This window comes from Sinohyriopsis cumingii, chromosome 16 (genome assembly GCF_028554795.1).
Source record: "Sinohyriopsis cumingii isolate HCF-2022 chromosome 16, ASM2855479v2, whole genome shotgun sequence".
Taxonomy (NCBI): Eukaryota; Metazoa; Mollusca; class Bivalvia; order Unionida; family Unionidae; genus Sinohyriopsis; species Sinohyriopsis cumingii.
The window spans coordinates 21,987,622-22,131,800 of record NC_142976.1 but is presented as its reverse complement, the minus strand read 5'-3'; the positions used below and the strand labels follow the sequence as shown (position 1 = coordinate 22,131,800).

Sequence of the window (144,179 nt, the reverse complement as noted above, 5' to 3'; positions counted from 1 at the left end):
GGTCAATAAAATAGCCATTAAATTCAAGAATATCTGGCTAAATAAGCAGGGAAAGAGTGAACTAAATACATTTACAATGCCTTGTACATGCGTTAACGTGTGAAGCTGCTAATTTCACAATTTTATATCTTGGACCTTGCCATAAGAAAAATACTAAGTACCGGTACATCTGTATTGACTAACTGACCATGCTGGTCATCAGCAACTGGACATCTTGAGATGTATTTACTGTTTAGCTAGCTAAACACACAGATGTAATTCAAAACCAGAAGAACATAAAATTGTGAATTATGTTCAACGCAGTGTACTTTAAAAATACTGTGATCTCATGCTGCATGTTTCCATGTCAGCCTCAAAGACACTAATGGAAAAGACAGGATATTAACATTATGGCTGAGCCAGTTGGTAGAACATTGCTGAGGTATGTATTCAATTACCAGTATCAGTTTATCCACATAAGTTAGAATGGGTCCACATCAAATGCACATGTGCTTGTTCCCCCCCCCCAAGTCTTTTCCAGAAAAATCAAGGGAATTAAATCATTTCAAGTTTCACAAAGATCACCCAAGAAAAAATGATATACAGTACCTAACTGAGAAATAAGCAATGATTAAATTTTCAACTTTCTCAGAGATTACTTGAGCACATTTATTGACTTAGTCTTAAACCTGAAAGGCTGACAACCTCAATTTCTGTTGTATTATGTACCCCCAATTTTAATACAATTCTGGCAAATCTTCAAAGACAGCCTTGTCCAATGATAAATCCACCTCAAATGTTTAATCTGATATAAGGTTTAACATGGTAGCCCTAGGCTTATCATGGGACAGTAACAAACATCAGTGCTTTGCCCTAATGCAATACTGAGCACCAAAGTAAATGAGCACATATTTAATTTCCAGTGTTTGCATCATATTTTACAGTACTGATATCCAATGATTACCCACCCTCCTGGCCAGTTTTCACAGCATTATTTTGTAAACATGATCGGATTGCAAACAAAATTTAAGATATAGCTTCATGCTGACTGCATTCCATGTTGTAATTAGAAGAACTGTAGCGCCTAATTGCCCTTCCTGTAATTAATCCAGTCTTTTATCTTGGCTAAGCATATCTTCTGCAGCCAATAATGTAACAAAGAGCCTTTTAAAAGGTCTAAAAGAAAGTAATTTGTGGATGGCTCATAAATTTGCACATAATATATTGCAGTATTAGAAAATGTTGCTTGTCTGTACCTGTGCACAGGCAATAAACAGCAAGTTTTCTTTTCTCTGGAAGCTATGCAGTATATTATTTGAAATATGCTAAAACATCTTCACGTTTGCTATTGGTGAACAACATGTATGAGAAGCAATGTTTCTTTTTTTTTCTACTGTCTCCAATAGAAGAAAGTGTACTATTGTTACATTTTTTTCTCTAAAACAGAATGCAGGGGTAATAGCTTGCTTTTCTATATTTTTTCCCCCAAAGATCTGAATCTCTGGCATACAAAGAAAATTAAATGGTACACTATTACAGGAATAATCTGTATGTATATTTCACTTAAGGAAACACAGAACATTATTATTAGCTATTTCTGCTCCATCAAAAATTGTAAATGTAGTAACAACTATACACAAAATATGTGTGTCATAGAATATCAATGCCCCACTCCTACTCTTTCAATATAAATGTATGCATTTCTTGACATAAATACAACTTAGACAAGGTGTGACAGAGGTTGGGTAAATGGATATTGGTTCCAGGCCCAATCAACATCTATGCTTATATCCAGTGGCATCACTCAGGTTGGTGTCACCCAGCGTGGTAGCTCATGGTGTCACCCCCATGGTCCTCCTTACGTAACAGACCATACAGAATCCTTAGTAATGTCATTTTGGTGTCACGCCCTCTGATGGTGTCACCCGGTGCAGTCCGCACCCCCCGCATCCCCCTAGCAACGCCACTGCTGTGCCTGCTAGTCATGTATTTAACTATGATCGGTTATCCGCTTATGAAATCCGACTAGACCGAGCAGTGTGTGCTCTGTAAAATTTGCAATTTTTCATTTTGGTGTCACCCCTCTGAGATGGTGTCACCCAGTGCGGTCTGCACCCCCCTAGCGACGCCACTGCTTATATCATGGTGTGAAAACAGTTGTAATAATATCAGATTATGATTTTAAATTGTAACTTGACTTAAGGTTCTAAAAGGAAAATATATCTATCATTATAAAATAATAATTTAAAATAATAAAGTACTGTACTGAATAATATACAATTCATTAACATGCTTGATATGAATTCAATGAAATATTGAGGCCCTGGAACCATAGATCAATTCTATGAAATATTGAGGCCTTGGAACCGCAGATCAATTTAATGAAATACTGAGGCCTTGGAACCATAGCAGCAGACCTATGCAGCTTAAATTTTTTTCCACAAAGTTTGCTTATCTTTGATTAAAATCACAGTACCTTGCATGCAATTAACAAATAATATAGGTGCTATATATAATACAGTACATACCCTATTTATAGGTAAATTATAAGTAATCAACCCCGTGTAAAGCATTTTCAAATAATTACCTAATTAGTGCATGAGTGCTGCAAAAACAAGTAAAATAAATCGTCATTTATTTTCTTTGGCCTCAAAAAATAAACCAAAAATATATACTTTTTCCCAACATCTTTGAACCAGCCAAGGTTATCAGCTATAAGATGAAGATTTCTACATCCTGAACATCGCACAATTACAACCCCCTCCTCGTAGGACTTCTTGGAGAAAGTGTGATGATTTCTTCCTCTACACACTTTACATGTATATTCAATATACTTCCTTGCTTCCATCCTACTATGTAAAGGTACTGAATTAATTGCTTCTGAAAATTTTCTACATGAAGCTGAAATCAATTGGCTATTTAGCGGACCAACTATACAATTGTTGCATCGAGTCTGTGGATACAGAGCATGCCGACGACCTAAAGTTGCGCAACATCCATATGAAGGTCTAGTTATCTTAATGGAGGAAAACCGTCTTCCTTCGACTCTAAAAACAGTAAAAAGTGTACTCCGCGTTTGAATCATAGCTTTTCTTACACAGACATTCATGACTATTGTAATTCATACACATTAACAGGTATATGAACAAATCTACATGTACCATAAAAGCACAACATGTATACTTTCACAGCTGCACCGTCTAAATAACGTTTCCGGTTTAGTAGTTTCTTTCTGCGCGTGCTTGAAATGGGATCGACCTGTATTTGTAGACCGTTTTCATATGCTAAATACGCATATTTTCGGAGGATTCTCTTTAACAGGGACATTTCAAAAGTAGTACATGTGAAGAACAATTATTCTAACACAACAAACAAAGGTTTGTCCCATCAATCATATTTAAAAAGTGCAATAAGGCTGAGTTAGCGAACTAATTTCAGGTGGTGATATGAAAACTTGGTGTTATATATCAAATCCCGGCTGTAATAGGTAAAAATCCCACAGAGCAGTGCAGCATGCTTATGTCAACGGTATTGTTTGTGTACTGACTAGTTTATCTTGTATTCATTGGTGGAGTCCACAAGGACAGAAATAACAATATCAGAGGCCATTGAAATTATGCTACTGTAGTAAGAATATGTCAGAATATCAGATGCAGGAATAAAAACCTCTCCTAAACACACAACATGTATAGTATGTACGCTGTATCATTGATATACCACACCACATGATGTATAAAGTTTTCGATAAAGGGAAATGAGGTCTGTGATGAGTGGTATATCAAACATACAGCTTTCATGCTAGACGACCATGTCAGCTAATTTTGTATGTCGACTAATTCTGTGCAATGATGCATCATTTCTGTAAACATTGAATCGCGTGTTATTTTTGTTCAAAAATACATTTTGTATCAAGAAAGAATGATCATACTTTAATTAAGGAAAGTGCTGTTCTTAAAATGTACAAAAACATCCCGCATTTCGACTCAAATGCATATGAAAATGTGATTTCTACATGTCAACATGAAGATCCACTCCATGACCTTCTTGAACCAGTAACCCAGAAAATCCGATTTGCTATGTATCTTTTAGAATCATACAAATAAATACATTATATAAAAGATGGAAATATATACCTTAAAACAATACTGCATTTTAATCCAAGTTTCCAATTTTACAAGAATTTGTCCCACATGTACAAAATCGTCCGCTACCCGTGTCAACTTGCCGCTAGAACATAAATTCTCAAGAAATTCCCTGGCATATAGTCTGTTTCTAAATTCTTTAGTAATTTTTCACCATCAACAAGACGTTGTAAACATATCACATCATTCATATTCATTGTTGTTTATCTTCCATATAATAACTTATTTTTATAAAATGTTGAACTTTACTAACTTTTTTACAAGATTAGTTTGATATCTCTTGCCATTTATGGGCATTTTTACACTGAATTTTTTAAAACTACCCGGTAGCTATAAACCTGATCTAATTATTCGACTGAAGTGGTGACAGAAACAGTCCAAACTAATGTATTTAATTTCTGTAGCCCAATGGAAAAACATTACATCTTTTCAAAGCTGTGTGCAGATTAGGCTGACATATTGCAAGTCAAGAAAACATGGGGGTGGTATCCCCTGTGTCCAAAATTTATATTATTTTGAACAGATTATTCTAGTGACAATTGCCTCTTTTCAAATGGTAAGCATTCCTGTATTATATTTTCATCAATCGGTTGAATTCAGTATGCGCAGAAATGCCAGACAGCATTTTTCCTGTATTTTATTTTTATCACATACAAATATACAGACTTTCATTTTCAGAGGTGTTAAGATTAATTACAGGCAACTGTGTATTGAATGAGTGAATGAACTCATCAAATCCGGTCCCAATGTCTGCTTCAAAATGTTCTTTGCCTTTTTTAGTTAAATACAATCCTCTTTGTAAATTTACAAATTGCTTTTCCTTTTTGAACTTTTAATTTTAATCATATTGATTAAATAAGTATAAGACACAATAATGATTTAAACATCAAAAGATGACTTAACTGAGAAAAATATACAAACAGACATGGTTAGCTTCTTGAATGCTGTATGTGCAGCCATTCACTTACCAGCAGGCATATTGAAATGCATGGAAACTATAAAACTAAGCGAAATGATGAACCAATAAGAGGTAATTCAAACATTTAAATGTATTTACTGTTGATCTAAGTCATTATTATGATTTAATTAACATTGCTTCCAACCATACAGTTGTTTCATTCACCATTTCTTTGGAGTCCAGAGAGATCACACAACACAGGTGAAAATCAGCTGTGCTGCTTTATTCATGGATTTTCATACATATATTACTAAAGTGTTCCAGAGAGATGGAGACTGGTAAAACTGATTTGCTGACAGACCAACCAAATGAGAGAGAGAGAAAGAGTTGTGGTGATGGTTGGGAAAACTTACCATAAAGGAATTTGTCTGTTGTCATCCCAATGTTTATTTGTTTGTTGCCTGCTGCCTTACCTACCAATATAGTGAGAGAAATGGTGTTAGTGGGGGGAGCAAACTTCAGACATTTTAATATTAAATAATCTGTTTTTAGAACCCTATTTATATGGTAGGTTTAATAAAGAAAAAAATATGAAATTTAATAGATTACAATATGAATGTGCTTTCTTAGTAGAAATGCACTGCACAGTCTTGACAGTCTATTGCACCTTAATATCATTGTGAACATTGTATTTAAATCCCATGGAATTAGTACCCCTAACCATCATGGCAGTCCCAGGTTCTTGTAAGTTGTAGGGCTTTTGGTTGAAGTTCAGTTTCAGTGTTTACACCACACCAAAATTTTCTCTCTGCAGATTTACCTTATTTTGCACTATTATCACATTACTGCATTCCAGGGCATTGGCACTTGGGCATATTCAAGACTATAGACACATCAACATATTCAATATCAGAATTTATTTGGAATACCACTGGAATTCATTTGGAAAATAATACATTTGGACTTGTGATAGAACATTTAGTACCATTTGGGATTTAAGTCACAATATTGTAAGTTCTTTTCAAATTTTCACTTTGTGTTCTTGGGAAATATATTATTTATTGAATTGTACAATTTTTTTTTATATCTCTTTTATGTTACTTAAAGACCAGAGAGTCATAAATATATATGTATGTGTGTGTGTGTGTATATATATATATATATATATATATATATATATATATATATATATATATACACACCTCTGGTATTTTGCCATTTCCTTACTTCTGGTACAGTAATAGAATTTCAAAGGCCTATAATTATCTAGGAAATCAGTGTATCCCCATCTGACCTGTAATTCTTTCAGATTGAAACTTGCAAGTTTGTTGTTTTTGTAGCGTTCACAAAATAGCCAATCAGGTTTATTTAAATGATGCAATTAGTTTGAAAGCAGGGATTAAAATACACAGTTTTATTCAGTTCTTATCTATTGATGCTGCATGTATATGGAATCCATTGCTAAAGGAAGTGTTCCTCTGACTATATTAATTATAGCAATGGCAGTGTACTTTTTTACCTGCTAATTAACAGGTAGTGTATATTATGTGACATAACATCACTTGTGTGCTGAGGGAACTTTTTAGTTTTGTGCTAAAAATAGATTAAGTGTTGGTGTGGTGCAGGTTGAAAAAAGCATACAGTGTATACATGCTCTTGGACATTTAATTTTGCATGGTGCACATGGAAACTCAGAATCCAGCACAGTATAACATTTTTATTTAACTGATACCTGTAACCATTAATGTACTTGTCATGACACAAATCAGGCTGCAGGTAGAGGTATTGTAGCACTTATTTTGACATTTGCCTCTTTTCTGGTATGCAACTGCTTAACACATCTTCGTTCTTTGGCTTGACATGAATGGATGTTAAGCTGAATCTGATTGGACAAACATTTGGTCATAGTTTGAACCTTGCATCAAGGACGTTTTAAAAATATTTGTTTAGAATACAAGCTACCTTAACACCAAAATGGCTGATTTACAGTAATGTTCATCTTTAGATGATGATTTTGTTTGGTAAATAATGGCTGATTTTAGTGACAATGGCAATGATATTTATATCAGATTATTGGAACTGGAAAAGTGGTATGAACCTAAAAATGATGTAGAATATGAGTCTGATGTGCATGCAGGATGGACAAAAACAGACGGCATGCATGTCATTCTCTCTTTCTGCATTATTTAGAATTTAGATGTAGAAAAGGCAGAATACCAAGCATAATTGAAATGCTCACTATTGAAAAGTAGAGTACAATTTTCATGTCTTTTCTTGAACAAAATTTAGCTTTTTAGAATTGCTCCCCCATTTATATCAAATCTGGCTGCATCTCTGTATCTTGGACAGGTAATCACAAGTCCATTTGAGAGCATTCAATCTACTTTGAACATAGTGTTATGTATATTTGATTTAATTTATATTTGATTTAATTTAATTGTTTGTAAGTTTTAAAATATTTTTATTTTTAATTTCATTACATGTCAAAATAATGTAATTTTGTTTATTAGGAATTTGATACTTTCCAGAAATTAGTTTGACCCGATTGTTAGGTGTAAATACCAAACTTTGTATCTTTTGCTGACCTAGTTCCTGGCCTTGATTGAGAATCAAGTAAACAACTTCTTTTTTATAATTCATTCTTAATGTGTCAGTGATAATATTGAAATTGAGGCATTACTGGAATACGTGACCTTAGACATGTAATACCTTCTAAACTGTTTTGGAATATCATCATGTGACCCTCATGTGCGCATCCCTGTTTTGCACATTATTTGCCTGTATAGCCTTTGTCTATAGAGAAATAATCTCAGTTTGGGCTTTACCTTGGATACTGGAAGTGTTTCACTTTGACCATTTTGGAGTTACATTTTAATCTCTATTAAAATTATTTGGATTCTAAAAGATTAATTCATTTTCCTGGAAATACTTGAGTGCTCATACAGAACTCTTTGACAAAGACATTTATTTAAATTTTATTCGGAATTAAAACACCGGAATATTATTTTTTGTGGTTCACAAAGAACTGTAAACATGTCAGCGCTATCCTGACTACAGTATACGTCATCATCTTCCATTTTGGATTTTTCGTTGGGACTCTAACTTAATTCATTAGAATATTTCATTAATGGGACTTCTGAAATTTAGTTCATGGATTATTCTTGGATTATTTTGGGATTTGATTCTTAAAACCATAAGTTCTTATAATTCATTTTTACATTGTTTTTCCAGGGAAATAAATTATTTGTTAAAGTTTTCAAAGTTTGTTGTTTTCACTCTTTTTTTTTACTGTTTATTAGAGCCTAAACACGTAACTTAAGAATAGCATGTGCCCAACATTTCATACTTTAAACATCAGGTCATTAATTTTGCCACCTGGGTGACTTAAGACAACCTGAGAAAACATGACACATTTGAGTGGTCACACCCACCACATGATCCTGTACAAATTTGAACTGGTTTTCCAAAATGTACTAGAAAATGCATCCACATGAATCAGACACTGGGTGACCAGTTCATGTTATTGATGTTGCTGTTGTAAGTGACAGTGATGGTGATTAAGTGACCCATGTTAGTTGTGTGTATTATAAAGATGTACTCAGAATAAATTAATCTTTGATGAGTTTCTCCATTGTCATTCTCGGCTGAGGATGAGTAAAGTAAAGAAGCATTTATGTGAGGAATGATGGAATTTATTACTTTTTCTGCTTATGTCCAATGTTCACTTTTGGAAAAAGTTGGGGAGTAAATTCATGCTGTAAAGCACTTGCCCAACTGTTATATTGTGCTTAGGATCTTGTTTGGCAGTCCAGTTTGTACAGCCCTGTTAGTAAAGGTTAAAAAGCTAAAGTACTTGGGGTGTATAAAGCCTTGTGTGGCTGTACAGAGAAGTGGTATACTTTCCCAGGTAATGGACCTATGATACTATGATACTATGCATTAAAACAAACAGGCATGAAATTATGCTAATCCATTATCCTGCAGTTAAAACCAACTCACTAATCCATTGGGGCAGTGAAAATAACTGCCAATTGTTATCAGTAATAGTTAAGAAATGGTTGTGAGTCTTTATTGATTGATTAATCTGTTTATTGAGCACCTTTCAGCATTCTGAACTTAATGAGATACAATATCTTTCACATCAAGTTCATTATGGGTGATGATATTGATGATATGCTGGTTATGATTTATTGTATCACAAGCTTTAATATATACCTTTCCATTTTTATTTCAGATAATACAGATTTGGGTGAAGAGCCTGAACCAGTAGTATCTTTTCAGTATGACAAACTATATCCCGGCCACATCCCAACAACTTTGTTTCAGAAAGGTCTCCTGACTGTTGGATCAGCTTTCATGTCACTATATGATCCCTCAAGGGATGGTGAGTATAGTAAGCTATTAGTGGGGGGTTGAAAATGGAGTTAAAGGCCTGGAGATCACAAAACTCTCAGGTTGATTAGAAGAAATATAATGTGTTGCTGGTCGGCAGACTGTCTGTTTCCCATGGCTGACCCTAGCACTTCTTTCCCTTTGGGTATAAGAAAAACATTTTTTTTCTTTTAAAATCAAGAAATTTATTTGTGCATCTAATTGATCCAGTTTTTGCCCATTACTTTATGTATACTAAAGGTTACATATGATGTTTTAACCCCTCCATAAAAACAAAGTACCTACCCCATTATTAAAACCAGTACAATAGGAAACAACAATGAGGGGGTGCTTATTGGATAGAGTTACACCATCAGCCAATCAGAAATGAAACACTGCCAGTAGTAACATCATTTATTTGTGGTTTAACCAAAACCTCTAGCTCAAACTCCAGTCCAAGAGATCTGTGATTTTCTGGATATGGCTATATGCCTCACAACCTTATACTTCAGTAGGCATTTAGTAATTTGAGTTGTTAGAGAACAGTAGATTCTTAGTCAGTTATTGGCTATGTTTTAGTGTTGAATAAATGGTGAACAGTAACCCAATATTTATGCGGAACACCCAAGATGACCCACATTTAAAGTTTTGTGACAATGGGTGGAAAAGTAACAATCATAGTCTGCCAAAGTTTTAAGTAATATTAAATCCAGTCTGTGAAGTGGGTCAGAAAGATTGTGTAAGTTTATGAAATAGGAGTTACTGTTGGGACTGGAAGGATAAAGAGTCAGATGAGTTTTTGTTGCCGCAACACCAGCTTCTCTAAAGGTGGTGAAAAGAAGACCAAGACCATGCAGATAAGAGGCCAAAATCAGAGACTGAGGTCCAGAGAGAAGTTAGTCTGCACTTTGATTTTGAAGCTTAGCTATTTTTAATCAGTATCGATGCAAGTGGCATTAAAACAAGGAAGTTAGGACACATGTTGAGTTGGGTCCTGTGGTTATATCTGCCAGCTTATTTGTTTTGTCTTTATTGCTGTCAGGGGCAGAAGGACTAAAGTTCTGGTGTATGGATTCTACAATGATTCTAATTGTCATTTTTACTGATTATATAAGCTCTTGGATTAGCTGTAATGGCACTTCAGTTAGAGAAGGTATTTGGCTTTGGCACTCTTTTGACACATTATCAAGTAGCTTTGCAGCAAGTTCCACCTCACATCATTTGTGGCCCACTTAGAGATGAAGAGTATACTGATGTTACACATATTTTCATTGTGTATGAGATTCTGATAAATTTTCTTGGGCCTTAGTAAATTCTCAAAATTTGTATATTTTGTTACAAAGTTTTACATGGTGCATGAATGTAATATGAAACAAACTGTCCTTTATGGTTGGCTTTTACCATGTTAATAAATTGCATATTGGGTATAATAGTCAGGACTGAAGTGATTTTTATCACATTTTATCTAAAATTACACTGCATTTTGTTATGAAGTCAATTACAAGATATGAGCTTTTGGTTCAAACTAACCAATGCATTGAATTACAAGTCGGTCATGTTAAAATATTAACAAAATAATGTAGTATTCCTTGAGAAAAGTAAATTGTACCAGTTAGTGAGATGGCCATTATTCTGCATGATTTTTCATCACTCTTGGATATTATCATGTGGTTTGATTAAGTCAGATGCCACCTGGGAGGCCTAATGATAAAATTAATCCAAAACACGATTGATTTTTAAACTGTTATTTTTCCAGACATGATAGCCGCATTGGGTGAGACTACTGGCTACCCAGCTTTGAGATGGATGAGACAGAAAATGCTGCAAGACCCTGTTGGGAGACAAATTTTAGAGTAATTGTCTACTTATGAGGAGTCTAAATTGTAAAAATAAAATGAAGGAAACAGTTTTTTGAGAGATGGCTGTTTTAATTGTTCATACAAACCTTATAAGTTCTTGAACTTTCCTATTCATCTGAGGAAGATAATATATTTATACTATTAATCGATTTGGGGTTCTGATCTCCCTAGGATGTGTCAGGGTGGAGGCATGTAATAACAAGAAAACAAAGTTATCAATAAGGAAGTAATAATAATAATGTAGTTACTAATCACACGTATAGCTCATACATGTGAAGTTACCTGTAATAATGTAGTTACTAATCACATGTATAGCTCATACATGTGGAGTTACCTGTAATAATAATGTAGTTACTAATCACATGTATAGCTCATACATGTGGAGTTACCTGTAATAATAATGTAGTTACTAATCACATGTATAGCTCATACATGTGGAGTTACCTGTAATAATAATGTAGTTACTAATCACATGTACAGCTCATACATGTGGAGTTACCTGTAATAATAATGTAGTTACTAATCACATGTACAGCTCATACATGTGGAGTTACCTGTAATAATGTAGTTACTAATCACATGTATAGCTCATACATGTGGAGTTACCTGTAATAATAATGTAGTTACTAATCACATGTATAGCTCATACACATGGAGTTACCTTATAAACAACTGTATTACAGCAGTAAGGTTACAAAATCCTTTAATCCAAACTGTTAAAATATGGAGACACATCGACAAAAGTTAGGTTTTATTTCTCGCTTGATAAGCTAATAGATGCCAGAAATTATTGTAACATCTTAGGTCAGACTATGCATGCAGTTAGCGTAGTTATACAAATATTGTAGCAATGACATAACACGTGGTTCAACAAGCAATCCATACCTCTTTTGAAAAAGAAACTGAAAGTTGTGAAATTCCATTTTTATTGTAACATTATTTCTGAACATCCTTGTGGAAAATTTTAAATAAAAAACAGTTGAAAGTAAAATATTAGGAAAGACTTACCTCACCATTATCTTCTGTTGCAAAATGACATTAAACCCAAACGACCAACATTGTTTCAACCAGCTGTTTAGGCCAGTTTTAGTTGGGAAAATTAAATTTTGCATACAAGAGTCAAATCAAAGGAAGCAAAGAAAATCATGGGCATATTAAGAAAGCATACAATTTTACTGAAGTAGATGGCAATTTTGTAAAATGGATTTATATCCCATTTTAATTTCCTGACTCCTGTATTTTGTTTAGTCAGATAAAATCTTTTTTGTTGGGTCTTAGTTGTTTCCATAGTAAAGTGTCTCCTTCAGTAAGGAAAAACCAAACATTTTACATCTTCATCCAAAAATCATGTGGATTTGTCATGATAAGACACTGTAATTTGGGTTCAGATGTGTATTTGGTGAAATCTTGTTGGGACAGTTACACAGAAACAGCTTGACTTGGGCAAATAAGCATTGGTATTCCTGTTAATGTATGTCAATAAAATGATATGACTATTGCACCATTTCAATGATTTTTGCAAGCTTTATCAGTTTTTGGGGCGATTATCTTGACATATATATTTTTGTCTACAATGGGGAGAATATATATTTTTAATTAATTCTTAGAACCACCCTTTTGCAGTTTAGTATTTATTTTGCATTTAATTGTTAAAATGTTGCTTTTCATAACCCTTTCAGAGATACATACATTTTTAACAAATGTTAAACTAAATAACATATATAAAAGTTAAAATTCTTCTTAAAATATACTTTGACAATTTGGCATATTTGAAATGCAAAACAAAAATTTCACGGATTCGGCTACTGTGGTTATGTGAGAAAGCTTGCCAGTAGCTTCTCGTGGGTCGGTGGTTCTTTCCGGGGTTTTTCCGGGTTCTTCCTCCACCATTAATACTGGCCGCCATGTATAGCCTATCTTGTGCTGAAAAATGGCGTTAAACCCTACAACAACAACAACAACAAAAATTTCATCAGGGCTGTACCAAGCCTTTACATGTATATTATTGGGTTTTCATGGAAGTACGTATGGTCTAGTTGTCCCATAAACATTGCATGAAATTTTGAGCAGCCATTCACTATTAATGTGTGTACTACACTGTTGGTGTAACTCATTATCCTTGTTACTAACAACATATGTTGGATTTTACTTTAGCGCTCACTAGACACATGTTTCACCTTTGAAGGGGGGTGCCCTGATTGGCCGAGTGGTCTAAAGCGCTCTCCGTTACTGATCACTGCCATCTCACCTCTGTCTGCATGGGTTCGAGTCTCCAATTCAGCCTATGTGGGTATGTGAGAAAGCTTGTCAGTAGCTTCTCGTGGGTGTGTGGTTCTTTCTGGGTTCTTCTCCAACATTAATACTGGTCGCCATGTATAGCCTATTGTGTGCTGAAAAATGGTGTTAAACCCTACAACAACAACAACATCACCTTTGAAGCATATACGCCATTGTCAAAGACAGTGAGGACATTGATTTTTAGCTGGTCTGTTATATGACTCACCTCTCTAAATATGCTATTTTTAACTTGTCTACGGCTCTGCATCCACCATGACTCACTTCTCTAAATATGTTGTTTTTAGCTTGTCTACTCTATGGCTCTGCATCCACCATGACTCGCTTCACTAAATATGCTATATTTAGCTTGTCTACTATATGGATGTGCATCCACCATGACTCACCTCCCTAAATATGCTATTTTTAGCTTGTCTACTATATGGCTCTGCATCCATCATGACTCACCTCTCTAAAATATGCTATTTTTAGCTTGTCTACTATATGGCTCTGCATCCACCATGACTCAAAACTCTAAATATGCTATTTTTAGCTTGTCTACTATATGGCTCTGCATCCACCATGACTCACCTCTCTAAATATGCTATTATTTTCAAAACATCTGGACCATTTTCAGCCATATTCAGCTTATGGTATCTTAGCGTAGGCATATGTGCCAAATTTCCACATGTTGTGAAATTTCTATGAATTTTCAGTACAAAATGTCATTCTGAATTCAATTGATGAAATTCTGCAAAATCATTGTTTTGTGGTATAATATTTTGATTGGGTTTATGTAAGGTTACAGGCTGTACTAAGACTTACAAAACTGCTACACTGGTACATAGAATAGACCTTGGTGTATCAGCATGAGAAAATCAGACGTCTGCAGCTGAAAAAATGGTAGCTGAAAACAAGAAAATACAACAGCTACTGTACAGGAAATGTTGTATGGAAAACTTGAGTTTACTGTAATTAATTGTGGTCTTCAAAGTGCGTTTGGTATAAAACACATTATGAAGTCCCTTCAGCTGAAACCCCTAAACCTTTATGGATATTGAGGAAGTATTTTCACAAATAAAAGAACATTCTTAGCATTATATCTTGTAACCAATGCATTTTGATGCCTACACCGTGTCTATGTAGGTTGCATATGGTGTTGCCTATGTTCACCTGTCACATTCCATCACATTTTGTTTGTACTTAATAACTTTTAATTGACAACTTAATTTGCTAAGTAAAATTTGCTCAACATGATTTTTTTATTTAAAGGAAAGCTTTGCAGAGTTATGGCCCTTGTTTGATTTATAATTTTACAGTTTGACTTCATTTCTTCTCACTAACATTTTAAGGACGTTATGGATTGAAATCTGATTTGGTGTCAGGCTTTACATTAAGATGACCTATGTGAAATATATTTTTCATTATTTTCCAGCAAACTTTTATGGAGTTATAGGCCTTGCTTCACTATGAACTTAACCTTTAATATTCATCACTAATGTTTGAAGGGTTTGACAGGATGAAATTAAACTTATTATTTCTTATATTCAAAGGTTTAGGTCTGTTCAGATTTTTTATCACTTTCCTTGGTTTTACTGAGTTGTTCACAAATGAAGCTGATCCAGTATTTAGTATGGCTGTTTTACCAAAATTATTAAATGACTTCACAAAACATGGTCAGTAAAAACTGACCTAATAAGACCATTTCAAAATGGCACCAATGACGTTGACCCATGATCCAATAGACTGCCATTACTAGGAAATAATTTTATAATAATAAGACCTTGGATGATCAACATACAATGTGGTGAGTTTCATTCCATTTCTTACAGAGAGAGGCCAGTCATTAACTCCAGTACAGTTTCTATTGACCACCTTGGAAGCCTACCAGAGGGTACATTTGGAAAGGAATATTGGAAATTTCTAAGCAAAAATGTAAGTTTTAGAATTCATATTTCTACTTTATCACATTAAAACTTTACCATGTTTTCTAAACCCTTCTAAATTGTAAAAATTTAATAATTTTCGCAAGGGTTTACGACTCAGCCTTGGGTCTTAGGTTGTGTTATTACTATATGGTCTTAAAATAAGTTACAAAAACGAGCAAAAGCAATAAGTTTTCTGAAATTCAACAAATAATTTTAATAAATTATTATTAATAAAATAGGATAATTAAAAAACAAAAAACAACTTCCAGTATGTGAATTAAATTCCAAATAGTCCTAAAAGTTCTATCACATGTCTAAATGTACAATTTAAAATTGAATTCCAGTGGTATTACAAATAATTTCAGATATTGAATGTGTTGATGTGCCTGTTGTCTTGAATATGCTAATATACAAGTGGCCTGGATTGTGATGAGGTCTTGACAGTCTTCTGGTGTATCACAGTAATCTAATGCAAAGTTGTCCTTATCTAAATTCTCTATTATTCCAAATTAAAGTTTCAATCCAAGAATATTATTGATGAGCTTTTTGTATTTCCAGTGAATAATAACTTGAATAAATAATTCCACCCACAAACTGAACACAGCAGTAAGACTGATTCTGCATCAAGATGTTAGGGCAAGAATAATTAATTTCTGAAGTAAACAACATTATTTAAAAAAGATAAGACACAAAAATAGAACCAGGATGAGGGCCAAAAGTTCATTTCTAGAACATTTTAAGTCATCAACAAGATAAGGTCTATTACTAAAATTAAAATGAAGAACATGGCAAGCATCAAGTTGGGCAGGTTTTCCATGAGTGAATACCAATGTCTTAGGCACATATTAAGATAAACAGTTTTACCTCCATTGATAATGATCCTAATATATAATCAGTACTCACAGAGGAATGTTAGCTATGTAGTATATTTTTTACAAAAGAAGTCCTGTACACAGTGAAGTTCATTTTGGAGTTAGGTCAGTTGCAAAATACAATTATACATAAACATATCATTAAGAAAATGTAACAAATAATACAACCTAGTCATCTAAGACTGTTTGGCTCTTTCAGAAGCTGGTCTTTGAAATGTGATTAAAGCGCAGTTTTACCACTGGATATTGTGATGTTTCTTTATTTGAATGAGATGAAAACTTGATCTTTACCAGTTAGGTGTAATTAGGCATAAATACCTGGATATGAAAAATATCTCTCATCAAAGCACTGGCTGCCAATGTGGGGGTTGGAATAATTCATATATTAACCTACTAACCTGGGGAGAAAGATTCATAGAAAATTGTCAGGAATGTTCTCTATATCAAATATGAACCATTACATTAATGTTAACTTTGCCAGGAATGATTTTTGTTTCCGATGCTAGCTGGACATAGGAATTGTTATTTCCTGACTTAAGCTGTTGGTGTATAATAGATTATTTAAAAGAAACAACTTGTTTGTATAGTGGAAAGTTGAAGAAGGTACTGGAAAAGATAAAAAAATCACTGCCTTGGATATGGCACTCTTTTGTAAATGAAATGAACACTGATGCCTGTATCTCAAAAACTGTCATCTTATAGGGATTTTCACCTGATGCCCGTCTTCCAGTGCATTTTGTTGATGATGAAGAACTGATGTACGTAATGTTGCGCTATCGTCAAGTCCATGATCTGTTTCACACAATTCTTGGCATGAAACCTAATATGTTGGGAGAGGTTGCAGTAAAGTGGTTTGAAGCTGTTCAAACAAGACTACCTATGTGCATTATGGGTGCAGCCTTTGGACCCCTTAGACTTGGACCAGTGTAGGTATCATTATAGCAATCCTTGACCCATATGACTTGGGGCTGTGTAGATATCAAGATATTAGTGTCTTACCCCTAAGACTTGAACCTGAGTAGATATCATGATAGTAATGTTTTACCCCTAAGATTTGAGCTGAGTAGATATCATGATAGTAATGTTTTACCCCTTAGACTTGAGCCTGAGTAGATATCGTGATATTAATATTTGCTCCAAAGACTTGAACCTGAGTAGATATCAAGATAGTAATGTTTTACCCCTAAGATCTGAGCTGAGTAGATATCAAGATATTAATGTTTTACTACTAAGAGTAATGTTTTACCCCTAAGACTTTAACCCGAGTAGATATCAAGATAGTAATGTTATACCCCTAAGATTTGAGCTGAGTAGATATCATGATAGTAATGTTTTACCCCTAAGATTTGAGCTGAGTAGATATCAAGATATTAATGTTTTACCCCTAAGACTTGAACCTGAGTAGATGTCAGGATAATGTTTTACCCCTAAGACTTGAGCCAGAGTAGATATCATTATAGTAATGTTTTACCCCTAAGACTTGAGCCTGAGTAGCTATCGTGATAGTAATGTTTTAACCCTAAGACTTGAGCCTGAGTAGATATTATTATAGTAATGTTTTACCCATAAGACTTGAGCCTGAGTAGATATCAAGATAGTAATGTTTTACCCCTAAGATTTGAGCTGAGTAGATACTGAGATAGCAATGTTTTACCCCTAAGACTTGAGCCAGAGTAGATATCATTATAGTAATGTTTTACCCCTAAGACTTGAGCCTATGCAATTTTACCTTTTTAATCTTATAATAGAACCTATGCAAGTATTATAAATCAACTAAAGATAATCGCTACCATTTACAGCCATGAATAAAATTTACAAAAGTTATGTATGTATGTATGTACAAGCATACAGTGAAAAATTAGAACTTTTGCAAATGTTGCAGCTCAGGTGATGAAAAAGTTGTTTTCCTAAACAGTGTTATGAAACTTATCATTCAAGAGGCATTTGATTTAAAGCTCATTTATCCAACTGCATATGAAGAAAAAAAACCCCAGTAAATTAAAAGGAAATGAATATGTATGAGTTTAGACAATATCATGGCTACATTCAGAAAGGATGGCATTATGCACTGTTAGGGCATAAGTAAATTTGCCTGTACTGAATAATATGCTCTGTCTTGGAAATTTCATCATGACTGACAGATGCTTGCATTCAGTTCGTGTGAAATTGAAATTTATGATTTGTACACCTTGCTGTATAAAAATTCACAAATAAACTTTACTTGCCTTTAGAAAATATGTTTTAATCCATATTGTAATGTATTAAGGTTTAAATGCAAGTGAAGCATACATCATTCTAGGTAATTCAGGTATGTAGTTAGGTTCTCCAAGCCACTGTCTATGTCTTAGTTGGCAGTCTTTTCTGTCATTCAGTAAACTTTGCATGAAATTGCATGGCAAGCCACTTTGTCAGTGATTAGCTTTGCCAGCATGTAAAGTTAACTGACAGTCTGTACAGTTGGCCAAGCACTTGTCTTTTTTTAATACAGCTCACGTCTACAGTATAGGGACACAGTTAAGATATATAATTCAAGATTACTTGAACAAGATTTTGTGATTTCTTCACATTTCACATTTTACGCCACTTTAAAGATAAGCAGAATTAATACTGAAGCATCTGGTTTTGAATTTACCGATATTACCTATATATTTTATTTTTAATTTATAAATTTACGTGGTTTTTCAGACACAGACAATGGTACATAAGCACTTATCTGCCATGGGCAGTCCGCTGTGCTACTAATACCAAATTTCTGATGGCTGTGTATTTTGAGAAACACTGGGAAGAGGATCTTATAGAACTCAGAAAAGAACTTAATATAGAACCGGCTCCAGCGTTCAAGAAAACTGGTTCCTCTTGAATATAATGTTTTCATGTAATTTATTATTCTCTTCTCCTTTATACCACTATTACAAGAAATTATTTTATGATTGATGTATTAAAAATGAATTCAACTATGTATGTGTGTTTAATTATAAGACTTTACCTTCTGTTCCTATAATCAAATGAGATGAATAATGGTACATACATCTCATTGTTCAAGTTGTACTGTACTTCACATTTTATCATTTGGAGCTTTTTCAAGCATCATATACTGTTGCAGAAATGTAGTGTAAAGATTTTTACTTTTAACATGTCTTGGAATGTTCAGTAGGTAACGTACTTTTGAAGTATGTAAGTAGAAATAAAAACTGGGCTGATTAGGAAATTTGTATTCTATTTTTTGACAGTTCTAAACCACAGGAATAAAACCTCAGATGTCAAAGAATTAGAAAAGGGAGTTTCTTTGGGCAGACAGTATTTGAGAATTCAACCTTGGCTGCATTTTTGTGCCAGCAACAAAAAAAACAAAAAAACAACTGCACACAAAATATTAAGAATTCATCTAGATGCCATGTTGTCTAAATAATTGCCCTAAATTTTGTATAGCTCAATGCCCATCATAAACATGGTTGTTAATTCATTCAGCCCTTCACCTGCAATGAGAATGATTTAGATGAATGTTTGAGTGATAGAGGCTGATGGTTTAGTCATACCGGTTAAATGCATTGAATCAGCGAATATTTTTTACACATAGTGAAACAATAACCAGCCTACCACATGCCAACCAATCTTTACAGAAGAGATGTTTGACAAACTTGTTGATGACTTTGTCATGAAAACTTGGTCAGAATAGTACATCATAACGATACTATCCAACTGAAATTATCTCAAAAGACTTCATCCAGCCATTGAATGGAAGTGAATAAAGTAAACAGTTGGAAAGACATTCTGTTGGAAATCAAGGCGGCAGTGTAGACTTAAGAACTTGCTATGACCATGGTCAAAATATTGTTCAGGTTCGTGTCTCTGACCTTAAGCAGAAAGGTAATGCAGTTGATGTTAAAATTAACATACAAGGCACATTAAGTGATTCTTATTAACATACAAGACACATTAGGTGATTCCTATTAACATACAAGACACATTAAGTGATTCTTATTAACATACAAGACACATTAGGCGATTCTTATTAACATACAAGACACATTAAGTGATTCTTATTAACATACAAGACACATTAGGCGATTCTTATTAACATACAAGACACATTAGGCGATTCTTATTAACATACAAGACACATTAAGTGATTCTTATTAACATACAAGACACATTAGGCGATTCTTATTAACATACAAGACACATTAGGCGATTCTTATTAACATACAAGACACATTAAGTGATTCTTATTAACATATAAGACACATTAGGCGATTCTTATTAACATACAAGACACATTAAGTGATTCTCATTAACATACAAGACACATTAAGTGATTCTTACTAACATACAAGACACATTAGGTGATTCCTATTAACATACAAGACACATTAAGTGATTCTTATTAACATACAAGACACATTAGGCGATTCTTATTAACATACAAGACACATTAGGCGATTCTTATTAACATACAAGACACATTAGGCGATTCTTATTAACATACAAGACACATTAAGCGATTCTTATTAACATACAAGACACATTAGGCGATTCTTATTAACATACAAGACACATTAGGTGATTCCTATTAACATACAAGACACATTAAGTGATTCTTATTAACATACAAGACACATTAGGCGATTCTTATTAACATACAAGACACATTAGGCGATTCTTATTAACATACAAGACACATTAGGCGATTCTTATTAACATACAAGACACATTAAGCGATTCTTATTAACATACAAGACACATTAAGTGATTCTTATTAACATACAAGACACATTAAGTGATTCTTATTAACATACAAGACACATTAAGTGATTCTTATTAACATACAAGACACATTAGGTGATTCCTATTAACATACAAGACACATTAAGTGATTCTTATTAACATACAAGACACATCAGGCGATTCTTATTAACATACAAGACACATTAGGCGATTCTTATTAACATACAAGACACATTAGGCGATTCTTATTAACATACAAGACACATTAAGTGATTCTTATTAACATACAAGACACATTAGGCGATTCTTATTAACATACAAGACACATTAGGCAATTCTTATTAACATACAAGACACATTAAGTGATTCTTATTAACATATAAGACATATTAAGTGATTCCTATTAACATACAAGTTACATTAGGCGATTCTTATTAACATACAAGACACATTAGGCGATTCTTATTAACATATAAGACATATTAAGTGATTCCTATTAACATACAAGTTACATTAGGCGATTCTTATTAACATACAAGTTACATTAGGCGATTCTTATTAACATACAAGACACATTAAGTGATTCTTATTAACATACAAGACACATTAAGTGATTCTTATTAACATACAAGACACATTAAGTGATTCTTATTAACATACAAGACACATTAGGTGATTCTTATTAACATACAAGACACATTAGGCGATTCTTATTAACATACAAGATACATTAAGTGATTCTTATTAACATATAAGACATATTAAGTGATTCCTATTAACATACAAGTTACATTAGGCGATTCTTATTAACATACAAGACACATTAGGCGATTCTTATTAACATACAAGACACATTAGGTGATTCTTATTAACATATAAGACATATTAAGTGATTCCTATTAACATACAAGTTACATTAGACGATTCTTATTAACATGCAAGTTACATTAGGCGATTCTTATTAACATACAAGATACATTAAGTGATTCTTATTAACATATAAGACATATTAAGTGATTCCTATTAACATACAAGTTACATTAGGCGATTCTTATTAACATACAAGACACATTAGGCGATTCTTATTAACATATAAGACATATTAAGTGATTCCTATTAACATACAAGTTACATTAGGCGATTCTTATTAACATACAAGACACATTAGGCGATTCCTATTAACATACAAGACACATTAAGTGATTCCTATTAACATACAAAACACATTAAGTGATTCTTATTAACATACAAGACACATTAAGTGATTCTTTTGAACATACAAAACACATTAAGTGATTCTTTTTATCATACAAGACACATTAAGTGATTCTTAACATACAAGACACATTAAGTGATTCTTATTACCATACAAGACACATTAAGTGATTCTTATCTAGAGTCATACACAGGAAAACAAAACAAAGATCTCTCTTCTGTTGATCAGTGATGCATCTCTTTAGCCTTGTCCCTACAGTATCACTTTTAATAAACCTCAATTTATGAGGAAAAGGTTAGTTCAAATTTTGGATGCCGATTACGTGTCAAGAATGGGAGGATCAAACCTAGGTTTTGATACAAGCTGAATACTTTAGTGCCCAACATTGAAATACCAACCCTGAATTCCACTTTGCAGAATTTTATGGAGAAATAAAAATTTTCTTGAATACACAACATAAATACTTGCATACAAGATGGAACCAACTGCAAAACAACACAGACCCTGATCTGTAATTACTTAATGATCATGTTTCTTTTTTTTCCTTCTTTTTTGTGTTCTACTAAACAGTCTTTAACAAATTACATAAACCTCAATATGTTGGTTAATGCAGTTTGCAGATGGGTCTGACCTGCATGTCAGGATGTATTGTACTCTGGTTATTTATACAATCTGTATTCCTCCATTTCTGATAGTACATATACCAAAAAGTAGTTGTCATTCCAAGTTCATTAACACCCTCTCCAGTTCTTTCATTTCCATTACCTCAATGACCATTTTATGCAGTTATCTAATCCATTGGCAGAACATTGCATAAGTTGTTACAGCTTAATAGTTTTTCAGTCTTCACAATTCACAAATATTATTGCAAGTATGACATGAATAATTTTGGTTGACTTTTGTTAACAAAGACAGATTAGACAAAAATGGAATTAAGCTGACATTTAATGAATTTATTTGTAGATGTGCAATATTACTGCATTTTATTTAATTACAGACTTAAACAGCTGCTTGAAATTATGCATCACTATGCTTTGTGCCACTTCAATATTTTCTCAAAGATATAATCTTTTAAAATTATGCTACATCTGTATTATACTTGCTTCCAATATTCTGATCCCTTAAACATATATTCAGACAATGGTTTGTTTTTATAATTCTCTCTTTTGAATTGGAGAATTTAAAACTGTCAAGTACCTAACTTATCCAGTAAAGAAAAGCACAAAATTTGTATGAATTCATGCAGTTGGAAAGCAATGATGGGTGAGAACTGCAAATTATTTTCAAGTCACACATATCAAAAAGTACTCTGCACAGTATACAACTTTGTTCAGCTCTTCACCCAAAAGGTACTTGTAGAAATAGTAGAAATATTGTAGCGCTTGTTGCAATGTTTATTTTTTCATAACTGTTTACAATAGGTTTCCTTGGCTTGACAAATGGTTGTTAAACTAAATTTGATTGGTGCCAATAAAAAGTGTTGCGTTGAAGTTTGCACTTTTTTAAAAGTTTTACAAATGGGCGTTTACTATATGGGCTGTCTATAAGGCCCAAAGTAGCTAATTCCCAGTATTGATCACCGTTAGATGACTATTTAGGTGGTTAATTCCCAGTATTGTTCACCATTAGATGACTATTTAGGTTGGCTAATGCTGGCTGATCATAGAAAAGAAGGCAATTTATTTTTAAAGTTACTAAATATGAATCAGATTTACATACTGGATGGAAAGGAAACAGCATGCAGGTCAACCCCTCATTTCAGCAACATTCCTAAATTAAATGTAGAAACAACCAAGCCAAATTAAATACAGACAATTTAAAAGTAGAGTGCACTTTTCATTTTTGTCACATCACAATTTAGCCTTACTGGATCATGTGCTAAAAATCCATACAGCTCTAGCATGAAGGTTGCAATACATGTAATATTGATCTAAAACTGAAATCAAAAAGCAAAGATATTTATATGATCAAAATACCTCAGTTTGAACAAGCAAACTACAATATTAATGGAATTAAAATCCTAATATATCATTATGGTACAGTAAATCTAGCATTGTTTTAAGTAGTGTTAATTCAAGGAAGTTAAACTTTGGCAGAGCTTATGTCTGAAAAATCTTTTTTGGGAGCAAAATTATCCAAAAGATAATACCTGTGAGCTGTGAAAGAGGGTTTTCAGTACAGAACAGTATTTATACAAAGATAAGATACATATTAAGTTGAGTAACAATGAACAGATTAATGCTTGTACAGTTAGAGGCAGCATCTTTTAAAGATTTTGATTTCAATAGGGGTCTTTCAGAGTGGATCAGGAAAATATCGATATTGAAATGTCATATTAATACTGAACTATGGCTGTTTCATCCTCCACCTAATTTTTTCTACTCCCGTGATTATTTTTGCGACAAGGGGGGAAATCCCTCTTATAATAAAATCCTGGGTTCATCTCTGGCATTAGTTGTCAGAACAGATTTGACAATTCATCAGTTATGTTTAGATAAAGCAAACCTGTATTCAAGCCCTCCCACCCCACCCCACCCCCGCCATTAAAAACAATAACTCGTACCAACAGCTCTATTCAAATGACAGGATGATTCCAGTAAACTGACATATAAAAATAAGCTAGTTTCTTTGGAATACAACATGAGATGCTGAATTACACTCTGACTTCATAAAAAATTACACAGATTGACATAGTTGAGTACACAGTACTTAAATATGGGAGTCTCATGAAGGCAGGACCATGTCTGTGTAGAACTATATTCTTTTTGAATGGAGACTACCTCAAATTTGTTTTCTTTCTGATTCATATATTTTAATCATTTTTTGTGCATGGCAAAAGGACTCAACCATACATAAAGATGGGACTAGACTGGCACCAAATTTATTTATCTATTGCATATACTTATTGTGAAGTGCTTGTTCTCAGAAAAGTTGGCACTTGTGTTTTACTTTAGTATCTTGTTGCATGTCAATTTTTTAATTGATAACTATGGACTTGTTGAGAGAGTGGATTCATCACTTGACTATGCATTTAGAATGATGTATGTGGATTTTCTGTGACACCTGATAATATCACCATGTAAAGTAATGGTTATATTCCTGAGGTTGTCGTCATCAGTTGTCAAGGAAAATTGCCCCCCACCCCCGATCTTCATACAGGGTAAAATATATTACATTTTATTTAATGTTAGGACTAAATGGTGGAACTTCATATGCCGTACAAAGTGAAAGGTTTTCATGGAATCAATTATAACATTTGGCTAGTTGTGGCAAAATGGTTTGTAGAGAAAGTAGTTCTTTGGCAGTATATATATATATATATATATATATATATATATATATATATACTGTTCCTACCAAGTTTAATCCAATGGCTGCCAACCAGTAGAGCATTGTTAATACCAAGTATAATCAAAATCGGTTCAGTCACATCTGAGAAGTTGAAAATTGGGCTTCTATATGGTTGTTATGGAAGCTGTAAGCTTCAGACACCATATACCTTTCCTAACAGCAATCAAAATTATTGTGTATCCATGTAGATGATATGTAATTGTATAATAACTGTTGATAAAGTTGTAGAGCAAACAACTTTGCCCTGTTCCATCACTCCTCTCACTGTTGCTATAAAACCCCATGGTCAGAACCAGTCACAATAATCTGTTTTTTCCCCATTCTCCAGTCTATTGGACCTGGCTTTATTTTTACTCAGATTGTAAGCCATTCTCTCTGATAAAGGTACATGGCTGAGAATCAACATTTTTATGCAGAAGTCATTCTTAATTTTTCAGTGACCTTGCCTATAGATGTTTTGAAATCAAAATTGAGAGGCTTCTTTCTTACTCCAAGTACAAGCTGTGCATACAGGTTTGCCCAGATCTGTGATATAGAAATCTAGCTTTTGTGCAAAAAACATTTTTCTTTTACAAGTCAGTTCCCTTGGCCTTTGATCTTGACCTCTATGCTGCTTCCTTGACTTGCGTGCAACTCATCCACAAACTTTGGTCAATGTCTGTGATCCAGAACTAACGTTATATAGTGAAAACATTTTGGACATGTTGACCACAAATTTAATTTGTTTCTTATACAATGTGCAAATCATTCTCAAAGTTTGGTAACTTGGTGGTGTAAAACTAAAGCTATTGTGCAGAAATGAAAAAGATGTATCAACAGATGGGGGCATGGACAGAGTTCATAACATTACACACTCTGACTTTAGTCATGCATATAAAACTGTCTTAGCAGTTCATATAATTGTGACGTGTTAAAAGGTGGTGATAAAACTTATAAAAACCAGATGGAACTGGCCAGATTATGCAAGAGTTAGTCTTCATTAAGTCAGAAATTTGTGTATATGAAATTTGGATTTTTAACATAGCTTTAACAATTTTTCAGTGTAATTGCTAGTGTCTGCAGTGTGGCATTTTAGTGATGTCTAGTACTGTTGTTGTTGTGGGATTTAATGCCATTTTTCAGCACATGATAGGCTATACATGGCAGCCAGTATTAATAGTGGAGGAAGAACCCGGGAAGAACCACCGACCCCGAGAAGCTACTGGCATGTCTAGTACTGAGGCATCATTCCATAGACATGTAGCATCATGTCCCACCCAGTCACATTATCCGGACACCAGACTGACCAGTCCTAACTCTTACCTCTTAATGCTTAGCGCCATGCAACGCAGCTGCTAGTATCATTTTGATAAGTCTTTGGTATGACTAAGTTAGGGTTTAAACCCGTGACCTCCCACATCAGAGGCAGACACTTTAACCACTAGGCCACTGGAGCAGTCCAAAGTTGGATATGAGTTTATGCTGATAACATAATTACAAATTAAACCAATATTGCATGGCTATTACATACAAGTCTTAAGACCTTGTAAAATGCCTGCAGCAGCAGTTGACCATCAATTGTACTATAATTAGGATCATTTAAAACGGTTCACTATTAAAGTCAGCATGGGCAGTGTGTATATCCTGGAGCATTAGTTTTTCAGCCAATTTTCAAACACAGGTCTCATTTGAATTGTAAAATTCTGACATGTTGGTTTAACAAATAAAGTCTGCATCTAAATGTATATCAAGACACAATATAGTCTGTCCAAATTAGCAATGGATAATCAGCTCAATTCCAAACAATCATATAATTTATTAAGCTCTACTTCAACCAGGCTTTTTACATATCCAGGTACGTCAAGTTTTATCATGTCAAAGAATGATTCAATTTTTAAGATCTGTATGACTGTCCAAACTTTAAAAGCTCTTATATTTTCAATTGCCCAAAACAGCAATTTATAATCAACCACACGTTTCAAATAATTGAGACTTAAATTTTTTTTTTTTAAACCACTTGACTATACTACTTAAGGCCTTAAATACATTACCTGACATACACTATTAACCAGAATTAAGCACTGTAACCAGGGTTATTAGCATATTTCTTTCAAAATTTTCAAGGTTTAAAATCATCTTTTTCAAGGTTCATTCTTACATTAATTTTAAAGGATACATAAATGAAACTATGTAAACACAAGTTAATATTTACTATTACTGCATATGAGGAATATTTCTTGCAAATAAAAAAAAAAATCAAGACTACGATCATTGATACTATAACCATTAATACTAAACATCCTATATCTGGGCATTAGAATAATGAACAGTCACTGAACTATGTTCATTTTACTCAGTCTACACTAAACTATTTACAAAGTCCAAAATACTTTAGAGTGAATTTTTCAGTTCTTGTAGCTTGTCATCAAACTGTTTTTCAAGAGCTCTAAGTTCAGCGATTGTGTCCTTAACTCTTTTCCTCAAACTATTTGATGTTGTGATAAAGGAAATTTTCCTAGGGGTCTCTGCTTTCAATGCATAGTCATCAGCAACAGCTGTCATTGTCTCACTGTCTCTTACAGTACCTGCCTTTCTTCTTACCCACTCCCATAACACACAAAAAAGTAACACAGACATTTGTTTTTATGTATTATCTCTTATTTAAAACAGTGGATATTTAACTATTTCATATTAGATATATTAATATTTCTCTCAGCTTAGATGTAGTCTTTATTTTTTGATTCATCATGTTCATTGCACTTATTCTGCATCCTATTTCCACTAAACTGAAATACAGAACCAGATCGAACTAATTTCATAATTAAGACTGTACAGTTACTATTTTAAAACCTGAATCTTTGTGTTCACATACTTCTTTCATCAAAACGATTTCATGTTGAAGGCTTCTTGTTTTGCCATATTAGCTGCCTTTACAAGAACTTGGTGTTTTTTTTCCAGGTGCATGTGACTGTAGAGCACTCTCTCACATTGCATGCAAATCAATATCCTTCTGGCATAATTGGCATTTTGCAAAGCTCTCTGAGAATAATCTCATAAGCCAAACTTTATATTTTTCTTCATCTAGCCACCAAGGTTAGAATTGGCAGCTAGACATTTCAAAACGTGCAAGTGATTAAAATTTAAACACGGCTACATCTGGGCTTTGTACAACTGGAAGTTCAAAATGTACGACTGCGCAGTGGCCAGTTGTGAAAATTTCCCATCCATCACAAACTTAACAAGAGATTTTTTTTCCTTTTCTTTTTTATTTAAATCTGTAAAATGAAAACTATTAAATAATTCCTTTCAGTTTCAAGAAAATATGGGCTTTTAAAGGTATTCAGACAATATTTTGAATTTTGAATGTGTTTTCAAGGCCTTGAGGGACAAATTCATTTTTGAAGGGTTTTCAAGGTCTGCTACAGACCCTGTGTAATGGCTGAGAGTCCCATATAAACATTCTCAAGTTAGAAAACTATAAAACAAATGTACCAGGCACCGAATGATACATGATATATACTTAATGATGTCTCTGTTTCTTACATGTATGTAGTATGTAAATGAAATTCAGAATCTGCATTGCATGTACATGTGATATACTTACTGACATCATTCTCATCCCCAAACTGTTGTGGTGTGTAAATGCCATTATGACCTGCATAATGAATATACACATTTTATATTTGTGGAGTCCTATTCTACTACCCTAGCTTTTGTGGTGTGTAATTCCTAAAGTACCATTAGGGCCAGTGCACTGAATACATAAGGAGCCATCACTCTGCCACATGAGGATTAATGTGAAGTCATTCAAGGTCTCATCAGCATAAAGCTGATTGAAATTCAGCATTTCCCAGTAAAGTTATTGAGATCAAACCAAATTGTTGACTGACAGATGGACATAATGACAGGCATAATTAGGGTTCCACCAACTTCATCAATCAGGACCCTGGCTTTCACAAATACAAACCCCTTTTAACCAATTTTGAACTTGGATTCAAACTCAAGGGCAGCTAATTTTATTCACTGCAAGAAAAATAAACTTTGCTTTACTGTCTCTGTGTACACCTTATAGGACAGAAAAGTACATGGACAGGTCTTGATTTGAACTGCCATCTTTCATTTCTATAACACTGCTTTACCAGAACTGCATTCACCCCCAGTTAGGTAGAGCTGTCTGCATGCGCAAAGTACAGATCTGTATGTTTTATTCAAATTGTCTAATAACACAGTTGTCATATCTTGTAGACTTAATAATACAGCTGTCATATCTTGTAGACTTAATAACACAGTTGTCATATCTTGTAGACTTAATAACACAGCTGTCATATCTTGTAGACTTAATAACAAAGCTGTCATATCTTGTAGACTTAATAACACAGCTGTCATATCTTGTAGACTTAATAACAGTTGTCATATCTTGTAGACTTAATAACACAGCTGTCATATCTTGTAGACTTAATAACACAGTTGTCATATCTTGTGGACTTGATAAGGATCAATGTTATTGAGGGTATTGGATACATTTTCTGTGCACATATGACATGTTACAAAGTTATAATAATTTCTGATTTTTTTTGCAAACCTTGGAGAGCAAAGCACTACAGTTATTATACTTGCATCATTATCTTGATATAAAATGTGGATAAATGCCAAATTTAATTTACATGTAGTATGAAAAATGTAAGGATGATTGATTGTGAAACTTTGGGAGTATTTAACCTTTTAGAAAAATGTATGCATTTGACATAACTAAGGTTCCCTCTATCCAATATTGCTTAAGAAACTAGGTTGGTGTGCATGTTTTGTGTGAATATCCATCCTCAAGTGGGATTATTACATAGAAAAGTTTTTGAAAAAGGATCTGTTCTCTAACTGTCCATAAAATAAAAGCCGAATGTATAAAAATTCATCAAATTTGCACAATGAAAAGACTGTTGGTGAGTGAATCTGGTCCTACTGTAAATTTGTCATGCAGGCTTTATGTTGAAGAAATCATGTGTAACAAGATTATGCTAGATTTCAGCAACATAAAGCCTGCATGATAAATTTATAGTAGGTCATAAATTGTTGAAATCTCAACAAGTCTTGTATCCTTTCAGCGACTCAATCATTTTCTTTCACAGGAAGTTTACTCTGATTATTACAATTCTTGAGGGATATTTACTTTTATTATTTATCAACAGACAGAAATGACAGCCATGTCATACTGTATCAAAACTCTCAGAGAGTTCATAGAACTATGATGCATTTAGTTAACAAGAGTACCATGAACTGCACATTATATTCCAGCCCAATGATTAGTAGTTGTCCATGCAGCCACTAGCTGGGCATGGCTGACTCAAAAGATTATTGACCAGCTGTTTTCAGTGATTCAGACCTCTGGTCAAGGCAGGCTGTTTTGAGCTACACTTGCTGCTAAGAAAGCAGTTTTCTTATTAGACTTGGACTTGCCATGACTGTCTGACCATTTGACCACCAAATCTATAGGTTTCTTTAATACCTTAAAGTACAATAATTCCACAAAGTTTGGTCAAGGAAATTATTCTAGGAAAAAGTTACCATGCAAAATCATTTTCTTCTACTAGTCAGTGACCTTGACCTTAGTCCACAAAATCAATAGGCTTCTTTACCTATCAGAACTTTACAACCAAGAAATAAGTCAATTTAACGCTTTGAAGGTTTCTAAGAATCACTTATCTTAATTTATTAAGAACACATGCAGAAAACTTGACAAACAATATTTTGGCCATGTTCATTTATTTAATACTGAAGAGAACTGTTTACTAATACCTTTACCTTTAAAAGACAATCCAACAATAACTTGAATTACCTCATTTATGACAAATAGTATAATACACATTTTAATGGTTAAAAGTTTCTGACAAAGTACAGTGCTTTCTTATTATATAACTTATGTGCTCCGTCTATGCACAATGATTGTCGAAAAATTATTTCTTGTGGAAAATGATCAAATTCTTCAAAAGAAAACGTTAAAATTAATTTGTGAAAATAACTATCATAATAAAGATGACGTACAGTAAGCAACCAGATCATGTGTATATATATCATATGTACTTGCTTATAAGTCCAACTGCAAACTGCACAGACCCAGTTCTGCCATCATATAATGCACCAGCAGATCAGGGTCTGTTGTTAGGAGTGACCCGTATAACACACAAGGTCACACAAAACAGAGCCAGATATGCAGGTGCATTATGCTATGGCTGATCAGGATCATTGCTTGCACTTTTACTAGACTTTTAATAGTGAGATTATATTGTATATATATTAATATCAAGGTGAAAAAAAAGGTTTTGTTTTTCTATCTAAAAGAACCACCTCTTACTCTAACATGTGAAAAAAACAGCTAAAGATTTACTGTCATTTATTTCCTATCCATTTTCTGTCACTGGCATAACAATATTCATAAATCGGGAATCAAGTCTGCAAAAATGATACAAATATATTTGTTCCAGTAAAATAAAATGGAACAAAATTACAAATGAGAAAACAAAGTTGAGGATTCTCATCAAATCCACATCAGATCCATGAAGTTTTGCACTTTATAAAAAAAGATACGTTTTTGCAAAATTCTGTTCTAAATACAATTTTTGATGTCAGATATGCAAACTTAATATGTTTATTTGATTCTACTTCAGTATGACTACTTTAAATGTATGCAAGGTGAAAAGATAAAAAGTAAATTTAAATGTCATTGTGAATATTTATGAAAATGCCTCATATGTTGGGATAAAACAGTTTCTTTTCTTTAAAATTTCCCATAATTTGTGATAGTGTATTATTTTCATGCCTTGGTAACATCGTTCTTATGTATTAGATTATGCAGCCATAAAACTTTACTGGACAACAAATCTTATCAGAAAATATTCATTCAAAAGGCTAGATTAGTTGATTTTGTGTACAATTTCAAATTTGGAATAATAGCTGTTACAAAAGGCATCATTACCATAAACTTGTATTCAACTCAAATCTTACTAGATATTATTATGACCAGTAACACTACTTGAATTTTTAGCAAGATTTTGACTAGGTGGTCAAGTGATTACAAACTGAAATATTAAATGATTACAATACTAAGTGATATTCTATTGCTGTATATTACTCACATTGAAAGTAAAGATTCCAGATGTTTCCATATAACTAATAATATGGGTTCAATGATAGATACAGCCAAGTAAGAGTTTAATGTTGTTTTTTCTAAGTTTATCGTGGTATAAACTGTCAGTTGCCAACTCAAATGGCAAATAACACCCGAAGGGCATTATGTAAGCTGTGTGAGTCGGCAACTGACAGTTTATACCACGATAAACTCAGCAAAAACAATGTTAAACTCTTATAATTGAAATTTTAATTATTTGTTATGTTATTTTGTTTGCATCATAAAAAAACAGAAATCTTAATTGAGCGTAGTAATACATGTTTGGGGTTTTTCTGTTACGTAGTTATAGATCGCACTTGAGATTGTCCTGCTTGATCGTAATAAGGTCATCATAATAATAGTCCTTCAACCAATGGAAGCCAAATTTATTCAACTTTTAAAAAATTTTTTAGAACGTTGTTTTCCTTTAATGCTTACTTCGTGTCTGCCTTCACTGGCAGTGTTTATCTTATGCTTTACACATGACTCTATTTATAGAAGTGGAAAAGTAGTTCTCGTTACAATTCATACAGAAATGAATGCAATTCATTTTGATCACGTGGTAACATTCTGACCAATGGAAATGTTACTTTCCTGTACCAGCTACTGGCATTGCAATTATCAGCCTATGGACATTAATTCTGAAAACCAGCCATACGGTCATTAACTTAAATAAACAGCATTATGGACATTAACTGAACCAAACAGCCAAATGAACATTAACTTAAAGAAACTAAAACAAAAAAAGCAAAGTTCTTATAATTATCACAATGTCAGTTTTGTTCGTGTTGATAATTAATTTCATAGACATAATACATAGAGGGCAAAATCTCCTTTTTGTTTGGACATATGAGATTCATATGGTCTTCTTGTATGGACATAATCTGTTGAGGTCCATATGGTCTTCCTGTATGGACATAATCTGTTGAGGTCTGTATGGCCTTTCTGTATGGGCATCTGTTGAAGCCCAAATGGCCTTTTTTATAGACATAATCTGTTGAGGTCCATATGGCCTTTATGTATGGACATAATCTGTCAAGGTCCATATGGCCTTTCTGTATGGACATAATCTGTTGAGGTCTGTGGGGCTTTTTTGCTGTATAGACACAATGTGTAGAAGGCCATATGGCTTTTTGTATTAAAATAATATACAAAGGCCATGTGACTTTTTTACTGTATAAGACATAATATGTTAAGGGTCCAATTTGGATAGGCATTATATGTAGAGGGCCATGGAGCCTCATAGCTGTATCAACACAATGTGCAGAGGGCCATATGGCCTTTTTGTAGTGATCAAATGTACATAGGCCATATGGCCTTGTTGCTGTATAGACATAATATAGAGAGGCCATATACTATGGAGTTTTTGTATAGACATAATATATAGAAGTCATGTAGCCTTTTTGCTGGATGGACAATATATAGATGGACCATATGGACTTTTTGTATAGACATAATATATAGAGGACCGTGGGGCCTTTTTGCTTTACAGACACATCATGTAGAAGGCCATATGGCCTTTTTAGATAGACAAAATAAATATAAAGAGGGCTATGTGGCCTTTTGCTGGATATACATAATATGTAAAGGACCATGTGGACTTTTTGTATAGACATAATATATAGAAGTCATGTATCCTTTTTGCTGGATAGACAATATATAGATGGATCATATGGACTTTTTGTATAGACATAATATATAGAAGTCATGTATCCTTTTTGCTGGATAGACAATATATAGATGGACCATATGGACTTTTTGTATAGACATAATATATAGAGGGCTATGTGGCCTTTTTGCTGGATAGACATATTATGCCGGGTGCCATATGGCATATGTAGATGGCCACACATCCATTCTGTATAGGTGTAATATAAGAGGGAAATAAGAATTGTTTTTTATAGATATAATAAAGAAGACTATATGACCTTCATGCCATATAAACCTTTTCACTGAATAGTCTTAAGTATGTATGTAACCAAAATAAACAAATCTGAGTTCTGAAATGTTTATAACATCCACACATGACAAATATTAATGCTGAGACCATTAGTAAAAATAAATGATGACTGGTCAAAATGTCAAATGAATAAAAGCATAATTTTCTTTAACTTATCAATTTTTTATGAGATCCTCCAGGAAGAGAAAAGCATGTGAATAACAGCTTCCAGCAATGAAGTCTCTGTATTTTAAGAAACATCAAAGTGTCAATAACAAGGTAGATAGCAAATATACCAGTTCTAAAGTTTATGAGATGCAAGCATCTTAACCAATACTGAGTATGTGAAAATGGCTCTGGTCATCAAATACAAATATCTCCAACTGGTACAAAAATGTTTCCAGTTGTCTTAAATTTCAATTAATTCCCAACACTATAAAATCATTCAAAAGCCTTATTCATGTCATGTCCTGAATCAATTCATATTTATTCCAGTAAGTGCATGTTCTCCATTTAACTAATGGTTTGAATATACATACAGTAATCAACAATTATCAATCCACACAAAAGTATATGGCGTGATTCAGCTTCACGTCCAGGTTAACCATCAATGGCACAACAATTATGCTCGAACACATTCAGTGTGGTGACAGATTCTAGGTAAAAGATGTTCACCGGAGAGATATTAAATATAACTTTATTATGCGATATAAACAATAATTAATTAAATACTAGCAAATAGCTCTGTTACACATTCTTGAATGATATATATAAATAACTTTAAAAATTGGACCTGAAAACTCAGCTTATCAGCATTTCCACTAGATTAACTGCTAACATAACACTGAATGCTAAAAGAGCTGGTGTTAGCTGGATTCTGGGTCAGTCTCAATGCTTGTACCAGAATCTGTCATTGTCATGGCATCACATGTTTCTGGAGAGGTGGATGCCATCTGCAATTTCTGTAGCTTTTCTAGTTTTCCCTTTTTCTCCAACAGAAAGATATTCTCTTTTTTGCTGCTGAAATCATTAATCCTGAAATAATATAAAAACTATTCAAATTAGATATACAATGATAATATCCATGTTGTGAGAAATTAATTATGTTTATGTGACAATATCCATGTTCATGGTTCCCATGCTTTCTAAGGATAAATTTCCAGGTCATTTCCAGGGGTTTTCCAGGATGAAATTACTTTTTTCAAGGTTCACAAATGACCATTACTGAATGGATTTAAAGAATATTTTAGATCATAAAACATGTATTTTCTAAATGTAAATATGTTTCTCTTTTGTGACTCTCCAAAAACATCAAAGTCAGAAAATATGATCAAATACAAAACCACAAAATGTATCACACGAAACAAGCTTGATTATATTCCTATAAATTGGCATGTAAAGTCATTTCAGTGTACAGAATAAAAATTCTAAGTTTATTTTGCTGCATTATGTTGCTAAGTGGGAACAACATAATGAATATAAATTATGTTTTGTTTCCTTTCAAACCTTTAATTCTAAAGAATTCTATAGCAATATATATTATTTAACCCTGAATTTATCTGTGGCAATAAAATCCCAAGCAAGATTGTTCAAACAACCTAAGCTCCTTACTATGATCTGGTTGAAAATCCAACATTTAAAAAATATTTTCAAAAGGGTTGATTTAAATTTTGACAAAAGACATTAAAAATGATATGTTATTGTGTAAGCAAGGACTGAATTTTCTGTAAAATCAACTTGTCTTCTTGTCATTCGGTAATGCAGTCCCCAAACCTGTATTGATACTGGGGCTCATATAATTTTTTAATACATAATACAAGGGACAATAATTTCTCATTTCAGCTCTGAGATTTAATGAGATGGACTACAACATTTTGCTTAAAACAAATAGCAGTCCATTTTCTAATCCAAGTTTCCTCAAAATATTCCCACTCCATCTGTCATATTTGGACATTTAGGTTGGGGTGTGGGTTCATTGTAATCACATGTTGAAAATTTGGAATTTGCCGCCACCATGCGGTAGCAACATATGGTAGTCACTTATGAGTGGGCCTACAAAATTTAAACTTATGTTATATCGACTCATACCTGCAAGAAATCAATAGGAAAATAATTTATTTTTTTCAGAAATGGCAAGTATTATAATCATGTGTGTGTGTGATTTGGACTTTTAACCCTTTACCTCATGCAGGCGTCTTTTGACGCCTCTACACCATTCGCATGGAAGCGCCTTCTGATGCCTCTACTCAAGTCGCATGGAAGCGCCTTTTGACGTTGGCTGTAAACATCAGCCATATTAAGCTGGTTTTCATAGTGCCACCTTCAGAGAAAACCCCCTATTAGATACTACATTAATTTCTGCGAATAACAATTACGTCAGATCATGCGGTCACTGTTTATGCACTGGTCGATATCTGCTATTTAAAGTAACTGGGTCGTAATCTCCACTCTCCAAAATGGCGGTCGCAGATTTCATTCAGTACTTACGAAGTTTTCACGATTAGAATCACAACTATGAAAGATTCAATAACCAAGGTAAAGGCTCTGATAATGATGTAGGCAGCAATTAGTTTTTATAAATTATGAAATTCAGATGACTTAGTGATGTAGACGCAGACAAAAAAATTGTAAATTTCGAGTATGAAAAATGGCAGCTACGGTTGGTCATGCGGCCTCACTGACATCACGGTGAATGAGTTCTCTCAAGATTTTAAAGCACATAAAAAAAATTCTTCCTTGATAAATAATTACACAGCTATAACAATCGGATTTTACTCTTAAATTTTTCCCCATATAATAGATGTGTACCAAAAATGTAAAATGGTTAAAATTGCTGTTAAACGGAACATACACAACATTGCTTAACAGATCACAGTCAAATAGGTAACAGGTGTTCTATTTATAGTGTGCTGCACTTTGTAATTATGGTCTATGAGGTAAAGGGTTAACCTAGCTTTTATAATTTTGAAGTCATATCGCTACAATGTCTGCAGTGTGGCAGTTAATAGTGATATCTAGCACTGGGGCATCATGTCGCAGACATGTATCATGATGTCCCACCCAGTCACATTATCCTGGCACCAAGCTGACCAGTCCTAATCCTAACCTCTTAATGTTGAGTGCCAAGCGAGGCAGTTGTCAGTACCATTTTTGTAAGTCTTTGGCATGACTCGGCTGGGGATATTATAATCGTTATGTCGTTAATCCTCTGACAGACAAGATGAAACTACAGCTTAGATGAAACCTGCACCAGTACTCGCCATTTGCATTATCAGTCACATGACTTCACAAATCTCAAATGACATCGGAAGTCCATTGTCATGTGGTATCAACAACAAACTCCTTTATAATGTTGTTGAAAAGAAATTCAATTATATTAAATGAAGGTCAGATACTTTTTGTAAAAACCATAAATCTGGCCTGTCTGATTTGTCAAGCAGAGAGCACATGTCAATGTGGTAGTCGACAGAAGTTGTTCTCAGAATATATAAATATAGAGAATTTTGTGTTCTTTCATTTTTGTATTTTTACGTCTTTCTTTTAATATTTCTTTTAAATATTTTCTCTACAACATTTGAAAAAATAGGTTGTTAGATTTGTGTACTCATGCAACTAGCAATGCAAATAGCGAGTACCAGGTCACATTTCACCAACAACGTAGTTTTATCTAGTATTTCAGCAGATTAAAGATATAACAATTTTATACTCACAATTTCTGAGAAAATAAGTTGTTGTTGTTGTGGGTTTTAACGCCATTTAACAGCACATGATAGGCTATACATGGCAGCCAGTATTAATGGTGGAGGAAGAACCTGGGAAAACCCTGGAAAGAACCACCAACCCACGAGAAGCTAATGGCATGCTCTCTCATTTACCTACACTGGCTGAATCCAAGACTCGAACACACGCAGACAGAGGTGAGATGGCAGTGATCCATAACGGAGAGCGCTTTAGACCACTTGGCCACCAGAGAAAATAAATAATTTTCACATCGATTTCATGCATGTATCACTTGATCAAACAAAGTTTAAAGTTTGTTAGGCCACCCAGTAAGCAGCTATGCTTTGCCACCACCATGTTGGCCTCTTGTGATGATAGACTGGTTTTCATACCTTCCATGTAAGGAAAGGTATGGATATTGTGCTGACTTTGAAAAAAACGTCTACTAGACGAATCTAATCCATTGGGCGTTTGGATTGACTCAGCATATATGTATACTGCAAGCAACCAAATGATCCATACTGCACCCTCCGAATATTCTGGTTAGATCTCGATAAATTGAACTCAAGATCAGTTTAGTTACAACTCAATTACATGATTGTTTCAGGCATCAAGTGGTGGTTGAAAGTTCCAGGGTTTTTCCTGACTTTCTTCATTGTTTGCGAACTTCAATGACTTTTCACGGTTGGGAAAAATATTATCATTTCTCCAGACTTTTTCCTGATTTCCCGGTAGCGTGGGAACCCTGCAGTTTGTGAGAAATTCATTATGTTTAGGTGATAATATCCATGTTGTGAAAAATTCATTACGTTTAGGTGATAATATCCATGTTGTGAGAAATTCATTATGTTTATGTGATAATATCCATGTTGTGAAAAATTCATTATGTTTATGTGATAATATCCATGTTGTGAAAAATTCATTATGTTTATGATAATATCCATGTTGTGAAAAATTCATTATGTTTAGGTGATAATATCCATGTTGTGAGAAATTCATTATGTTTATGTGATAATATCCATGTTGTGAAAAATTCATTATGTTTATGTGATAATATCCATGTTGTGAAAAATTCATTATGTTTATGATAATATCCATGTTGTGAAAAATTCATTATGTTTAGGTGATAATATCCATGTTGTGAAAAATTCGTTATGTTTATGATAATATCCATGTTGTGAAAAATTCATTATGTTTAGGTGATAATATCCATGTTGTGAGAAATTCATTATGTTTATGTGATAATATCCATGTTGTGAGAAATTCATTATGTTTATGTGATAATATCCATGTTGTGAGAAATTCATTATGTTTATGTGATAATATCCATGTTGTGAGAATTTCATTATGTTTTTGATAATATCCATGTTGTGAGATATTCATTATGTTTATTCAAGGTTTTAACCACATGTAAAAAAAAATAATGAGCTACTTTTTTGCATACAAGTTAATAATAATTAAATCTAAAAGAAGTCAACCACAGCTCAGCTTATATCCATAAATATTTAATTATCCAAAGAATTTAGAATAACTTGTACAAAATTTAACTAAGCTAATAAATGAGATTATTCTACAAGAGATGCATTCAAAACTTCAATTTCCTTTCACTATACAAAAACCCATAACATATTGTGATTCAATAATTTAGCCACTGTATCTATATACAGAATATGCAGGTATGAGTCTGCAGAAAATACAGTAAGTACTAAGCCCTTTGAGGTTTGTTTGCATGATACATTTTGATCCCACCCCTCACCATAAGGCCCTTTATTATTACACAGTTCCTGTTATAAGCCATGTATGGTCAAGGATCCCATATCATTATGTGGTAGTAAAATCAGAAGTATTGCATGTTTCTTTATAAGGTGTTTCCATTATAAGATAACCGTATACTCTATGATTCACATGGACATCAGTATAATGAGGGAGTAGTGTATCATGTACTTCACTATAAAGTGGTTTCACTATAAAACTATACTGTATGGAACATCATTGTAATGAAGGAGTAGTGTCTCATGCACTTCACTATAAAGTGGTTCCACTACAAAACTATTCTGTATGGAACAACATTATAACAAAGGAAGTAGTGTATCATGTACTTCACTATAAAATTGTTCCACTATAAAACTATACTGCATGGAACAGCATTATAACAAGGGAGTATTGTATCACATACTTCACTATAAAGTGGTTCCACTATAAAACTGTATACTCTGATTTACATGAGCAGCATTACACTGAGGGAGTAGTGTCTCATGTACTTCACTGTAAAGTGGTTATACTACAAAACTGTATACTGTATAGAACAACATTATAATGGGGAGTAGTGTATCATGTACTTCACTATAAAGTAGTTCCACTATAAAGCTGTATGGAACAACATTATAATGAAGGAGTAGTGTCTCATGTACTTCACTATAACAAGGGAGTATTGCATCACTTACTTCACTATAAAGTGGTTCCACTATAAAACTATACTCTGGTTTAAATGAACAACATTATAATGAGGGAGTAGTGTATCATGTTCTTCACTATAAAGTGATTCCACTGTAAGATTGTATACTCTATGGTTCTCATGGACAGAATTATAATGCAGGAGTACTGTAATGTGTACTTTATTATAAAGTGGTTCCGCTACAAAAATGTATACTGTATGGAACAACATTATAATGAGGGAGTAGTGTATCGTGTACTTCACTATAAAGTGATTCCACTATAAGACTGTATACTCTATGGTTCTCATGGACAGCATTATAATGCAGGAGTACTGTAATGTATACTTTATTATAAGGTAGTCACTATATGTTAATATAATCTATGGTTCTCATGGACAGCATTATAATGAGTACTGTGTATAAATCTGAATCACGATGCAATTTCACAATGTAACTCTCAAAGTTAAGTACAGAATTAAGATTTTGATTGGATAATATTAAGTCAGTCTTAAATCCAGCCAATCAGTTTAGATTTCAACTTTAGTTCACACTTAGATTTTATCAACAAAATCCTGGTCTGATTTAATATCATCCATAGCTCTGCTCTCGCTTACATTTGCATTTTACCTCAGAAATGAAACCTGTACACTATATCACATACACATGATTTTTGGCTTGCAATAATTACAGAAATGTATCTACCTGTCATATATAATTCCATCCACTTTATGCTGACGAAGAGTGTTGATAACATTAGAATCATTGTTTTCTTCTCCCCAGCAGAAAAGGACAAGTCCTGCATCCTTGATCTTCTTGATGTTTGACATGTCTTTCAGCAAAATGTCCGCAAAGATGTCAATGCCCTAGTTAAAAGAGAACAGAATATAATCCATATAATCCTGAGATTGAACAATGGTTTGACAATTAGAGAAGTTTATGTTGCCCCCAAATTAGTTGTGTTCAATATTACAGAGTATTTACATCTTTTCAAACAACAATTTTCATAATTCAACATCACAAACTCTACACTGTGCATTCACTGAGGTCTTCCTTGTAAAACTTTACTCACCATAATAGAAGGTTGAAATTCCTTTAACACAAAGATCTTCTGACAAGAGCCAGGCAAGGAAGACAAACCTGTCCTGGCAGGGATCAATTATCCTGGGGACATACATGTAGTGTATGTGAATAAACAGTCAGCAACAGGTATCAACAATACCATGTTGGAACACACAGAACGATGAAGTTCACAATTGCAAAACAAATTTTCACCAAAATACACAAATTAATAATTGCAACATGTAATAAATACTTTGTTAAACTTTGAACAAAGATGATCCTGGATTATGGATGACCTAATGGTAAGATGTGTATCATACAGCATGAAAATTAAAACCAGTAAACATCTGGGTAATGGGTAAACACCCCACGGTGGTATGAGATGATAATGAATAAGGTTTTATTCTATACTTTCATCTCATGCTTCCAAGAATATCAGGTTCTTGCTCCATGGTAGCGGAATTTATTTCCTAATTTTAATAGTACTAGGGACTGACTTTGACAAAGAATCATGATCAACAATGGACAAGATGTAACAGCATGGGATGAGACATTAAGGGACATGATGTGACTGCATGGGATGAGACATGACGGGATGGATGAAACTGTACAACACTATGTCTACTCTACTGGACAAGGCAAGGACATAAACAGAAGACTCCCCTCAAACAAGATTCACAACTTAAGGCCAGGACCCAAAACTAAAAACTGGGTCAGACTGCAAAGCACTTTGTGTAATTAGTATAGTACTTCTCATTTGGCATCTTAAGCATTAAGTTGCCGTACCACAGTAATGGTGTCTAAGTGAAATGGTTACTGCAGATCAATGGAGCATGATATATCGTTCACAGTAACTTAATTTTGATTAAAGAGTCTGGCACTTCTTAAGAAGCATCTACATAACAAGTTAAATGACTTGCAGACAATCGTATTGAAGAAACTGAGTTAAATACAACGGTTACTACACTTCACTGGTGTGTGAATAACAGGTCACTGTGACATTGTATGGAATTAATTAGCATTCTTTATGAAACATTTACATCACAGGTCGGGGCCCCGAGTGGCCGAGTGGTCTAAAGCACTGTCCGTTACGGATCACTGCCATCTCACCTCTGTCTGCATGGGTTTGAGTCTCGGATTCAGCCAATGTGGGTATGTCAGAAAGCTTGCCAGTAGCTTCTCGTGGGTCGGTGGTTCTTTCCGGGGTTTTCATGGGTTCTTCCTCCACCATTAATACTGGCCGCCATGTATAGCCTATTGTGTGCTGAAAAATGGCGTTAAACCCTACAACAACAACAACAACATCACAGGTCATGTGACTTTGCAAACAAGAAAATTACTTCAGAACAAACATTACCTTTCGTTTTTATGCCAGACAGATTGACGGGCAGACATCATCAATCGATAAACCGAAAATGCTTGGCAACCCTTCCAAAAGTGGTGCAAATATTGTCTGATGCTAGCATACATACATTTCTCTACAAAGTCATTATTTTCTTTCTTATTGTGATCTCAAATCTCTTCCTCCAGGTGAAACCAAAAATAATTACCAACCAGTAACTATAAACTACAAAATACAAACAAGTTTTGTATATTTCTGTGAGTAGAGAACATAACTAACAAATATACCAACAGACAAATAGTTAAACTAGTTAAATACAAAGAGAAGATTTTACAGCATTGTTATTAATGTATCACAGAAGGATACGGTTAAGAAATGATTAGGATTTTATCTTTATTTCTATTACAGGACCCTTACAAATAAAACTTGACACAACATTTCAGGTAATGAACGCTACTCCAGGCCTTTTGATTTATAATTTGGAAAACTCTGAAAAGCAAATTTTTAGTAAATTATGTTTCTCTGAGAATACTTACCTGAGCACATTAACGTTAGGGATATAAGCCTGTTACCTCTCAAATCCAGCCGTACTAAAAGACGAAAATTCGTCTTTTCTGTCTATCTCATATAGACCAAAGGGCAATAACTCTTGCCCCTTACCTCCCCTTGCCACCGCCAGGTGTCACTAGTTTTTTAAGCTGAGCGATATATATTATACGAGGATGCTCGCATAGCGGGGTGGTTGGGAGGGTTTTTAAGTAATGTGATCGGGTATGTATTCTCGGAGAAACATAATTTACTAAAAATTTGCTTTCTCCTTCAAATACGTTCCCCGATCACATTAATGTTAGGAGAATAGGTAATAAGAGGAGGGAATGCTGAGCATCCTACCTCCACCCGGGGTACCTTCTAGGGAATGATGGCTGGATTCCCCATCTGAACGATAACCCGTTCTCCTAATTTCATCAGCAACACAGCCTAGGGTCCCGTGATCTGTGACCCCTATATACGGTTAAGAAGATAGTTATTGAAATCTTCTTACCTACGAAATTTCACTGGCGAATCCAGTGAAGCTGATAGGCTGTGCTGATTGTTTTAAATGGGTCTGGTGGTCATCTGGGCTGCCGACACCAGACCTACCAGATTCAAGGTTTGCCTCTGCGAAGCCAAATCTCTGAGATAAAAACTGGAGAAGGTTGACTCTGCATGCCAGCCAACAGCTTCTATTATATCTCGGATCGAAACATTGCATTCGAATGCAAGGCTCGCCGAGATTGCTCTAATCTCATGAGCTGTAATCTTCATGAGGTGACTCTGATCTTGTGAGACCTCAGAGTACACTGAGCGTATAACCCACTTCAGCCATGAAGCAAGGGCTTGAGGGGTGATATCTCGTTTACCAGCTTTGACCGGAAGAAAGAGGCGCTTACGTGTGTCCCGACACGCCTCTGTGCGTTTTAAATAGTGCTTGAGTGCACGAACAGGATCTTGCATGGCTGTTGCTCTTGACTTATCAATGGAAGAGAGTGAGCAAATGACGATTCTTTGATTGCCAATGGATGGTAACCTATTTTTGGCTACAAAGCCTGGTTGCGTCAGGAGGACCACCGAACCATCTGATCTGAACTGAAGAAAGTTCGGGTCACTGGAAAGGGCATGTAACTCGCTCACCCTGCATGCTGAAGCTAAGGCTATCAAGAAACATGTTTTGTATGATAGTAGCTTTAACGAAGTGTGGGCTAAAGGTTCAAATTTGTCTGAATTGAGCCATGTTAAAACCCAGGACAGATTCCATTTTGGAAACAGGGTGAGGGATTTTGGTCGATTGAAATCAAAATTGGCTAAAAGATCTGATAGATCTTTGTTATGCCCAATATCACATCTACCATGATGGCAGAATGTGTCTGATATCACGGAGCGGTAGCCTTTGATAGTAATTGGGGCCAACTGTTTCTCCTCGAAAAGCGAGAGAAAAAAGTCGGCCAGTTGAGGGATTGAGGCACTCAAAGGGACGATGTTATTGATATGGCACCAGTCCCTGAAAACACGCCACTTTCCCTCGTAAGCCTTCAGAGTGGAGGGCCTTCCTGCTCTTGAGATTCTCTCCACAATCGAAGGTTTAAATTGTTTGTCTTGCAAGTCTGTTCGGACAAGAACCAAGCGTAAAGAAGAAGACGGTCCGGGCAGGGGTGGAGCACCCGTGACCGCGGTTGTTTGAGAAGATTTGGGCTGGTTGGAATCTTCCTGGTAGATCTATCGCTAGACTGAGTAGATCAGTGACCCAGGACTTGTTCCATCTGAGAGGGGCAATCAGAATCATCTGACAGTTCTGACCCCTTAATCTCTGGATTATTTTCGGTACCAAAACCGTGGGAGGGTAGGCGAATGCCCACAACCCCTCCAAGCTGATTGACAGAGCGTCCACGGCCCAAGCCTCTGGGTCTGGAACCAGAGAGACGAAGGTGGGCAACTTGCGATTCCACCTTGTCGCAAAAAGATCGATCATCGAACGCCCCCAAAGTGTGCAAATCCGAAGAAAGACTGATTGATGGAGTGACCATTCCGTGTGAATGACTTGACCTTTCCTGGATAGAGTGTCAGCCAAGACATTGAGTCTGCCGGGAATGTGTCTGATTTGTACATTGATGTGGAGGTTGTCACACCAATGTAGAAACTGCCAGATCAGAATGCACAGGTCTGGTGATTTGGTGCCCCCTTGTTTGAGGAGGTAAGTCACCACCACAGAGTTGTCTGACATAATGAGGACAGTTTTTCCTGAGAGTTGATCCTTCCAGAAATGAAAGGCATTGATGACAGCCCTCATTTCTAAAAGGTTGATGTGGAGAGGCCTCTCCCCTGGCTCCCACATGCCACTGACTGTAGCGAAGTCCGGCAACAGGTGGGCACCCCAACCGTAGGTATTGGCGTTGGTACATATCGTTATCTCTGCTTGGGGCATCTCCAGAGGAATCCCTGTGGACAGCCAACCAGGGTTGTGCCACTGGCGCAGGAATGATCATATCTTGGGAGTGATCATTATTGTTTGATTGAGGGGGCTTGAAAAGGGGTGCCATTGTGCCAGTAATGTCATTTGTAAGGGACGCATAAAAAGACGGCCAAGCAAGATCAAGTCCGCCGCTGCAGTGAATAATCCGAGGAGTTGCAAGAATTCTCTCACTGAAATCCACATCCTGTTGGAAACGGACTCGACGAGTTCGACGATCCGGATTACACAAGCGCACGGAAGCCGTACCAGATTCAGATCGGTGAGAATCTCCATACTGAGATGGACAAAACACTGGGATGGACAGAGATCGGACTTTTTCCAGTTCACAAGAAAGCCTAGATGATCTAAAAGTGCTAAAAGATCGTTTCTGCCTTTGAGCAGAATAGAACTTACCATATGTTTCTGGAGGATGTCGTCCAAGTACACTGCCGTCCCTGTAGATGAAGTCGAGCGGAACAGGGTGACGATGCAATCCATAACATTGGTAAAAGCCCAAGGGCTGATGTTGAGACCAAAGGGTAGGACCTGGAACTGATAAACCGCGTCGCGGTAAGCGAATCAGAGAAATTTCCTTGACGCAGGGTGGATAGGGACGTGAAACTATGCGTTGGTCATATCTAGACTGACGGCATACTCGTCCCGACGGATTGATCTCGCCATTTCCATCTTGAATTTCAGTGGTAAAATGTATTGGTTGAGGCGACTCAGGTCGATGATCGGCCTCAACTTGCCGTTTGCCTTCTGGATAAGAAACAGCCTGGAACAAAACCCCAGTGATTGCGGTTTTTTCACAATCTCCACCACCCATTTTTCTATGAGCGACCGTATCTCCTGTTGTAGAAAGGTATCCTTCTCCCGATCGGACGGTACGTCCGTGAAGAGGGGAGAGGAGGACAGGGGAGGGGGTTGGATAAATGAAATCTGAAGTCCCTCCGAAATGACCTGGATCACCCAATCGTTCTGAGGAAAAAAGGTGGTCCAGTGGTCCTGAAATTGCAGGTAGGCTGTCCGCGGGTGGTGGGGAGGGTATGTCAACTTTTAGAGTTAGGAGGCATGAAGACGGAGAAACCTTGTTTCATACTGCCTCTGTATGGTTGCCTCCTAGCCTGATTAGACTGTTGTCTCCTGGCATTGGGTTGGGATCTATACTGCACATTTGATTGTCAGGATCCCTTGTCCCTGGTCCGCCAATCATCCCTCCGCTGTGGCAGGGGCTTATTTTTTCTAAACGCCTGCGAGGGTTGAGCGGCGAGTTGGAGGGGCAGTTCCTGAGCTGCCTGCTTCCGAACTTCTTAAATTTTTCCTCCAAAGAGTAAAGATGACCCAAACAGAGTCATCTGTAACGCCAGAGTATGATGGGGTTTGAGCGACGTGGACCGCAGACATGCGTCATGTCGTATCAGGTCTAAGTTGGCATAAGCAGTCAATGCATTAGCCATGGAATGGTGAGCTGCCCTGTTGATAACTCTTGCAATCCGGGCTGTCGCTTCCCAAGCATGGTCATTGTTGGATTTTTCTGTGAGTCGGAAAATAGCTAATGGAGCCAAGTCTAACATTGAAGATGTAGCGACCACATTCCGGACTACCTTTGACATGGCATGGAACACATTTTTGTCCACTTTGTAAAACAGTGGAGTGGACATGTGAACTGCTGCCATATTTTTGTCCAGGGCCAGAAGATCCGTACTGAAGACGTCTGAATGAGTTTTGTACCAGTGACACGAGAACATCGCTGGTACTTGGCTTTCTGAAAAGAATGCCTTAGCATTCCCTGGATCACCTATTCGTCCTGATAGACGATCACTGATCTCCTTAATTTTTGCCAGCTGGGGAAGGAGCCAGAAGGAAGGCATCTCTTCCTCCCCGTCAAGATCTACTGACACCTTAACTTTGTAGTCTTGAGTGGCGGTAGGAGGTGGAGGGCATTCTGAAGTTGCCAACACCCTATAAATTTCTTCCACTGCCGCCTTGAAGCCAAACTCAGTCCATTCCATGGTTGGATCTGTGTACGGCTGATTTGCAGGAGTTTCGTCACCCTCACTGTGTGCCGAGTCATGTTCTGGAATAGCTTGCATTTCTGGATAGAGCATACCAGGTGGCATAGATGACGCGATTCCGTCATCCTTGACAATGTCACTAACTCTCTCTTGTGGATAAGCCGTGAACATATGGACGGATGGCCCTGCCAGCTGGTTTGTCTGGCTTGTGGTCGGCCTGAATGTTGGCGACGGTCCTGCTATCACCGGTACCGGCTGCTCCAATGGCCTGGCTGGACGGACAGATTTCTCACTAAAATCTCCACCATAGTATTGGTATGTTGCCGGCGGTACAGCTTGACGAACGTATCTATGACTAAGATCCCCGTAAATCATATTTGGTCGGACCATTTTAGCAATAGGGTCCCCATGCTGGGACAGCTGGCCGGCCGGTGATGTAGAGGTTGTATAATGAAATGGATCCGATGCATCCAGTAAAAACCCCATGCGTCCTGACTTACAGGCCCAAAGGCCATGCTCGGACATGCGGGGGGGACTTACGCCTACTAGGCAGCCTAAAATTGAGGGAACATTCCCCCAAAGAGTCAGAAAAAAGCTGTGGAAGCGAGCAAGGGAAATAAGGGTAATATCTGGCCTGATGTCAATAGCTGCGTCGTCGTTTCCTGGACCAAAGGACGCATCTGTTCAAAGGTGGACTGTTGTACCCTGTCAACATTATTTTCCTCCATTGCCGCTGATGTTACTGTGGATGACGGTTGCAAACGACGAACTTTAGGTGGAGGGGGGACCCCAACATCCCCAACAAGACTTGCAATGGAGGCTGTCTTCAGATGTATAATGTGGACATCAATGCTATCTTTCTTCGACTTATTCTGTCTATCCCTCCCTTTTGCTGCCTTCTGGACTACATCAGCCCACATTTGCTCTGTCCAAGTATTACACACGCTGCATGGTATAGATGATGTACACTTGGTACATACAATACAAGAGTCATGGTTGTCTTCTTTTGCTTTGAACTTTTTGCATTTCATGCATTTGGTTGACATTTCTACTGAAACGACACAAGAAAAGAAAACAAAGCACAAATTAGCAATTCAGCATGTTATTAATTCGCTAATACCACAACCGTTACTAATGGAGTAAGCGAAATTAGTCAGTGTCGTGTTAACTCTTAATTGACAACACGAGTTCAGCGATAGCATGTGTAACATGGTCTTCAGTAGATGAAATCCATAAGGGTGACAGTCACTCAATTTTGGAAAAAATTGTTAAAATAATGTATACAACCTGTAGAAGAATGATTGTCCAACGCAATAAATCCAAATTTAACTTCGGATGGTCCAATTTAACGCTAAGATGGCTTGGATTGTTTGGAGGTATAATATACGTGCTATCAGTACAAGCGAAGCTTAAAAACTAGTGACACCTGGCGGTGGCAAGGGGAGGTAAGGGGCAAGAGTTATTGCCCTTTGGTCTATATGAGATAGACAGAAAAGACAAATTTTCGTCTTTTAGTAGGGCTGGATTCGAGAGGTAGCAGGCTTATATCTCTATCGTTAATGTGATCGGGGAACGTATTTGAAGGAGAAAAGGACTTGAAGTAAAGTTTTCTGATGGAAGGGCCTGGTGCAACAATAAGTGTCATGGAAAGAAAGCTAGAATTGATTCTGCAGTTTACATGACTATAGTATCAACAACAGAAAGGACATTTAAGTACACAGAATCAAGTTATACTGATTTTTCATGGACTGATGACATATGTTTTTATATGGAAAATTTTCTTATAAATAAAAGCTCATATAGATAACAAAATAACTCTGACTTTATCCAATTAGGTCATAAACAGAAATCCTCCGCACTGGTCAGTAGCTGACACTAATAAGTCATGAATACAACCATAATGTAATGCTTCCACTCTGAGCTAAATATTCCAGTAAGCAAAACTTTATTCAGCTATATGGAAAGAAATATCATACCAGAAGTCCCATGGAGACAACAAAGTTCTTGGACATTTCCACTGTCTGTGCCCGTAAATCCAAATATGGATCATATCTAGGATGGTCACAATTCGTCAAAAACAGAACTGGGTACTTGTTCTGTTTCTTTCTCAATCTGGAAATAAATAAAGCTAGAAATATAGCAGTTACTTATTACACCTCACAGTTTGGTTTCATATGTGATTTGTTTGATATAAAACAGTCATATACTTTATATAACTGAATACAAATCTTAACCATCTTCAAACTGCATTGACCCAGATCTACCTTCGCATAATATGCCAGCAGACCTATATCTATACAGTGATACGATTATTCAGCAGAACATAATACACAGACCCTGATCTGATGGTAAATAATGTACCTCAAGATCTGGGTCTATCCAGTTTGTTAGGACTAAGCAGTATAACAAACAAAAGAGACCATGACCTGCTGGAACATCATGTGATATCAGGGTATGTCTTGTGGCAGTTGGGTTTAATTATATATCAGTACATAAAATTTTGATTTTGAAAAACTGATAGCCCATGGCTATAAAAGTATGCATATTCCATTGACGGTGCTATCTGTCTTGGATGATGCATTGAATCTCAATTTTCCATAACAATCTAAACTTTATATTTGCATACCCTGTCAATCAACCTTGCTGACTGGCTGATGCAACAGTGTTCCACCCACTAATTTCTTAAGTCAGCTGAAGAGGAATTGTAACATTTTGAATAGCCTGTTTCTCAGTCAAGTTGTCCCCAACTAGATATATTACAGATGCAGCCAGGAGACTTTTGTTATTTTTAGCCCATAGGACTTTCCTCATTGTTAATGTGTCCCAAAGAATTCTGTTCTAGGACAATTTTCTTTTTATTCAATACACACAGCCCCATATTGAGTTATAAATTGACATCCTGTGACCCACCAGTTGTAGATATATTACAGATGCAGCCAGTGGACTTTGTTATTTTTAGCCCATAGAACATGGGCTTTCCCCTTTGTCCCAAAAGGATCTGTTCTAGGACAATTCTATTTATTCTATACACACAGCCCCTATCAAATGATATAAATTGACATCCTGTGACCCACCAGTTGTATGATCCACCAGTTGTATAATGGTGACACTCAACTGTATAAACTGAGCTGTCCAAATGAAGTTGCTTCCATGATCCAAAGTATAGAGGTGTGCATCTCTGATGTTAAGTCATCGATGATGTGTAATAAACTACAAATGAACAATGATAAAACTGAAGCCATGCTTTGATGCCTCACAAACAATTTCTCAAGCCCAACATTTACCAGAATTAATATCAGTGGCAGTCCCATTAAATTTAGACAATCATTAGAAATCTAGGTGTTACTTTTCATATCTCTCTTTTACAGCATGTCCTGAACACTTGTAGTACAGCATCAGTACCATCCACAATCTTCTTACAGTTGATGCCACAAAATAACCGTTATGTATTTATTAGTAGTCTCTACACTAGACTACTGTAAAAGTCTTCTTCCTGGTCTGCCACTGTCTTCTGCAGAAACTTAACAAGATCAAAAAACACTTCAACTAGGATTGTTCTCAGAGCACAAAGAACTGGTCCCACCATCCCACTTCACAAACTCCATTGCCTACCAGTTTGCAATGGAATTAAACACAAAATCTCTTTTCCATTAATTCTGGTGACTGCCTCTGATCCGAAATATCTATCTGATCTCACCCATGAGTAAACACATGCTAGACACTCATATTTTTAGTATTCCTAAGTTAATAACTACGTCCTGTGGACAATGTTCTTTTGCATATCAGAGCCTAGCTACTTCAATGAACTTCCTCTGGATCTGGACAATGAGACCATGCTCACATTCAAAAGTTCTCTTAAATCACATATTTTCCACCAGCTTGAATAAATTTGACATTCATCCATCTGTCATTATTTTAGATTGAAAATGTATGGAATACTTCTTTTGTGTTCTTAGGTGTAAACAGATTTATGTTCTATGTTGTTATTTTGTGAATTCATTTGTTTTTATAGCATTATGAGACATTTTCATGTGCATTATGTTGTTGGTATGTAAACGGTTTTTATGCCCCTATGTGCTAACTTGATACTGTAAAGCATTTAGAGCCTTTTCAAAAGATTAAGTGCTCCATTTAAGTAAGAATATTAGAGATGCTGCCTGAATATTTCATTTGAGGAGGAGGTTTCTCAGACCTACCTCGGGGGTGGGGAGGAGGCAACAAATGTCAAATGGTACCTGATGAGTGACAAACTTACCATAAGGGCATGGAAACATTAATTTATAACAAGCCTTTAATGATTTTGTATCACCTCTTTGACAATAAAATGTATAAGGCATATGTATTACATAATTGTTGCTCAGCTGGTATGTATTCTTCCCTGTTTCTTATCACTCCTCTTCAAAACAGCCTATGCAAACTGAAAATAATTTACTGGACCACACTCACATCTGTATAGTCATCAGTTAATTTACTGTTTCAGATGCTAGCCAAAACAAATCTTAGAAATGGAAACAAAATCCTTTCCATATATATATATATATATATATATATTTATATATATAGATGGGGAGAAACAATTCATCGATATATCGATACTTTTGCTGAAATGACAAATATATTGATACAAGAGGCGGAGAATCGATACAAAACGATATTTACCATATGCAAGTTATTTTAGTCTTCAGCAGTCATGAATAATTCTTATTAGTTAGCTGCAATTCTGTAAAATTATAATCCATCTGAAACAGCATTTAAAGTCACAGGCTTCATGTTTATTAGCAAAAAAAAAAAAAACATTTTGAGAATACCGACTCACTGTCTACAAGTTAACACAAAGTGACATGGTTCCTATCTGGCCTCTCCCCGGTCCCCAATTCCATACTACTTATCTTAACCCAGAAATACATTCAGCAGATACTATACATTCCAATCTTGTTCCACATGTATAATGAAGTACTTTACTCATCATATAATAACCACTTTCACGTTAAGTTTCTACTTTGAATTGTTATCTGGACTCCTTTAGTCAATTTGAAAGCTATGCTATTTATGGTTATTGCTTGTTCCAGTCCAGGTTAAACAATAACCACCAATCAGAAATCAATGTTGCTTATTCTCCGCGTGACAAACAGGAAGTATTGGTACAGCAACAGAGAGATTTCACGGCAAAGTCATTAGAATGTCAAATACTTAAGTGAATAAGCTGTTAGGGTGTGCCATTGCACAAATTGTGCAAAATTTTTATGAATTTGCAAGTTTGGAAAAACGTGAAAAAGACAGAACTCCTGTAAATTTGGTGAAAGCCCCAAATGTGTTCAACGAAGTATACAATTTTTATTTAATCACTCTTGTTGAGACATCTATTTTTTCAGTAGCAACTGTTCCACCTCTGGGTTCTTCAAGCACAACATAAATGGTTGTGAAACTAAATCTGATTATGACAACATGCACAGGAATAAAAATTATGGCATAGTTTGAACCATTCATGAAGAAGGTTTTACAAATGCATGTTTACAATACAGGCTAACTAGAAAACCCCAAATCTTTGATTCCTGGCTTCTTCATTACATTTTCATTTAGCAAACACTTGCTGATGATAGTGATGATGATAATAATTTTTAAAGTTATGAAGTATATCAGATTACTGGAGCTGGGAAAAAGTTAATGGAGAACCAGTGAGTGATTTTGAGCCCAAAATGGTGTTAAATACAAGTCAGATGTACATGCTGGAGGGAGAAAAAAAATAGATGGTATGACCCTTTCAGTGGTATTTCAAAATTAAATGTACAAAGGACAGAATACTGAGCCTAATTAAAATATAGACATTTTAAAAGTATAATGCAATTTTCATTTTATTTTAATTAATCAAATTCGTCCTGAGGATCATATGCTACAAAACCATATACATGTATCCATATCAGGGTTAAGAAGAATTGAATACAATTAGGGTTAAACATGCAATTAAGAAGTAAAGATATTTATTTTAATATCTCTGTCTACATTGATGGACTAAATACTCTTATACAGCATTATGGGACACATAGGAAATCTGGCATAGTAGTCAGTAAACTACTGATTTAACAAAGGAACTATACGTTATTGAAAAATCCTATTTTGGAGCAGTTGTATCTTAAAGGTAATGATATCTAGAAAATTGTACATAATAGTCACAAGATGAGTTTCCCAACAAATTCAAGCTCACAAAGCTAACTATGTATATGCCCCTTCAGAAAGAAGCACAGAACAATACTGATGCAAAGAAAAGGAGCACAGAATGCTCAGAATTATTTAATAGTTTAATGCTTATACAACTAGAGGTGATATGTGTCAAAGATGTTGATTTCAGTAGAGCTATATGAAAGTGGAGCTGGACAGATATTTAAGTTTGGATAAATACTGACTTATGACCATTTCCTCCTCCCCTCCTTTTCACTCTGATATAGAGGGAGGTCTGTCTTAAGATAAAATCCTGTCATCATCTCTCCTTAAATTGTACATGGGAAACAAATTTGGAATTTCTCTTTTTATGCAGGCCCGGGGATAGTTAAAACAGTGAATGAAGGTGCTGATGGAATAAATGAAATTAGCATAGAATGAGTGATGGGGCGATTATCACCTTGTGTAAGTACAAGAAAATTGTAGAATAGGACTGGGTGTAGTCCAGTGTTTTCTTTCTTCACTAACAAATACAAGTACCTGTGGCTGCAGCAGTCTTTTGCATCTGCAGGAAAAAAAATCTGATAGATTTGGTTGGTATTCAATCTTATTCCCATGCATGGATTTGTTCACTATGAGATTTTCTTTGCACGAGGAAATTGCATGTTTTGGATTTTTAACATAGCTTGAACAATTTTTCAGTCATATCACTACAATGTCTGCAGTGTGGCAGTTTATAGTGATGTCTAGCACTCAGGCATCATGTTGCAGACATGAAGCATGATGTCCCACCCAGTCACATTATCCTGACACCAGGCCGACCAGTCCTAATGCTATCTTCTTAATGCTGAGTGCCAAGTACCCTTTTTGTAAGTCTTTGGTATGACTCAGCTGGGGATTGAACCTATGACCTCCTGCATTTGAGGCAGACGCACCAACCACTAGGCCACTGGAGTGGTTTTCAAAATTTAGGAAATTGCATTATTTTTTCTGGTTTGAAGATAACATTGTAATGTCTTCCAAGAGCAACTGAGACATGAAAATGGTAATATGTTTTCAAATTATTCATGCTGTACAAAACAAAGGGAGTTAAATGAAGCCACCATTAAATGGCCTAAAATGCTGGATAAAACTCACTGCAACCAACAGGTAGTCTGTTTAAAAGTACTGTTGTTATCTTCTCTTCAATGGGAATTGCATAGAAATATGTGATAACTATATGTCTATCTGTAGTATGCATACTGGAAATACAACCAAGAATGTCAATATACATGAAAGGGCACCACCTATTTTCCAAAGATGGAAGGACTGTCAAGTTCATATGTGTACCACTATGTATCATACTGCAGGCTGCATATTGTGAATCATATTGATACATGGCAGAGGTGTTTCGTTTCACCCATATCTATATATATATATATATATATATATATATATATATATATATATATATATATATATATAAATCTAAATTTTATGTCTGAATAGGAATTTGTTTCATTTTTTTCTGGTCAGATATTTTGATGGTTTCTCACTGCACTGATCAAGTTTCAAGGTCTGTGGTTACCCTATTCCTAGTAGTGTGAAATCTGCTATGAGAACCGAATCCCATTTCAAAATAAGCTTTTTAAAGAGGCAGAATCGCTGCAATTATGGCCAGTATGAAGAGATCTGAGAACTGGTTTTCATGATATATATATATATATATATATATATATATATATATATATATATATATATATATATATATATATATATATATCCAAAACACAATTTTACACAATTCATATATGCTGTTCCTTGGATATTTATGTTGATGTATCAGATTTTCTCCAAGGCCTAAACCATAGTAAAAAAACATGCCAGTTATTTCAATGTCACAGCTTTCTGTGCTATGTTCAGTTAACAGCAAACCATCTGATATTTCATTCTACTTCTCTGGAGTATATGGGTCAATTTAAGATGCATCAAATGGCCTATCTTTACTTACAGAATGCATGCATCAGCATGAAAGCTTGAAAAGATTATCCTTCTGGCACCAGCATGCTGGAAAACTACCTTTAGAATCTTGTCAATGTACTGATTGATCTCCAAAACATTGGGCATCTCATGTTCACCTTTCTGTAATAAGAACCAGACCACAGATTAAACCAAGGGTTTTACACACCTCTGTCATCAATGGGTTGTTGTACCCTTTGAATGAGAGCTAAAAGATACATAATGAAAGCCAATTTTAAGGTAAATTATGAGTATTTGATAAAACTAACCTGATCACATTAACGTTTGAGATACAAACCTGCAGTACCATTTTCACTGAGAACTAACTAGACATCATATAAAGTTTTCTGGTGAAATTTCACGGCAATATTACTTTTCATTCAGGAACAGTAGTGATAGGATTTTCATGATGAACACTGTGGTGGTCATATGGACATCAGACTGGCAACATTTTCATTCAGGACCAACTAGACATCACAACTAGACATCATAAAATGTTGTTTTTAGCAAAAATCATCTGGCAATATTACTTTTGATTCAGAAAGAGTAGCGATAACAGAATTTTCAAAATGGCCTCTGTAGTGGCCATACTAAATATCAGATTAGCTTGCACCATTATCAGTAAGAACACAACTAGACATCACAAGTCTTTCATTGGAAGTCCTATGTTGTTGTAACCATCCATTCTGGAGGAGTAGCAATAAGATTTTCAAGACAGCCAGGATATTAGCCATATTTGGAATCAGACTGGCACCATTTTCATTTAGGCCCAACCAGACATCCCAGCTAGACATTCCAACTAGACATCACAAGTCTTTCACTGGAAGTCCTATATTGTTGTAACCATCCATTCTGGAGGAGTAGCAATAAGATTTTCAAGATAGTCAGGATATTAGCCATATTTGGAATCAGACTGGTACCATTTTCATTTAGGCCCAACCAGACATCATAACAAGTCTTCTGATGAAAATCCTACATCAATATGCCATCTGTTAAGGTTTAGCAATATATTCAAGATGCTGCAGTGATGAACATACTGAACATCAGAACGCCATCTTCATGTAGGATCAACTAGAAATCACACAAAAATTCCTTGTGACAAGTTGATATAGTAATTTGTACTCATAAAGAAGCACTAGATAATAATAATTTAAAAAAAGTGTTATATATATGCTATCCAAGACACAAGATGAACCCAAGGCTGAATTCACCATTACAGAAAAACTCATTAAAAAAAATTCAACTATTTCATACAACGCAACTGCATTGTTCTTGTGAATAGGCATGCACACATTTGCTCACAGTACTATGTACCATCATCTATTCTTTTGAAATGATTCAAAGTCACCATTGCTTGTTCTACAATAGAACTAACTACAATGAACAGTTTCATATTTAGTAAATTAAAATAAAAGTGTAAATTCAAATTAAAGTTTTTTTTTTGTGTACTGTGAACAAAATATGCCTGGTGCATTCACAATAGTGAAAACCAAGAAAGACACTGACATTTATGAACAAGACATTTAGATGATGTGGTCAGTTTCAAAATGCCACTGAAATGACACACACCAACTTGATGTTTTAGTAATACAGTCTGTTTCAGAAAGCAACTGAATGTCATCAACTTAATGTTTAATCAATATAGTCTATTTCAACATGCCACTAACAGAAATAATTGCTGATGACAGTAAGGAATATAAAAGTATACTGTAAAATCTTGGTACTGATTACATATAAAGGAAAAAAAAACCGGTTGTATTTTACCTTTAATTTTTTCAGAAATACAACTAATTCCATTAGAGAAATTGGGAGATTCTAAAATATATTTTTTAACAGAGCACATTACTTGCAGGAATAGGGTTGATTTTTATGACACTTTCAGCCCATTATTTATCTATATCATACTGAGGAAAGAAGAGCTAAGTACCCTTCTCAAGGACACATTGAGGCAGCTGACCCAGGCTGGCTTTAGTGGGTACTGAACTTGCAACCCTTGGATTACAAATCTAATGTTAAGGCAACTGAGCTACAACAGCTTCCCACATCATATAAACAAATGTAAATATTCTTCCTTCACAACATGGATGCATCAGGAATTGTTTGCATATAAAAATATGCCTTACAATGTTTAACTGAGGGTATTTAACCTCCACACTAAAGCCAACAACATGAATGTATCAGGAATTGTTTGCATATAAAAATATGCCTTACAATGTTTAACTGGGGGTATTTAACCTCCACATTAAAGCCAATATGCTCATCCACAGCTTCAAAAAGTCTCTGTAAAGTAGGGAAAGGTTGCAGCTCTTCTGGGTCCAAGTCATCTGAATGCATGATATCTGAAAAATAGAACAAACTCATATGAAGATGAATACTATAAATTAACTACAAGGGGAACAAAATCAAGGGAGACTACTATTAAAATGTAAGTTTTCTACTAAACCAAAGTCTCTAAATAATCAAAAAGTAAATAATAATCTGAATTGCTTAAAATTCATATAAAATTTTGTTGTTTGGTCAGAAAATGTCTACTTATGGGTATTTCATTTTATGGACTAATATTAAAAAATACGCAAACAAACAAAAAAACAAAAAATATTGAGCGCTAATGTATACAGTGAAAGCCCCTTTTAGCACCCTTTGTTACAACTCAGATTTATATTTAGTAAGGTCATGGCATGGCTCTCAAAAGTTTACAACAATTTCACCAATATCTTGAAGAACTTAAGAAGCCTGGGTACCAAAATAATAAAAAAAATCTGATTTAATAATTTGGCAGGATGTGATGTATTCTGGCATTGAATAAATATCTTATCACTACATCTAGCTTAATTTTGAAATGCTGATAATTGTTATTCTAATTATTACTGAACCATCAATAATAAAGTCATTGGGTCTTCTTTGCGTCTGTCTTCAGTGCCTCCTGCATACAATGCATGGTAAACAATAGATAAAAAGATGTTTGCTCAGTCAGCTGGCGTACATAACACCAAATGATGCCACAGCCTAAAAATGTTTCTCATGAAACAATTTACAAATTAATTTACTGTCCTATTTATGGAAAACAACTGACTGCTAATGTCTGTTCAATTAAGTGACCATATGCATACATGCAACAAACAATGCTATAGTTGAAATAAGCTTATTACACATGTCAGGAGCAGGTAAGCCATCCCCCAATCTTATCTCAGTTAACACCATCGCCATCGCCGAACATGTCTTCCATTTAAGTTTTTAAGTCACGGCTATATTCATATGCTAAAATATGACTTGATCCTTTTAATGTTTAAGCCAGAAATGCTAAATTTGCATGTACTGTTACTGATTCATAACTGGAACAAAGCCATTTAAATTGTTGGAGTGGTGAGATCTCCTGTTTCAATTATATATGTTAATCTCTGTTCTCCCTCTGCTCTAGAGCAAAGTCATAATTATTAAAATAAAACTCAACGAACATAGGGCTTAATGAATTTATTTTCCCAATTTTCTGAAATTACTGCACTTTTTATGTCAGTATACAAAAACAACAATCACTGTCACCATTCCCCGAGCTCTATACCCCCTGGAGATGGTTTCAAGTGTCCCAATCAACCATGCCCTGACACCAGGAGTCCGATCAAAAGTCCCATCCCCAAGCTTTGACCCCAGATAATGGATACAATTTCTAAAACTCTTCTGATCATCAATAATCCATCCCCAACATATTTTTAGTCTGGAATGGTGTATGAGGAGTTGTGCATATTATACAGGCATGCACACACAGATTTTCTTGAAATTACAAAACTACTTGCACCACTCTGGTGGCCCAAGTGGTTTGAGTGTCTGCCTTGGATGCAGGAAGTCAGATTCAAAAATGGTACAAGCAACTGCCTCACGTGGTGCTCAGCATTGAGATTAGTGTTAAGACTGGTTGGCCAGGTGTCAGGATAATGTGACTGGGTGATACATGATGCTACATGTCTGTGGCATGATGCCTCAGTGCAAGACATCACCATAACTTCCACATTGCAGACACTGTAGCGATACGACTAAAATTGTGAGTATATCAAGCTGCATTATCAATATTGTACATATACACAGCATTCTGAAACAATACCACAATGATCCCAGAGGCATTTTACTGAAATTATCAGATATATTAAATACGCAAAACTGCATCAGTGATTTGTTCTGAGTTGGCAAAAAGAACAAGTTCGATACCTTGTAGGGATACATTAAGAATAACAGGCCGAGACATATTGAGTTTTATTCTCTAGCACAGAACAAACCATGAATGTAGTTTTATATTTATTACATTCACCCTGTATGGATAAATTCAAAATAAACTGGGATTTATAAACTTCAGTTCCCTGCATCTAACATTATCTATGAATGGATGTCAAAGAAGGCACCTGAGTAGTTAGAATCTGTGTGTGATGTGGAAACATGGATTGAACAGCTGTATCGAATGCCTGATCAAGCATGTAAGATTAAATGGTATGAAATAAACAAATATATGTTTTCCGAGCTGAATCCTGTAATATTTAGAAGTAAAGGAATACATCAAAATGAAACAACTACATGTTATGCACAGTATGGCATGCACATTATAATGGCTGTCTGCAGTTCAGTAACAATAATTGGGAGATAGGGAAACATTTCGAGTTTAAAAGATCTGACTAAATAGCATCACTTTATTATAAACTGTGTATGTGTCTAAACTTTGGGTAAATGCTGTAGCTTTAAATCATGGCTGCAGAGTTGAAAAAATTTAAAGTTGTGAATTTGTGTTAATGAGTGAAATATCTGATGAAACATCATCTACTATTTTAAAATAAAACTCAAAACTGTTTTCCATCTGGTTGCTGAAAAAGCCACACTGTAGGTAGGAAAGTCATCCACCAAGTTTGACCAGGATGATGCAAGCATTTTGAAGAAGCAGTCAAAAACTGAAAAACTGTAGATGGATGAAGAATGGACAATTGCTGGACCTTGACATAAGCTCATGTGAACTTCAGCCAAGGAAGAAAAAAATATGAATCACGGAGAGGCTATTAAAAACTTGAAGACAAGGACAAAAAAAAGTATCTTTCCTAAAAGAGTTTCTAAACTTTATTCCTCAACTGTGGCAACTCACCATGCAATTGTTCCGACACTTGAGATGATGGATGGGTCAGCTAAAATAGAAGAACTTGCAAAGCATTTTGATGCTAATAAATTATATATATTGAAAAATACATAGCTTTTTTAAATGGTACCAGACAAAAGACTATAAAGAATAGACATGTAATTCTTATTTATTCTAAACATACATGATTAAACCTTGAAAACTCAACAATCACTGGAATACTTGGAATGACTCAAATAAACTGTTCAGTTGGTGAAAAACCTTCTTGTCTAAAACCTTGAAAAGCTGTATTTTGAGCACCCCCCCCCCATATCTGGAGTTTTCTATGTTATAGTTTTTTTCAAATCAATGTACATAACTGAGTTACCTCCCACAATGTGTTGGAAAGTTATATTTTGTACATGCTTCCAGTGCTGAGTAGACATTGAATTTACACTTGTAAAATTTGGGTATAACTGCAAAGTGCATAGATCCAGATGGTCTATCCAGTTTGTCAGAATTATTAAGAAGAAAATGTAACATAGACGTTGATCTGATGTTGCATTATCTATCCAATGACTGATTAATTTCTAAGTTGTTTGCAGTTGGACCTGCCTTATCTGCAAGTATATATGGTAGTCTGCCATTTTACTGAACACGATCCAAACAGGAAGGTATATGCTGGGTATAATTCTATTAGTGTCTAACTGACATGATGCAGAATAATGTAAATCAATCAAAATACAGTAAAACCCTGATAAATCAAACATCAGAAACATCTGGCATCAATCAAAAGAACTGCTGTCCCTAAATAAAGACTATTATTCCCAATGACTGCCAAAACTTGAAACAATAATCAAATGCAACTTGTACATCGATAGCACTTCCAGTTTTTTAAGTTCTATTGAATTTAATGATAAATCAATTCTGATGCATTCAAAAAATGTCTCATCTTTATCAAAGATTTTCATGACTATGTAATATATGCTTTTGATTTAGCAATGTAACAAATCTTTTTTTCTCCATGTTTTAATCGATCTAATACAGATATATTATGTTACAAAAGAGGTGTTAATTGGCATAGACAAGAGTATAGTATATAATTATTCTAGACCATGCCTGGACAGAAAAGAAACTACCCTGTAAATGTTTTCACAAAATAATATGAAAATTTACAATAACAGAGCATACTTTAATGCTGAAACAACTGTGTAAACACTACAATTTCTGGATCTAACAAAATGACATCTTCAATTGTTCAAATTATACAAATATTTATCAAGGAAGAGTAACTAACCCATAGACAAATGGCAATCAATATTGCTTATACCCGTTGATCTGTTGACTAACCATTTTATATCCCTTTGCTTCTTGTTTGGCCAAGTTCTTACTGACTGGACTCGGATACAAAGGCAGTTTTCACCATGTAAAATGTTCAAATTCGCCCTTTAATGCCATTTTCTGTCCCAATGTTGTGACAGTTTCAGCAGATCAACAGTTGTGCTATTTTAGTATGAACAAAAATTTTCACAAGAAAATCTTCAAAACAAATGTTGGGGAGCATAGTTCATTGGTCAATTATTAATAAATCATATCAATGAATAGGGACTTGCCTTACATATTAAAATGCTTTCTAAGGGCTAATGAATTTAACTTGAGGTACCAGCTTCTAATCCTAGCAGCCAACTAATTTTAAACTTCGCAGACCTGATTTTATTCACACACAGTCTTCAAAGATTATTTCATGTCAAAAGGTTACTCAGATTATTAACAAGTCACAAAATCATGCTGTATGCAAAAAGTACTGAATCTGAACTAAAAACTCCATATAGGCAACCATGAATAAATTAAATTACATTTTCCTTCACTTTTATGTTACAACTGGTGACTGCAGATCAACATCTAGTTGTTATATAATTGGTGACACTGCCAAACAGCATGTCTCTTTTGTGTGACAACTGATGACATTGCCAATGAGAATGTCACTTTTATTTGGCAACTATAACCATTGTCTATCTGCATGTCACTTTATTTGACAACTGGTGACACTGCCAAACAGCATGTCAATTTTATGTGACAACTGGTGACACTGCCAAACAGCATGTCACTTTTATGTGACAACTGGTGACACTGCCAAACAGAATGTCACTTTTATGTGACAACTGGCAACAATATTGATTAATATGCAGTATATATGCCTGTCTTGACCAGTTTTTGACAATGGATATCTAATATAATCAAAAAGCAAGTTCTAACATGATTATTAGATGCTGTAAATTCATTATTTTTTACAGTATAGTTTGCTTGGAGTTTTTAATATAAAATATAGCATTTTTGTTGGCACTTAAATTTCTGGATTGGGGAAGATGGCCTAATGCTTCAACAGTGGGATCAGTGTTCACTAGGTTTTATAATTTATGGTTTGTAGTTACAATGAAACCCATGAGAAAAAAAAATGAAATCATAAAACATTTCAACACATCCTATAAAAGTATCATTTAAAACAAAAGATATTTTTTATTATACAAATAAGAACATTGGAGAAAACAAGTTAATGCATCATTAAATTGTTAAATCTTGCATTCCCAATCATCAGAATTCAGCACAGTGACAACAATTTTGTGTAAGTTAAATCAAATTACAGAAAGATCAAAATGTATTCTAATCATACAAAATTTAGCTCACACCATAATTTAATTACCCCCCCCAACCCATAATAATTCTGATGAAACAACATAGGCCCTTCTGTAATACACAAATGCAAGTACCAAGAAGCATGTCATTTTTCACAAAAGCATGATACCCAATTCAAATTAAGTACCACAGAGTAATGCCTGGATACACTAACAAATACTGCTAGCGATAATTTGCACAAAACATTATATTGCATAGGTATCAACTTTCTTGTTATAAGGAGAAAATAAAATTTACTAACTTCAAAGAAGTTCTACCTTCATTGACTGCAGTTCAGACAATTTCAACTCGTGTATGGGAAGAGTCAGAAGTTGTAAATCATCCTTCTTTTTCTGGAAGATAAAATATGCATCCAAAGTAAATCATCATACAAGAACAAAAAAAAATAAATTTGTATTTTGGTTTAAGCATTCAAAAAGAAGGTTCTTACTATCAAAAACAATAATACAAAGCTGCCAATTATCCTAAGCTAAACAATGTCCCCAGCAACCATGAATAATCAACATTTTGCTGATGATATTGCATAAATGAAGATGTACATTAAGAGATTAATCCAAACATGACAGAAATATGTCCCTCCCCACTGTCCTTTAATTCCTTCCCATTGTTTCCATCCTAGTCTCCATTCTCCCGACTATCAACCTCTGCTTTAAATGCAAATCATAAAATTCTTCTGCAGAATCAGAGTGATTCTGCAACATGTTTTTTCCCCACTGGATATAGATTTTAGTGTTACATCTGTTTTGCAACCAAAAAACTACTGATATAACAAACTACAATTTATAGGACAGATAAGCAGATAAATTCTCTTTGCTGCTTTTTCCCTTCAAATAAAGTTCTTGCAATATCATTATTCCTCTATGTATGCATTTAACAGCTTATTTAAACACAGTGGTCAAGTTTGAACTATTTGATGCAAGTAATTTTGTGTGGTGAGTTCATTTTCTAAACCAATAATTCATACTAACGTGAACAAAGTAGTTATTTTAACATGTTTGTTGGGATCATTTCCTTCGAGAAAAAAACATTTGGAGCCAATAAAAAAGGATGCCAGTCAAAGTCAAGTAACACTTGAACATGACATTACAATAGTAACAAGAGGCATATCTGAATAATTCTGATTCATTCCTTGTATCAAGAAATTTTTGGGAAGTTTCTTATAAATTAAATAATAATCATGTACATTTTCCAAAGCTCACAAATATGCTAAAACTCTTTAAAAGAATTTCAACCTTTCAGCTTTGCCTTAACTATAACTTTACAAAAATAAAATGATTACAATGTAGTTGTTGTTGTTGTTGTAGGGTTTAACGCCATTTGTCAGCACAAGATGGGCTATACATGGCGGCCTATATTAATGGTGGAGGAAGAAACTGTGAAAACTCTGGAAAGAACCACTGACCCACGAGAAGCTACTGGCAAGCTTTCTCACATACCCACATTGGCCGAATCCGAGACTTTAACCCATGCAGACAGAGGTGAGATGGCAGTGATCTGTAACGGAAAGCGCTTTTAGACCATTCGGCCACTCAGGGCCCCCAATGATAATGTAACAAAATTATTAAGTAAATAGTACCAATTCAGTCAGCTTACCTTTCTGTAGGTTATGCACACTTCAAAATCATGGTATATGACTGGAATTTGGTCTTTGCTAAGTTGAACATCGAACTCCACATAATCAGCTCCCTGAAAGTCATAAAGTAAACAATCGAACAAATTATTTTCCAAAATCTAATACTGAAGAAAACTGTAAAATGAAACTGTAAATCTAATGCTTAGAAGAATAAAAAACAGTTCATATTTTTTTAAAAATAACAATTGTTTACATGGAAATGATTTATACAAGTCCGAGCTAATTTAACCAAGAGTTAAGTATTAAAGATATTCATACTTTGTTCTGAAATGAGATCAATGTCTGGATGAATCTGCATGTAATCAAACAAAATGAGAATGAGTTTTAATAAAAGAAAATAATGGCAACTGTATATAGTCAAGTGTAAGTCAGGTCCAACTACAGAAACCCTGACCTGCTGGTGCATTATAAGACAGCAGATCTGAATCTATGTAGATTGCAGTTACATCAAACTTATATTTGAGTATACACAATATCAACATCTCTTGTTCTTCTGTTTTATGTATGACTGCAATTTTTCCAAAATGCTTAGCCTTAGTAAGTTCTGAAGAATTGAAAGATCTACAACATATCAATGTCCTCTTCTGCTCTTGTGAACTGGAATTTCAAATTTTTAAAGATATAACATTCTAATTTTAAAGTCTCGAAATGCACATATTTTATTTACTAGGAAAAGGGTTTCTATATTATTTCCTGAATTGGTCTTTAAATAATACTTTTGCAAATAATGTAAATTCATTAATTTTCAAGAGTTTCATTTTTTAAGTTTTGGAAAAAACATATTTGTGTAGGAACTTAATTTATTGATCTGGGAAAGGAATACTATTTTTTTCACAAAAGGCTTCTTATTGAATTGGGCTGAAAATGTGTGGTTCATAGCCAGCACAGAATCCACAGAACAGAGTAATCCCCAAAATGGAAAATTTATGGGATTCACCAGCAAACAAAGAAATTACATATTTTTAACTTACATGTTTGCCAGCAGTGTTCAGAGAGCAAAGGGTATTCTCTCGAAGGGAGGCAAGTCTGAAAAATTATATATATGTGTATATAGAATACATTAAGACGTCCATAAAAGGTCAAGACTGATAAACTTGCAGACATCTGCCTACAATGTTGCCAGCTGTTTATGTTATGAAACAATTGTTTCATGGTTTTTCTTGTGTACTTGTATTTTCATCCACATCTGATGATACATCAGTATCATTTGTCCAATATTTTAAAGGCATTTATGCCTGCATGCATTGTGCCAATGATGGTCAAATTCTGTTCAGCAATATTTCTGAAATAGTTCTTTAAATGTTTTCTAACTTCAAGAGGTTGAGTAGGATCATTTGTACAAATCTGAAATCCCTGTATATCAGAAACTTTTATGTAAAGTTTGGCCTAATTCTGTTGAGCAAACTTCAGAAGAAGTCATTAAAATATTTTTCTGTTTTAGCAACAGTTGACATATTTGATGGTAGACTGGTGTTATGACTCCATGGTCTTAAACTGTGTAAAAGAAAGAAGCGAAATCAACAAGTTAATTGACAAATAATTTATTTCTCTAAGTTACAAATTGAAAACTTAAGAGGAAGTATCGTGAATTAAATCCCAAATAATCCTTTATGTTCTATCACAAGTCCATTAGTTTAGAATGATCAGAATGAATTCTAATACTCAATGTGTTAATGTACCAACAGTCTTGATATATCATAATTATATAATCCAGAAAGTTTTGAATGAATTCACAATAATTTAAAAGTAGTGCTTTAGTACAAAAAGTAAATTAGTACTTTGTAATGATAAGGATTAACTAAATTAAATGACACCTCTCATATTATAACTGAACCGAACAGTAAATGATTCCAGACTGAAAATAGGAATTAACAATTGTTTGCATCATATATATATATATATATATATATATATATATATATATATATATATATATATATATATATATATATATATATATATGTATGTATGTATATATATACACACATACTTATTTCACTTGACCTGAGACAATAGAATGCCTAGGATGTGGCTCATTTTAAATTCACCAACAAGGTCAGGCTTGAACTTAAATTCAAGTAAACATCTTTTTAAAAAATGACTAAAGTCAAGTATACACAACCCTCAGCCAAGACAATAGTCAGGTAGGACAAACCTCTACTATCAATAACAGACAAATGTCATGTATACACAACCCTCAGCCAAGACTATAGTCAGGTAGGCCAAACTTCTGTAACCATCAATAACAGACAAAAGTCAAGTACATACTACAAAATAAAATCCATACAGCACTGGCACCATCGGCATATACCTGAAAGTTTTTATGCCACAATGCTTTTGGTCAAATTTGGTCAATGTTTTAGTGGTTTTTGCGAAGTCACTTACAGATTTTTATACTTTTCATAATGGTGGCTATATCTGATAGCAGACCGGCATCAGTTGTACAAACCTGAAAGCAATCTCTGCCAGGTTGCTTTATGTCAGATATGGTCAAATTCAACTGAGCACTTTTTGAGAAGTCATTTAAATATTTTTTTAGTTTCAGGAACAGTGACCATATCTGATGACAGATCAGTATTATTTATACAAATCTGAAGAGTCTTCATTCACTAATAATGTTTATCAAAACTGGTCATTATCTATTCAGTCATTTTGGAGGATAAGTAATTTACAAGTTTTTCTGTTTTCTGTAATGGCAGCCAACTATGACAGTTACATTCTATTCAGCTCTTTTGGAGAAGACATAATTTCAAGGTTTTAGTTCTTTCTAAAAATACAGTGAAGACAAAAAGAGTGATTCACTATCTGATTGCAAAGTCCTAATATGAATTTGCAACACTCTTACTTTTTGGTAGTATAAGAATTTCCCATGCCTCTATGACCCACATCCAAGGAGGCTCTGGTGGTCTTCCAATACTGTTGGTAAGACACAGACATGTCAAAGTTAACTCCAACCAATGGTTTGACGAACAGGAAATCATCTGAAAAGAAGACAAATCTTGAACATAGGAGATAATAAATTTACCACATTTTTTAGGTGTATTACAGATTAGTCTTGTTTATTCTACTTCCATTTACCCAACAAATGAAATTATATAATGCACTATATTAAACAATTACTTACAAGTCATTTAAAAATGTAATTAATTTATCCAAAAATGACCTCTATCTGGCATTATCAGTGGTGGATAAATAAAATTAAACTGCACATACAACTTGTTTCCTTCAAAGCAGACCTTTAGCACATTTCAGCATTTTAATAAAAATAACACAAGATAATATGAACAAAGCATAATTATCTTTCTAATTTATTGGTATCTAGAGCAAACATTTTTTGAGCAGAAAGACTACGGTGTTTCCAGCATAAGATTTAGGGTTGATTCTGTTCAGAATTTTGGGTCAGAAGTTCGGAATGGTTTTGAGTTCACTAAAATCTGGGTTTCACTCCACAAAGTCTTTAAAAAGCTACTGCATGGAAACCAAACTGAATGGCAAATCCCAATTAAAATAGGAACCATTACCCTGGTCATGATGAAATCTGAACTTCGCTTAGGTCTTCTTAATACAATGTCTAACATCAAATTTGACTTGAATCCATTAAGTCCTTCCATACTTACTGAGTTGAAATAAAACTGAAAATGACATAATCTGAAGTCAAGCATGAACCATACATGCATAAATTTTGTCTAAAATGGTAAAAATTGAACTTGTCCTAAGTCTTTATAATGAAAAGCCTCATATCAAATTTATTTCAATGTATGACATCTTGGAACGTTATTGAGCTGAAATAAAATTTGTGACAGGTCATAATGGGAGAGGATGAACATGGATAATACTACAAGCTCATGTTACCTCCATAGAAATGGCAGGCACAAAAATATTAACCTCAGCATTACAGTAACAAATAATTAAAATTTTGTAGACATAATAATACAGAAATATTCTGCAGTGGATTTTATTGATGTAACTTTATGCATAAGAGTTATTAATTGTCAGAAACACTAATCTGAGCACAACCTCATGCTCACATGCATTACAATATCTCAGCACAACCTCATGTTCACATGCTTTATATTAATCTAACTACAACCTAATGATGACACAATTTATATTAATCTGACTACAACTGCATGATGATGCTTTATATTAATGACTACAACCTCATAATGACATGCTTTACATTAATCTGACTACAACCTCATGATGACATGCTTTATATTAATCTAACTACAACCTCATGCTGACATGCTTTACATTAATCTAACTACAACCTCATGCTGACATGCTTTACATTAATGACTACAACCTCATGATGACATGCTTTATGTTAATGACTACAACCTCATGATGACATGCTTTATATTAATCTAACTACAACCTCATAACAACACAATTTATATTAATCTGACTACAACTGCATGATGACACTTTATATTAATGACTACCTCATAATTACATGCTTTACATTAATATGACTACAACCTCATGATGACATGCTTTATATTAATGACTACAACCTCATGATGACATGCTTTATATTAATGACTACAACCTCATGACATGCTTTATATTAATCCAACTACAACCTCATGATGACATGCTTTATATTAATCTAACTACAACCTCATGACAACACAATCTATATTAATCTGACTACAACCTCATGATGACATGCTTTATATTAATGACTACAACCTCATAATGACATGCTTTACATTAATATGACTACAACCTCAGGACACGCTTTATATTAATATGACTACAACCTCATGATGACATGCTTTATATTAATGACTACAACCTCATGATGACACGCTTTCTATTAATGACTACAACCTCATGACAACATGCTTTATATTAATGACTACAACCTCATGATGACAAAACTTTACATTAATCTGACTACAACCTCATGACATGCTTTACATTAATATGACTACACCCTCAAGATGACATGCTTTATATTAATGACTATAACCTCATGATTACATGCTTTACATTAATGACTACAACCTCATGACACGCTTTATATTAATGACTACAACCTCATGATGACATGCTTTATATTAATGATTACAACCTCATGATGACATGCTTTACATTAATCTAACTACAACCTCATGGTGACATGCTTTACATTAATGACTACAACCTCATGATGACACGCTTTATATTAATGACTACAACCTCATGACGACATGCTTTACATTAATCTCACTACAACCTCATGATGACATGCTTTACATTAATCTAACTACAACCTCATGATGCCATGCTTTATATTAATGACTACAACCTCATGATGACATGCTTTACATTAATCTGACTACAGCCGGGTTCTTCCTCTAACATTTATACTGGCCACCATGTATAACCTATCTTGTACTGAAAAATGGCATTAAACCTTACAACAACAACATTTTAGTTCATACTTACACTCTAGTTCCTATTTAAATTCTAGTTCATACTTACACTCAAGTTCAGGTTTGCACTCTATTTCATACTTACACTCTAATTCATGATTACAATCTAGTTTATACTTACACTTTGGCCCCGAGTGGACGAGTGGTCTAAAGAGCTCTCTGTTACGGATCACTGCCATCTCACCTCTGTCTGCGTGGGTTCGAGTCTCGGAATCGGCCAATGTGGGTATGTGAGAAAGCTTGCCAGTAGCTTCTCGAGGGTCGGTGGTTCTTTCCGGGGATTTCCCGGGTTCTTTCTCCACCATTAATACTGGCCGCCATGTACAGCCTATCGTGTGCTGAAAAATGTCATTAAACCCTACAACAACAATACTTACACTTTAGTTCATGCTAACAACCTAGTTCATACTTACACTAGTTCATACTTATACTACTTCTTACTCTTTATTTCATACTTTGTCTAGTTCATGCTTACACTTCAGTTCATACTGCACTCTTTGTTCATACTTACCCTCTAGTTCACATTTTCACTCTACTATACACTTACACTCAAGTTCACACTTACACTCTAGCTCATACTTACACTTTGATTTATACTTACACCCTAGTTCACACTTACACTTTAGTTCATACTTACACTCTAGTTGTCCTATAGGTTTATTTTTCAATCCTATGATTGGAATCTTTTTCTTATCACAGCTAACTTTATGATCTAGTGGCAAAATGCAGGCACTACCAATCAACTTCGGGTTTTTTGCTGCTCTTGATGTATCTGCTGCATCAACAACAAAGAAACTCAAATCAAATCCCTGAAAAATTACAAACAAAATTAGGAGTATTAAATCACTGTCATTAAGTATTTAAAGTTGAAACTTAAGGTTTGTAAACAAATATTTATATAATCAAAGCTGATGGATTAGTGGGATGATATGATAGTACTTTCCATGAAAGAAAAGAACCTCACAATATTGTTTACAAATTTTCTTTTCCTTATATATCACTAGAGAATGTAAGTTAACATCTGAAACATTACTGGATAAATCACTGCAGTCATTTCCTTTAAAAAAGCAGCTTCTGTTATTGTTTCAAGTATTACTAAAAGTGAAGTACTATCCAGAAGAAGTTGCCAAGTGGTTTAAAGCACTCGCCTTTACTGATCACTGCCATCTCACCTCTGTCTGCATGGATTCAAGCCTTGGGTTTGGCCAATGTGGGTATATGAGAAAGCTGCCAATAGCTTCCTGTGGGTTAGTGGTTCTTATTGGGGTTTTCCCAGGTTCATTCTCTACCAGTCATACCGGCCACCATATATAGTCTACCTTGTGCAGAGAAATAGCATAAAATCCCAAAACAACAATAATAACTATCCAGAAGAAAAGTCAAATCATTCATTTAAATCTGCATTGCCTCCCTTGAAACATCGAACTTGGCCTGGATAAATAGAACTATACCTGGTTACTAATTTTAGTAAGACCATAAAGTACATCAGTATTTTATTTATTAGTAATACAATCTATATCTGGTAACAGAGAAATTGAATCTATGCTGGGGTTTATACTGAGACAAGGAAAACCCAGTGAAAGGGTTACATTATTTGTCTCCTACAAGGATGATTTCTGTGAAAACCCTAGTCTATAGTATTTTTCTCACCCAATTTTATGTTTTTGTTTTTGCAATTAAGTTTACTCTATTCAACCTATACAGTATTCATCAGGTACTATTATTTTCCTCACTTTTTTCAGTTGGCAATTTCATCTTAACACTTTTTATGAAAATCTAAATAATATATAGGTAAAATCATAATATATTTACTGCTCTTCCCAGAAAATAATTGCAATTCATCTCATAATTTCCGTATGTTGTCTGTACTGCACTAAAAGCATTGCAAGTCACATGCTACTGGCTTGTAATTATAGTGTATTAAGATGAATATGTTAATGACAACAGCAGTGGTTTGACCAGTCGATTTAAAGTACACAACTTCTATGTGGGGGGGGGGGGGGGGAAAAACCCCAGCAAAAAACATTTTATTGCATTACAAAATTATCACACTTGATCAGAGTATGTCATATTAAGGTAACAGATAATTAATTTTCTTCATAATGATAATTTTCAACTTCTGAAAAAACAGTTTAGAAGGATAACTTTTAACTTTAAAAAAATAGTACTTAATACAAGTCTTAAGGCTAGCATGTGGACACCGTGACTGAGATAACAAAATGTAAGGTTAGTAAATTAACTGGAATTTCTTTTCATTGGGTGACAATTGTAGACTATGGAGTCTGAAATCACTCCGAGAAAAAATGATCAATGATTGATTCTGAAAGTTGCCAGCCATCTAAGTTACATATGCAAAGCTAACTGATGTTTAACCCTTATTTCTAGTAACAGAGCTAATAAGCAAACACAGATCATGAATATGAAATACGAAGTCATTTAAATCCATTACTGGACAATAGTTTTATGAATTAGATAATAATTTATTCAATAAAACATGCATATGCTTATAAGTCCTCCTAGTTTAGTGTTTTGGATGAAATGCATACATGTGTATATTTGACTTAATTTCCATTAACTATACAACAAACTGCAGGGACTGGTATCATGGTATTATCAAAACAAGGATGATCACAAAAGCTTGTCTACAAGTTGTAGGAAGTCAGAAAACCCTGAGTAAACAATTAACTTTGGATGGACGACCAAACACCATTACATGTGCCATAATCTGGGATGGAAGTCTAGACACCATTACATGTGCTATAATCATGGATGGAAGTCTAGACACCATTACATGTGCTATAATCATGGATGGAAGACCAAACACCATTACATCTGCCCTAATCACAGATGGAAGACCAAACACCATTACATCTGCCCTAATCACAGATGGAAGACCAAACACCATAACATCTGCCTTAATCATGGATAGAAGACCAAACACCATTACATCTGCCCTAATCACAGATGGAAGACCAAACACCATTACATCTGCCCTAATCACAGATGGAAGACCAAACACCATAACATCTGCCCAAATCATGGATAGAAGACCAAACACCATTACATGTGCCACAATCATGGATGGAAGACCAAACACCATTACATGTCCCACAATCATGGATGGAAGACCAAACACCATTACATGTCCCACAATCATGGATGGAAGACCAAACACCATTACATCTGCCTTAATCATGTAAGGAAGACCAAACACCATTACATCTGTTTTAATCAGGGATTACACCTAGAAGTGTAAGGCTATTATATTATCACTATGCTATTGAGGCATAGTGTTAAAGGGTCTATTATCTGAAACTGACCCGAAAGTAGTCCTAAACAGTCTTACAAGACAAAGGTTGAATAAAGAAAAGCTGGTAGGGGTCCAACACAACTATCTGTACACAGTACAAATTGCCATTATTCTTTAGATAATAATTTTTAGCTCTGATCACCCTGTGATTGATTATTCTTGGATGAGTTTAGAATGAAGCCTTGACTTCATGTTATGGGAAAATAATTTGATAAATTTAAACCAAAAATGTCAAAAGAGTTAATCTGGGAAATTGAAAATTCTGAATGATTATTTACATTGGGAGTGGGACCTAGTTTTTTTCATCTCCCGAGGAACCCCAGAAAAAATGACTCTTGTGAATTGCCACAAAAATGCAATAAATTTATGAATGAGGTCAACATTCCTGATCTTTGTGGATTATGATTTAGGTCAACAATCCCCATCTTAGTGGATGCTGATTTAGATCAACATTCCCGATCTTTGTGGATTATGATTTAGGTCAACATTTCTCATCTTAGCAGATTATGACTAGCATCAGATTTTATATTCCATCAAGGGATATCTGCACATGATTATTTGTTTTTCCCTGTAAAAATCAACTTGTCCCAAGAAACAGGAAATGGCAATTTTAAAGGCACAGATAAACAGAAAGCCAACACAAAAAATAACAGTAAAATGAAAGCAAGAAAGAATGGGATTAGTCTTGATATTTCTGGAACTTGTCAGCCAACAAAATAATAACATATACCAAATATTCAGGATGTATAGTCTGTGCTTGGAAGCTCATGAAACCATTTTTGGGGTAGACTGTGCCAAACTGATCCTGAATAAATGGCTTGGCCTTTCCATCTTCAGGAACCTGAAATAATAAAAAAGTGGCATTCAGACAGCTCTGCAATGGGTCAGAGTCTAGTCTTGCTATGGGCTGTTCCAGTAAAATATACAAGGGACCCAGGGTAGGCACTTTTAATAAAAAATATGTCACCCATAGATGCATTTAGAATTTTGTATTGTTTTCATATGAACTCTCTGGGTAATCTGAGTACACTAGCATATACTTTTTTAAAAGTGCCTTCCTTGGGTACCATATATGTTTAAATGGAATAGCCCTTATTATACTTGATTTTGTTTACAGACTATCAATTTGGTTCAGTGCCATGTATTGACCAGGCTCCATATTTGCAAACTCTTCAACTTTACAACTCAAATTCAAACTATAGTGTCACTAAATTACATAATGTATATTACAAGTTTCATGAAATAATTATTAAACATATAATACAATTCTTCATCTAAAAAAAACTAAATATTCAAATGTTTTACAGTATTTCAGTTTGCACTTTATTCCAAGCTAATATTTAAGTCTGAGGGTTTACTTAAGTTGAGGAATTCTTTGAATATTGGGCCATGCCACATACTGTTAAAAATATTTGAATGTAAATTTCAAGTTCAGCAAAAAGCTTGCAATTTTAGATGTCTGTATATTTTAACTCAAACAATGATTGAATAATATAATTTTTTTTAAGATTCTATTGACTTTAGTTCTGCCTTTTTCCAATTCAGTATCAATAACACTGATGAACACTTATTAACCCAATCGGGAATGGGAGTGATTAAAGCTGCCAGGTTTTATGATAACCTGTTGCTTAAAATTGAAACTTTGTTGCTGACAACACCCAAGCAACAGAATGGGGGACTGACATTCTGGTGGACATGCTGTTAAAATACACTACATTAAACAGGGTTAAGAGTGAAAATATCCTCAACTTTCAAAAATGGATCCAAGGGTTGTTTTTGTTTATTAAAAGTGTACCTTTTATAGAGAGTTGCCATTAAATATGGTTTAAACGTGATCAATAAATAGTGTCTATTATGAGTTGCTGTCCTTCTTAAGGTGTCCTCCAATGCAATTACACCATAAATAAAAATATCCAGTACCTTGTGGTGGTTGGGGGGAGGTGATCACCCATCTGATTTCCAAATTATAAAATCACTTAATCATGAACTTTAGACTTCATAAAAATTACACATGAAATATCATGATAGTAAATTTTAACATAATGTATGTTATTTTTATTTATAATATAAAAATAGCACTGCAGAGGCACAATTTGTTTGTATAATGAAACTATTTAAAAAGAAAAACACATCTCCTTAAGTACACAAATAAATTAAGACAGGCTTCTGATTGTTTGATTGCTAAACACTGAATTATGTGAACATAGCATGATGTGAAATTATGGATTAAGAATTTAGACTGATGCACTACCATACTGTATTTATACCAACAGGCTATTTTTAGACAGGCTGGATATAAACCAGTTTTCAACTTCATTCTGTAGCAACTCTTTTCTTTTGGGGTGTGGTGAACCTACCGACACTAAAACAGTGGTAGATGAGGAGGTGGGTATAGTGTCATTTTGATAATCTTCCTCCATCCTGTCATCCATTTCCTGTAAAACAGACCAAGTCAAGGAAAATAAAATACTAAAATCATACTATACTAAACAAACAAGTATAAAAAAGAATATGCAATACATGAAAACTCTTTCTGAGCCCTAAATTTAATTAGTTAATTAAAAACTAACAGTGCGGCTAATCTAAGATTAAATTTAAGGTTAAACTAAACTTTAGCAATGAGGTAAATTTAAACTTTAAGATTAAACTAAAGTTTAATATCAAGGTCAATCTAAACTTTAATACAGGTTAATTTAAGCTTTAACATTACTGCTAATGTAAATTTTAATATCAAGATTAATCTAAACATTAACAGTTATGTTTATACTTTGTATTTTATGCATTTTATTCACTTTTGCCTTTATCACTGGTTTTTGTGATTACTGAGGATACCTAAACCAAGTGGAACTATATAGCCACTATTGTACTGATGTGCCATTAAACTACATACATGTATATATGCCAATATTCTCCTCAGAGCCTTTTACTGTAGCAATCCTGAAATGTTGTTATTTCAGGCTATGACATTTTAAAACCTGCCAATACTTGTCAATAGAATTTAATGTTTTCCAATATGAAGCCAAAAGTATTGTTTAATTATTTTATCTATCTCACTGTCATAAAAACTTAATCTAGGAAATGTTCTGGATGTGTCATGCTCACTTGGGCAGGTGGGATGACCTCCATGATCCATCCCTAAATCAATCTGTTGAAAATCATTGTTTCCTAATTCAAAATCATACCACTCCAGTGACACATATTCTCACCTGTTCTTACAGATATAATTGAGATAATCCAGGATAATTATTCAGGCACCTAGTCATTATCTTGTGTACCTGCCTTGACCTGACTGCTGGTTATGTCTTTCCACTAACATAGTCATGTGATCTTCCAGTGATGTAGACTACTGGTAGTGTGTTATACATATATATTTCAGTCATTTTCACTATCAGCTTGAAATGTGACAAATATTACTTTTTAATTTATTTAATTTATTAAGCAAAGTCTTAATGATCATGACAGGGGCACATCCTGAAATATTGTTCAGAGGTAGCATAGCCATGTAGGCAAGGGGATGGAACCTCTGGTAGGGGCCTGTGTGGGCAAAGCCACTGGAAGTGCCTGTCTTTTAGGCATTATAGGGCCTAATTTTAACAATCTAATTGTAACAAAACGTTACTATTGGAAACATATCAGTTGTCTCACACTCATTTTTGGGGCTGGTGGCTCCATTTGGCCCCAAACTCCACCAGATCTTCCCCTATATCCTGAAAAATGACACACCACCTTAAAATGAATGATAAAATTACCTGGCATCATGTTTCTCCTGGCTACAAAGTTCAGTGATTGGTGAAGCCAATTCAGATAGCATTATTTCCCAAAAGAAAAATCATAAAAAACAACACAGTGAATGGAAGATTTCATATAACTGGGTAGAAGTCGGCAGATTAGATGGAAAATACCTAAATTCTGATGTAGATCCACTTAGTAAGCAAGGTGAGATGAAGGGGTGGTGGTTTTGTGGGGGCTAATGGTCTACATTATATGAAATCTTCCATTCACTGTGTTGTTTTTTATGATTTTTCTTTTGGGAAATAATGCTAAAACAAGCTGGCAAATAATAGCATTTCAGCTGGAAATCTCAAAATTATTCTTGACTTTTAAATTCTGTACATGGACATTTCATACAACATACTGATAGTGTACCTTACTTTAATCCACACAAAGAAATTGGTAACCTGATTATCCTTACTGTATGTTCCACTGATGTTATGTTTTGTTACTTTGATAATAATTGGCTGATGTTACCACTAATATTGTTCAGCTAAAGTAAGCATGACATCCAGTGACCATAAACTAAAAATGATATGTTACAGTGTATCCCCTAAGGGTGCAAGACAGAGTACAAAAATCTCTTTGGTGTCACAACTGGGGGTCAGACTGAATAAAAAACAAACTTTGGCATCAAATATGGGTTCAAATTAAAAATGTTTGGGTCTCTGAAGTGCAAATGAGGGTCAAGGGAAACATGACGTTAGCCACTGTGGCTTCTCTCTCTCTTAATTACAAAATGCCTCCAACAGCTCACCAGATTAAAACCAGTCGATCACATGACAAACTCACTTCCTTTGTAAACATCAAGCAATATCATGCACTCACTACATGTTGCCAATGAAGGAATAAGTGAATCAAACTGACCAAACAAAAAGAGGGAGAGTAGTTTTGATTGCTGCTGAGAAATCTGACAAAGTCAGAAAAATTCAAATCAACATCTAGTTGTGTATTTGAGTCTCTACAACACTGGGAAAATGGAAATGGAAGGACAATTATAGTTATAGCCACATGCTTCTACCCTGGTTTTATTGATAAGGTGTTTTTACACCACATGTAATTTTGAAACAAATATTAAAAAATATATTATGGTTACATACTTTATATGTAATTATGACTCACATGTGTTTGACCCCTCCATCTAAAAAGGCCAATCCTCTTCTAAGACAGGGTTAGTAGCATATTTCTTTCAAAATATTTATGGTTTTCTCAAGGGTTTTCAAGGCTCAAAATCATGTTTTTCAAGGAAAAATATTACATTAATTTTAAAGGATACATAAATAAAACTGTATGTAAACACAAGTTAATACTTTCTATTACTCAATATGAGGAACATTTCTTGCAAATGTTTTTTTAAAACAACAAAAATAAAACATGAAGTGAGTAGTATGATTGTTGAGATCTTTTCCATTAATATTAAACATCATACATCTGGGCATTATAATAATGTTGTTGTTGTTGTTTTTGTGGGGTTTAACGCCAATATTCAGCACAAGATAGGCTATACATGGCAGCCAGTATTAATGGTGGAGGAAGAACCTGGGAAAATCGTGGAAAGAACTACCTACCCACAAGAAGCTACTGGCAAGCTTTCTCACATACCCACAAAGGCTGAATCCAAGACTCGAACCCACGCAGACAGAGGTGAGATAGCAGTGATTCCTAATGGTGAGTGCTTTAGACCACTCGGCCATAGAATAATGTAGTCATTGAAAAAAGTTCATTTTACTGTCTAAAATATTTTAGAGTGAATTTTTCAGTTCTTGTAGCTTTATCATCAAGCATTTGTTCAAGAGCTCCAAGTTCAGCGATTTTGTCCTTTTCACTTTTCACAAATTATTTTGAAGTCATGATAAAGGAAGTTTTCCTATGGATCTTTGCTTTCAATGCAGTCATCAGCAGCAACTGTCATTCTCTCATTGTCTTTTTTCAGTATCTTCCTTTCTTCTTCACTCATCCCCATCAGAAAAGTAAAGATATTTGGTTTTTTTATATTATCACTTATTTAAAAAACAGTGTATGGATATTTAAAACTATTTCATATTAGACATTGTTATGTATATTTGATTTAATTAATATTTGATTTAATTTAAGTGACTGTTTGTTAGTTTAATTTTTTTAAAATTCCATTACATGCTATTGTAATATAACTTTACTTACTGGATTTGACATTGTCTAGATATTCAGTTCAGTTCTGTTTGACCTGTTTTTTGTAAACAAATAATAATAGAAACTTTGTATCCAATGCTGACCTAGTTCCTGCCCTTCATTCAGAACCAGTAAGGGTTCAGGTAAACAACTTTTAATTTTTTTAAATTCTTTCTCACCATAAGATTCATAAAGTGAAATTGAGGCCATACTTGGAGTATGTGACAAATAACATGTATCAATTAGGTTTTTCCAGATCCGGGCATCTATTTTGTGTTGTAGCTAGATTTATTATTGATGTTTTGAAAAAGAATAGTCGTTACTTGCCTTAACACTTGAGAAGTTAATGTGTTTTATATTGTGACCAGTTTTGGGGCTAATTATTTTGTTTTCCTCAAATTATTTGGATTCCAAGAGATTATTTTTCCCTGGAAATAGTTGTGCTCTAAATTAATTCTTGGACAAGGACAGTTATCGAAATTTACACAGAACTGAAACATTGGAATATTATTTTCTGTGATTCAACAAAGAACTGTTGACACATCAGTATGACGCTGACCACAGCATATGTCATCATCTTCCATTTTGGATTTCATCGGGATTTGAACTAATTTTCATAAGGACTTTTTATTACTAGGACTTCTATTTTTAATTCTTGAAGTATTCTTGGATTATTTTTGGATTTGATTCGTAGAACCGTAAGTTCTTTTTCTCATTTTTACCTTGGTTTTCTAGGAAAATAAAACATTTGTTAAATTTTATAAAGCTTGCTGTCTTCAATTTTTCTCAGCTTAGCTGTATTCTATATTTTTAGATTTATCATGTTCGTTGCAATTATCATCTGTGCTATTTCCACTCAATCCCAAAATAGAAACAGATTGAACTAATCTGAATTCCTAATTAAGACTATATTGTTTTTATATTAAAACTTTAATCTCTGTCCACAGACATACCGCTTTTGTCAACAATGATTCAATGCTGGGTTTTTTCCCCCAGCTGCATGTGACCATGGAACACTCTCTTCCACTGCATGCAAATCAATATCCTTCTGGCATAATTTGCATTTTGCAAAGCTCTCTCAGAAAGTTAACATAATCCAAACTTTATATTCTTCTTCATCTAAAAACCGAAGTTGGAATCGGCAGTCAGCCATGCTGAAGCGAATGATTCAAATTTAAACCACTGCTACATCCGAGCTTCTTATAATCAGAAGTTCAAAATGTAAGAATGCGCAGTGGCCAGTTGTGCAAAAATTTACCTTCCGGCACAAACTTAATGAGAGATTTCTTTTGGTTGTATTTCCAGTTTTCTTTTTATTAACAACTGTAAAAAAAACAACCTGTTTATTAATTTTTTTCTTGGTTTCATAAAAATCAAAGCATTTCAAGGTACACAGACAATATGGAAATCAAATGATGCGATACTAGATGATGTTGTGCAAAACTGGATCACACTGCAGTGTGCGCCTATTTCTAGAACAATGATCAATGCCAAGGCAGAGAAAATGGCAAAAAGTATGAATAATGACTCTGATTCTATGGGAAAGCCTGCCATTAGCTTCTCATGGGTCGGTGGTTCTTCCTCCACCAGTTATACTGGCCGCCATGTATAGCCTATCTTGTGCTGAAAATGGCGTTAAACCCTAGAACAACTACAACTCTGATTCTATGGTAAAATATGGACAGCTTAGGAGATTACAGTGCTGACATGGAACAAGGACAGACATGCTCTAAAATTCAGGTGGTGAAATGTGAAGTGGTATTTGTCAAACGTGTCACAAACTGCAAATACTACTGTGTTCTCATCTGCATTTTTTAAATTATTTTTTAGACCCATCAACTTCATGTTTGGTAAGTCACTTAAAACCATCCTATACAAGCCATCCATCTGTAAATTTAGTTTCCCAGGAGAAATAACACTATATTTGTCAAACGAAAAGGATAAATTGATAAAAATGGGATGAATAAACTTAAAATCCAAATAACGTTCAATAGTGAAAATCATTTTTCAGCTTAAGATGATCTGTCTATAGTGAATCAAACTGCTTAAACATACCATGTCTTGTAAAAAGTATCTATCAAATGCATTAGTCCCTTATTCTAATGTATACTGTAAATATTCCAACCATCTAGGTTCTGTACATTACAAAGGACAAGGTTCAATGGTCCCTTATTCTAATATATATATATACACTGTAAATATCCTGTCCATCTTGGTTTAGAACAATCCAAACTTGCACACATTTGCTTAGGACCATTCCATTAAAACATGCATGGGTCCCAGGGAAGGCACTTTTAATGTGGGGTACTCACTCACAGAGGCAATTTAGAATTTTCTTATCATTTTAATATGAATTCTGTGAAATCAAAGTACCCTGGTATATATTTTTTAAAAACCGCCTTCCCTGGTTAGTATGTATGTTTAAATTGAACAGCCCTTACACCCAACATTTCTAATTGCTTAAAATACATTGTAACCAACTGAGTTAATACACCTCTCCCTCGATAACTCATGCACAACAGGGTCCACAAACACAGACTGCACTATAAGCAAGGGTGCAAGTTATCGAGGGACCTCCAAAAATTGAAAAAATTCACTTAAACATCAAGAAAACTGTGTGTGTGTGTGTGTTTGTGTGTGTAGGGAACTGGGCTGTTTAATGACTGAATCCTCATTTTACAATCACGTTGATAATAACTGTTAATAACACGCTTTTTTAATGAAGTTGTTCATTATTCTGCATGAATAACATTTATTCTCAAAATTTCCAACATGTAAAAGCTCATTCCAACTGGTTTCAACAACCATCACGTGTACACGAAAACATGTGTATTACGTCACTGCTTTTTGTTTTGTTGATTAGTCTGGTTTCCAGAGTGGAATTAAATAGTATATTAGCAAGTAGGGACTTAAAAGTAGCTGGAAACTAGACTTTCTGTTGATATACCACCAAACAAACTATCTTTTTTTCCAAAAACTAGTGACATATGTTTTGGGAGACAATTGCCTACATCAAAATTCAATTTTGTATTGTTCAATTGTACAATATTAATGTCAAGATTTCATTGAAAGTAAGAGTGAAACTTCTTATCATCCTTGAGGATATCTCTAAGTGCCAGTTCAGAAATTCTCTGAAATTTGCTTGGCAAGAATGGTTAGTATCTATGAAACCAAACTCTTTATTTTATGAAGCATTCATTTCACTTGGATGAATTGTTCTCTTTGATCACAGTTATGAATGAGTTGGTTAATTTAAGGTAGTTTATGTTACATACACAATAAAATTTAAACCAGTGATCGATCAATCAACTGTAGTGAGTTCACCCAACATATGACCGGGGCCGCTAGAATTTTAGTATGTAGGATTTGCATGCCTCTTAACTTTTTTCAAATATTCCACCTCCTTTATTTGATTAAAAAAACATAGTTAACGTGATGAATCAAAGGAGCACAGCTTTTAATTCAGTGCAACAATACAACAAATACTTTCGCAAGTCAGTTATCAAAACACAGCACTAAATTAGGTTCAGAGTAATGCTTGTGGACATAGCTGTTACAGTAGATTGACACATTTCATATTTAAACAGACACTGCATATGATGATTACGCTTAAGTGGAACTAAAATATAGAATTAAAACACAAATTTCACTTAATAAAATTTATTTAATTGGCATTTAAATATTAATGTACTGCCTACACTAGGCATAAGTGACATTTTCATTGACTGAAATTTCCTTGAATATCTTTAATTGCGGTGTACTAAAAATGTTGTTTGGGAAAGAAATTTAACCCATTATTTGACTTCTTATTAAAAATTGATAATTTTCAAATGTTAATTAAAGTTTCCAGGTCATATCTACCATTTTCGATCATAAAATGAACAATATATCAACGTTTCAGTTACCAATTTTGATAGCAATTGTTTTTTCAAGTTCAGCAAAATGGGATAAATTTTTGGGTGGTTATTTCTGGTTTAAAGAAAATGGAATCCACACCTGATCCCGCGTTATAAGCGGGTTCTCTAGTTATCAAGGGAGTGGTGTATACTGCTTTAACATTTACATAAATGACATTATTCTTATATATAAATTACTATAAGCTATCTCTTTTTTAATCAATCAAGACAGAGAGAGCTGTAGATCACAATGTTCAGTATCCACCTTGCTAAATACCAGGGCCTTCCATCAGATATAAAGCCAAGTAGATGGGGGGGGGGGGGGCCTTACCCAACCAGGATAAAGGGATAAAGGGCTCTTTTTTCAAAAAGTAGCTGGGTGTAAAGTACATATAGCCAGGTAAATCACTCAGCTCCCCGCTGATAAGGTTAAGCCCTGTAAAAACCAACCAACCAAGTCTGATGTGAAGATGAAGTCTAATGTAACAAGACAATACAATAAATACCAGCACCTAATGATGACAGAGCAGAGGTCTCAGAAACATTTAATTACACATATTTGGATGCATATTTTTTATCTGGGACACAGAAAATCATTTAAGCAGGAGTCCTTCGTACACATATTATTATAGCTGATCGGCATATTTAAAGACTTGTCAGTCCTAAATAAGCTACCTGCTGAGTAGGAAAATGTGTTGATCTATTATTGATCATTTTAGCTGTGTTGATAGTTACAATGACACAATTCAGTGGCTGAAAGACCCCCTGATAAGCATGTTGTCTTTATAAGAGTACATCAAAGGAACATGATGTAATAGCTGGGCATCAAGTTCAAAGACTTTAACTGGCTGTTGGGTGGGAAAATGTGCTGATATGTACAATGATTGAATTCTGAGTTAGAAAAACCCAGAGATGTACATGTGGTAATTTATAAGAGTACATCAAATGAACAACTTTAGCATTCAAAACTGTGTTCACGTCCAAGGTAGCTGACTAATTACTTCATAGGATCTCAAAATCAAAACACACTGACACTTTGAAAAAAATGCCATTTGCAAGTTTGGACAAGTATTTTGGGGTTAAATGGCAGAATGATGAAGATTTAATGAGATTCAGAAAAGATTGTTAAAGTTGCTACAACTGATAGTGTGGATGAGACAGAAACCAAGCGTAAGAAAGTGATTGATGCCTGGCTTAGTGTTTGGAATACACTGGATTTACAAAATTCAGTCTCATTCTGATGTTCAACAGCAATATGTCAGTGACGTAAAGAAAGTGGAAACTAAATTTTCTTTTAATATTTCTTCAAATCTGCAAAGTCCCACATTTTCTGGGAGGGGACTGCAACTTTTGCTGGTAGGACTCCTAGTTTTACCAAAATGGGAGTTCTTGACTCCTAGTTTTAAAATCCTAGCGAGACCTCTGCAAAGAGTGCTCATCTGTCCTTGGTAAATAAAGCTCATGTATTCATTGATTCATTATTAAGTTGTATAAAAAGGGAAGTGCACTTCAAATCTCATCACACTCCAGACTACTAGAGAGGAAATGTTAATAAAAGAAGCAATATTTTGGGGATTTCCTTGTATGAAGGTTTCACTATTCTCTTTTCAATCTACTCATTATAAAACAGGTTAAGCTTGTAGACAACTAAATGATCACGCAAAGCAGTTCTCACAGCTAAACATGGACTTCATAAAACTGGCAAACAGCTGTTTTAATGTAGGCATTCTCTTGCTTGAAAAATATGACCATATTTATATCACATTGGTTACAGGAACTCATATAGAAACTAAAAAGATACTGATTTTATTGTATTTACATTGCAAAAATAACTAACATTCAGACATTAGAAACAAATATACAGGTCCCGAGTTCAAGCTAGTGGGTTACTAAGGCAAAATAGTTGCCATAATGCCTGTCATTTTGTTCACATACACAAGAAAAGCAAAGTTGGTTTAACCAACCGTCGAGACAATGCTTTCACACCTTTTATCCTCTCTTTTTATCTGGCAAATGAGTGCTTTCATAGTCTGAATACAAGGTCAACTCTTGTATTATTTTTCTGTTCTACAGGTATTGCTAAACAGTTTAAACATAGTACCTTCTGTGCTTAAGATGGAACTTTTTGTCAACAAAAGAGATCTCTCTCTTGCTGTAACTGCCATTTATTTAGCTAGAAAAGAAATCCATAAAAGTAAAACCTTTAACACTGAATCTGATGTAAGACAATGTAACAGTGAGTTTAATCAAAGTTATGGATGGACACAGGCATTCACACTAACATTCAAATGATCACTAGATCAAGCTTCCACCAAACCTGTACACAAAAAAAAAACAGAAATCAAAAGTTTTTAATTTTTATTTTTTGTGAAGAAATTTCAGCTTTGCATGTTCCTAATAACCTCCATGACCTATATCCAAAAGCATTTGAATGCTTCTTACCATACTGTAACGATGATCAAGGGCAGTGCACTTAATGCTGTATGTATCAGATCTATAGCGTGGGTTCCACATCGTGATTGGATTATTGTACAGCTGGATGTGGATTTCAGACTGATCTGTCAACCAGCCATCTGTAATGTGGCTCTTCCCACCTACACAGAATATTCAAACATTAATAAATATTTCTGTCAAACCTCATTTATCCAAACTTTATTCAAAAAGCTACTGTGTGATCATATTCCCATTAGGGAACCCTCTCAACATATAAAAATTATTTTCTTCCATCCTAAGTTAAATTTAATCAGATAATCAAATAACTCGACTTTTCTGAGAAGTTAAAGAAATTCTTAAGTACCTTTTGTTAATGCAGGCAAAAAAATTTATTACAGAAGGCATAAATGTAATCAAATATTATGCATCATACTTTAACTATGTATCATTCTTTCATACATTTTTATCACACAGATGAAAAAAAAGGCAAACATTTTTCACAACTACTGAATATATTCCCAATTAAAGTGCATTAGTGACTACCATTTCCCAAACAGACAAATATGGAACCTTCCTAAATAGTCTAGTTCATTCACTATCATTAGGATTCAGGTTAAAAATTAAACATAAATTTCTTTCCGGTCAAAAAGACTAAAAAAGCAATAAATTTACAAGTCCTGCTTACTTCTTTTCAAAAATAATAATGGAGACAACTGAAACCTTACAAGCCATGAAACTACTGTAATCAAGAAAACTTTCAGTCTAACAGGAAGTTAACCAGCTTCAAGCCAGCAGACTACCACTAATATGAGCCCTCAAAATTACTGGCCTATCCCAACCACATTTATGTTTTAAGAAAATGTAGAATAGTATACCCCGAACATGTCCATGAAAACCCATGTTTATCCAAGCCAATTCATACTTGTTCTTTCAATACTTTTTAATAAACATACATACACGGGTTAATAATACTTCAATGGAAACCTTTCCTCAATTATATTAAAGCAGAAAGCTGACATACAATAAACAAGAAATGTGTTTTGTTCCAATTAGCAAAATAGAATAATTTTGACAAGGCAAAGGAATATGTCTGGGTCATTAGGCTGAGACATATTCATGTACCATATTAAGTAAGTCCTTTCCTCACAACTCCAAGCAAAAATCCAATGCAATTTTGTAGTTTTTTTTTTATATATGCACTCTTTTACTTTGGCCCTTTACATTTTCCAAATATTTTTAGTTACACAGTGTGAAAGCAATTCAAAACATATCAGGATTTGTATCAGTTTGATCTGTTACATCTGAGAATATCATTACATGGACATCTGTGAGATACATAAATAGATCCTGTTTGAGTGTATGATACGGAAAAATGTACTTAACATCTGTACTGAATTAACCATGTACAAATTAAATGGGAATGTAACAAAATAGATTCACAGTATAACAACATAATCTTGATTATCAGATAATCAAACTCATTTGGTTCAATTAATAAACAATCCTGATGATAACTGACATTAACACATAACATTTATTTTTATTTTTCATTCTAAATACAGCAGAACCTCATTTACCCAAAACAAATATTAATATTCCAGAATGTGCAGATTTGGTAGAACCTGAACTCCTTCGTTTTATATATCACTAAACCTAAACATTTTGGATCCCACAAATACGAATAAGCTTGTCTTATACCATGTCTGCATGTTTGAGAACCTACATTGGTTCAAATAAACCAATTTATATCTTTATCATGGTTACAAATAACCAGTATGTTGGTAAAATCAAGGCCCTCCAATACTGCAAAATTTTACTAAAGCATTCCTTATTCCCTCTATTTCCCCTCATTAATTAAGCTTATTATATTAGCACACATGTATGTAGCTTATTGCTGTTTGACACATTCTCATCAGCACAATCAGTCCAGCAGTTTTTGATGGATGATCATATCAACAAATCACTATGCTCCCCCACTTTTTTAAGCATCATGTATATTTTGGTCTTGTAGCTTAATGCAGTGGATGACAAACTTGTTTACAGAACTAGTCATGCAGCACTTGATGGATTGCCAAGAAGCTTGGTATATATTATGATGATGCACATACCACAAGTAACTTTGCACCCAAAATTTTGTTTGAGTTACTGCCTTTATGTTCTAGAGCTTAATGTGGTGTATAACACAATGTCATTATCACCATCTGTTCCGCAGTTTCTCATTCACCGATAAAAAATTTGGTAGAAATTATAGGCATCATCTAATGATGCGCACACTAGAGTAAAGTGCCTTGCCCAAGGACACACCATGGAAGCTGATCCTGGTTGGTCCGATGGTAGGTTTTGAACCCACACACTTTCACCAGCATACTAGCAACTGTGCCACCATGGCTCCCATTGCACACATGGACACATTTTTGTGCTTCCATGATTTTTACTGGTCCCCACTTTGCCTGGTAGCATGATCCCTGGCCCTATGACTTCTTTTGATCCCCTTTTAACACAGGCATCCCAAATAAGTGGACTGTCTTTTGATTTGGCAAGTTTAGCAACTATCTAATCAACATATTTTTTCTGAAGCAAGCTATTCCCAAGCCTAATTTATACAAGTTGCCTGACCAAAGAATTAGTCCCCTGCTTTAAAGTCATGTGTAAACTGTCAATTAGTACTAGTGTCAGAAAGTAATGTTTTGGTATGGTGCACATAAGAAACCAAGGTGAGTGATTACTTTAAGTCAGTGATGATTTCATTTTTTGGATAGATTAAAGTAAGCAGGATCCAGTAATCTTTTGCAGAATATAAATTTGGGAGAGAATAATATATACATGTATTTATTGATTCTGCTGAATGCTACACATAAAACAATCTTGATAAAATAATAATAATAATAATAATAATAATAACAATAATAATAATAATAACAAAATTGATATTTAAACAATGACCTTTGTTATAAAAAAAATCCAAAAGTGAACCTGTGTGCAACGGTCAGCTCCACCTTTTGCCATGGTTGACTGTTACAAACAGGTTTGTCTGTACTTGTATGTATCTTTGTTACTAAATCTCCTGAGTTCATTACAAATCACATACCACCTAGTCTGAACAATGAAAATAATCTTGCATAAACCAAATTTTAACCCACATAATTTGGATTATCAGCAAAACACCACATATTAAATTGCTATATGTCTAAGAAGGAACAGTTATTTTAATTAAGAAAATCAATTAAACAAATTAATTAGAGGCCCTGCAGGAAATATATACACACACCTAGCAATTTAAAAGGAGCATCAAATTATTTCTTATGTCCCCTTGATACATGCCATATGTTTTTGAGTGACACTGTTCAGTACCTTGTCAAGATTTTTTCCCTTATTCTTGTGATAAATATTAAAGAAATGCTAACAAAACATATCCAGAAATTGGAATGTCATTTTAAAATTCCAAATACATACCATATGTCCCAAATGCTGCTACTTCTGATGGGAAACTTTTCTCGCCAGAAAAAAAATCTGAAATGGATTATTTTGTTAAGTTAGAGATATTTCTTGTCTGAAGGTAACTATTCTTGAACATTAAATTATTGCCCTTGAATTCCAACAATTCCTTCACACTCAAAAGGACAGAAAGAAATATGAAAGAATATATTGTTGTTATTCCATTACAAATATGGATTAAATTCTCAGTCTCACAAGACCACATTAAAACTGTTTTCAGTAATTTGTCCAAATTCAGTTTATAACATACTGCACTCTCTCATCAGCAAAACTATTAATTTCAAAATGAGTCATTTTTCTCACTTTTTCTTGCTTTTTTTAACTTAAATGAATATACCACATTCTGGTTATCGATGTCTTCAGGACACTCCTCCATTATTCTGATTAATTTTTTCACAGTTTCATTGCATGGAACAGTGTCACTTTGCTGCCATTGTTTATCACACTAGGTTTTCTCAACAGCATATATGAAAGACTGCTAAATGATCCAGGCTGATAGCAGCAAGTTGGTTTTCCTTTTCAAACAAAAGGATTTTGTTTTCCACAACTCTTACACCACAGACAAACTGCTATTATTGTACCATGTGATTCCAACTATTTTGAGCCACAAGTCTCCATGTTCACACAATCGTAGTCCTATCACCATTTCCATCAGCATCCTTCACCTTTGTTGATAGAGTCTGAATTAAATATATGTTCCAAGTTTGAGTTCTTTCTGTCGTCTTCACTTGTGCTTACACTTTAAACTACCATTTAATTTCTGTTAGCATTACATGTATTGTCATTTTCACCTCAAATCAGTTTCCCATTTCACAGACTCATTTTTATGACTCAAAGTACTTGTCAGCACTCTTTTAAAATATGTCTACTAATACTGTAGTACCTTAGTCTAAATCACACATATTAAGGTAGCAGTTACTGTTATTGTGATGACATATGAATGATTTAATGATTTTGTCCAACTCAAATTCTGAAAAAGCTTTGATTACTTTCATGATCTAGTATACAAATTTTCATAACTTAATCACTGCTAAAACAAAAGAGAATATTATTTAATTGCCAAACAATTACACGTACTTATATATACTCAAAAGAACATCAGTGTCATTGAAGCTGCATCAGAGAAGCATTAACTATTAATTAGTCATACTGGCTTTTAACCTATTTTACCTATGCCTGATCATCAGCTATTCCAAAGATTGGTTCTGGCTAAGTAATAAAAAATGGATTAGTATGGGGGAAAATGTGGCATGGCATGGGGATGCATAATGCCGATAAAAGATGTGTCCTCTATGAATTTCATGTGTATCTGACGCTTAGAGTAGACTTACCATAACTACAAAGTTAAATATCTATTAGTTCTTTTAAGGTTTTACTTGCTTCCAATGTAGCCGACTAACACAGCAGCAACAAAAGAACTGTTTCAAATCAATGTCTAACACTGTAACAACAACAGAATTGACTTATGCCAATGTCCAACACTGCAACAACAGAACTGATTCTTGCCAATGGCTAACACTGCACAACAGAATTGAATCTTGCCAATGGCTAACACTGCACAACAGAATTGATTCTTCCCAATGGCTAACACTGCACAACAGAATTGATTCTTGCCAATGGCTAACACTCCACAACAGAGCTTATTCATGCCAATGGCTAACACTGCAACAACAACAGAACTCATTTATGCCAATAGGTGACATTGCAACAACAACAGATTTGATTTATGCCAATGGCTAACATTGTAACAACAGTGCTGATTAATTCCAATGGCTAATACTGCAGCAACAGAACCGATTTATGCCAACGGTTAACACTATAACAACAGAATTGATTCATGCCAATATCTAACAGTGCAACAACACCAGAACTAATTCAAGCCAATGGCTATCTCTACAACAACAGAACTAGATCATTCCAAATGCTAACAATGCACCAACAACAGCATTGATTCATACTAATAGCTAACACTGGCAATTTGCAACAACAATAGGATTCATGCCAGTGATGAAAAATGCAAATAAGGAATTTATTCATGCCAATGATTTATTTTTACCTTGTGCAACAGTAAGGAATAAACTTAACAGGATATTTTCCATCAAGTTTGGTTACAGTCTGTTGAGAGATTTTTAAGAAGTTGTTTGAGATTTTCTATTTGTCACAAGGCAGACATAATGGATTGTGCATCATCGTCATTTATATGCATTTATATGATTCACCACGTTTTTAATAAAAATTATAGTGACTAATATGCCAGAATAAAGCATACTCCTCTTGCACATGGTTACCATACAGACAACTACTACAGATCATAACATTCTTGTTAGTGGTTTATGTGACTTGGCATCAGCAGCTCACTTATGATATAATATGCATGCTATGCATATTTCTTTTGTGGCCTTTGTCCATGATTAACAGTAGATTTTTGGCCTATCTGTCATACTTTCGAAAGAGTGTCACTTCAATTTGAGTACAAGACCTAACCTAATTTACAAACTTAGAATGTTCTACAAAGCTTACCTTGTTTACATGTTAGTCAAGTTTTCCAGAAAAAAATACTGCATCATAGGTCGGGTGCCTGTCTGCATATAAAGGTTGTTGTAAACAAATAATAGATTCCAGTTTCAAACGAGTCTTTGGGAAGTTATAACCAGAGTTTGCAGTTGTGTTCAGATATAATTTGAGAGGAATTATTTAAAGCATTCACTGGAATTACTAAAATGCTCAACAACTGGATTAACACATTATTTTAGGATTATTGAGAACTCAGTCAAAGACATACTGAATTACATCATTGTGATATTCAGGACATTCAAGACTATTGGCATTCATTAGGAGCATTCTGTACTTTTGAATTTGTGATTGGTCATTTAGGGTTATTTGGGATTTAATTTGCAATACGATAAAAGTTTCAATCTGTAACTAAGAAAAATCAATAACTTGTTATTTTACTTAAATTATTGGTTTCACTTCTTTGTTACTTAGTGAAAGACCCAGAGTGGTAATATGCATATAAAAAAACTTCTCATACACACTACTTATTTATGATACACATTTAATGCTATTCAAGAACATTTTGTTGTTTTTCCCTGACTTTAGCCATACTTAGTACAACAAAATGCTCCGTCTACCAAGTATGTGGGATTATAATGACTGCACCATTATTGTGCAGAAAAGAAGCTCTGTATAGTAAATAGTTCACTTCCTGAAATTTGTGAATGATCGTTTAATAAGGAAAACAGATGAATTTTAATTTATTTCATTTATCTGAAAACAATTTTGGCAATGACAATCAAGCATTTGTTGAAATATTTAAAATTTATTATTGAACCTATACAGTTAAGAATATTTATGAGTAATTGTATCAGCACATAATTTTAAAGTTCTTGATTGACAGATAAATTAATACACAGATGATATCAAAATATTCCAGATTCTAATGCTGGGGGTAACAATTAACAAAGCAATATTTTTCTTTTCATTACCTTGTGCCAAAAGCTTCCTGGGTTGAATGTTAGTTTCCCAGCATCTGACCATGACATGTCTCTCTGACTCCTCATTGTCAGACTCAATAATTTTGCAAATGAAGTAGCGATAATTGTACTCTTTCTGCCCTCGCAGCTGTACCTTCTTGGACCATACATTTCTGCAACAATGACAGAGCAAATAAGGACCTAAAAGTGTTGTGTGTAGCATCTGAACTTATCCTCCTCCAACATTACTCCTATAACAGAGATAAAAAGATATACACAGCCTATTCCTAAACCCCCTTATTTAAGTTCAGTTCACAAATGGATGGGTAGTACAGCTCTATTCTGCAAGTCACCCTCCTTGTTCTTCTGAGATCCCTCAAATCAATAAAAATGTTCAATTTATATGATGAAGATGTACATATATTTCTTTATGCTTTGAAATTTATTTATTTACGTTGTTCTTGATTTCCCCAAAATGCATTGATTCTTTTTGTTGAAACATGTATTTTATAAAAATAATTTCTAAAAGCACACTGTTTTGTTTTTTCTAATGTACTAGTATTCCACTCTTGACGACAGATGAATCAGAAGAAAGAGTACTATGTATCCTTGTATACAAGTCAGACCCAACTGAAAACTGCGAACACAAAGATCTGTTGTCACATAATGTGCAAGCAGATCTTGATCTCTGTGTGTGATTAAGATTTTTTAAATGTAGCTTTAATAATTTTTCAGTCATATCACTACAATGTCGGCAGTGTGGCAGTTTTTAGTAATGTCTAGCTGGGGCATCATACTGCAAACATGTATGATGTCCCACTCAGATTATCCTGACACCAGGATGTCCAGTCCTAACACTAACCTCTTAATGGAGAGCGCCCAGAAAGGCAGCTGTTAGTAACATTTTTGTAAGTCTTTAGTATGACTCTGCCAGGGTTTGAGCCCACAACCCCCTGCTTCCAAGGCAGACACTCTAACCACTAGGCCACCGGATTGGTCTGATCTTGATCTGTGTAGTTTGTTAAAAGTAATCAATAGAAAAAATAACAAAGATCCTTATCCTCTGGTACATTATGCAATGACAAATCAGTTTCTGTTACCTGCAGCTAGTCTCAGCCTAATGATGGTACACTCCTTCAATCATGAAAGCTTGTATCCAACGTTACTCATTTCACTTTATTGATGTTAAAGAATCCAAGTACATATTATAAGATGCAAAAACTCATTTCTGGTTGAAAATGATTTTTTGTATTTGTGATTTTGTGCACTGAATTTTTCTGTCCAGGTTGTGACAGGTGGCTCAGTGGTTTGAGTATCAGACTTGTGACTGAAATGGTGTAGGTTCAAATCCTACCACTGGATCAGCCTGGGTTGACTACAATGGCAATGTCTTTGGGCATGACACTATGTTCCAACTGCTTTGGCAATAAATATCCTATTTGTGGTACTGTGTCATAAAAAAACAAACCAAGCCAAGCCAGACTATGTGGACTGTCACAATAAAATGTACAACATTGTTACACAGATAATTTTGGGGGAATTTGTCCTATGCCTCTCATTTTTTATGGAAATTAATGCTTTAATTAGAATTTTAAAAAATTCTGCAGAATCCTACATGGTTTTGAAATATCTCATATTGTGATTAAGATGCATTTTTGGTTCATTTTGTTTCTCTTAAAAGAAAAAAAAATCTATGTGACTGGAACTCAATTAATTTAGCATTTAATCTAATTTGAATTGACATTTAAGATGACCTACATGAATATATTTAAAGGAAATTTCATTTTAAACCTTATTCCATCATGAACCCAAAATTTACTTGTGTTGTTTTGGTGTGTGTGGTGTGATTTGGATTTTTAACGTAGCTTTAAAAATTGTTCAGTCATATTGCTACGATGTCTCAATGTGGCAGTTTATAGTGATGTCTAGCACTAGGGCATCATGCCACAGACATGTAGCATGATGTTCCACCCAGTCATATTATCCTGACATCGGGCCGACCAGTCCTAACACTAACCTCTGAATGCTGAGCGCCAAGCAAGGCAGCTGTTAGTACCATTTTTGTAAGTCTTTGGTATGACTTAGCCGGGGATCGAACCCACGACCTCCCGCATCCGAGGCGGACGCTCTAACCACTAGGCTACTGGAGCGGTGTTTTGGGAATAGTGAGTTTTCTCTCTCTCTTGTATGTGTACCCTTGTGTAATTTACACTTTTTTGTATAAGACCCCCAAGGCTAACCTGACTGCTAATCAAATTACACTAACTACACCATTGCTCTACAATTTCAATCAGACATATTAGGATTACAATAAACTGTGCCGAGCTTTCTTAACCTGTCCAAATTAGTGTGACCAAATGAGCAATCCCAAATTTTTTATTTTAGATGGCTTGAAATCATTTGGCAATAAATGGATAAGCAAAAAGTGTTTTTATTGTATCCACAGTGTCTTGATGTTAAAACTGAATACCAACACTCCTGTGTAGAACAGACCTCATGTGTCTCCATATTGTGCAACATCGTATATGTACCCAGTGGGGCATGACATTGTACTATACATGTTTTGTAAACATCTGATGTTTATGTGTGAGGGAGTCTATATCAAGGTGTAGGGGAGTGCTCTTTATAACACCAGTTGTGTGATGCATAGTTATACAAACTCTGTGAGTGTTTTATTCAAAACAGAATTTGACACAAGACAACCAGATTAAAAACTTTAAACTGATTGTTAAGAATTTGCACAGAAAAATTCATCCATTGTATGTTTACAGCAGATATAGTACATTTGAGACTGAAAAGTACTGGAAGGCTAAATGGGTAGAAACGTTTTTTTTTAGCCATAAATCTAGTGCTAGTGTTGCTAACATGTTTAGAAAAAATTCTGAATTTCTTATTAACGGCAGATTTGATTCCCTGGGCAAATACATTCTCTTAGATTTGTCAGTTAATGGGCAGAGATTTATGCTGGTCAATTTATGTGGATGATAATGATGAGATTTTAGAAATTTAAAAGAGGAGATTATACATTTTGACAATTCCTGTTATTATTCGTGGTAACAGGAATGATGTTAAAGACATGGTGCTTGACTTTCATAATATTTTGCATGATAATCACTCCATGGCCAGAAGAGCAGTCAAGGACATAGAGAATCAACTTTTTCAAATGGCTTGATTTAACCATGGACATGAGTCAATCCTGATAGTGGAATATTTACTTCGCAATGGTTAAGCCCTGTGAAACAGTAGACTGGACTATTTTTTTCAAAATCTTAATATGTGTCTTCAAACTGAATGGAAAAAAAACATTAGATCATTCAGTAATAACTGGATAACATTAAAATAGTCTATATCTGCATTAAACAGAGGCTCTGGTACTGGAAATTCAATTCCAAGTTATCCAAGCAAAATGAATATATTCATTTTGTAACAAAAAGGCATAGCCAGTACAGTTAAAGAATTCTATTATGATGATGTTAAGAAAAACCCACTTCAGGAGGAACCAATTTGCAATGATTGCTTCTTAAAATTCTTAAAATGATTATAAGATTGGAATCAGATAGGTACATAATAATAATAATAATAATAATAATAATAATAATAATAATGAGGACTTTGTATAGCGTATAGCACCTACTCTTTAGAAGCTCTAAGCGCTTTACAACATTAGACAACACCTATAAGATAAGAAACATAATAAAATTATTACAAAAAACAAACAACATGAAATTAGAAAAACATTAAAAAATAATAAAAAAACAATGCTGAGAATATTTCAGGTAGGAAACATTATTAGGTCTTTAAGTTTGTTCTTGCAGTCGAAATAAGTGAGTTTTGTGAGCCCTCTTGAATGTGATCACTGTGTCTTTGTGTCTAAGTTCAGTGGGCAATTCTAGTCACAAGTTATGGCAAAACCGGAGTAACAAAAACTTTCAGGAAAATTGAAGCTGAAATACATGCTTTACATACATTGCTGAATCACAATGCCAACCCCACTATTATAGAAAAACTGAACCAAAAACAAGCAGATTTAGAAGATATGAGAAATAGAGACTAGGTGGAAGGTGTCATGTTAAGATCAAAAGCAAGGTGGTACAAGTCTGGTGAATTTTTAAAAATAATATTTCCTTAATCCTAAATATTGAAATTACACAAATGAAACAATGAAAGAATTATGGAAGATGGAACAAGGGTAACTGGTCAAAATGATATATTAAATCAAATGAAAGTTGTTGTTGTTGTTATTGTTCTAGGGTTTAACACCATTTTTCAGCACAAGATAGGCTATACATGGCAGCCAGTTTAACTGGTGGAGGAAGAACCCTGGAAAACCCAGGGAAGAACCACTGACCCACGAGAAGCTGCTGGCAGGCTTTCTCACGTACCCATGCTAGCCGAGCCTTGGACTCGAACCCACGCACGCAGAGGTGAGATGGCAGTGATCTGTAACTGTGAGCGCTTTAGACCACTCGGGGCCCCAAATCAAATGAAAGACTTTTATGAAAAATTATACAAAACCAAAAACAATTACTATCTGCAAACCCATAATCACTCTTTTTAACAACACAAAAGAAATCTTTTAGATCTTGAAAGCTCATGTCTGCACTGAAAAATATGAACAATAAAACTAGCCCTTGTTCCAATTTTGACTTAGTTAAATTCTAGAAATTCTTTTGGAAAGATCTAGATGGTTTTCTCTTTAGGTCTCTAAATGCTAGATAAGATATGCAACATTTTCCAGAATTTCAATCTCAGGGAACTTGCGTTAGAAAAGATGATGGTGATTATTCTCCCTACTTAATGTAGATAATAATAATAATAATAATAATAATAATAATGAACACTTTGTATAGCGCCTAATCTTTAGAAGCTCTAAGCTCTTTACAACATTAGACAACACAAATAAGATAAAAAATATATAATGATATGATTACAAAAACAAACACCATGAAATTAGAAAACATTAAAAAACATGCTGAGAATATTTAAGGTAGGAAACATTATTAGGTCTTTAAGTTTGTTCTTGCAGTTGAAATAAGTGAGTTTTGAGAGCCCTCTTGAATGTGATCCCTGTGTCTTTGTGTCTACGTTCAGTGGGCAATTCATTCCACGTTGTTGGGCCCTGGTATGCAAAAGAACGCTGTCCATATGACTTTCTTTTCATACTTGGATTATAAGATTGCCTTGGCATCTATTGCTAATAAGGTCAAAAAGTCATTGCATTAATCATGAATGACACCAAAAAGGTTTATGAAACAGTGATTTATGGTGGAAAACATGCTAGTTTCATATGACCTGATAACTATTTTGAGGAAACAATAAATCTTGTCTTCTACTGATAGACTCTGAAAATGCTTTTGACTCGATTGATTAAGACTTTGGAAAATGCTCTGAAATCTTTAAAGTTTGGATAATCCATTAGTTACTGGAAAAAATAAACCTCACTTTAATTTGGAGAGAGATCAGGGGGACCCTTTAGCACCCAACTTGTAATATGGATTGAACTTTTTACAATAGAACTAAAAAAAATATTAATGGCATTTTCTCCAATGAAATGCGATTCAAATTAGGGCTGCTGATGCTTTTCTATTATTGTTTAAAAGATTTTGCCTTGGTATCATGTCTGTACTGTAATGATTTTAAATTCAAAAGCTATTTGGTTTGTAAATGAAATAAATTTTGAATAAACAAATATGTCCAGATATTAATAATAACTGGTCAACATCCAATTTTAAATTACTCGGAGTAGATTATTTCTCATTTAACTTGTAGGAAATGGTAGAGTTTTTTGACAAAACAAGGATATAAAGAAACTGATTGACCAGTGGAGCAGGAGAATGTATCCTTTTGTGGAAAAATTACTTTGATATAATCCTTGATTCTGCCTAAATTCATTCATATATTTTCAGCTGTCATATCTCCTCCCCAATATAGAAAATGAACTCAATATATAATTTTCCAAATTCATTTGGGGTAGAAAAACTTAATAGGTTAAACGAGACACTCGTATAGCATCTTTTATGGAAGAGGGATTAAATGATTCACTTGCACTCATTTGTATTACATAAAACTTTCCCAGATTGGGTGTCTTTTACTAAATGAGGATGGTCCGTCGCCAAAATTGGTTTCTGAACTCTAAATTTGGAAAAACAGAATTGAATGAAACTTTTCAGTGCTCAAAAAACTTGACAGCCAGATGCCCAGGGCACCTCTAATTTTAGATCAGACTTGTACTGTAAACTAAGTAAGGTGCCCGTCGGACTTGTCAAAAAAATAATAATTTGCCTGCAGAAGCTTTGATCATGCTGATGAAATGTGAAAATGATTTTTCAAGATGTTGACATACCTGTCCGACAAAGCACAACCTAAATCAGATCACCGCTGTCCTAAATGAAATTCAGATCTAATTTTAATCAGATCGATACATGACGGATCATACTAAAATTTTGATTTTATACTCCAAACCCGCTGACACGGTCATGTTTTGAGAATAAAATTTTCAGTAATCTTCAAAAACAGAAAGAAAGAAAAAACACCACCGCCTTCATTATATGCCCATTATATGTTGTATGTATAAATGGTAAACAGTCATAATTAGAGCTAATGTAAAACTATCCTTTGGGCAATTTAAATAGCAGCAATTAAAGAAAAAGTGGTCTGGTATAAACCACCATTTCACATATTACTTAACTGGCCGACAATAGCTAGTGAGATATATATGAAGGCTTCAGTGGGTGAGCCTACTGTACTAATTTTGAGGGGGCCCCGAGTGACCGAGTGGTCTAAAGCGCTCTCCGTTACGGATCACTGCCATCTACCTCTTTCTGCCTGGGTTCGAGTCCAGGATTCGGCAAATGTGGATATGTGAGAAAGCATGCCAGTAGCTTCTCGTGGGTCGGTGGTTCTTCCCGGGTTCTTCCTCCACCATTAATACTGGCCGCCATGCATAGCTTATCGTGTGCTGAAAAATGGTGTTAAACCCCACAACAACAACAACAACTAATTTTGCATAGGTAGGATCAGGAAGTAGAACAGCCCATTATAGGTAAATCGAAGAGATACTAGATGTGTGTACAAGAACAAAAGTTAGCCATATGTATCATATTTTTGACAAGTTTGTGAACAGCAGCAAAGTTTTTTTTGAAGTCGGATTTTACTGCAGATGTAGAATGCAAAGCATGGTCATTTCAGTTGTCGGAATAGTGTTCAAGTGGAGTTCATTTCTAAAGCTGATTTAGGTTAGCAATCAGCAAAGCCCAACAAAAATAAATTTCAGACCTCTTGGTCAATGGAGTTTTACTTTGTGAAGCATGCCAGTGTAGCAATGAACACTAGTGACACATGCATTACCTTCAAACCCTTTTGATTTTATATTTGAATTGTAGCCATTGCAAACTTGTGTGACAATATTAAAAAAGGGAAATTTTGTGCATGTGGAAATTGAAGTTCAGGCTTGTGGAATTTCAGTCAGGACTTGTGAGTTTATTTAAGTCACAAGCGCTGTTTATAAATCCATTAAACATATATTTTTTGGACTGATGTTATTATGCTTTATCACTATGGAAATATGAAGCATCTACTGTCCAAGAATGCATATCACAAGATATTCTTAATTTATTAAATATGTATAATTTTAAATTGTACAGAAGATGGTGAACACATGGTGTTGGTCTTATTCAACATCCTTTGATACACAAGTATCTGTATTAAGCTTTGATGAAATAAAACCAAAAACTACTAATGATTATAATAATACAGACTAAAAAATTTCATACAGTGCTTTATTCATAAAGATATATGTACATCAGAAAAAGAAAATTATAGATTTTTTTATTTAGTGGAAATACTTCTAAAGTAGTTTTCGACAAAACTTCATTCCTAAGGGTAATAGAAAACAATGCATTTATTCATAAAAACCTGATAAGATCCAAGATACAAAAGCCAAATGGTAAACATGAAACTTGGTGTAGGCAGCTAGAGTATGCAATTGGTACAGATGAATGGACCAACTCTTTAGTTTTAGCTAAACGAAGCACAAAAGACACAACACAATTAGCTTTAATTTCAAATTTCTTCATAGAGATAATGCCACAAATCAGTTTTTGAAAAACAATCATGTGAGTGATAATGATAAATGCACTTTTGTAAGGAGAAAACGGAGCAATTTGAGTATTTATTCTATGAATGTTCAGTTACTGAACACTTTTGAAAATTATGTGAAATGGATAAAAATGGACAACCCAAATTTTAAAATTAGATGAAAAGGTGTCTTATAAGGAAAGAACAGCTTTGATGACCTTAATAACTTCCTAATTTTGCTTGAAATATAGGTTATATACAGACCACACTGTGCATCAAAAATCCCAGAGCTCACCTATCATAAAAATTGTGTTGTATCATATAAAACATTGGGTAAATTAGCCAAAGTGAGTAACAGAATTGATGAATTTAGGAAAAAGTGAACCCTACTGTTAACTTTTGGTGCATTTTTTTTTTGGGGGGGGGACTTTAAAAAAATAATAATATTTTAGCTGTTTTACATTTTCATGACTTTTGTTTCTTGAGCAAAGAAAACAATATTACGTTTTTATATTAAAAAATAATATGAAAACAACAAACAACTGGCAATTTAGTAGCACCTTGTAGCTTGTATATGAGTGTGTCTTTGTGTACAATATTTATGACTATATGTCTGAATGTATGTAAGAGTATGTGTAATGTCTAAGGCAGTGATTGTACGAAAAGATCAGAATACAAAACAATTTAAGGTAATGCCCTATACACCAGGTCAGGTGCTGATGTTGGGAAACATGGAAAATCCAGACAACTAAATGTGCAATAGAAAATAATTACTAGATTAAAAATTTAAATCAACAGAAATGTAAATCCCTCTAGCTGTAAAAATGAACATTAGCAACATTTGTATGAAAATTTTACCCTTCAATGGACCCTGCTGCATCCCCATCCAAGGCTTTGCTATCTGTGTTTCGACTCTCTGGTGTCATAACAATTGCTTTATGAGGGTCCCATTTCCCTAACTGTTCACAGTCTCCAGTAATACACAAAACCTCACCCTGTCTGGTTACTGCCTTCACTTGAAAGTTGACCTCGAATGTTACGGAAATCATTCTGATTGTTGTGACCTTGTTTTAATTAAATTTCTCTATCCTGCTATGTTACACAATAATTTCACAAGTAGCAGATTTGAATCTGTTCAGCTCAATTTACACAGACACAAAGTGCAGATTTGAATCTGTCCAGCTATGTTACATACACTGTCACAAAGAGTAGATTTCAATCTGTTCAGCAATGTTACACAAACTGTCATAAAGAGCAGATTTCAACCTGTTCAGCTATCCTCAATAAGTGTTGCTTGCAATCATGGTGTTATGTGACCCAAGACTTCATGTCCAACCTGCAAAAGATCAAAAGCATGAGAAATGTAACTTGCTAAGGACACCAAAATGTGATGGGCATTACATAACCAATGAGAGCCAAATCTGCATCCTCCAGGTTTCAATTTATAATCACAATGGAAACAGTGTGAAAACCTAGAAATATACATGTAAATGTCCTTACTATATTAGAAATGGCCTCAGAAAAAGGTATTTTGGTGTACAATAAAACCCGTCTTGAAAGATCAGTGCTATGAGAGACCACCTGTCTTGAGGGACCACACTCTCAATGCACAAATTTATTGATTATATATCATTGTTACCTGTTATGAGATACCACCTGTCTTGAGAGACCATAAATGTTTGGCAAAAGAGGTGATCTTTCAAGACAGGTTCTACTGTACTTTGTTTATAATGATATATCTTTTATACATGTAAAAAGAACAACCATGAAAAATATTTTGTATATGTTAACACAAAGCCTTTATATATAACAGAAAATAGATGCAGAAACTGTACAAGAAAATTATACATTTTTTTCTATTTGTGCTACCTTCTTGATTTCATTTTTACATCCAAATTCTATCCTACATATACATGAGACTAACTCCCATCTACCCCAAATTCAAGATAAACTTAAGAGCAACAAAAAGAGAAACTGGATGATATTCAATGAATTCTAGGTCCTAGCTGGTCTGGACCTTTTGGTTCATTGGTGTGTGTCCCTGACAGTGGGATAGACTAACTGGATTCAATTCCTTACTGCTACAGTTTGAATTTGTCTCTCATGCTTGTACATTTGGAGCCTTGTCCAGGATTCCAAGTCAGATCAACACTGGATCTGAAATAATTTCTCCTGATATGTAACAAATTCAATTCTGTGACAGCAAACTCAGGCAATCAAATGCAAGATCACCTCATTAATAGGTGTGTATCAAGCTCATTGTCAAACTAGTCCATGATTTTTGATGATATAAGCTCATATTCCATGTTTTCATCTCAACGGAATCAGAAATATAAACTCCAGTTTGGTAACATGCCCAGAGCTAAAAATTACCCTGATAAATGACATGTGGTTTGGACATTTATCAAGGTAAATTATAACTCTATGCCCGTTTTACAGATATTATGTAACTCCTCAGCAGTGAGATGCCTAATTGTATGGCATAATATTATCAAAGACTGTTTGATATTATGGGACTTTCCAGAGATCAAAGAAAAGATTTACTACTATCTTTATTGAAGTCTTTGTTTTTACCACTATTCTTTAGTTAAGTCTACCAAATTTCATGACTTGTCTATGCAATTCAGAATTATCCACCCATGATTTGGTCATCTGGTTTGCTACAATGTTCATTCACACAAAGAACTGAAAAAAATGCAGAAACTAAAACTCTCAATCTCAATCATAATTTGATCTACATAACTGAAACCACTAATTTGACCCCACTTATTAATGGATTCTAAAGACTGTTCAGAAGATCAAGATCACATGCATTGATATATTATTTGGAAACTATCATTCATTATTGTGTTCTGAGCCTAAGGCACTTGCCTTTATGGATGACTTGTGTCTCACATTTGTCTATAGGGGTTATACTCATGGCTTGACTAACATCGGTATGTGATTAGCTTGCCAGTGGGCCACTGGTTCTTCATCAGGTCTTCCTGACTTCTTCCTGCACTAAATTTAAGCCTGCCATGTATAACTTGTCATCTACTAAAACATATTAAATCCCACAAAACCCAAACAAATCATTATTGTGTTCAATGGTAAACCTGTAGTATGCTTTGAAGTTCTTACATGTAACAGTATATATCAGTAAACGTACATGTGATAAAGGCTAGTAAATTTGTTTTTCTTGGGGATAACACTGCACTTCAATTTAAATAAATGCATTACTAGTAAGGTCATGTGACCATTGTTGTCAAGATTTATTGTTGTAGCACCTGGGTTCTGAAATAAACCATTGTCTCATAGCTGGGTTTTGGATACGTAGAGAAATATGATTTTAAAGAGGTTATAAATAAAGAAATTACTAGAAAACTCATATGAATCTTTTATATTCAATTTACAGACACTTTTTCTCTATATTATAGAACCACAAAGTTGAATATGCAGGCTGTTTAAGGGGAATCTCAACACAGAACAAATTTCATATTCAGATAAGTCGCAGATTAAATGGTCACATGACCTTACCAGTAGCAAAACCGGCGAAACCAGTGTCATTGGTGGCACTGGCAAGATTGGGGTATATAAACCTATCACTGACATAACAAAGTGATCAGTAGAACTTGAATTATTCCCTCTTATGAGTTACAATTGTAATGAAACTGGTCTGGGACATGGGGTGACTAGAATACCCCAGCAGATGGGAGGGAATGCATCTACATCCAATCAGTCATCATCTTACCCACAGGAATATGTGGTTCCATCTTTTAAAATTATTATAGCAGTATTAATATGGATAATGTTTGAATGGTTTTGTACAGTCCCTACAAGTTGTTCTCTGTCGACTTTTTGAAGGAGTTTCAATGACTTCTAACATGTTACAACTGCCTGAACTCCCATTTAAACAGAGATGTTAATCCCTACTGGCTGTAGAGTATGTAACTGAAGTGTTCTTTTATTCTACATTGGAATCTCCATTTAGTCTCTCCCATATATTGTTTGCCACATTTAGTTCAAACCAGATTTAATGTCACCTACAGTACTATCACAATAAAAGCTATGCATGTTAAAAAATAAATTAATACAACTCTATACTGTGATGATTAGACCAAATGTGCTTTCATCTTGACCCAGTTTATTACCAGGCCACCACTGTAAAAGTCCATAGTGATAACAAAAACTGGTGTGGAAGTTTCTTGATGACAGTGAAGGTCTAGTGCAGGACAGAATAGACTCCGATTATAGTATTAAAATTTAGAACAACAGTAATATTTAAGATGTTGTTGTTGTTGTCCTAGGGTTTAACGCCATTTTTCAGCACAAGATAGGTTATACATGGCGGCCAGTATAACTGGTGGAGGAAGAACCCTGGAAAACCCAGGGAAGAACCACCGACCCACGAGAAGCTACTGGCAGGCTTTCCCACGTACCCATGCTGGCCGAGACTTGGACTCGAACCCACGCAGACAGAGGTGAGATGGCAGTGATCCGGAACGGTGAGCACTTTAGACCACTTGGCCACTCGCGGCCCCCATATTTAAGATGTGTAAATGCACCTACATCAACATACTCTATAGCACTCCACTACAGCAAATGGATACTATTCAAACAATCTGTGGTCTGTGTCAATAGAATCTCCCAATTCTTGCCCATTTATTAGTTTTAGACAATGCATAAACAAACAAAAAACAATAGGCCCTTGACATGTGATATAACTTCATTTTATCAAGTATTCACATATTTTATTTCCTCATGTTTGAAAATCAGTTTTTATAAACAGTGACCTTTTTTCTAAAACCAACTTTTTCGAAAATCAATGAATTTGCAATGCAACGGTAGCAACTTCTCTAAATAATGGAATCTTTGGAGTTTTACAAGGTTTTATAGTTCGTTCCACACAGCATCACAAATTTTATTGTATCTGTAACTCAGAAAATTTTAAGGTCACCATCATTGAAAGTATCATGTGAAGCGCATTAGGTACTTTAAGGTATATTTAATGACACTGGCCTAAAATTAGTTAGAGATAAGACAAAATTCGACATGCTGTATGGAACGAACTACCGTACGAGAATATAGGCACATCTTTTAAAAGCTAGAGCGTCAGATCCCTGCGGCCTACTAGGGTCAAGTCTCATGCATGTATGATGACAAGAATCTGACGTTTTTTCAATAAAGTACGATGAAATCTCTGACAACACATCACCTTACAGGTACTAACATGGACACATATAGTACCGATAAGGTGATTTTGTATTGTCCGAGATTTCATCGTACTTTATAAGTTTATTGATAAAACGTCAGACTCCTGTGGTACGATTCAGTACATTTCATCGCACTGGGTAAATAATTAATTGTTATCTTTTAATTGCATTTATGTTTACTTTTCTCGTAGCTAACATATACCCACATAATATATGTTTCAGTTTGTCTGGTATTTTGAACGCTTCACAGCGCTTATTTTTTACTTAGCGTTACATCCAAGTCCTGGATACATACCAGTTTCTGACGTCACAAGGAAGAGGTCACAATCGGAATACTTGCTTTCATCTGTCTAAAGCCGAAAACAAAGAAAGAAACAAAGACCTAAAAAACGGAAAAGGTCGAGGGTGAACAGATTGTTCCGATCATTGTAAAAGACTATACTCAGATATGGACTAATGTCTAGGACAGTGCTGTCCAACCTTTTTGACGCCATGGGCCACTGAAAAATGGTTTTCTTGAAGACAGGGCCGCAGCAGAAAACTGAAAAGCAACGACTATATAGCTTCTCGAGCTTTGGCAGGCCATTTAAAATCAGCCGGAGGGCTGCATGCGGGTTGGACAACACTAGTTAGGAATAACACCATGATTTAACTGTCCGTCGGTGTGTTTGGAATACAAGAATGTTTGATACAGTAATACTGTGTTTGATTACAACGATCATACACAAAGTGTTTACCTGCAATATCGGTGGTTGCTGTTCGTCCGTCGAGTCGACCAGGACCACTAAAGTCATCAGAGAGTTGGAGGGGCAGGTTCTGTTCTGTGCGTGCGCAGGTGGCTGATAAGGCCAATCCTTGCACGAAATGTTCGTTTGCATAAGGGACAAGGAATGAGTGGGACATCTCCAGGAGGGCTGATGGCACGCCCTTTTCTGGCTTGCCTCTTGAGCTGCTGTCCTGCTAGATTCGCACAACTTGGACCCTTTGTTCACGGATGAACGTCTAGTGACTCGATCGCTTGCTGTTTGCTCCCAGCAGTCAGGGTTTATGTCGAATGCTTTCAGTGCAGCTTTCAGATTGTCTTTGAATCGTTTCTTCTGACCTCCGTTATCCACCTGCAATGTATATAGAACACGAATACCATAGTAGTTAAGTGGGATACCCTAGGGACAATGGGACTTAGCATTAAAAAGACCCCTGGGACACTCTAGGGACAATGGAAATTTAACATGGAGAAAAATCGTGGGTCACTCTAGGGACAATGGGAATTTAACATAGAGTTTGGGACTGTCTAGGGACAATGGGAAATTAACATGGGAATAGAGTTTGGGTTTGTCTAGGGACAAGGGGAATTGAATATGGGATTTTTTTTAAAATTTTTTTTAAAAGTTTTTTTTAAATTTAAATTTAAATTTAAATTTAGAAAAGGGGCAGGCAATGGAAAGGCTATCTCTTTTCGAGAAATATGGCTGGCCCTGAAAAGGGCCTTTGGGTTTATGTTAATATTAATATTAACATAGATGGCATTTGTCACATCTTCTTCTTCTTCTTCTTAAACTCCTTCTAACTACCGGTCCATACACAAGTACCCTCTTGAGACATCCTTGTCTTTCTATGTAAACTCTCCTCATCCATTGACTAGTATCTGTCCTATCAACAACAGTCCACTTGGACCTGACATACATGAGCATGTCTGTCCTAAACATCATGGAAGACACAAGGGTGGATGACTCAACTGTGGTCCACATCTTGAAGCGACGAGAATAGGTGAATCAATGCAGTGAACTGTGCTTATTTATAGGTACAGGAAGGATTGAAACGGATTGAATTCATTCACCAATCCGAACACGCGTTACAAAATTCAGTCAGCTCGCATCCAATCCGAAGAGAGCAGTCTGTGACGTCACGTGGTCTATATAGATTCGTTAGCGCTTGTGTGCAGTCAATCTATGCGACAGTGATTCAACATGAAGGAAACTCAGAAAACGATCCATTGGGGTGCACCAGCAGGGGAGACTGCCCAAGGGAACCCGGACTTACTTTCAGAAGAGGTACACTGGGATTTTGTGGATTTTCTTACCTCGCAAGAATTTGTTCCAGAACCTTCGTTACCTTCTTCATTACCGCAAGTGGAGAATTTTAGACAGAGACAGAAAGAAGAATTGGAGAAATTTATGCAACAACAAAAGGAAGCGGAACAAGCTTTTCTCCTACAGCAACAGCAACAGCAACAAGAAGAGGTAAGAAAAAAACAACAGCAACAACAGCAAGAAGAAGTAGCAGCAAAGAAACAAGAGGGTGAAAATCAAAAGGCTACGGTACTGTTGGACATTTTAGCGGAGTTAAGAAGTCTGAAACAAATGTATCAGACTTCTTTATCACGACCGAAGAGAATACGACCTTCCCGAGCTAAACAAGCCATCCCTGTGACTAAGACTGTCGTACCACCCTTAGTGATTTCAACCCAATCATCAGAAGTAGGCCTTGGCCGTGGCAAAGGCTTAAGGCAGTTAAAGTTGATTGGTTAAACTCACCCCTACACCAAAATAAAAAGGCCCTTTTCAGGGCCACCCACATTTCTCGAAAAGAAATACAATTTCAATTTGCCAATAACTCAAAAATAAACCCCACCCATTTTACCCTTATAGTACGTGTATGTGTATGAGTGCGTGAGTGTAGCTTCTTATTTTAAAATCAAAACTCAAAGACACTTACCTTATATCATTCATGTATTCTTTTATCCATTTTTTTACAATCCAATTCACAATTCACCACAGAACACTTTAATTAAAAGTTCATTGACTTCTTCTTTCTCCTTGTTTAGTCTCTCTGTTTTTTGAATTTCTTCACCGTTTTTTCCTCATTTTCTTCCCTTCTTCTTTTCTTCTCCTGTTTCTTTGCTTCTTTTAAATAGAATTGTCTTCTTTCTTCCTCTTCTTCCTCTGAAGAATCCCTCTCTTCTTCCGAAGAATCCCTCTCTTCTTCTGAAGAATCCTTCTTTTCTTCTGACTCCTCTAGTTTCTTTTTTGGGCAATCTGGAGACCAATGTCCTTTTTCTTTACAATAATAACAGGTATCTTGACTTTTGTCTTTTTTAGTCCCTGTTTTTGTTCTTTTTTGACGGTCTGGACACTCTGAAGACCAATGCCCTTTCTTCTGACAGATATAGCAAGTATCTTGACTCTTATCTCGAAAGGAAGGAGAGTAGTTCGTCGGCTGGTCTGAAGAGAATTTTCTAATGACCCCTCGCAAAGCTCTGACGAAACGTTCCATCTGGGTAGTCTCTTCCATCGTTGTGCTCAGCTTGAGAGTGAAATGAATAGTGAAAGGACAAGACACACACCCTTTTCATATACGCTGGTTTGCCAAGACTATAAATTAGTCTATGGTGTTTGAACTTGAGTCATTTGACGTTTTGCACTCAAGATGAAACGATCCCATTCATTCGAGAAGAAAGAAGAAGAAGAAAGTAAGAGGCAGAAACGTGATCTATCGCCTCGTACCAGGGCTGAAATCTTGGCACAAATTCATGCCAGTGATTTTGAAGAGGACATGAGTGAACCAGAATCCGAACCCTCTAAACCAAGTTCACCACCCTTAGTCAACCCTGAAAAGTACTATTCCATTCGAGAGACGGAAAAGCGCTCCTCTAGAAAATTTAGAACCACGGCTTACACCTACACGGTGAAGTTTAAAGATTTCAAGACCGACGTACCCTTGGAGAAAGCAGAAGGGTTTATCACCGAGATGTGGGATTCTTTGCTCACCTCACTCAAGCGACAATGTCAACCCAAAGAAGACGATCGCTTGACACTATCCATAGATCACGACGGTTTGAAATCCCCTGTTTGGATCGAGTTTAGCAGACCCGCAGAACTAACCCCTTCCAAAGTCATGGACAAGATTCAACACGTACAACAATCTAATGACCAGTTTGACATCACCGATGGTAAAGCCACACTGAAAATGGCTCACGTCTCTCTTCCTCAAGGGACAGGACGCAAAAAGATGTTATTGGTGGACGACCTTCGCAACACCAAAACAAGTCTCGTCCGAATTAATAACCCTCAAGACCAGATGTGCTTAGCCCGTGCCATCGTGGTGGGACGAACCTATGCCAACAAGAACGACACAGTAGAATGGAAAAGAACCTGGGAGAACATTCGAAAATCGAACCGAACCAAACAACGAAACGAAGCAGAACTCCTGTTGCAACAAGCTGGCCTGTCCAAAGACACACCCTGTGGCATTCCTGAGATGCAAAAATTGCAAGATGCCCTAGCTCCACGCTACACCTTGAAAGTGCACCCTCAAGAAATGCGCGGGTCTCTGTTGTTTCGAGGCCAAGACTTTAAGGACGGAAAATACATTCACCTTTATCATCACGATGACCATTTCGATACCATTAACAGTATCACCGGATTCCTGGGATACAGTTATTATTGTGAGAAATGTGATTATGGTTATAACAATCGAGAGCAACACAAGCATTGTGGAATGAAATGCCCAGGATGTTTGGCCTCTCCACCCTGTCTGAGCGAAGAACCAGTGCCTTGTTCAACTTGTCTGCGCACGTTTGTCAGCCCTACCTGTTACCAACAACATCTGAAGACGCAAGGTTCACAGCAGAAATGTGCTTGTCAACTCTTGAGATTGTGCCCTACCTGTGGACAAGGCATACTTACCAACAATGCCAAGGCACACGTATGTCGAGGAAAGAAAAAATGTCACATTTGTCACCACATCGTGGACTTGGAACACGAATATTTCGGGGACCAAACACGTTAGCCGATTTTGCCCAATGGGTCTTAGACCCCATTGACAAGACGTGGAGACAAGAGGACATCGAACGTTACGGAGATTGTCATCGTCATGCCACGGTGATGGCTCACAATTTCTCCGGATACGATGGACAGTTTCTTTTGAGGTACTATACGGAACATGGCACCGAACGTCCTAAAGTGATTTTGAACGGAGCCAAAATCATTTTCATGCAAGTGGGACAAGTACAGTTTAAAGATTCGATGAGTTACTTGGCCATGCCTTTGAGCCGAATGCCTAAAACGTTTGGAATGACAGAAATGGCTAAAGGGTACTTTCCACACTTTTTCAATACGGAAGCCAATCAACATGCTGTTCTACCCCATTTGCCTGAGGCTCACTATTACGACCCCGACAACATGCGTACCGAACAACGAGAAGCTTTCTACGCTTGGTACCAGGCTCACGCCTCGGACCCTTTCGACTTTCAGGAAGAAATGTTAAAGTATTGTCGTTCCGACGTGGACATTTTACGGCGTTGCTGTGGAAAATTTCGAGAACTGTTCATGGAACACGGAGGGGTCGATCCTTTGAAAGAAGCTTGCACCATTGCCAAAGCGTGTTCCTTAGTGTACCGCCAACGATTCATGCCTGAAAACACCGTGGCTGTCATCAGTCCTCAAACGACCCACTATGTCAAGCGTCAATACTCGGTCAAAGCCCTACGTTGGTTACATTACTTGTGCGACAAGGAAGACAAATGGATTCAGCATGCCCGCAACGGAGGAGGCGAAAAGACCATCGGAACGTATTCGGTAGATGGCTGGGACTTAGAAAACCCCAAGATCGTGTACGAGTTTAACGGTTGCTTATTTCACGGATGTCCCGTCTGTTACCCTGACCGTGGCACTAAAAATCAGTTTTTGCAACGAACCATGGAAGACTTGTACCAGGACACTTGTCAGCGACGCCTAAAGTTAGAACAGCAAGGATACCAAGTGGTGGAAATGTGGGAACACGAGTACGATCACCGTTTGAAAACCGGTCCCGAGTTTAAACGCCTCGTGGAAAGTTACCAGTTCATGGACCCGCTGAACCCGAGGGATAGTTTGTACGGAGGAAGGACCAATGCCACCTGTTTGCTGTACCAAGCCGACGAAGAGAAAGGAGAAGAAATCAAATACTTGGACGTGTGTTCGCTGTATCCCTACGTGTGCAAATATTGTCGCTTTCCTGTAGGGCACCCGCAATTGTTCACGGAACACATCGACCTGAAAAACATTCGACAATACGAAGGCTTGATCAAGTGTAAAGTTTTGCCTCCCACGAACCTATACTATCCCGTCTTACCTCACCATTATCAAGGCAAACTGATGTTTCCATTGTGCCGTACTTGTGCCGAAACATGCAACCAGGACCAACCTTGCCATCACAGCCAGGAAGAACGTGCCTTGACGGGAACCTGGGTCAACGTGGAATTGTTCAAAGCTCTGGACATGGGATACCAACTGTTAGAAGTGTACGAAATTTGCCACTTTCCCAAGACACAACAGTACCACAATGGTGACCCTACTCAGAAAGGCATTTTCGCCGACTACGTGGATGCCTTTTTGAAACTGAAACAAGAAGCTAGCGGCTATCCTTCCTGGTGTCACACTCCCGAAGACCAAATACAATTCAAAGAGAAATACTACGCACAAGAAGGCATCTCTTTAGACCACATCGAAAAAAACGAAGGCAGGCGATCGTTTGCCAAAGTGATGTTCAATTGCTTGTGGGGTAAAATGGCACAACGACCGTGTTTACCCAAGACGGAATATTTGACAGAACCTTCCCGCTACTTCCAGATGATTCACGACAAAACCAAATACATGAAACACGTGGACGTCGTTCGAGAGGATTTGATCTTGGTCAATTACGAAGAAGATCTGGACTTTGTACAAGACGACCCTTTTGGAAATGTCATCATTGCGGCTTACGTGACAGCTCATGCTCGCTTAAAATTGTACGAAGCTTTAGAACTGTTAGAAGAACGCGTCCTGTACTTTGACACGGACAGTTGCATTTACATCCATCACCCGATTCAACAGCACCCTGACATCGAAGGAGACCGTTTAGGAGCCTGGACAGACGAGCATCCCGACGACAAGATTCTAAGTTTCGTCAGTGGTGGTCCCAAAAATTACGGCTACGAATACCGGGACAAACAAGGAGAAGTGCACACGACGTGCAAAGTGAAAGGACTGACTCTGAATCATCGTACCAGTCGAGTGGTCAACTTTGGGGTATTGAAAGAAGCCTTGCAATCGGGAGAGGATGGAAACTTTAAAGTGACCACCTATCAACCGAACAAGATTGTACGTTTACCCACTCACCACATCGTCAGTCGACCCTTGGAAAAAGTCTATCAAATTGTATACCAGAAGCGAGTGCGACTTCCCAATCACATCACCTTACCGTACGGTCACGTTGGTATTGGTCTGTATATGAAAAGGAACCCTAGGCAAGATCGATAGTTCATTGTTCATTGAAGTAACTTACCATGTCGTTGACGAAGAAGAAACCAGATTGGTTAGGAGTCAAATGTTGGACATCACCGAGACCAGGGTTTTGAGGCTTGGACACAAGAGGTGGCCCAGTATGCACGAGAGTTATTCAAGGAAAAAAGTTACTTTTCAACCTGTGTTAGTGACGGTGCAAGAAGAACCCGTCACCCAGGACAGGACTGTCGTGGACAGGCCTGAAAGACCCTTTCGGGAGGACACTTGTGTGACCTTACCCCTACTATAGAACTGGTTAGAACTTTACCCAAAACATGTTGTACAGACACTTGTGTTTATTCCACGTTAATGGTTATCATGTGCCTTTTATTCTTGTACTTAAGCCTTTGGCTTTTATGCATTTTTGTCTTTCGTATTCATGTTTGAAACATTCAATAAACGTGTTCTGAAAAAGTATATAAACTCTTGTCTTGTTTGTTTTTCGTGTCACAAGTGACATTTCTCACACCATGGCTACCTCTGCTGTCTCTGCTCCCTCTTCCTCTACTGTCAAAGTCATCGACGAACACTTAGATCATGCCAGTTGGGAGGCTTTGTATCTTCGCCATCCCTTTAACATGCTCATTGCTGGACCTAGCGGTTCGGGCAAAACCGAATTCGTCAAACGTTTCATCGAACATAAACATCATTTGATCGATCGACCCCCTCAACAAATCGTGTGGTGTTACAAAGAGTGGCAATCGGCGTACAGCCTCTTGCGAGAAAGTCAAGGCGATTCCATCGTCTTTGTGGAAGGCATTCCTAAAGAAGACGACGGCATCGTCTCTGACTCCCGTCTAACCCATTTGGTCATTTTCGACGACATGTTAGGAGAAGACGAAGAAGAAATTAAACTGTGGTTCACGCGCAAAGAGCATCACCGTAATGCCAGTGTCGTTTACACCACCCAAAATTTGTTTCAACAAAGTAAAGCCCATCGCACCATCAGTCTCAATGCGCATTACGTGGTCTTGTTTAAAAGCCCTCGAGATAAATCGCAAGTGCAAGTCTTAGCCAAACAGTTAGGAACGCCTTGGCTGACTCAGGCGTACGACGATGCCACTCAAACTCCACACGCCTATTTACTCGTCGATTTGAAACCTACGAATCCCGAGGATTTGCGATTTCGTACCCACTTGTTTCACCACTGGTGCCAAGACGGAGGGCCTGTCCTGTACACGTATCCGTCCTCGACTTCATTTCACTCCCCATAAAAAATCTATAAAAATCTCAGACCCTTTTTCGTCTGTCTCACTCTCAGTGCGAACATGACGTCCCTTCCGTCGCATCTTCCCGTCAAATTGATTCGTGCCTTGTATGGCATCAGTCGAGAAAAAGATCCACAAACACGAGCTCGTGTCTTAGAAGCTAGTCTCAAAGAAGTCTTACGATGGTTCACGGTGACGGCACGTCAATTACTCCAAGGAATCATTCAGATTCCTCATCAAACCAAACGCTTTTTCGATCGAAACAAAGTCGCTTTGGTCCAACTGGCCGCATCGACACTCAAACCAAAAAACAAATCATTTTGAAACCTGGAGGGAGCGGTACTCTAGGAGGGGTCATCATTCACTCACTCTTAAGATGGGATCCTAATGCCCCCAAAGTTATACCCAAGACAAAAGTCCAACGAAGCCCCAAGAAGAAAAAGACCAGGTCCCCAAGGAGAACTTCTCCAGTGGCAGGACCCTCCTCTGACCAGACACCACCCCGGAAAAAGAAAAGAAGCCCCCAGAAAAAGAAAAGCCCACAGAAAACTAGTCGCAAGAGAGGCACTTCGGCCAGGACGCAACCTTACACTCGCAAACCACGACCTGCCACGGCGGTGACTGCGTCTCCGGCAGCTTCACGTTTGTCCACTTCTCCGTTAATGACACCCAGAACTGAAGAGTACTTGGAGACGTTGATCACACCAAGAACTTCTCCGTTGATGACCCCCAAAAGAACTTCCCCAGTGGCAGGACCTTCCAATTTAGTGGCAGTGGCTGCTGCTCACAAAGTACCTTCTCCCAAAATCAAAGTTCAAGAAAGATCGGGCATGTTACAAAGTTTACTGGATTTGTCCAAGCAAGAACTGGCTCGATTTAGTCCGTTGCGTACCCCTGCACGACGTGTCATGCCTGTCCTCAAACTGATACGACGTAAAGACAATCAGTGGCGACGCGTTCCAGTATAAAAAAGGCCTGTGACCAAGTCGGGTATCAGTGTTTTTTCGGTGCTCCTGAAGACTCAAAGATGTCACCCTCCAGAAAACCCCAAGGAAAGAAAAGGAAAGGACTCCCACCACGTTTAGCCAAACATGGGGACATGTTATCTGTCCTGTCCAAAGCTTCTCCACCCCTACGAAAAAAACTCATTCAAACGGCCTCCAAAGGGGTCATCGATACCGTGTGCGAATGTTGTTTGAACGTTTTGAAAGGCGCGATCCCTTTGTCCAAACACCAGAAACAATGCTTAAGCAAACATCGTCACGTTCTTCGCCAAATGGTCCGAAAGAAAATTCCCATTCGTCAAAAAAAGAAGATGTTAATGCAACGTGGAGGTATTTTACCTCTCTTGTTAGGCCCCATACTGAAAGGAGTCTTGGGAACCATGTTGGGAGGACTGGTGGGAGCAAGATAAAAAGGCCTTCGGAAGTCCCAAGATCTCAGAATCGACCCCTGACAACCCCATGGAAGGACGAAAACTAGCTTTAGTGCCTTACAAACGATGGATGGAATACCATCGGTGGCAAGAACAACGCACCCCGCATTTACCTCCCAATCCCCATTTGAGCGAGATGTCCCAGTTACAACACGAATTGCAGTCCTTGATGGATCGCCAAGATTTGTCCGAAACAGAAAAATCGCAAAAGTACGGTCAACTCTTGCAACGACTGCAACTCTTTCACCAGAAAGCTTTAGACGAAACAGCTCTACCCACTCTGAAAGATTTTAATACCTTGATGAAAAGTCCAGCACCATCACCAGTACCAGTACCAGTACCAGTACCACCAGTACCCGTGACCAAGACAGAAAAAGGAGAAGAAGAGGAAGGGTTTCAAACTCCACCAGAAAAAGTACGCAAGTTAACAACACCACCTACCTCCAGAATTGGATGGATTAAAAAGATGATGGCCACCCCTTCTTCCTCACAAGAGAAAAAGAAAGTGAAGACAGAAGTGAAGACAGAAGTGAAACAAGAACCGATATCCCCCGCTCAGACATCCTTCTCTTCGACGCCTATTGCTGGCCGCACACGCAAAGCATTGGAATCCAAGAAAATACCCCAAGAGAAAAAGAGTAGCATCCTCCAAGAGTGGGTGTCTTATTAACACACCAACCAACACAAAAAAATGGAAAAAGTCTTAGCCAGCATTTACTACGATCCCTCGCATCCTGCAGGTTACGCAGGAGTTCAAAAATTGTATCGTGCTCCCAAAACTCGACTGAAAAGTCTCCGTTTACCTCAAGTGCAACGATGGTTACAAGAACAAGCTACCTACACTTTACACAAACCCATTCGACACAAGTTTGCCAGAAGTCGCACCCGAGTGGAAGGCATCGATCATCAATGGCAAGCCGATTTAGCCGATGTCTCTCATTTGGCCAGCTACAATCGTGGCTACAAATATTTGTTTTGTGTCATCGACGTCTTTTCCAAATTTGCCTGGGTCGTGCCCTTGACTTCCAAATCGAGCAGCGAGTTAGTGCGAGCCCTGCAACGAGTGTTGAAACAAAGCGGTCGTCACCCTCTTCGATGGCAAACGGACAAAGGTACCGAATTTCTGAACCAAGCTTTCCAAAAAGAATTAAAGAAACGTGACATTCATTTTTTTACCACCGAGAATCCCGAAACCAAAGCCAGCATCATGGAACGTTTTCAACGCACTTTGAAAGAACGCATGTGGAAATATTTTACGCATCACCACACTCTGAAGTACATCGACATCTTACCGCACCTGGTGCAAGCGTACAACCAATCTTACCATCGAAGCATCGGACGTGCCCCGCAAGACGTGACTCCCGACAACGAAGTGTTGGTGTTTGAGCGCCTGTTTGGTACGTCCCCGACGAGGGCTGTCCCCGAGAAAAGTGGAGAGTTGGCCGTAGGAGATTGGGTGCGCATTGGCAAAACCAAACGCACTTTCGACAAAGGTTACTTACCTAACTGGACGACCGAATTGTTTCGCGTCACTGGACGAGTGCATGGCCGTCATCCTGCCGTCTATAAATTGGAAGACATGAACGGAGAAGTGCTCAAAGGAACGTTTTATTTGCCCGAGTTACAACGTGTGACCAAAAAAGAAGACGACGTGTACGACATCGAAAGCATTCTCGAACGCAGAACCCGTAAAGTGGGCAAACGACGTGTCAAAGAAGTCAAAATACGTTGGAAAGGATATCCGCCCAGTTTTGATTCTTGGATCGACGCTTCGCAAGTCATCGACTATAAAAAGAAGTGACCATCATGCCTTTTCACACAGCAGACGCAGCTACGTCGACCACTCCTCCTTTCCCTAGTTCTTCTGTGCAAGATTTACAAAAACAACCCTTGTGGGTGTGGTGTGGAGAACGTGTGCCTAAAACGCAAATCGTCTTTTTCTGCCAAATCTTCGTGGTGTATTGTGTCATCGGGGCAGCCATCGCCAATTTGAGTTTGCAACAAGGAGACAAACAATTGTGGACCATTTTATTGTTCAGTTGCATCGGTTACCTGCTTCCTAATCCCTCCCTGAAATTCACCTCGAACGGGAACCCCGGGAACCTTGTGTCCAGTGCCAGTGCCAGTGCCAGTCACCACTTCAATCACAACCAGAACCCCATTTTAGACGGAGACACGCCTCTGACGTCCAGTAACCCCTCGGACAGCCACAGAACTCTGGAATTTTGAGTCACCAAAACCAATTTTACTTAACTTTACCCAGTGACAGTTCCATGGAGGTGTTTCCCAAGAACACGTTGTGCTGTTACACGGCCAAATTACCTCAGGCCATCCAGTTAGATCACGAAGCCCATTGGGAAGTGGCTTTAGTAGAAATGATTCACCCGACCCAAGTCCTCAATGTCCTTCCCAATCAAAATTTTTTTGATGTGGAAGTTCATGACGAGCAAATGCAACAGTGGATGGATAGCAATGTCAAATATGACAAGAAAACCCGTACACAAAAGTACACCACCTATCACTTGTTCATTCCCCCAGGCTATTATTTTAGTGGTCAACATTTGGTCAGCACCATAACCTCCAGGTTTAATGTCGTGTTTCTGAAAGCTTTGGAGCATGTCAACAAAAATGTCACCATGGAGTACCACAAAGCAGCTCGTCGCTTCTTGATGAAATTTTGAACGAAGTAAAATCGTGTCCATTTTATTTTGTCCTGAATTGTTTGACATGTTGGGCGGAGACATGGACATGAGAAAGGCCATGCTGAAGAAAAACGAATTACCCATCGTTTACGACAACGAGTCTTTTAGCAAGTTATTTCGTGCCCCGGTAGAACTGAACCAAGGACTGAATTTGATGTTCGTGTATTCCGATGTGGTGGAGTACAACGTGGTGGGACACACCTCCGTATCGTTACTGCGTGTCATTCCTTTCAAAGTGGATTCTGCCACGAACGCTGACGAGGAAGGTGGAAACACTTACCACGTCCACCGCGAATTTGTCCATCCTCACTATTTGCCTGTCAGTAAGTCGTATTTGGACACGGTCAACATTGCTATAAAAGGAGATCTGGGACAAAATATTCCATTCAGCAAAGGAAAAGTCACGGTGAAACTCCATTTTCGAAAACGGTTCTCTCACGACTCGTAAGTAAGTCATGTATCCAGTGTACCGAGGGGTTGCTTGACAGCGAGGACACGGTTTAGGAGACATGTTAAAATCGGCCTTTCGTTCGGTGGCCCCGGTGTTGAAACCGATGGTGACACGCGGATTGCACGCCTTGAAAGATGCGGCACTGACGCAAGGCAAAGAATTTCTCCAAAATGTCATCATCGACAAACAAAACCCTAAAGAAGCCTTCATGAGGGCAGGCAAAAATGTCTTGCTGCAAACGGGCAAAGACATTTTAGGCCAACGAGAAACACCTATAAATGCCCTGCACGCTACCGAGTCAGGCATTCAGCAAGGACAAGGCAGAAAGAGACGACGAAGAAAACACCCTTTCACCAGACTTCAAGAGAGAAAGGCCAAGAAAAGAAGAACCGTTCGAGACTTAGACGTTTTCGATTATTGAGAAAAGAGACAAAAAAATGATGCACCGAGAATCTTGCCCTTGTTCAAAGACGGAACTGGATCTGTTTGCCATGCCCCCTACCATGATGAGTATGCAAGAATCCCAGCGGGTGGAATTTCACCCCGTCTCCTCACTGACCGATTCCGCTCCCATCGAGTTTGAAATCAAAGGACAGCCCGAAGATTACATCGATCTGAATAGCAGTTACTTGTACCTGAAAGTCAAAATTCTAGATAAGACTGGAGGTGCTATAGACGATGAAGCAGTAGCTCCCGTCAACAATTTCATGCATTCCTTGTTCAGTGGAGTGGACTTGTACTTGAATAACAAACTGGTCAGTAGCAGCATGGATACTTACCCTTATCGTGCCTACCTGGAAAATCTCTTGACGTACGGAATAGATGCCAAGAACACTCATCTCAATGCCTGTGTGGTATGGGAAGCTGACGAACCTACCAAGTTTGAAATATTGGAAACTGATGAAAAGAAAGACAACAATGATGGATTTCTAGAACGAAGAAAGAGAATCATGGGAGCCGACACAAGTTTAGAACTGATGGATCGTTTGCATTTGGACATGTGGTTGCAAGAAAAGTATTTGCTGAACGGGGTGGATGTCCGTCTGAGACTGAATCGTAGCAGTGCCGCTTTCCATTTGATGGCTGATAGTGACGGTTACAAAACCAGAATCCTAGAAGCCAGACTCTACGTACGCCGTGTGGAAGTGTTACCTAAAGTGGGAAACGACATCAGTCAGACGTTGAGTAGAACGACCGCCAAGTATCCCATACGACGCGTGGAAGTGAAAACCTTCACCATTCCCAAGGGACAGCGATCCATGATCGAAGATCATCTGTTCCAAGGACAGTTACCCAAACGTTTGATCGTTGGTATCGTCGAGAATACAGCCTTCAACGGAGCTGCCGAAAAAAATCCTTTCTACTTTCAACACTTTGGCGTGTCCAAAATCGAAGTCAGTCGCGATGGCAAGACCTTGTGTACCCGACCTTTCGAACCTGACTTTACCAAGAAGAATTACTTGAGATCGTACTTGTCCCTGTACGAAGCCACCGGACAGTTAGGAACCAACACCAGTCACGGTATTACGTACGAGGATTATGCAGGAGGCTACGCTTTGTGGGCTTTCGATTTCACTCCAGACCAAGGCAGCGACGAGGGACATTTCCACCCTATAAAATCCGGCCAGATTCGTGTGGAAATTCAGTTTAAAGACCGAGACCCTGATGAAACGGTGAACGTCATCCTGTATGCAGAATTCGATAATACCATAGAAATCAACAGTTTGAGAGAAGTCATCCTAGATTACTAGAAACCATGGAAGACTGTTATCCCTCTTTACCTAGTGGAGAAACTTTTAGTGTTGGATTATTGTTAAAAAATGTTAGAGTTCTTGTTGTTTAGTGTTAAGTGATTTTTGAATAAAAAAATGTTGTCTTTTGAAAAAAATTGTTTGATGTTATATTGTTGGATTATTGTTAAAAATGTTAGAGTTGTTGTTTAGTGTTAAGTGATTTTTGAATAAAAAATGTTGTGTTTTGAAAAAAAATGCCTTTGTCTTTTGTTTAGCTATAAGAATGTTGGATTGATGCTCTTTCATTTCTTACTATCCCTCTCATGACACTCACTAAACGTTGCGACTCAAAAACCGTGTGGGGGATGTTTTCCTTCACGTCCGCGCTTTAACTTTAAGAACCGGGTTGTTTCCAGTCTAACCATCCATTGTCGACTCATCCTCCTAAGAAGATGTGCTCCAAACTAGCTCAACTCAACGAAGCCTACGTGAATTTGCATAGGGTCAGACACAGTCTGATACCGAAGCCAGAAGAAATAGAGAATGTGAGAATGTTAAAAATCACTGAAGACCTGATAGAAGAGCTCTTCAGAGAAGAAATGAACAGGGAAAAAGAAAAATGGACAGAGAAGTACAGACTTCAGAGACAGCAGCAACAACAACAACAAGAGCAGCAGCAGCAGCAACCTGAACCTGACAGAGGCTTTGTCGATTGCCGTATCGACACCAAAGAGTTCTTCTTTTCTTTCCGAAGAAGCAGACCTATCGCCAGAAAGTCTATCCTCAGAGGACATCGCATTCTTAGAAACTAAAAAAAGAATGCCATAGCAAACAAAAAAAAAACAGCCCTTTTCAGGCCTACCCCAATACTCTAGAAAAGAAATAACGATCGATTTGCCAATGTGTGTAGGTAGAGTAGTGTGAAAATAAACACTAACTCTTTTTTAAAAAAATGTGAGGGTATGTGTTTGTGTGTTAGTAAGTGCTTAAGTAAGCTGGTATGAATAGTAGATTAAAATCATGGTTTTTTTGGTGTTTGAGGTGTATATTTGGAGTTAGATTGGATTGCTTTGCGTATGTGGATAGTCTAATGAAGTGATTTATAAAAAATTTTAAAATAGTGATGGGTAGCATAAAAAAGTGAGTGAGTGTTTCTTTTAGGTCCGCGCGTTGTTGTTTTTGGTCATGATGTAGGTAACATCAATTTTATGTTTTTTTAGGGGGATGTTTTCCTTCACGTCCGCGCTTTCACTATAAATTGAAACTCGCTGGGCAGTCTAGCTACCCTTGTTGATTGATCAACACCAAAAATGAACACGAGACTGTCTAAACTGTTGGAACTTCATGTGCATCTGGAATATGCCAGGCGCCTGTTGAATGAACTGGCCGCGGAAGCCATTGTGGAGGAGGGAAGGATAAGAGAGGAGGAGGAAAGAAGAAAAAAAGAAGAGGAGGAGAGAAGATATAAAGAAGAAGAAGAAGAGGAAAGAAGATACAAAGAGGAGGAGAGAAGAAACAAAGAAGAGGAGGAGGAGAAGGAAAAGAAGAGAAGAAGAATAAATTTCAGAATCCCAGAGAGCGAAAATTGGGATTCTGAAGCGACATATCCTGCCTCTGCTCTCTCCCCCAAAAAAGTAAAAAGTAACTGGGGGATAAGATGTGTATGTTGCGCCAGGCCTGGAAGGTGCCACCATTAACCAGGTGTCCATGAAGTTAAAAAAAAACAGCCCTTTTCAGGACTACCCAATACTCTAGAAAAGAAATAACCATCAATTTGCCAATGTGTAGGTAGAGTAGTGTGAATATAAACACTAACTCTTTTCTAAGATAGTGTGAGGGTATGTGTTTGTGTGTTGGTGCTTGTAAGAGCTAAGGTATGTTTGTGTGAATAGTAGATTATGGGTTTCTTTATTGTTTCTTAGCGTATGTGGAGAGTATAGTTTGGGTTTTGTAACCTCTCACGTACGATTGTGTGGATAGTAGATTATGGATTTGTTTATTGTTTCTTATCGTATGTGTTTGTGTGTTTGTGTTTGTGTGTTTGTGTTTGTACCCGCTCACGTACAATTGTGTGGATAGTAGATAATGGATTTGTTTATTGTTTCTTAGCGTATGTGAAGAGTATAGTTTGGGTTTTGTAAGCGCTCACGTACGATTGTGAGGATAGTAGATTATGGATTTTGTTTATTGTTTCTTAGCGTATGTGTTTGTGTGTTTGTGTTTGTGTGTTTGTGTTTGTACCCGCTCACGTACGATTGTGTGGATAGTAGATTATGGATTTGTTTATTGTTTCTTAGCGTATGTGGAGAGTATAGTTTGGGTTTTATTATATGAAATGAAAAAGTAGGGGATGTTTTCCTTCACGTCCGCGCGTTGTTTGGTCATGATCTAGGTAAGATCAATTTTACGCTTTAGGGGGATGTTTTCCTTCACGTACGCGCTTTAAGTATAAGAACCCACAGTATTCGTCGTTCAAAGCATTCTGCAAAGAATAAAAAAGAAGATGGCTTCTAACCAAATGGACAAAATACAAACATTACAAGACGTTTTAGACAACATAGGAATGATGGAGCAGATGTTGATAAGACTGGTTGAAGACCATTATTCCTATAGTCCCCATCGTGTAAAGATGGAAATTAATAACTTAAAAAAGGTAAAGGACAAGATTAGTGGTGTCATGAAAGAGATAAAGGAGGAGAAGGAGGATGAAGAGGAAAGAATAAGAATAAGCAAATGGAACGAAAAGATTGAAAAAGAAGAAGAAAATGAGAAGAGGAAGAAACTAGAGGAGGAAGAGAAGAAGAAAGAAGAGCAGGAGAAAAAAAAGAAAGAAAAGAAGAGAAAGAGTGTTGGAGATAAAATAAGAACTTGGTGGAGAAAAAGAAGAAACTAGAAGCAGAAGAAAACCCAAAGGCCCTTTTCAGGGCCAGCCATATTTCTCGAAAAGAGATAGCCTTTCCATTGCCTACCCCTTTTCTAAATTTAAATTTAAATTTAAATTTCAAAAAAACTTTTTTAAAAAAAAAATAAAAAAAAAATCCCATATTCAATTCCCCTTGTCCCTAGACAAACCCAAACTCTATTCCCATGTTAATTTCCCATTGTCCCTAGACAGTCCCAAACTCTATGTTAAATTCCCATTGTCCCTAGAGTGACCCACGATTTTTCTCCATGTTAAATTTCCATTGTCCCTAGAGTGTCCCAGGGGTCTTTTTAATGCTAAGTCCCGTTGTCCCTAGGGTATCCCACTTAACTACTTACCATTGACCCAAAAATATTAATATGACTTACTGGGAAAATAGTGTTCATATTTCTTGTGGGCAATGTCCCAAAAGATTGTACATGACACTAAAAACATTATTTCAAACATAGCTTCTGCAAATATACGTTTCACATTTTCAAGTTTGTTGTTGTCTGGCTTTTTACTTAGTTTGGTGATACATAGACTCGTCTGATAGGGAAACGGGTCACTCCAAATACTCGATTTTGTATTGTGTTTATTTTTGGGAGTTTTTTCTTTTCCTTGCTTGATTTTAAGTGGTGGGTTCTGATGTAATATATATATATATATATATATATATATATATATATATATATATATATATATATATATATATATATATATATATATATGGGCCCGCGTGTGATTTTATTTCTATCATTTGGTGAGTGAATTTAAAACGTTGCGAATAACAGCAATTATGTTTAGGGCAATAAAGTTATAATTCAGCTGAACATATAAATCGCCAACCTAATATTAGAACTTCATTCATCGGTATTGAAGAACCCTATACATCAACTTCGGTAGCCAAGGTTCCGATATGTTAACTCTATACACAGGGTTAACACATCGGAACCTTGCCTAGCGAAGATCACATACATGGGCATTTAAGTCATTATGCATATTGTATTTTGATGGGGAAATTAGAGCAACGTAACCGTCGTAGGTTGTTTGGAGTTTTCGATATCAGAGAATTGCTATCTGATCAAAACAAGATTTACTTAGGTTTTATCAAAGATCGCGGTGTTGCAGATATTAGCTACCTAACAAATCTTGGGTTTAGTCAGGTGTTAGGTAATAGCTACTCACCTTCTATCAGAGATGTCGGTTTTAGACGGGTTGTACCAAACAGCTACATATATTCTATCAAAGATGTCGGCTTTAGATGGGTTGTACCAAATAGCTACGTATATTCTGTCAAATATGTAAGTTTTAGTCTGGATGTAAGATAATAGCTACTTACGTTCTCTCAAAAATCTCGGTTTTTAGAAGGGGTATTACAGAATAGCTACATATATTCTGCAAAATATATCGGATTTTTAGATGGGTTGTACTGAATATCTACGTATATTCTGTCAAAGATGCTGGTTTTAATCGGGATGTAAGATAATAGCTACTTACGTTCTCTCAAATATCTCGGTGTTAGGTGGTAGAGAATTGCTACTCAAAGGTCTCAATTGTAGTAGTCATGCTGTAGAGTAGAGCTGCTTATATGATCTCCGTTTTAGTCAGGTGGGGAAAATACTGTTAACTTGTCGGCATTCGAATCTAACGGCAGTTTCTTTACTACTACGGTCGCCATTTTTGAATGGGGGCAGTCTATGTTTTCAAGCAAAACATGTTATTTAGTTCACCGTCTTTGACAATCTCATTAATGCCGTCGATTTTGGAGTTACATCTCTCTGAGTACATGAATAAAAGAGTTTCTCCTTTTTAGCTGTACAATTATTTATTTCTTTATAAATCTTATAAGTGGACATTACAATTATTGGACGCTGACTATACAATTTTTTATAAAATGGAAAATTGACTGTTCAAGAAACCAGAAGAGGACAGTGCGCGGACTATTTGCATGTTTACACAGAGAGCTTCAATTTGGTTTTAAACTCCAACATGTTGATAGTGTTAGGGACCCCCTGCCGACAATCAGGGTAGACATTAAACATTTTGATAACGAAATGACTAACTTTTGTCTATCTTTATGTCCTGATTGCTTCCGTTATTAAAATAGGGTGGGTGGGTTTAGGAAAATACGTGAGGACATGCGAATAATGTAATAAATCCAGCATTAACTATAAGACACTGTGGATTGTTTTAAAAAGACAAATGTACCAGTTACTCATTAGTGCCAACAAAACACGGAGTATAAATACTTGTACCGTTTAAATAATAAGTATTAGTCGCCTACTGGCACCTCTAGGCATATGCAGTACAAAAATAAGTTTCTATTGCTACGTATATTTTCCATTATTCAAACTTCAGTGTTCCTCGAAGACTAAATAGCTCAATACCTTTATATTTACTCAGACACAAAAGTAAGCACAAACGTAAAAGAGTAACCATTCACACAAAAACATGGCAAGTCTCAAACTTGAAGGCGTAAAATAAGCACATGAAGTTGTAGCACTTGTTATATAGGAAATGGAGGTGCGTAATAAACGATACCAGTATATTGAAACAATTTACATGCGTTCCGGAATATTAATACATTCATTCATATAATCTGATAAGCAGCATTTCTTTGATCTTGCCGACGAAATTCTAGCGAAAAGTTTCGATGCTAATTAATATGCATGAGTTTTATTTAAAAAGCAAAATCAAACAGGTCACATAAAATCACGTGATAATAAGAAAACGACTTAACATAAAGTTGTCGTTGGTTAAATGCCATTTTCAGCACACGACAGGCTATTGCGGCCAGTATAATTAGTGAAACAAGAACCCGGGAAAACCCCGGTACCCCGGTACGAACCACCGACGCACGGTAAGCTACTGGCAAGCTTTCTCATATACCCACATTGTCTGATCCCGAGACTCGAATCCATCCAGGCAGAAGTGAGATGACATAGGTCTTTAGACCACTCGGTCACTCAGGGCCCCAGGAACAAAGAAATCTACATGACCACTTATACATATTTGGCAAACACTAAGTAGGAAAGACCTACGATTAAAATATTTTGAGGGGAAGATATCAATATTCATTTTAAGATCAACATTTTACAAATTATTTATTGCAATTACTGATTTCTTTAACTACCCATGGACAAGAACTATGTCTTTACCAACCACAAATCCAGATTTAACATTTGCCTCACTGAAACCGACAAAAATACATTTTCAAATAGATTAGGTTTGTTAAGTCCCATTTACGAACTAAAATAACAAAACACCCTACTCCTCCAATCACTTTCTCCAGTTTGAACGTTGGTCTTAATTGTTCAATTCATATGGTGTACGTGTACCATATTCACTAGAACCGAAATGAAAATGTAGTCTCAAAATGCAAACTGGTTCGATCTTTAAAACAGTATGTTCAATTGAACTTACATTCCGTCATGACATTAATTAGAATTTAAGTTTTAATAGCTCTTCATACCATGGTGTCAATACACTAACAGTAATTTTAATTTTATACAATTCATTTCACCAATTCATTTATTTTATGAATAAAAGTCCCATGGGCACTAATAGTACAAGTGACACAATGTTTATCTCAGAAACAGCGTTTTATGTACATGCAAATAATCGGTGTTGGAGGCAGAAGAGTCACCATCCTGATATCGGTGGCTTAGCAAAGATGGAAAAATAAAATTGAAACCTTAGTGAATCGTCTCAGTCAGCATCACTAAGGTATGGGATGGAGATCAGAGCTGAAAGGACTAAACTAGAGATGAGATTTTATCGAAGGATCCTATAAATCTCATACGTAGACTACGTCTCCAATGAGGAGGTGCGCATTAGAATCCAAGGTGCAATTGGACATATAAAGTACTGAAACACCGTAAAGAAACGCATACTGAGTTGGTATGGTCACGTCTTACGTTCATATGGCCTGTCAAAGACAATCCTTCATGGCACAGTGAGAGGAAAGAAAAATCAAAACCGAACAAAAACGAGATAGGAAGACAGCATCAAAGATTGGATAGGCATGGGCTTTGCAAAGTCAAAAGAGCATTTGAGAACAGAGCAAAATGGAGAGAGATTATAGAGAAGTCATCCGTGGCGCCGCTACGGTTAAACATATTTTTGGGAGAAATAATAAAGAAAACATAATCAACTCAATAAAGTACCTTAGCATCATCCATACAAATATTTTAATGAAATTAATTTCTTTCACAACAGATTTGTCCAAATAAAGTAACGACTGTATTGTGTTCAAGTCCGGTGTTCAAACTATACAATCATTATATTTATTTATCTACGTATTTATTGAGATACGTGTCCGTATTTTGTAAATATAACATTTACTAACTTTACATTTAAAAAATTTAATTGATATATTTTTTACAGGAAATGAATGCACAATAGTTACTTCATTCCACATAAATGCCAGAAAATTAATTTTGTTCCTTGATTTTATGTTTCTTATTTTGCTTTAACAGTGAAACAGATTACGGGTAAGAATAAAGATAAGTAATTTGATGCATATACGATCCACGTGTCATTTCTTACCTTAATACCTCAGTCTTTATGTTGAACTAACAGTTTTATAATTGGTTTCCAACTCGCTCATTTGGAGATATAATGGTTAATAACATCGGTAGTTTGTTTTAACAATCCTAGTAATCTGGGTAAAAGAAAGCAATACCATCGACAAATTCTAGTATACTAAATAAAACTGAGAGCGTAAACCCAGGAATTTCTGATTGTATTTTCTGATTTCCACTGAATGTGTTCCTATCGCTAGAGTCAGAAAATATGTTCGAATTTATATCATTCCTTAAAAATATTACCATTTAAAACTATCTTTCCAGATTTAGTAAATCGGACAATCGGGAAGCAAGCACAAACATGCATATTTCTAGCATCTTCAGGCGGAGAAAAGAACTTTGAAAATAAATCTATTGGCAAGGAATAGAGGAAGAATCCGCAAAAATCCCGGAGAGACCCACCAACCCATAATAAACAGCTGGTAAAGCAGCAGAGACTGAGCCCACAAACCATTCCGTCCAACAGAACCTTCTATCGAGAACACTCTTGATAGAGGGTCTTATTTCACAAAATAAACCCTCTATTCAGAAAACTATGATAAATAAGCCTTCTCTGCTGACTAGAAGAGTTATTTCATGAAAAATAACTAACTATAAAAATACTTCTTGACTCCGGGGTCTACTAGACGAAACACTTGGTGGCTCAGTCTCTCTGCTGCTAGAAATGTAAATATTCTAGGATTTCTGCTGTGAATTAAAAATTTAAGTTAACAATAATGGCCAACATTGGAGAAGCACATTCCGCTAGACTAGCTCGAGAGCGACTAGAAGCAATAAAAAAATTTCTTCCTGTACGAGATTCTGTAAGACAAAAATTACAAGCACGGCAGCAAGCACAAGTTGAATTTGCAACAGGTGCAGAAGAATTATTTAAACCCGTTACAACAGCCACTGAAAAGGCTGCGGCGGTCACTGAAAGAGCTTTATTGGGAGATGAAAAGGGTATTCTTCCAGTGCTAAAACAAACCGCTGAGCAGACTGAAAAGATTGCAAGAAGAACTAAACAAACAAAAAAGATTTTACGAGAGCTTCCAACTGATATAGCTGCAGCTCAACCTCCACCCGTCGGCGAAGAAATACTTGAAGGGGTCAGTGAAATTCGTACTGAAGTAGCTGGAGTAAAAGAAAAAGTTACACCTAAACCAATAAAAGAAAATGTTGCAATGATTAAAAAATTTAGAGAAGGGTTTGTCGAAGATATTAGAAATACTAAAAGTGAAGAACTACCTGAAAAAACATTAATTAGTATATTTAATAAATCCAGTATCTTAAAGCCTGGCTTTGAAAAAATAAACGATGATAGTCTTATCAAATGGATATATCGTATATATAAAAATAAAAAGCAAGCCAGAGATGATGATTTAAAATTCAGAGTTTTTTTTTTTTTTGAGAAAGTAGAGAGACTTTATAATGAGAAAGTGAAACAAGTAGAACAACAACTATCCACTCGGTCACCTCCGCCATCAGTAGAAAGACAGCTACCGCCTTCACTTCAACGTATTCCATCCCTGCAGCCTTTACATCAGCTTGATACACCTCTACCGTCTTCATATCAACTTACTACCCCTCGGCCACCATTAGAAAAACGACGGCGGGAGTTAGCTAAGGAATTTGAAGAAGGGGAACCTCCGGTGCTACTGGTAGTGGTCTTGGTGGTCACATTACCTGTCCTGATAATATCATCAATGATGTATCACGGCTAGAAGTTCTCTTAGGAGGAAGGCGTGCCGGAAATAACTCACCAGAAATAATTAATGAAGTGGCTGATATTTGTTAGCGATTATTTCGCGGCGGCATTATGGATACTCACATCTATCGAGAACTTGATGAACTCGTCGACATCGATTAGAGAAATAACAATTACATAAAATGATTGTACACAATTCTCATCGTAGACCAGTCATGGTCAGGGTTGTAAATTCACGAGTACCCGTATACAGGATGACTTATGGAAACGGATTAGGCGATGTTGTTCAGGGTTTATTCGCGAGAATGGCACCTAAAGCAATACCGATCGCAAAACAATTATCGATGAAAGCCATTGATGTTATTAAAGATAAAGCTACTGGCGCTGTTGGTAGCGCTGCCAGTAAAGCATTCCTGGCAATCAAGGACAGACTATCACGACTGATACGTAGAAAACCTCCGCCGGTAAAATTACCAGCCACCGCAGACATGCCAGCAAATGTTAGTAAAGTAATAAATGAAACCGCAAATCAAAAACTAGCGGCGCCGATAAATCCTGAACAAATAAACACAAGTTTGATGGCGGGAAGTGGTCTTCGTTTTAGACGATAACTTCTATAATAAAATGTTTAAACGGGAATCCGACCCAGCATTCGACATAGACGAACCGGTTCTTAAAAATGAATCAATGCGTGATTATCAGTATCACTCTTATGACGCACGAGAACCAAATAAACAAGGACGAATTGAATTGCAAGTTCAGGATACAAGTAGATATTTCCTGCCCGCTGAAGCATTTATTGAAGTAGAAGGTGAAATTATAAAAAGAGATAACACAGAATACGGACCTGATGTTAAAATCGGTTTTGTCAATAACGGAATTATGGCCTTGTTTGATAGTGCTATCTACATGATTGATAGAAAAAAATATTGTATCAATTCAAAAGGATGTCGATGTTGCTACAACAATAATTGGTCTAGCAAGATATTCTGATGATTATACAAGATCATCTGGTCCATCAATGATGTTTGCCAAGGACACTTCTAATCATCCTAACAGTGATCAATACAATATTAGACGACCAAGAAACTTTGCCAATAACGCTGACGCTGATGTGTGGCCGGTGGTTCATGGTGCTAATGCAGAATTTAATTTAGGTTTCGCTGCACGTAGACAAATGCTAAAAGGTAATCGCAGAAATTTTTCATGTGCCATTCCGCTGTCGCATATCTTTGGATTTTGCAGAGATGTCAGAAAGGTGATTTTTGGAGCAAAACATACAGTCGTGCTTGTTAGAAAAGCCGACGACAATGATGCGCTATGGCGACCTCTAGGTGACGCTGGTAAGGTAAACATAACAAAACTATCACTGTGGATGCCGGTAATGACTCCCGCAATTACTGAAGAACAGCGACTGCTTTCTTTTATGGATCAAGGTGGTAAAGTGCTGCTATCGTGGCTTACAACAACCACAGATAGTATTCAAAGTAACATCAATGGTTTATTTACATGGCATATAGCATCACAACAGGGGGTTGCCGCGCCTCGACATATTTTCATTGCTCTTCAGGATGCTGCACGGGTGGGTAATGAAACACGTTCGCATATGATATTTGATCAACTTGGTATCACTGACGTTTCTCTGAGAATAAACGGACATCAAGAACCATCCGAGAACATAATGCTAAATTTTGCTAACAACCATGTTGCACGTGCATATCAACGATTGACAAAATATCTAGCGCGTGATCTAAATATCGACACTGGTTTGCAAATATCACAATTGAATTTTATCTCTCATTATCCAATCTATTACTTCTCGCTGGAGCATCTTGATTTAACCAGACAGTCTGTCGTTGATATTCACTTTCGGGCTACCGTGAATAGAGACGCAGGAGTTATAGCTAATTACAGAGCAATCGCGGTCATACTTTCCGATAAAGCAAGGTGCTGGCGGCCGAATGATACTCGTTGATGCACCAGTAGAAAATATGTAATATTTTCCGAAGATATGTAACAATTAGATCAATCTCGTATTAAATAAAATGTCATACAGTCATGTTAATGTTGCTCTGACTCCTGGTCAGATCAAGAAATTAAAATCAAAGCAAGCATCAGCGTCAGGAACGTCAATAACACTTAAACATGAACAACTTAGTGGTGGTCAAAATAAGTTATCGGTTACTCAAACACAGCTTAATCAAATTTCCAAGGCTAAATCGACAGGAAAAGGAATCAGACTTGATTTTAGTGCCACAGCTGTCCATGATATGATTAAATCCGGTGGAATATTTCCGTTTCTTGCAGCAATACCAGCGTTGATTGCCGCAGCAGCACCAGCAGTCGCCAAAGCCGCAGCGTTAGGAACTGTTGGAACCGCCGCTGGAATGGCACTAAAGAAAGCCACTGGAGGAAAATATAAGAAACGAGGAGGAAATATACTATTAGCACTTGCACCACTTGCAGCTGCAGCACTCCATAGAGTTGGAGCACTCGGTAGAGCTGGAGCATTCGGTAGATCTGGAGCACCTTTACCTGCACCACTACTGCTTCCCCAACTACTTTCCAGGCCTGACGTATTGTCAGCATTGAAACAACAAACAGGATCCGGACACAAAAAAAGAGGGGGGCCGGCCTAAGACTTCCAGGAACTCCGCCATCATGGTACCCAAAAAGGTTTTGAAAACACAAGGTGTTTCTGTTTCACTTCCAGCGTCCAACTTTGATTTACTTGATGCCGCTAAACGATTACGCGTAAAACATGTCAGAGGTGTCTTTATGCGAGATCAATTACCTCAACAACCGAATAATCCAGAAACCGGAATTATTAATCTCGATAACAGCGATGGTCCAGGAACTCACTGGGTTGCTTACGCGATCGATCCAAGTGGAATTATCTATTTTGATTCGTACGGGCTAGCACCGCCAGTTGAATTCCTTCGATATGTATCCCCGTTAACAACGTCAGCAGCGGTTTGGTATTCAACGTTACCAACACAAACATTAACCGATCCTCCGATATGTGGCCGTGAAGTATTAAATGTTCTTGATGCGATCTCGAAATCAGCGAATTCTCCTCACAAAGTCGTGCATGAATACACGTTGAAATCACAGATGTGATTTCCAAATTTAAACAATACCATAACTAATAATGGTTGATATTTACGGAAGATCAAGCAGAACAAAGGAAGAAAAAAAAGATATCGATTTATCGAAGTATGAAACCAAAGATGAAATTGATAATCTTTTAACGTTAACCGGGATAGACCCAGATGAGGTTGTAATTTTTCAAGATCGACATGGCAAGCTAAAAACCAGTAACATTAAGTGGAATGACATAATTCGCAGGGTTATTGGAGCTACCACGGACAACATCGTTGTATTCACTGACAGCGGCAGAATCAGAGATTCGCTGATATCAATCGCGACGCTTCGAGATGATGCACGAAAAGCCGCAGGGGAACGTGTAGCGAAGACCGGTGATACAATGACAGGTGAACTCAGCATGAACGGCAACAAAATAACCGTTTTAAGAGATCCAACATCCCTGGAAGATGCCGCAAACAAACAATATGTAGACACGAGCGTCCACACAAGCACTAGCGCCGTTGACAGTAAACTAACCACGTTGCGGGCAGAGTATGATGTTCACGTGAGCGCGTTTACAAGAAGAAACTTCGCAAAAACTGATGAGGCCGTGGATAAGTTCTTTGGGGCTCCTCCAGTCATCGATATGAAACTTTCTGAAATCAAGACCAACATTGACACGATCAAACAAACACAGCAGGATATCGTATCGGGAATTCCTGAGATCGTTAGCAAAATCAGTTTGATTAAAGTCCCCACTGGAGTTACCCCCGGGCATATCACCAACATTGCATATACGGTATCATCGGGATTCGCAACATGGTCCCGACAAAATAGGAAATTAGTCGGTGCGTTGGTATGGCACACACTCGCTCGCCCGTTAACAGCCCACCAGTTTGATCCTAAACCGGTTGAGCTCTTGCCGAGGAAGTCATATTCTTGCATCATCATATTTTGTTTTTATTCAATGTAGATTGTAGACTGTAGACCGATTTTTAAGGGAAGTTGTTACTAAATTCAAAGACTGCACTGAGCCATAGACATCTAAATAGTATAGCTATCCGTGGACTTCTATTAAATAGCATCTATGTTATATGCATATATACTATATATATATATTGAAGTCCATGAGCTATTCCTCCAAGGATGGATAACTGAGCCTAGGAAACTTGAGAACTTGACTATTATACAGTCATTTTTAACATCATACATAAAATAAATTATGTAGCCTACACAAGCATACAACTTCTTCAACAAGATGCAGTAACCTTAATGCCTTACAAATATTGTACACTTTGATAACAGACTCTTGTTTATTTCAGGCAAATGCCCTCCCCCCCCCCCCCAATTTGCATGTGCTGTAAAATTGCTGTAGCCTATATACTTGAAATCTGTTAAACAAGTAAAAAAAATGTATTAAAATTTATTTGTAGACCTTTTAATTTCCATAATTCTATTTTTAGCATAAAAGCCAGCCGTATAAAATATTGTTAGTTTGTGGGGGGGGGGTAAAATTTTATTAGGGGGGTCACTGAAAGTTTGACATTGTTGACATGGGGGGGGGGTAAAAATTGCCTAAAAATTTTTGACATAATTAATGGACGTCCCTTGTCTAGTAATCCAGCCTCAGAATCAGTCCGATAGAGTAGATTCATATGATAGGATTACGATTCCCAGTCAATTTCTGCATCACCTACCTTCTACTTCTGCTATATCTGGCTCATCAATAAAAAAATGGACATACTGTTAAGGGTCTATCTTCTGATGCTGTAATTGCTATCAGATGCACACGATGGCCTAATGAGGTGAATGAATGGTTCCAACGTCGTAGACCACATGGGTGGCCAAAGTCGCATTTAATACAAAATGCAAGAAACGATGGCTGTTTTGCTTCTGCAGTTGGACACCCGCATAGCCTTGAAAACGAGCTGGAATGGAGATTATCTTTCTCTTTCGCATAAAGAGAGCTTATTAGGTCTTTTGAAGACACACCGATGAAAGTATATATTTTTGCTAAAAACCTGTCCTTGGCGACGCCTTTTCTAGCTACCAAAGCAAAATTTGCATATTGTGGGTAAGATAGCAAACGCCGACTGGGCTGTGGTGCACTGAAAACCTTTTATACTAACTTACCCTGTGTATTAAACAGGTGTACGAGTGGGCCAGTATGGGATACTGCCCTCGCTATGTTATCGTCACAAACAATATCTACGATAGAAAGATATCTGGAGAGACACAGCTCACTTTTACTAGGGTAAGGGGTGTTCTTGTATCAGAAGATCATCGAATCTTGCTCGGAATACAGTACTGTAACATGGGACATATTCTATTGCGTGACTGCAGCTATCTGGATATTATTCGTTACTCAATAAACACAAGCACATATCAGAATAAAGAGGCACTGCTGGACTACATATATCGAAGGGACATGTTTATTACAGAGTTAATATGCTTAATGACATTCCACAGGAATACAATATTCTAATAAGCTGGATACGAAGAATGCTGTGCAACACGCACCTGACACGTTACGAATATATCCACGTCATATCTTAATAACTCTGTTGTGACGTCTATAATTTTATGTGGTTTCTGTGTGCAACGAGAATGAACATTCCCTGTCCCAAGAAGAAGTGGATTATCTCATGGTATTGTCATCAATGTGTCTGTCATTTGGGATTAACAACGATGCTACTTCAGGAAGAATAAAACTGTGTGGAAATAGAACCGTGCTTGGGAATTATGATTAGACAGAGATTTGTCTACATCATATCAGTGATCATAAGAGGAGATGTATGTTCTCGAGTAAATTATATAAAACCAACACACTAAAGTGTAATTGTGATTTAAATTTAGACAAGTTCCTTACAGAAAGATACAGTACTGAGAAGCTGCTGAAGAACCAGACGTCATTCAGCGTGGTCTACCTCATGTCAGAGATCTCCAATATCCCTATCGCCTTGAGGATGGAGATGTTCGGTTCAATTGGCGCACCTTCTGCTATCGGGGATAAGATGGTTCATTTCTGGCACGACTGGGCAGTTGTAGATTCCCTTATATGTCTGTACCTTTTTCAATATTTGAATTATTCCAGGCAAGGTAAAACGCGACATCATCTGGTGGCTCTGGAGAACATGATGCACGTGATCAGTACAGAACCACATATCACACACAGAGAAACAGAACTAAACCTCGTTGGCTACTGCTTCATGCGAGAATCCCAATCAGAAATGCTTACATTTACTTCTACACATCTTTGAAACTTTGTCCACATCACAACGCTGCAAAGTTCTACTTGAGAATTCTGTTTCACAAGGTCAATGTTGCTAAAAGAAGACGAGAGAGAAGATGAAATAAATTGTGTGACATTCAGAGTAATACTTTTTGTTACTTTTGAGGTAAAATATATTAAGCATTTGTGAACTCATATACCGTAATAACAAAAATGAGCGAAGGACTTGTAGAATCAGATTTATTTAGGAATGCCTTGCAGTGATTTTCTGTAAGACAATTGTTTTAAATAAATTAGTCCATATATGATATAACGTCGGATCGTCTGTTGTATTTTTGCAATGTAAGTGCTTTTGTTTGTTGATTAGGGAGGCAGGGTTTGACACTAATGATAAGGTTTGGCTCTTATAAATACATCCGCTTTTCTCGTCTTGCAAGGACATGCAAATATGAATATGACCAAATAAATCTTTAAAGAGGTATGCTAATATTTCGATTCTTTGACTTTGTAAATGAAGGGCTTCTACAAAAGAAATTAAGCACTCTCATCCAAGAGACTGAATATGTTTATTCCTGTGAACGTAAGTCTATACAAAGGTCTATCCCACATTTTAATTATCAAAAATGGAGAAAAGAGCGAAACAGATGCATGCTCTATTTATGCCAACGAGCACATGGGAGATAAATATGTTAAAGTATGTAATTATTTAAGAAATATCTAATGAGTAATCTTGCTGTTGATATGTCAGATTCACAGCTTGGGCTAACTCTCGGAATAAAAGGGAAAAATAAATCTTGTGAAATTCGCACAAAGAAGATACGTGAAGGTTAATGTCTTTTAAAAGTTACATCAAGATATGTATACAATTGTTTTTAAAGCGGCAAATGTCCAGCATTATGGAGGTTGACTGTGTTTCAGGAGACATTTCAGAGAGGCAAGAATCGATGTAATATTCCGAAATCTAACTATTATCGAAGATATCGCGGAGGCATATAACTTAGCATGCAATAAGTGTAAGAGAATCTATATTTGGATTTGCACAGAGACAGGGAGGTTCTAGTCAAAGGGTTACATTATTTGTCTCCCCACGAGGCAGCCTCGTGGGGTGACAACAAAATGTAACCCTGGATTGGGATTTTATTGTCCTGATACAAGCACTGACATAGATTTTTTCTCACAGAATGTGTCTCCATTTAAATTAAAATAACCCTGCACTTTAGCCAGATAGTTAGCGAATGCAAAACAGTATTCATCAAGTACTATTATTTCCTCTCACTCTATATCAAGGTCATCAGGTACGGTTATTGCCTCTCACTCTATATCAAGGTCATCAGGTACTATTATTGCCTCTCACTCTATGTCAAGGTCATCGATTTTTTATGCTCTTTTATGAAAATCTAAATAATTATCTAAGTAGAAACTAGCTATATACGCTGTTCTTACAAACGAAAAAATCAAGAAAAAAGTTCTAATTGGTACAATTGGTACGTGTTTCAAGTATTACATCATGAGCGTCTAGAGCCACGTGCATTTATTTTTTAAACGCGTACTAATATGAATATGTTATTGAGGGAAATGCGGTGCCCGGTCGACACTCTAAGTACAAGTTTAAAGCATGCTAAAAAAGCAACACAAAATCAATTGATATTATTACTATATTATTACATTTAATGGATGGATGTCATAGGAAAATAACAATAAATAATTAATATCTTTTACACGGATACTTTTAACTTTCATCAGTACTAATTTGGAAAACGTTCTATTGTAGGCAACGGTACGATAAAGTCACACAGAAAAAACAACGATAACGAAGTACACACACACACACACACACACACACACACACACACACACAGATAGATAGATAGATAAAGAGAGAGGAGCGTTGTAGAAGTTTACATATTTATTATATTTTGATGACTGAGTGGGATCATCTGCATATAATTTAAGGTCTAATGCCGGAATAGTGGACCTTCACATGACATTCATATTTTGCCTTCTATATAAATTATTTCACTATATCTATAGAACAATAGTAGACAGCATGCAATTTGATGAAGTAAAATATGTAATGTCGCGTGACCTTTCCGTTCTAAATAAAAACACATAATCTGATGACTGACGGGAATGGTAATTCTCCTTTCCTTTCGTACCTTTACTCAACGAGTACAACATTTTTAATGACTTCAAGATGCTATGGGAAAGGATTCAATATGGCAAAGACACCAGTACTTGAAGTACGCATTTATTTGACACAATATTATGTTTTAATCTGGAAAAATGTAAGAACACAAGCATCACAAACAACGTTTGATATCACGCTTAAAGATTAATTAGGTAAATGAATCTATTTCAATGATCTTCACACATTCGAAATTGGAGTTCTTGAAGTACCATAAATAAATCGTGAGCTTTAGACTTTGTGTTTGACTTTTGTTACACTAACCAATTATTCCCTGCCATAATTTATTATCATAGGACATCGCTGTCCACGAATGTGATGTCAGAAGACAATCAAAAGTTGCGGAGAACAACTTTTAGCTCTATAATTTTATACTCATTAAAGTTTCAGCTAACCTTTGGATTATATGGCACACGTCCAGCAATAGTGAGTTGGAAGATTTTCTTTAAAATGTACCAGAGCATACTTAATGAAATATAGCTTTATTAGCATTAATGATATACTATGTTCTTTTGAAAAGAACCTAAATGTCTTGTTTGGAGATCGTTTGAGTATATGATTTCTCTCCTTTCCCACACCTCTCCCTTACCATAGCTCTCTCTCTCTCTCTCTCTCTCTCTCTCTCTCTCTCTCTCTCTCTCTCTCTCTGTGACACACACACACACACACACGTTTCCAATTTTAACACAAGAAATAACCAGTAACCTTCACATGAGTAACAAACAGAAACATGTTCGTATTAAAAATCAGTCGAGGATGAATGGCGAGGGTAAAATGAATTTAACTGAGTTCCCCTTTGTCCTATAACGATGAGTGGAAGAAGTAATTATATAGAATCTGACATAGGGTATATTATTCCGATGTTTCTAAATGTAAGCACAGCAGAATAATTAGGAACAATGTTAAAAACAATACAAATAACTATATAATAAACAATGGCTTCATATAAGGAAAATATCTGACATATATCTTTTAAGAATACAATAAATGAAGGCGAGCTACACCATTTTTCACTGCCTTGTCCATATAGCAGTCGTCTTGACGTGCATACGTACCCGATGTACCCTAAGCAGAACTGTCATATTACCCATAATTGTCAAAGAAACTAGATAACTGAAAACTTAGCATTGATATATTCCTTCTAAATGCTACAGGTTTTGAAATAACGAAAAAAGAGCGTATCAATGTAATGTCTTAGAAATTTGTTATGCGATTTATTGAAATAGTTAACAATCATTTATGACACGGATAGTCGGCCCTGCTTTTACTTTCTCTTCTGTACTGCATTTACGTTTTATGTTTGAAGATGCTGAGGTGTAAAATATTTAATACGAGTCAATGCATCATCATTTTAGAATGGCTTTTCAACTGGAGTCAATGCATCATCATTTTAGAATAACTTTTCAACTGGAGTCAATGCATCATCATTTTAGAATGGCTTTTCAACTGGAGTCAATGCATCATCATTTTAGAATAGCTTTTCAACTGGAGTCAATGCATCATCATTTTAGAATAGCTTTTCAACTGGAGTCAATGCATCATCATTTTAGAATGGCTTTTCAACTGGAGTCAATGCATCATCATTTTAGAATGGCTTTTCAACTGGAGTCAATGCATCATCATTTTAGAATAGCTTTTCAACTGGAGTCAATGCATCATCATTTTAGAATAGCTTTTCAACTGGAGTCAATGCATCATCATTTTAGAATAGCTTTTCAACTGGAGTCAATGCATCATCATTTTAGAATGGCTTTTCAACTGGAGTCAATGCATCATCATTTTAGAATGGCTTTTCAACTGGAGTCAATGCATCATCATTTTAGAATAGCTTTTCAACTGGAGTCAATGCATCATCATTTTAGAATAGCTTTTCAACTGGAGGCATATACACGCAGGTACATCTGGATTGGGTAGTTGGTAAATTTAAGTTGCTAACCGACACAAAGTAAGGAAATCTTTTCTCTTCAGCGTAATTGATTCTTAAAATGAACCATTTTGTATCTAACATTCAACGCTGGAATAGTGTGATCTTCTAGGCACCTAAACAACGACTTTTTTTCTTCTTCATCTCATACTGATGGAAAAGGGAGTGCGAATGCTCTTCGTTGCCAAAGGTATTTAGGCTTTTCCCTGATCCAACCCTCCTAGATCAAAACGTTTGACAAAGTCGTCGAATATTTAACATCGTTGCTCACTATCTATATTACCGCAATGTCTATATTTGGTTCTTTGCTATGACTGTATGTCGCTGCATCTGAAGCCAATTGTTGTATATATCTCTCTGAAAACTTATTTCATTGCTCATCAAAAATATATCGTATGTCTTTCTCCGAATAACTTAAATTGATATTTCAGTACTTCATTAACATTTTTAATTTCATGGTTCAGATTACATTTGATTCTTGCGACATTCATCAAACCAAAGGTATGTCCTGTCGGCGCGCTCATTCAGAAGCGGCTACGAAAGTTTATTTGCATGTAGAGTGCGGCGACAGGATTGAACCTGTTCTATCAAAACCTGTACGTAGGATATTGTATATTTGCATGGGGTGCAAACAATGGGCACGGGGCAAAACAGGTGATTCGTCACCTTCCAAAGTAAATTAGACGTGAAAGGAAGTTAATTATCTTTTTAATATAAGAATTAATTGATCAATTGAGACGATAGTAGCCTTTTATTTACCTACGATACTAAGCATATGCCATGTGTAAAATATGTTATAAGCACATACTCATCTCCAGAGACCTTTTGGCTTGAAATGCAGGTTTAGCATATATGTAGAACTGATTACCATCTTTCTGGGCCACTCCGTATTTTGTTTACACCAATACTACATTTTTATATGGAATTAGATCTGTGTTTCCATGCACCTCAGATGAAACGTTGGACTATGCAGTGCTGCATTTTGTCGGAATGCCAAACGCAGACTATCATATTAAATATTTGTTTAATTAATGGTGTGTTGATTTGTCAGAGCAAAAAATGAAAACATGGCGTTTTAAACAGATAACGCAACACAATATAAGTACGGAACTATCTCTTCGTTAAATATGTGGCATTAATAGAGATATTTTTGTCCAACTCCACTTACCTCATCATTCAAAATGATGGAAATAGTGTTGGATATGAAACAATCATATCATCTTCAAGATAACTAGCACAAACTTCTACCAACATATTTTGCAAAATATTGTGTGACACTGGTCGCTATTGTCGCGTAATGTCTGCTTTCTCCTTGGGAACGTGTAATCGTTTAATCTTGATTACAAGCTTTTAATGTGACGTTTTACACACTAATTGAACTCTTTACATGTGAAGGTCTAGGTGTAAGTCTTCGATCTCAATTTTATGGAAGTGGGCTTTTGCGTCTCTCACATGTGACAATAATTTTAGGGGACGAACGAATTTCCTTTTGGCTGAATCAGGACTCTATTGGTTTTGCCGTAGCGCTGATTCAGACTCACTTATGTCGTCTTCGGAATTGCTACCATGTATTTCAGTTAACACTTCGGCTTGTGTGTGATGTGATACGGCTCGTCGTTGCCTCTTATTTTCTCTTACCTCGTCACTGGAATCATTTCAATTTGATTGCAGAATTTCACTAGACTCGGATTTCAATGTAGCGGATCCCTGTATATAGAGCTAGTGTCTTAGAGTTATAGTATCCACAAAACATACCCTTCTGGTTAGAGATCTGGCACAAGAGGCCACTTTTACAATCAGAACTTTAGTAAGATTCATTCAATAGTTTACTTCAGTGAAGACGACGGAAAACTTCTCTCGAGATGAAAGTCAAGATACTTGCTATACCCGTCAGGAGAAAGGACATTGGGTTTAAAGAATGTCAACAATGACAAATCAAGACAGATTGGAAGAGAGACAAGGGTCAAGATACGTGTTACCATTGTCAGAAAAAAGGACACTGCTTTCCAGAGTGCCCTAACAAAAAAAGAGAACCGATCAAAGAAACAAGAGAAGGAGAGGGATTCTCAAAATGAAGAAGAACCCTCAGAAAAGAAAGATTCCAAACCAGTCCAAAAAGATAAGAAAAGAAGACTATAAAAAAGTGAAGAAGTGGAAAAACTTGTGGCAGTGAAGAAATTCAAATAATAGACAAAGAGAGTGAAAGAAAAAGCAAATGGACTTTTGGTTATGTGTTGTAAAATGTCATTGTAACTTAAAAAAGGAGATAAAGATAAATTAGTAGTGAGAAAACGTAAATATCTCTTGGTCTTTATTTTTTAAAATAGGGATGGTGTATATTGTTGTTTTACTGCCACTTCATGAATATATGCCCTTTCACCTCTCTCTAGTCCGATTTGAAATCGAAGGGATAATTTCCTTCACGTATACACTTTAGGCATGCAAGTGGGAAAATTTGTCGGTCTGTTCATACATCCTCGTGTCTTGATTTTTAAACTTTGGATAAATACTCATGCACGCAGATTCTAACACCATATAATGTTTGGTTAAAGGGATTTTGAATAGTGTGTGCGTGTTTGCGATGTTGGTGGTATATCTGGAGTGTGAGTCTTATTTGTGAGATCCCCTGCTTTAACACTCTAATCTAAGAGTGGGATAGTGTGTGCAAATGGTGTTGGATAGTATTGGGATGTTGGATGGTATAAGT

The 144,179-nt window shown here is 36.0% G+C and overlaps 2 protein-coding genes across 4 annotated transcripts; one reads left to right on the top strand and one right to left on the bottom strand.

The window, feature by feature from the left end:
- The first annotated feature begins 3,195 nt into the window (after window positions 1-3,195).
- LOC149780058 (ubiquinone biosynthesis protein COQ4 homolog, mitochondrial-like) lies at window positions 3,196-19,531 on the top strand. 2 transcript variants are annotated; one of them, XM_089936812.1, is made up of 6 exons: window positions 3,196-3,356; window positions 9,254-9,403; window positions 11,147-11,243; window positions 15,356-15,458; window positions 17,026-17,249; window positions 19,009-19,531. In XM_089936812.1, the coding sequence occupies exons 1-6, from the start codon at window positions 3,227-3,229 to the stop codon at window positions 19,181-19,183; spliced, it is 879 nt and encodes a 292-aa protein (XP_089792938.1). In that variant the 5' UTR covers window positions 3,196-3,226; the 3' UTR covers window positions 19,184-19,531. The 2 variants fall into 2 exon arrangements, with proteins under 2 accessions (XP_089792938.1, XP_089792939.1); XM_089936813.1 differs by lacking the exon at window positions 3,196-3,356 and adding an exon at window positions 3,453-3,507.
- Window positions 19,532-31,334: 11,803 nt separating this feature from the next.
- LOC149780057 (glycerophosphocholine phosphodiesterase GPCPD1-like) lies at window positions 31,335-107,359 on the bottom strand. Of its 2 annotated transcripts, none has more exons than XM_089936810.1 (18): window positions 107,332-107,359; window positions 102,703-103,180; window positions 93,781-93,941; window positions 90,254-90,310; window positions 86,810-86,961; window positions 76,910-76,987; window positions 75,283-75,393; window positions 71,880-72,051; window positions 68,665-68,800; window positions 66,791-66,845; window positions 65,780-65,872; window positions 64,444-64,518; window positions 61,523-61,562; window positions 58,618-58,745; window positions 56,399-56,529; window positions 50,229-50,364; window positions 41,550-41,710; window positions 31,335-35,727 (listed from the first exon to the last, which is right to left on the bottom strand). In XM_089936810.1, exons 2-18 carry the CDS (start codon window positions 102,891-102,893, stop codon window positions 35,559-35,561), a joined length of 2,046 nt encoding a protein of 681 aa, XP_089792936.1. In that variant the 5' UTR covers window positions 102,894-103,180; window positions 107,332-107,359; the 3' UTR covers window positions 31,335-35,558. The 2 variants fall into 2 exon arrangements, with proteins under 2 accessions (XP_089792936.1, XP_089792935.1); XM_089936809.1 differs by having other exon boundaries at window positions 107,243-107,339.
- Between the last annotated feature and the right edge of the window lie 36,820 nt (window positions 107,360-144,179).

Coding starts and splice junctions, on each gene's coding strand:
- LOC149780058 (XM_089936812.1), top strand. CDS start 3,227: ATGGGATCGACCTGTATTTGTAGACCGTTTTCATATGCTAAATACGCA. Junction 9,404..11,146: donor ATATGATCCCTCAAGGGATG/GTGAGTATAGTA, acceptor TTATTTTTCCAG/ACATGATAGCCGCATTGGGT. Junction 11,244..15,355: donor GTTGGGAGACAAATTTTAGA/GTAATTGTCTAC, acceptor CATTTCTTACAG/AGAGAGGCCAGTCATTAACT.
- LOC149780057 (XM_089936810.1), bottom strand. CDS start 102,893: ATGATTTCCGTAACATTCGAGGTCAACTTTCAAGTGAAGGCAGTAACC. Junction 72,052..75,282: donor CTATACATCCTGAATATTTG/GTATATGTTATT, acceptor GTAATTTTTCAG/GGATTTGATTTGAGTTTCTT. Junction 35,728..41,549: donor GATGGAATTATATATGACAG/GTAGATACATTT, acceptor ATATTATTTCAG/GATTAATGATTTCAGCAGCA.